The sequence below is a fragment of the Canis lupus genome, chromosome X, assembly GCF_003254725.2.
Source record: "Canis lupus dingo isolate Sandy chromosome X, ASM325472v2, whole genome shotgun sequence".
Lineage (NCBI taxonomy): Eukaryota > Metazoa > Chordata > Mammalia > Carnivora > Canidae > Canis > Canis lupus.
Window position 1 is genome coordinate 41,528,546 of NC_064281.1, and position 144,179 is coordinate 41,672,724.

Genomic DNA, 144,179 nt, shown 5'->3' on the forward strand with positions numbered 1-144,179 from the left:
ACAGGCAGAGGGAAAAGCAGGCTCCATGCAGGGAGCCCGATGTGGAATTCCATCCCAGGACTCCAGGATCACACCCTGGGCTGAAGGACAGCGCTAAATCGCTGAGCCACCCAGGGATCCTTATTCCTAGTTTTTTAAGGCTTTTACAGATGAAAGGTTATTGAAATTTGATAAGTGCTTTCTCTGTGTCTGTGGGATGATGGTCATGTGGTTTTTGTCTTTTATTCTATTAGTAGGATGTTTCTCATTAATGGATTTACTGGTTGTTTATAATTAGTTCAAGGGATTTCAGGGCTGTTCAAGGAAAAAGATGTGGTCACAAACTGGCAATAGCCTATGACAAGCTTGAAAAGGATGGGGGCAGCCTGGGTGGCTCAGTGGTTTAGAGCCTGCCTTCAGCCCAGGACCTGATCCTGGAGACCCGGGATCAAGTCCCATGTCAGGCTCCCAAATGGAGCCTGCTTCTCCCTCACCTGTGTCTCTGCCTCTGTGTGTGTGTGTGTGTCTCTCATGAATAAATAAATAAAATCTTTAAAAAAAAAAAAAGGATGTGTGCAGGGGATTTCCTTCACAGCAGGTGAAGGCCATACCAATCTGAAAGGGAGGAGGACAAGGGAACTCCCCAGCAAGAGGTATCTGAGAGGGAACTTATATGTCATGATAGGTGGGGAATCTCCTGGTTAAAGAGTTCCAAAGGCAGCAGTGGTTTTGTGTCTTTTATAGATAGATCTAGGGTTTATTTTATCTATGGCAGGCAAATTTTGCCTGCAGTTTTGAGGGTATACAAAGCAGACAGGCTCTAACTGGCAAAAAATTCTGCTTATTGGGGCTATATTTAAAATACATAGGGAGGGGTACCTGGGTGGCTCAGTGGCTGAGCATCTGCCTTTGGCTCAGGGCATGATCCCAGGGTCTTGGGATCAAGTCTTGCATCCGGCTCCACACAGGGAGCCTGCTTCTCCCTCTGCCTATGTCTCTGGCTCTCTCTGTGTGTCTCTCATGAATAAATAAATAAATAAAAATCTTAAAAAAAAACATGGGGAGGGGATCCTTGGTGGCTCAGTGGCTTAGCGCCTGCCTTCGGCCCAGGGCATGATCCTGGAGGCCCGGGATCGAGTCCCACATTGGGCTCCCTGCATGGACCCTGCTTCTTCCTCTGCCTGTGTCTCTGCCTCTGTGTGTGTGTGTGTGTGTGTGTGTGTGTGTGTGATGAATGAATAAATAAAATCTTTTAAAAAAGCACATGGGGAAACAAAGGATTCCAGAAAGGGAAGTGGGTACGGGAATAGGGTAGATGGGGAAGGGCATTAAGGAGAGCACATGATGAGATGAGCACTGAGTATTTATCCTATATGTTGGCAAATTGAATTTAAATTAAATAAGTCAAAAAAACCCACATGTGGATATTAAAAATTTTGGAAACAATGATTTTTGAACTAATGGTACTGACCTGCTGTGAAAAAGTAAACAACATAAGACCAATATATAGGGACTGTCATTGGCTCATTTATATAACAATCTGTCCCCTGTCCCCATGTTGTTTTATAGCTAAAGTTGTAATTCTTAACACATGAGCTTGGGAGCAGTGTAAAGCATCTCTATTCCTATGAAGGTCAGTTTGCATGGCTTACTGAAGTTCCAGGGAGTGTTAATAGAAGGACAGAATGTTGCCGTCAGACAACTTTGCTTGTTCTCTACTGTGCATTCAGCACCTAGGTCAACTAAAATAGTCATGGGCACAGCCCACGGTTAACCACATATTTCTGTGAGATTAGCCTCTGGATATTGCTGTTGGATGTGGATACTTACAGGAATAGGCGTCTCTTGGTAAAAGACGTTGATGGAGGAGCTTGGCCAGGCAGTTATTATGCTACGTGTACTAAAATCAGGTTGGCAGAAGCAAGGACAACATGAAGTTAAATGTGCCATCTTGTGGATGGTTGTGGCAAAGGCAATATGCAGGTTTGGTTTGGTGGGGAAATTGTATCTTGTCCTTCTTCTGATAAGTGGGCTCTGATGCTTGGGTTCCCTGCCAGTTGCCAGTAGTAGTATGTAGCATCAGTGTGATTCCAGTGTGTGGGATACACTTTGCAGGTGCTCTCGGCAGTTTGAAAAATAAAAAGCTGTTAATTTAGCCACACACCAAATTATATCGTGAACTACGGGGTACTAACATATAGATAGGATCTTTACATGGGGACCAAAGTATCTCCAAAATAGACATTAACTGTATTATACATTTGGCCAATTTCTGTCCCTTTTTATCTTGACTTTGCTGTGTTGCAGTAGAAGACCACCTGCTCTATCACTTCTGTTCTAAGGGAGATTTTTCTAAGGCAGACTCAGAGGTTGCCCCTTGGAAGAAGGTGATGGGACCCACAACTAAATTTCCTCCCAGATTAGCCTTGCCTCTAATCTTGTGATTATTGTTTCTGTCTCTTCTATTGTGGGATTCTGGACATTTTTAAAAGGATTCTCCAAGGAGAGTGACAGTCTCACTCAAATATTTCTAAAGCCTTGTTAATGGTCTTGGTAGGCCCAGCAAATGTGATTGTAGCTGTAAGCAATGTGGATTTGGGTGGAAAGACTCCCAGGCAGAGAGCAGTTAGATTTCTCCATGGGATCGTATATGGGTTTTGTGGGAATTGTCCTTGCTGTAATACCTAGGAGCTCTGCTTGTTCACTGTGGCAGCTAATGAATGTTGCATCTGTTGCAGAGCCCACTTCCACTGAGTGTAGGGTCAAGTTTCCCTCGGTGTTGTGGAATGTTAGGAATTCCCAAGCTGATCATAGACTGATATTTTAGACATGCTTTGACCTAGGAAAGATGTAGTATACATTGCTCTCCTTGTATATATTGATTAGCAGCCAGGAAGGAAGTTTGTGGTAAAGTCCCCTGGGTCACTTGGTTAGTACACTTTCTTTCTCCTTCAATAAATGTGACTTGTTTTGAAGGAGGAAAGAGATCATTATTATTAATAGGAGGAGAGGCCAATTTTAAGGGTGTACATTGTTGGCAAGGTTTAATTTATCATCATCTGGGGAATAGGTAAGAGGTGTAATTTTCTCTCCGTAAGCCCCATAGGGTTTGTTGGTATTAGGTCTGGACTACAACATTTTTAATTTGATTGCACCAATCATGAGCATCCTGGTTGTAGTATTGGTGCACACCCTCTCTGGGAATACCTTAAATGAGATTCATAAGTAGTGGCCCATTGCTCTATTTGTTTGATGGCACTAGTTGGTGATAGTCAATTTCATCTGATTTGGAGTAAAAGTTAACCCATAGAGTTAGAAGGCACCTGGGAGTCACAAGCCATGTGTTAGAGTCTGGCTTAGCCAGAATCGGTGGTGCTGGTAGTAGTAGAGGAAGAGGAGGAGCGCTAGCCTCAGTGTTGGTGTCTGTGATCATGTTAGTAGGACTGAGCCATCTGAATAGCCAACGGCATAGTTCTTGTGCTCCCCATCCTGACCTATGTCACTTGTCACCCTGAGCTGTGCATGTGGCATGTTGTTTCCAGAAAGACCTTGTCAGCAGTAGGGTGTAGATTGCCAGGGCAGGGTGATCCATCAGTGGGTGTGTAGCTGACACTGGTGAAGGTAGGAAGTTCTCAGGTAAGGAGGAGGCAGAGCAGCAGAGCAGAGGTGAAAATCAGAGGTCACCTGCGGGCAGCAGTGGGGAGAGAGAGGAGGGGCAGGTATTTGTCCCTTGGGAATCAGTCAAATGGCCCTACTGGTCTAGGAGGGATTAGTTCTACCTCCTGGGTTTGGGGAGCAGGCCCAGGTTTGTTCCATGGTGTTTTTAGTGGAGTATGTGGGCAGCAGAGAAGGATGCCTCTCTCCAGACAGTGCTGAGTGGTTTGCTCAGCTTACACTAGATGAGGAGCAGAAGCAGGCTGAGAGGATGGTCCTGGAACCAGTGGTCCATGGCTGGTCCCTGTCAGGTTGGAAGTTCCAGTGGTTAGGCTCTGGGTTTTCTATAAGAGAGAAAAGAAAGGTGAAAGATACCATGTGGACATTGCTTTGCTGTTTGGTGGCAATGTCAGGGGTCCCACATCTGTGAAAACAGATTGAGTTATGTCCAGTGTGGATGTGTGCACTAGCAGAGGTCATAGCGTCTCTATTGGTGGCCTCTTCATTTGTTGTGATTTTTAATATTTTATTTTATTTTATTTTATTTTATTTTATTTTATTTTATTTGTTAGAGAGAGCAAGAGAGCAAGAGAGTGAGAGAGCAGGAGTGGAGGAGAGGGAGAGGGAGCAGACTTCTGGCAAGCAGGGAGCCTAACTCAGAGCCAGGATCGTGACCTGAGCTGAAGGCAATGCTTAACTGACTGAGCCACCCAGGTACCCTTGTTGTGAATTTTAATGATGCAATTATGCCACGGTGTGTGTGTGTGTGTGTGTGTGTGTGTGTGTGTGTGTGAATTTAATGTAATCAGGACTGCGGGCAGTACTTTTGAACTTGAAGGATCATTGTTCTCTCAGGAGTCCTTGTTTTAAAATACCATTATTTTTTTCTATGCTCTCTCTTGCCTGTAGGATGGCAGGGTAGGTGGAAAATCTAAGCTATGCTATTTTTTATTGAGGTATACTTCACATATTATGTTAGTTTCAAGTATGTTGTGTAGTGAGTCAATATTTTTATATATCGTGCAATGATCACCACAAAAGTCTAACTAACATCCATCACCATACATTGTTACAAAAACATTTTTTCCTTGTGCTAAGGACTTTTAAGATTTACTCTCTTAGAAACTTTCAAATATGCAATACAATATTATTGACTCTCGTTACCATGGTGGACATTGCATCCCCAGGACCTATTTAGCTTATAACTGCAAGTTTGTGCCTTTTGTCTCCTTTCACCCATTTGCCCACCTCACAACTGTGCCACTGGCAGCCATAAATCCATTCTCTGTATCTATGAGCTTGGTTTTCGTTTTGGGTTTCTTTTTAGATTCTACATATAAGTGAGATCATATGGTATTTGTCTTTCCCTGTCTGAGCTATTTCATTTAGAATAATGCTCTGGGGGGCACCTGGCTGGCTCAGTCAGTAGAACATCAACTTTTGATCTCAGTGTCATGAGTCCAAGCCCCACATTACACATGGAGCTTGCATACACACACACACACGCACGCACACACATACATACATACATCAGGATAATGCTCTGAAGGTCCATCCATATTGTTGCAAATGACAAGATTTCATTCTTTTTAGTGTCTGAATAGTATTTTTTATATATACCATATTTTCTTTATCCACTCATTTATCAGTAGACACTTAGATTCTTGGCCTTTTCCATTATGCAGGACATACTAGAAATCTAGGTCTGTGGGGTAACTCGCTCAGCCCCAGAAAGGACCTCAGTTTCCCAAACTGCCCTGTATGCTGCCAGGAGTGGCCTCTCCAGTGGCAAATACATTTGGGCTGAGACTGGAAGTTGGTTATAGTAAAAGTCCATGGGTTGGAGTTTGCCTGTCCCAGAGGCCCCAGGAGGCAAATTTCGGTGGTGGAAACTTCTACCTGTATGTCCTGCCCCTGGGGCACTATTGGGAGAGCTGAAACTAAAGCCCCCTTTAGTTTATCTAGTGCCTCTTGTTACTCAGATCCTCACTGAATATGGAAGACCCCTGGACTACCCAGTAGATAGGGCCCAGCAGATAGCATGAGTGAAGAATGTGTAGGCATCAAAATCCAAACTTCTAGCAACCATTTAGCCTCCTCACAGATGTGGGAGGTTGGAACACTAGGAGATTTTCTTTTACCAGACTGGAAATAGTTCACCCTTTTCAGTTCCAAATGTAGCCCCCAAGCATAACAGAGTAGAAGAACCTTATAGAGAGTACCTTAGACCTTGTACCTTATGGAATGGGACAATCCTCTATCCCCTCTCTGGGAGGCATTCACTCATTGTTGTGGGTCCTTGAGACAGAGACTTGGCTAGGTCCAGTGAAGAGGATATCATCAATATGATGCCAAAGCCACTTTTGGTAGGAGTGAGGGGCAGGCATCTGGGTCCTGTCAGCAAAACCCATATGCAATGGCAAGACTATTGACGTCTCCCCACGGACGACCAGGAACAAAACAGGTCTGTTGTTGACCCGCAAAGGTGAAGGCAGATTGTGGTCAATTCTCCTGTGATATTTTCACTGAATGAGACATGTTAGCCAAGCCTGTAACTCCAAACCATTTACCCATGTTATTTTGAATGTTGTTCATTAAAGTGCTGTTATCTGAGGGCACCTGGGTGGCTCAGTCAGTTAAGCATCTGCCTTTGGCTCAGGTCATGGTCCCAGGGTCCTGGGATTGAGCCTCCAGTTGGGCTCCCTGCTCAGCGGGGAGTCTGCTTCTCCCTCTCTCTCTGTTCCTCTCTCCCTCTGACTGCCCCTCACTCGTGCTTTCTCTCACTTGTGTGCATGCGCGCACTCTCTCTCTCTCAAATGAGTAAATAAAATCTTTAAAAAATAGAATTTAAAAAACTAAGTGGTGCTATGTGGTAAAGGAGCTCTAGTGAAGGGAAAAAGCTTTATAGCTTTATAGCCTCCACTCACTACCAGCGGCTGTCAGCACAGGCAGACGGGGGTTGAATGATGAAATGGTAGTACCGCTTCTTCACGTCAGCCATGACAGTACGTCATCCTTCAGCACCTTGCCATAATTGCTACTGTGGTGTCCTTACCACCCATGCCAATGAGGGAATGTTAACTGGTTATCAGTGCCCACCAATAGCGTACAAGCCTTAGTCTGTTACTCCCTGATGACTGAGACAGCCCGTTCCAATAATGGAAACAGGCATAGTCTCCAAGGGAACAACCAGGACAAAGATCTTTTGGCATTTTGCCTCCCCGAGGCCCTCACCTCCATCTTGTCTTCCCCCAGAGTCTGTGCTGTTAGTCCTCTCCAGGCTGTATCCTGGTGAGAAGCTGCCTGGAAGCAAGGCCCAGCACGCCTCTCGTGGGTTCTGAGTCCCTATCCAGGAAGACAGCAACCTCCTTAGGGGTTCTGTGAGGGTCAGGAATGAAAACTTCCTTGCCTTGGTCACTTTAAGTAATGCTTTACCTGGATGAGCCCAAAGGTGGCGCTCTGGGTATCCCTCCAGGGACAGGCTAGCCGGTTGACACTTGCAACAGAATAATTCAATGTCACAACAGCTGAGACATGCTGGCTGCTTACAAATATGTCTCCCCCACCCCACCCCACCACAACCACAACTGCACTAAGGCAACTGGCCTCAGCCTGTCACAGTGGTCTCCAGGGAAGAGGACATCCTCTCATCCCCAAGCCCCTGGCCCAGCCACGGGGAGCTCCTCCTTCTATGGCCCGATACGGAGTCAGGAGTAGCCCTCCCTCAGTCCAGGGGCAGACACTCCTCTTCTTTTTCTCTCAGGCCTACAGGCCTTATGGTATCCAGGACCTGCCTGGTATCAGAGACCCAAGCAGGCGAGCTGATCGCCTTCCCTGGGCAGCTCAGCACCTCTGATGCCAAAAGTCAGTTCTAATGGTGTGAGTTCATTCAAATACTGGTGTTACTGCTTGACCGGGCTAATGAAGCACAGGAGAAGACCACAAGGGCACCTGGGTGGCTCAGTTGAGCCTCTGCCTTCGGCTCAGGGCATGATCCCGGGATTGAATCCCACATTGGGCTCCATGCAGGGATCCTGTTTCTCCCTCAGCCTATGTCTCTGTGTCTCTCATGAATAAATAAATACAATATTTTTTAAAAGAGAGAGAGCATACCACACACACACACACACACACACGCACACACACACACACACACACTGGAGCAACTGAAAAGAACAGTGCCATGCCAAACTGACACGGAGGCATTCCAGAGTTGAGCCCCAACCACTTGAAACCATCCAAAATGAATTTGCCATTTGAGTGTCCTCCTGACTAGGTAGACATGCCAGTTCCCCGTGCTTATGGCCTCACGTAGTGGGTTTGAGGATTTGGGGCTAATCAAAGAAAAGACATGATCACAATATGTCAGTATTTCTCAGCAAGGTTTTGTTTTGTTTTGTTTCGTTTTTGTGGTGGTGCTAGGACAGGGTGCATGTGACTGAGGTCCCTCATAGCAGGAAAGCTCCCGATTCAATGGCTTAGGGCCACCAGCTAGAAAAGTAAGAAGGCAGTGGAACTCCCAGTGAGGAGGGGTTTTGGGAGAATGGGGTATTGCACTCGGTGATGTCACTCAGCAGCAAGATGGGAGCCTTTGTCAGAGGGCTCTGACAGGTGACAGCTGCTCAGTGTCCGTGACCCCAGGGCTTGTCTCATCTATGGCTAGCAGATTTGGGGTACAGATTTGCAGGGTCCGTGAAGCAGGCAGGCTCTAAATGGCTGAAAATATTATTTGGGCTATATTCAAAGCAAGCGGATTTGTAAAATTTGAGTTTGGCACTGGCAAGCTTTGAAGTAATGGTCCTAGTTTGCTATGAAGAAGTAACAAATAGAAGAAGGCCAGGATTTAGGGGCCATATTTGCTTCATTTATGTAATAGCCTTTGAATTTTATGCGAGATAATAAGAGCATTTGTTTTGCAATAGATACTTGGTTGCTCCAACATTGCTTATTTCAAAAAGACTAATTTCTCTACTGAATTTCATTGTTCGTTGTTCATTGAATTTGTTGCAGTTCAGCTGATTTGTACATCTATTTCTAGATTGTTTGTTCTGTTTATTTGCTGGTCTGTCCTTGTTCTTCAAGTCTGGATTATTGTAGCTTTATAGTGCATCCTGAAATCAAGTAGTGTGAGTCCTCCAATTTTGTTTTTCCTGATCAACTGGGATATTCTAGGTCCTTTGTATTTCCGTGTATGTTTGAGAAGCTGTCAACTTCTCCAGAAAGTGTACTGGGACTACATTGAACCTAAATGTCAGTTGGGGGAAAATCGATGCCTTTACAATGTTTAGTATTCCAATAAATGCTATTTAGGGCTTGACATTCTTTCACTAATGTTTGTAATTTTCTCTACAAAGATCTCATGCATATTTTGTTATATTTATTCCTTGAGGTTTTTAAAAAAACATTTCTTGCTATAATTGTAAATTGCATAATTTTAAACTTTAATTTTCCAGTTGTTGCTGTGATATAGAAATACAATTGTGTGTATACAATTTTATATATTGACATTTTATTAATTTTGCTAACCTCACTTATAAAATCTAATAGATCTCTGAAGATATTTAAATTTTTTTACATTAAAAATATAATCTGCAAATTATGACAGTTTTATTTCTTCTTTCATATCCTTACTTTTTAAATTTCTTTTTCTTGATTTACTGCATGGCTAGGGCCTTCAGTTCAATACTGAATAAAAATGGTGTAGTGATAGCCGATATTCTTTCCTTCCTCTTGATCTGAGGATAAACTTTAACTCGTTCACCAGTAACAATTATGTTTGCTGTAGGATTTATATAGATGCCCTTTATTAGATTAAGGGAGTTCTTGTTATTTCTAGTTGACTAAGTTCTTTTTTTTATTAAGATTTTAATTTTAATTCCAGTAGAGCTAACATACAGTGTTATATTAGTTTCAGGTGTATGATGTAGTGATTCAATGATTCCATACATTCCTTAGTGTCCATCATAAGTGTACCCTTTAAATCCCCATCACCCATCCCTCACCCACCTACCTCTCCTCTAGTACCCACCAGTTCTCTATACTTAAGTGTCTGTTTTTTGATTTGTCACATTGTCTTCCTTTGCTCATTTGTTTTGTTTCTTAAATTCCACATAGGAATGAAATGATATGGCATTTGTCTTTCACTAATTTCACTTAGCACTATACTCTCTAGCTCCATCCATGTTGTTGAAAATGGCAGGATTTAATTCCTTTATATGGCTGAATAATCTAGTGTGTGTGCGCACACACACACATACACTCACACATCACATCTTCCTTATCCACTCATTGGTCAATGGACACTTGGGATGCTTCCATTATTTGACTATTATTTGATGTTAAAGAATACTGCTATAAACATGGGGGTGCCCATATCCCTTTGAATTAGTTTTTTTCTGTTTTGGGGAGAAATTACAGTAGCATGATTACTAGATTGTAGGGTAGTTCTATTCTTAATTTTTTAAAAGATTTTATTTATTTATTCATGAGAGACACCGAGAGGCAGAGACATAGGCAGTGGAGAAGCAGACTCCCTGTGGGGATCCTAGGACTCTGGGATCATGACCTGAGCCAAAGGCAGATGCTCAACCACTGAACCACCCAGGTGCCCCTCCCACTATATATTCTTTCCTCCTTTACCAAAGATTAACCATATAATTGTAGCCATGTAATTGTATAATTATCTATTTGGTTCCAGTACCGTACTATTTTGATTACCACAACTTTGTACTGTACCTTGAAGTCTGGAATTGTGATACCTACAGGTTTGTTTTTCTTTTTCAAGATTATTTTGGCTGTTCATGGTCTTTTTTGGTTCCATTTAAATTTTAGGATTGTTTGTCCTAGCCCTGGGAAAATATGTTGGTAATTTGATAGCAACTGCATTAAATGTGTAGATTGCTTTGGGCAGTATACACATTTTGGCAATATTTGCTCTTCCAACCCATGAGCATGGAATGGCTTTCCATTTCTTGGTGTCTTCTTCACTTTCTTTCATCAGCGTGTTATAGCTTTAAGAGTACAGGTCTTTCACCTGTTTGGTTAGGTTTACTCCTAAGTATCTTATGGCTTTTGATGCAATTGTAAATGGGATTGATTTCTTAATATTCCTTTCTGCTGCTTCATTACTTGTGTATAGAAGTGTAACAGATTTCTGTATATTGATTTTATATCCTACAACTTTACTGAATTTGTATATCAGGTCTAGCAATGTTTTGGTGGTGTCTTTCAGGTTTTCTTTATAGACTATCATGTCATCTGCAAATATAAATGTTTTACTTCTTGCCAATTTGGATGTCTTTTATTTCTTTTTGTTGTCTGACTGCTGTGGCAAGGACTTCTAGTACTATGTTAAATAATGTTGGTGAGAGTGGACATCCCTGTCGTGTTCTTGACTGTAGAGGAGAAGCTCTCAGTTTTCCCCCTTTGAAGTTGATGTTAACTGTGAGTTTTTCATAGATGGCCTTTATTATATTGAAATATGTTCCTCTAAACCTACTTGGTTGAGGGATTTTCATGAATGGATGTTGTACTTTGTCAAATGCTTTTTCTGTGTCTATTGAAACGATCATATGATTCTTTCCTTTCTTTCATTAATGTGATGAATGAGATTGATTTGTGAATATTGAACCATCTTTACAAAACAAGAAAAAAGGACTCCTGGGTGGCTCAGTGGTTGAGTGTCTGCCTTTGGCTCAAGGCATGATCCTGGGAGGAAGTCCTGCCATCAAGCTCCCCACAGGGAGCCTGTTTCTCTGCCTATGTCTCTACATCTCTCTGTGTCTCTCATGAATAAATAAATAAAATCTTAGAAAAAAAAAGCTAGAAGAAATCTCACTGGATGAATGATTCTTTTAATGTACTGTTGGTTTTGGTGTGCTAGTACTCTATTGAGAATTTTTGCATCCATGTTCATCGGGGATATTGGCCTGTAGTTCCCGCTTTTAGTGGAATCTTTATCTGGTTTTGATATCAGGGTAATGCTGGCCTCAGAATGAATTTGGAAGTTTTCCTTCCTTTTCTATTTTTCTGGAAAAGTGTGGGAAGAACAAGTTTTAACTCTTCTTTGAATGTTTGGTAGAATTTGACTTTTGAACCATCTGGGCCTGGACTTTTGTTTGTTGAAAGATTTTTTATTACTGATTCAATTTCTTTGCTAGTTATCAATCTGTTCAAGTTTTCTATTCCTTCTTGTTTAAGTTTGGTAGTGTATATGTTTGTAAGAATTTATCCATTTCTTCCAGGTTGTCCAGTTTGTTGGCATATAGTTTTCCATAACATTCTCTTATAATTGTTTGTATTTCTGTGGTGTTGGTTGTGAGTTCTCCTCTCTTGTTTATGATTTATTTATTTGGGTCCTTTTCCTTTTCCTTTTGTTAAGTCTGGCTAGAGGTTTATCAATTTTATTTTTCAAAGAACCAGCTCCTGGTTTCATTGATCTTTTCTTTTTTTTCTTAGTTTCTATATCATTTCTGCTCTAATCCTTATTATTTCCTTCCCTCTTCTGGCTTTAGGCTTTGTTGTTCTTTTTCTAGTTCCTTCAGGTGTAAGGTTAGTTTGTTTGGGCTTTTTCTTGCTTCATGAGGTAGGCCTGTATGCCTTTCCTCTTAGCATCACTTTTGCTGCATCCCAATGGTTTTGGATGGTTGTGTTTTAATTTTCATGTGTTTCCATGTACTTTTTAAATTTCTCCTTTGATTCCCAGTGGACCCATTCATTCTTTTCTAGCATGTCGTTTGCCCTCCATGTAGTTGTGGTCTTTCCAGATTTTTTTCTTGTGATTGACTTCAAGTTTTCTAACATTGTGGTCAGAAGAGGTGCATGGTGTGACTTCCCTCTTTTTGAATTTGTTGAGGCCTGTTTTGTGTCCTAATGTGTGACCTATTCTGGAGAATATCACATGCCTGCATGAAGAAAAATTGGATATTCCACTGTTTTGAGATGGAATGTTCTGAATATATCTGTTAAGTCCATCCGGTCCACTGTGTCATTCAAAGCCACTGTTTCCTTGTTGATTTTCTGTTTAGATGATCTGTTCTTTGATGTAAGTGGGGTGTTAATATCCCCTCCTATTATTGTATTATTATCAATTAGTTCCTTTATGTTTACTCATTGTTTTATATATTTGGGTGCACCTATGTTGGATGCATAAATACCTACAATTGTTAGATCTTCCTGTTGAATAGTCCCCTTTATTATGATATCGTGCCCTTTTTTAAAAAAATATTTTATTTATTTATTCATGAGAGACAGAGAGAGAGAGAGAGAGAGAGAGAAGCAGGCTCCACACAGGGAGCCCAACGTGGGACTCGATCCCAGGTCTCCAGGATCACACCCTGGGTCGAAGGCGGTGCTAAACCACTGAGCCACCCGGGCTGCCCTATAGTGTCCTTCTTTATCTCTTGTTACAGTCTTTGTTTTAAAGTCTAGTTTGTCTGATATAAGTATTGCTATCCAGTTTTCTTTTGACATCCATTTACATGGTAAATATTTCTCCTTCCCCCTCACATTCAATCTGCAGGTGTCTTGAGGTCTAACATGAGTCTCTTGTAGGGAGCATATAGGTTGATCTTGTTTTTTTTTTAATCCATTCTGACACCTGTGTCTTTTGATTGGAGCATTTAGTCCATTTACCTTCAGAGTAATTATTGATAGATATGAATTTAGTGCCATTTTTTACTTGTTTTGTCATTGTTTCTGGAGATTTTCTCTGATTCTTTATTTTTTGTTATTTTTGGTCTTTCCTTCCCACTCAAAGAGTCCCCTTTAATATTTATTGCAGGGCTGGTTTAGTGGTCACGTACTCCTTTATTTTTTGTTTGTCTGGGAAACTCTTTATCTCTCCTTCTGTTCTGAATGCTAGCCTTATTGGATAGAGTATTCCTGGCTGCAGATTTTTCCCATTCAGCACTTTGAATATATCATGTCACTCCCTTCCTGATTGCCAAGTTTCTGTTGATAAATTTGCAGCTAGCCATATGAGTCTTCCCTTGTAAGTCAAGGACTTCTTTTGTCTTGTTGTTTTTAAGATTTCTTCTTTATCAGTATATTTTTCAAATTTAATTACAATATGTCTTAGTGTTGGCCTGCTTTTGTTGCTTTTGATGGGAGTTCTCTGTGCCTTGTGGATCTAGATATTTGTTTCCATCCTCAGATTAGGGGAGTTTTCACTATTGTTTCCTCAAATAAATTTTCTGCCCCGTTTTCCCTCTCTTCTTCTTCTGGAACTCCTATAATACATTATTACATTTGATGCAGTCACCGAGTTCCCTAAGTCTATTGTCATATTCCATAATTATTCTTTCTTTCTTTTGTTCAGCATCTTTGTTTTCCATTATTTTGTCTTCTCTATCACTAATTCATTCCCTTGCTTCTTCTAGTCTATCGTTCATTGCATCAGGCCTGTTTCCAATCTGTTATTGCATTTTTCATTTCGGATTCTTTTTTATTATTTATCTCTGTGATAAGCGCCTCCAAGATGTCTTGCAGTCTTTTCTTAAGCCCAGGGAGTATCTTTATGATTGTTGCTTTAAATTCTCCATCAGGCCTGTTACTTATATCTGTTTTGGTTAGATCTGTGGCCATGGCCTTATCTTGTTCTTTCAATTGGGATGAATTCCTGTGTCTTGGCATTTTGTCTAAGTCTTTACCTTTTTCTCTGTGTTAGAAAAGCCAGTTATGTTTCCTGCTCCTGGCAGTAACGGCTTTATGAAGAAGAGGGCATGTTGTGCCCAGGGCCTGATGCTCTAGGGAGTGCCTCTGGTGTGTGCTGCTTGCGCTCTGCTGTTATGTTCTCACTGTTCTTTCCTTCAGGCCAGTCACCCATAAAGGCTCATCTTGCCTACTGTGGGCAGCATTTTGTCCTTGGCCAGAATGTGAAGAGTTGTTTTTTGTTGTTGTTTGGTTGTTTGTTTGTTTGTTTGTTTGTTTTGTGGGGAGTTTTAACTAGTTGTATTCTGGTCTGCTTGTTAAATAAAACCAGATACCACTAGCACCAGAACTGAGGGGCTGTAGCACTCTCTGGTCAGGAGACATGACATGGGCGTGGGTTTGGGCTGGTCTTCTGGGGGAAGGGCCCACTGTGCTGGGACTGAGGCAGGTGTGACTGAGAAGGGGCAGTCCTGCCAGAATGGAGGGGCAGGGGACTTAGTATGAGCAAGTCAGGAAGCCACTGTCAGTGCCATGCTGCTTCCCTCAGGTGGCCGTGGGTATGCTGAGGCTGGGAGAGGGACATGGCACCAGCCAGCTCCTTTGTGCCCAGAGAGGCATCTCTGTGACCACTGCCTGATCAGGGAAGAACTCCAAGAAGAGCAAATAATCTTCCCCCATGTGTCCCAGGCATTTTTCAGATCACTGTTTCCATGCCAACTGCCCCTGAGTTGTTTGCTCCCTTCTCTCCAGGTGCTGGGATAGTGCTCTCCAGGCTCCATCCCAGCCAAGTCTGCTGGTACAGATGCATCTAGTTTCTTGGGTTGGTCTTTACATCCTATATCTTTCTCCATCCTTTTGCTCTCTACATTTTTTTTTAAAATAATAAAGACACCTCACTGTTCTTGAATGCTGAAAGTCAGAGGTGGCACTATAGTCAGAACACCAGCAGATGAGCCAATACACAGGCCCACACATGTAGCTCAAGCACAGGCTTGGTGATGGGCCTTTATCGCTCAGAGCCCAGAACGCGTCCCATGTTCTCTGTGAGCATCATCCAAAATTAGTATGTCAGCACCATTCTGGTGGCCTGATCTCATGAGAGCCCTTGAAAGAAATGTGGTGCTATGTAGTAAGTGCAATCTGTTTGTGGTACTAGAACCAGACCTGGGGACCCACCCAGATAGCACTGGCCCCAGCTGGTTTCAGGCACTGGAGAGAGACTTAGAAAATTTAGAAGCAGGGGATCCCTGGGTGGCGCAGCGGTTTGGCGCCTGCCTTTGGCCCAGGGTGGGATCCTGGAGACCCGGGATCGAGTCCCATGTCGGGCTCCCGGTGCATGGAGCCTGCTTCTCCCTCTGCCTATGTCTCTGCCTTTCGCTCTCTCTCTCTGTGACTATCATAAATAAAAAAAAAAAATTAAAAAAAAAAAAAGAAAATTTAGAAGCAGCTACCCACTCAGGGCCTGGAGTCCCCATTTGCAGTGTCTATGGGCAAGACTAAAGAAAGTTGTCTCTCATATGCTATAGTTGGGCTCAGTACTCAACTGGTCTGACAGTTTTGGTCTTTTAATTCTCTGTGCTCTTGGCCTCTCAGATCTCCATCCCCTCAGCAGCTTTATGGTGCCTCCAAATAAATACTGTATTTTATCCAGTTTTTTAGTTGATCTCAGCAGGATAATTGGTCTGCTAAAAGTTTCTGTGTCATCACCAAAAGCAGAACTTTCTCCAATTAGATTTTTGTTTCTCAACATGTGACAAAAACCAGGTTGAGTGCAGGTGTTCTTTTTTGTGGGTTTTTGTTGTTTTTTTTTTAAAGACAAAAATTAAAAATTAAATTTTTTTTTATTTGAGAGAGAGAAAAAGAGAGAGACAGAGAGAGAGAATGTGCATCAGCAGGGGGTGGGGCAGAGGGAGAAACAGACTCCCTGCAGAGCGGGAGCCCGAATCATCCCAGGACCCTGAGATTATGACCTGAGCCGAAGGCAGACACTTAACCAACTGAGCCACCCAGGCACCCCGCAGGCATTCTTTCTTGAACAGAGAAGATGTTCCTGCATATATTTTCCTCATCACCCAGCGATGGCCATTTAGATGTAGTCATTACATGTCATTACAGAATCAGTGATGTTTGAGGATAAGGACAAAAGATAGCTTTCAAACCCTACAAATAAAAGGTATTGTGTAGGACACAATAATCATGAACACCAAATTACCTGGGCAAGCCTACCTTGCCCAGAGGCCTGGTGGCTGTATTTCTGTAAGATCACATCTCCACACGGAGTTCTCTGAGCAGGGCCTGTGTGCTACCACTCCTGTCAGGGGAAGTCCTCAGCCTTGTCTTCAAATGTCCCCAATTTCGTGATGACTCCATCTAAAGTTGTCATTCTATTAAAGAAGGTCATCCAGAGGATGTGACCACCAGGGGACCTATGAGACGGACCCAGGCAATCAGAGGCTCCCACCCCCCTCTCCTGCCCTTGGAGTCCCTGCCATTTGCATAGTGGGAGCTGTTCTCAAGGAGCCTTAAGGGTGATACATGACTCAACCCCGCTAAGACATCTATAGTAACTTATAAGACTTGGGCAGGCAGATACGGAGATCCACTCATCTCATGGCCACCTACGACAAGCCTCGGAAGTTCCCTTGATTTATTAAAACTGCCACCTGCCAATCTGGAATGGGCGGCCTCCTTCTCTGGTCTGTCGTTGCTCTCCGTGTATGGGGGCCGGATTGTAAGACAACACCTGGTGAGCTGTCCAAAAGTCCAAACAAATCCACCAGTTTGCAACCCTCCCAGAACCTTCCAGGGCATACTCTGAAACTGGCTCCTGGTACTCAGAGGGCAGCGAGAGAACAATAAAAGAGGCAGGCCAGTCCAGGTTAGTATATAGCCAGCCAATTTAATAAGCAAGGAAACTTACAAGATTGGTCTTGGGGAGAAGTGAGATGAGTAGACCCCCGTGCCTGCCTAGCAAATCTTGAAAGTTTATATATAGAGAGAGTGGGGTTTTATTTAAAGATTTATTTATTCACAAAAGACACAGCAAAAGGCATATGCAGAGGGAGAAGCAGGCCTGATGGGGAACTCGATCCCAGGACCCCAGGATCACAACCTGAGCCAAAAGCAGATGCTCAACCACTGAGCCACCCAGGTGCCCCGAGAGAGAGAGAGAGAGAGAGAGAGAGAGAGAGAGAGAGAGAGAAGGAGGGAGGGAGGGGGTTTAACTGTTCAGTCGAGTATACTTGCAGGTGTTCTCAACAGCACCTCATTATTTCAAGGCTGTGTCCTTGGAGCCACCTCTGTGAGCAGGAAAGGCAAGTGGAGCCCACGCTTCAAGGACAGGGTGGGGAATAAGGAGCCTCCAGGGGTCTGGGGCTGGCCCACAAGTTAACTGTCAGACACTTCCTTTCGATGACTTTCTCCAACACGATGGGCCTTGGGAAGGAAGCATCCATAGGGGAAATCCTGAGCTGGTCACAGCCTCTTTGTGGGGAGGTGGTGATGTTCCCGGGCTGCCATGTGGGTGTCGGGATGCCCCATAACACTGGCTGGTCTGATGTGTGTGTCTGGGGAACCATGCAGAGTGTACTGCCCCAGAGAAGGGAAACAAATTGCTGTCTCAGTGAGCTGGCTGCTGCCTGCACCAGTTCATCTGCCCAACGGAGGCTGAAGCTCGAGTTAGAAAGCTGGGAGAGGAGCTGGGGTTACAGAAAGGCATGCAGTGGTCTACTGCTTCACCAGCTTCGGGGCTGGCAGACGAGGTAGGGGAACAAGAGAATAAACTGGAGACCTTCGCATGCCATTTTGCAAAGCTGGGAGGGGGCAAGCTGCAACAGATTAAGGTCTGAGCACTCGGGGTAAAATCTGATAAAGATGCCGAGAGGTGGAGTCCTTGGGAAGGTGAAGAGAGTGAAGACATGTGGTGATTGATAGTAGAAAAGGTGAAGTGCCCTGTGCCATATGACCCCTGATACAAAGGAAAAATTTAAATAGTAATCCTAGACTTTTAAAAAATATTTTATTTGAGAGAGGGCACAAGCATGGGGAGGGACAGAGAAACAGGGAGAAATAGACCCCCAGCTCAGCGGGGAGCCTGACGCAGGACTTGATCTCAGGACCCCGGGATCATGACCTGAGCTGAAGGCAGATGCTTAACCACTGAGCCACCCAGGTGCCCAATCCTAGACTTCTGATAGAGAAATGTACCCCAAAACTCGTAGGTGAAATCTTGCATTCTTTCTCTGTCCCTTGAAATTGTAAATCATATTGTGTCTTTGAAAAGTAAACACCCTGGGAGATAACTAAAACGCTGCCCATGATTGCGTGAGACTGAAAAGAAAAAAAGGAGAAATAAGCTTTTATAATAGTACTACAGAAGCTCCCTCGCCCAAAATGTAGTCCACAGCTTCCATAAGATTGCTTGTCAAGGGCAAATTCAAATCTTAAAAGTCCTCCCCAAACGTTAGTGAAAAGCCTTAGCCATGTAAGCCGGTAACCTTAATTTGCTCCATCTTCCACAGACACAATTTGGATTCAGCTGTTATCTATAAACTAATGAGCTTTGCCTTGTTCCTGATTCATGACTAAAGCTTTGGAATGAAAGCTAAGGGGTCTCTGTGTCTCTGTTTATGGATACATGTTATATATACGTGAGGTTTTCCTACCTGTGGAGGATATTGCTAAAATTGATTTGTAAAAGAGCGTGATGTAATTGGCTTAAAGAAAATTGACTTTTAATAGTACATGTAGGTAAAACTAAAACTTAATTTTCTCTCATCTGCTAGAAAGACAAAGTTTTCTTGTACTATTTGTTCCTTTTTTAAAAAAAATATTTTATGTATTTATTCTTGAGAGAGAAGCAGGCTCCATGCAGGGAGCCCAACATGGGACTCAATCCCGGGGCCCCAGGATCAGGCCCTGGGCCAGAGGCAGCGCTAAACCGCTGAGCCACCCGGGCTGCCCCTAGCGGTCTGTTCCTAATGAAGTTGTGAAAGGTTTTCCTTTACCTTTTCAATAACTTGCCTAGAAAACAGACTCTGTTTTATCAAATACTTCCCTGTGCGCAAATGTTGTCTTAATCATGTCTTTGCTTAAGAAAACAGTGTTCTCTATTGAAAGAGCTAAGTTTTTTTGTAACTATGTAACTTTCTATATTTGGCTTTGATGTCTTTGTCACTGATTAAATGGACAGCTATTGTTTCACAGTGATCTATGATTCTGTTTCATCAAGTGTTTTTACATTATTTTGATATTTTTGACAAATTTCACAAAAATCAAATTCCGAAGTCTTTTTTTCCCCCAAGATTGAATTATTTTAGAGAGAGAGGGAGCATGAGCAGGGGGAGGAGAAGGAGAGGGAAAGGGAGATCTTTCTGCATGCTGAGCACAAAGCCTGATGAGGGGGGATGGGGGCCTGGATCCCATGACCCTGCAATCACGACCTGAGCTGAAACTAGAGTCAGACCCTTAACCAACCGTGCCACCCCGGCAGCCCAAATTCTGAAGTCTATTTTTTTTAAAGATTTTATTTATTTGAGAGACAGATTGTGTACAAATGGGGAAGGGAAGAGGGAGAGGGAGAAGCAGACTCACTGCCAAGCAGGGAGCCCAATCAGGGACCAATGGGGGGGGGGGGCTCCATCCCAGGACCCTGAGATCATGACCTGAGCCGAAGGCAGATGCTTAACTGACTGAGCCACCCAGGAGGTGCCCCTGAAGTCTTTTAGACCTCAAACTAACTTTGGGATTTTCTAGAGGTTCCCTGGAACATCCCAAAAGATGTGTTCTCTCTCCTTGTAAAAGCCAGGTATTAAGGTGATTAGGCTTATTTGATGTATTAAATTACATGGGAAGCATTGTCAAATAAGGAGTGATACTAAATTTTAATTGGGTTATATTCATATAAATACATTATATTTGTATAAATATAAGTGTTCCAGAAATTATATGAGATTTCTAAAACTGGAATGCCTGGGTGGCTCAGTGGTTAAGCATCTGCCTCTGGCCCAGGGCATGATCCTGGAGACCCGGGATCGGGTCCCGCATTGGGCTCCCTGCATGGAGCCTGCTTCTCTCTCTACCTGTCTCTTTCTTTGTCTCTCATGAATGAATAAATAAAATATTTAAAAAAGAGAAATTTCTCAAACTCTGATATTTCCTGGTATAATGTTACCAATAATAATTCTAGTTGTTATTTTTTTAAAGGCTATCACAGAAATAATCAAATTTCCCCCAGATTTTTTCACCACGCTTCCCAGACTCCCTCTCTCCCAACAGGGCCTCAAGAGGCCTGTCACTCCCTTCCTTGTCTCCTGGGCCATAGCAAAATTTGTCTTGATGTGTCTTTTCCTTAACATGCCCTGTTTGTATAAATGAAAGATACATAAGAGTTGTTCTCTCCAAAGAAAGAAAGAAATTTCCTTGTCAATTGCATTATAATGAACTCTCATCAGATCTCTAATCAGGACTATTTTTTTTAAGTCTTCTGTCATTTATAGATGGTTGTTCTTTTACTGTAATGCTTTTGCAAAAGTGTCCCTGCAAAAGTACATCATCTTCAAGGAGATTCACAGAAAAGACTGACTGGTGCAGGTTTCTGATAACAAATGAATTTGCCTTCGTGTGGGAGGGGCAACAATGCATCTTTCGAATGCTTCCCCACGGCTACCTGCACAGCCCCACAGTGTGTCATGGGATGATAGCCCGAGACCTGTTCCTGTTCTCTTTCCTCACATGGTGAAATAAGCCCATTTCATTGATGATATAATGTTAACATGCAAAGACTTTCCTCTGCTGTAGGACACTCTGCAGACTTTGCTGGAACATTGGTGAGGCAGAGGATGAACCATGAACCCACAGAAAATCCCAGGCACCACTGTAGTTTTGGGAAGTTGTTTGGGTAAGGTGTGCCTTGTCTCAGAAGCTGTGATTGATAGAGTGCAAGCCTCCCCAATCCCTGAGAACATGAAAGAAAGGCAGACCTTTGTAGGAGTTTTGCAGTTTGCGGGGGGGGGGGGGGGGGAGGACTTTTATTCTCCCCTGGCACGGTTCCTTCATCCTTTATACTGCCTCATAAAGAAAGGGCACGTGTGGGCCTGGGGATCAGAATAGCAAGCCCCTTTTGAGAAGGCAAAAATACTAATGGAGCAGATTAAAGCTCTGGACATCTCCCGAGCCTGTAGAGCTATCATTTCAGTTAGATGTGACTCCAGAGGTATGAGTTGGGCACCTGTGGCAGAAACAACAGAAAAAGCGAGTACCCCTAGGATTTTGGTCCCAGCTCTGGAATGGAGCAAAAGCCAAGTATACCCCCACAGAGTGACAGTTTCTGACAGTATGCATAGTGCTCCTTCAGGCAGAGCCTCTCATGAAGGAACAACACATCATGGTAAGAACCTCCCTCCCTGTGAAAGGGTCAGTTCAGAGTATGTTCCATCTACCCACGTGCCGTGCTTCAAGCCCTCATTTTTGAACGAGTCACATGCCTGTTTGCAACAGAAGAGCACCTTGCCCGCCAGCCCACTGTCTCTAGAAATACAGGTGCTACGAAGCTCTTCCACATGCCCCTGCCCCTAGTCCTGTGGCAAACCTGAAACTCATAGAGTGGGAGTGGGGGGGATTCCTGTTGATGCCTGGTAGACAGGTGCCTAGAAACAGGAACAAGCCATGGAAGCCATAAGGCTGAACTAAGAGTGGTTTGGCTGGTGATCACTCATGAGCTGCAGCTTAACCTTTTGCACAGACAGTTGGCTGTTTTAAAGGGATTTAATCCTATGGCTTAGACAATGGGAAACCGAGTGGTGGATGGTCATGAATAAGTCCTCTTCAGGTCAAGATAAGTGGAAAGGCATTTGGGTTCACTTTCAAGAGCGTGAGGCCTTCTTCACTGTCTTCTACACCCTGGGTCATAAGGCTCTGACACCCCCTGGCAATCGGGCAGCTGATGCCCCTGCTTGGGTACAAGCCCTAGCAACAGATCCTTCAGTAGATACGCACATTAGGTGCAAAGGAAGAGTGGCCACTGTATCTCCTGTGTGGGATGGTACATGTCCTTGAAATGCAGTGACTCAGTTAATGCGGTAACAGCATGTCCTGTGTGTGCTAAACAGAGCCCAAGACAGCTGCCGATGGGAGTCTGAACCATCCACTGGAGTTCCCAACTGGTGAGAGATTGGTGAATTGATCATATTGCCCCTGCCTCCCCCGAATCAGGGTTCTATATATGCTGTGGTTTGTATGGACACTGCATCTGGCCCAACCCAAGCTTCCCTCCATCACTTTGCAAACCAGGCTGCCACCATTAGCGGTAGAGAAGCTGCATACCGTGTACAGGTACCCTCGTTGAGCAGAGAGTGATGGGGGGGGTCACAGTTCCAAGGTCATGATGGGTGAGACTGGGCAAAAGAACATGGCCTTGAACAGAGGTTCCATCTCCCCTACAACCCACAAGAAGTAGGTTGGTAGAAAGGAAGAATGGAATGTTAAAGCAGCAGGTTAAATTACTAACAGGTGAACACACATTGGCCAGGTGTTGTAGCCTTTAATATAGTTGGATGGTCAACCAGTAGGGTCTCTTGTCCCCTATGCCAGACTGGGGGGCACTATGGAGACACCCAATACTCTAACGGTATGGAAGTCACAGGAGGCAGCCATTGCCCTTTCACCATGGCTCGACACACTATGCTGCTAACACTCTTGGGAAAGGCATTATGTACTGAAATTTGCAATGGGACATTTCACCAGGACGGGTGAATTACTTCACACCCCTTGGTGAAAGGGAACAGTGGTTCTCTTCTCCATTGAGATCCCACTGTCCTGCTATAAGCTGGACCCGCTGAAATGCACTATGCCTGAAATGGAACATGCACTATTGAAAGAAGGGAAAAGAAGGAGATCCTGTCATTAATCCATCTCCTCTTGTCTGACAGTACTGTCTCCAGCAGCCAACATATATGGTGTGCATAACCTGGTCAAGTTCCTAAAGCTTCCAATCTCCCTTTCCTCAAGACCAGGTGGGCACATTCTGTTTTCCACTGGTATGATAATCTGGCTGCTGTCTTTGTCCCTTCCATTGACCTGGAGGGTGTTATAGCATACATAGAAACCTTAATTCACCCAACAAAATGATAGCCAGCAGCACCTTCCTTTTATTGAACACTAAAGGGTCTCTAGTGAGAAAAAATGTCCTCCAAAATAGGGTAGCCTTGGACATTATTACTGCCTTGCAAGGAGGCACCTGGATCACTGAGTGATCCAGTCCCCAGCTTATAGGAATAAATAAATCAGTGATCTGGGTCATAGGGTTCTTGATGGAAAAAAACTTATTTTGGGAATTATCATTTTAATCTGTGTTTTCTCTTACATGTGCCTATTCTGTTATGTGGGTGTCTGCCTCAAGGGCCCAAAGGAGCCTCCAAAGGAGCCACTTCCATGCTAGTGATACTTCTTGGTGACTGACACGGCCCATCACAGAAGAGGGGCTTGTGTAAGATTATAAGAACCAATTGCAAGGGCTGGAGTGTTGGAGGAGGACTTCCAGTTCATCTGTGAGCTGGACCCAGGCAGTGAGAGGCTTCTCACCCCATCTCCTGTCCTTGGAATGTATATTATGTCCACCATTCCCACAGTGGGAGCCATTTTCAAGGATGCAGACCTCAGAGAATAATGTACTGTTGAGCCCATCTGGTTGGTATATGTGACCAAACCTAGTTAAGGTCTCTGTATAAACTTTTAAGATCGTGGCCAGTAGGTGTGGAGATCTACTCACTCATCTTGTAGCCACCCTAGACAAGCCTCTTAGCAAGTTCCCTTGCTTATCAAACTCACCACATACCAGTCTAGAATAGTCTGCCTCTTTGGTCTCTCCTTGCATTCCGTGTGGAGTGGCCAGCTGGCAAACCAACATCATCCGTGGGTGATGATGGGAGCTTCTTGCCTGTAGAGTGCTGAAAATTTTCAGGGGCAAAAGATTCCTTATCCCCTTTGGCCCCTGGAGATGGTCTCTCACCTCCCAAGGGAAATGACCAGACTTGGACAAGATATAATTGGGCAGCTTTGTTATGTAGTCCATGAAGCTACCCTTTCCTCAGTCTTCAGAGGCCCCTGAGCCTAAGTAGGTGATCAAGTTACCAAACCAGACCTGATCTTCACCTTTGAGAAAGAGCCTTGAATGGCAGAAAAAATCTACAGTTGCATAGGTAAGGACTAGGAAGGTTGGTGATGGTGGATGGAAGGTTCTAGCTGGTGAGAGGGAGATTTGACATGCCATTGACATATACCTTTGGTCTTCCTTAAAGGAGAGGAGGTAGGCCACTGGTGATTATAGGACAAGAGGGTGAGCTCCTTGGTTTAAATGACCTTTCCACATTCCCACAGCCCTTCCACCCTGTATTCTTTGCTTAGCTTTGAGAAAGAACCATGCCTGCCTTCCTTTTCCTCAGATCTCATCCCTGCCTCCTTCAGCTGGAATAAGCCCTTCTAGGTCATTCTCCCTTTCCCAGGCCTTTTCATTCTCCAACCCTCCAGTTGTCATCAGTCTCTTTTTTAATGCAGACATTGATAGATCTGTCCTTACCTTTGTGACCTTTGTTCCTTCTGCTTCCTTCTCTCCTCCTTGTGAGAAGCTGTAAGCTGCTTTTTCAGATTTCAGTCAGATTCCACCCCACCCACATGTAAACTCCTCCTCTCAGGGATCTCCGTTACCTGGCCCCATCTATTATTTGCTCTTCTGTTCCCCAAATTGACGCTATGGTATTTTTCTTTGTACTGACAACAACTAGAAAAGAATGTCTGTGTTCAAGCTTATATATAGCAGCCTTGCAAAATTCACTTAAGTCTATCAGTTCATTTATAGATGCTTTTGGGTTTTTCTGTGTATGTACATCAACTGTAAAAATTGAGGGGTTTATTCCTTTCCAGTCATTACTCTTTTTCACCCTCTTACTGTATATCACTAAGTCTGCCAGTACAGTGCATCCTAGTTCTCATTCCCAATCTCAGGAAGAAAGTTTTTACTGTTACCATTTTTTTTGAGACACCCTTTGTCAGACTAAGGAAGTTCTCTCTTATTCCTAGTTTGCTAAGAATTTATATTATGAATGGGTGTTGAATCGTATGAGATCCCCTTCTCTGCATCTATGGGGATTATTATGTGATTTTCTCCATTAATTACATTGACTAAAGTGTCAATTTTGTTGGCATAAAGTTTTTTTTCATAATTCCCTTTTTTAATGTTTATGGAATCTGTAGTGAAGTCCACTATTACCACTCCTAATTTGAAAGTTTGTTTTCCCTTTTTCTTGATCAGTTTAGGCTTTCTCGTGTTTTTAAAAAAAATTTTGTTTATTTATTCATAGAGACACACACACACAAAGAGAGGCAGAGACACAGGCAGATGGAGAAAGGGGTCACATACAGGAAGCCGGACATGGGACTCGATCCCGGGTCTCCAGGATCACACCCCAGGCTGCAGGCGGCACTAAACCACTGCGCCACCAGGGCTGCCCTTTCTCATGTTTCTTAACCCTTTCAAAGAACTCCCTTTGATTCTCTTATTGTTTGTCCTCTAGAAGACATGAAAACAAATGTGATGGAGGAAATTCCTCTAAGATAATAGATAATAAGCATAGATAATAAGCTAGGAGCTTGAGATAGCTAAGCTATCACCCTAAGGGGTGAAGTATAAATAACAAGCTGCCTGGCTTTTTTTTTTAAGATTGTATCTATTTATTCATGAGAGACACAGAGAGAGGCAGAGACACAGGCAGAGGGAGAAGCAGGCTCCACACAGGGAGCCCGACGTGGGACTCGATCCCCGGTCTCCAGGATCACACCCTGGGCCGAAGGCGGCGCTAAACCGCTGATCCACCCAGGCTGCCCCATACAATGTATTAACTAGTTAGCAAGTAAGTTAGTAGGTGATAGGATACACTAAAGATGAATAGAATATATTAAATACATGATGGAACAAGGGTGTTACTTTAAGATAGAGAAGAATGCGAAGACTAGGTCATGAGGTATCCTGCGACCCAAAGCAACAGCCACATTTTACTTAAATTCCCCACCAGTTGGTGACACTCAGTATTGTTCCATTGATCACAGATAAAACCCAGAACACTGCAGGAAGCTAACTGGTGAGCTACAGCTGAGGCAAGCAGGGGATGTCATTGGCCCCCTGTTTAAATTTCAGCTCGGGTCTTCATAACCAGTGAGGCTGATGCAAGAGATCCGGAGACACGGGAGACACGGAGCTAAGGGTGTATGAACGTTACATAACAAAGGAATCAGGGAAATGTCCATCACCCTGTTTGTGCCCTATTCTAAATGTGTTAACTACCCATCTCTTTCCGTTGCTTCTTGGTGGGTTTTTATATAGATCTTGTGCTTTTAAAGTGACAATAAGCCATGTGACTGGAGCATTTTATTTTGGTCTGTGAGCCGTCCTACTCTGTGACCTTTGGATAGCTTGCCTGGTAGTATGTCGGAGTCCATCATTATATCCGGGGGGATTTCTCATAGTAACAATTCCCAAAGGGTGAGGTGAAAAGGGATCATAATTCAGTGTGGAGTCTTCCTAAAGAAATGAGATAATGTGAAGTAGCTGGCTAAAAAACCGGGGGGGGGGGGGCAGTGCTGATCTGGGTGGTTTACAGGGCCAGTCAAGGGTCACAGGGCTGATCTTCGGAATCTGAGTAGTCTCCAGGATCCTAGGAAACAGGCTAAAGACGTCATTATGTTTATCATCTTAGAGGTTTTAGCTAAAGCAGTAAGACAAATAACTGGCATAAATAATGGGAGACAGGACTTGAAGCTGGCCTATGGGCACAGCAGAGCTGATTTGGGGGTGGTATCAAGGATACATTGTGCTGGGGCCTCTCCCTCTCCCACTGTATACAAATAAGAACAAGAACATAGAACACGGGAGGAACATTTGCTGAGCACTGCATCACAAATGTGGGCTGTTCCCATCCTATATGCTTATAATCACTGCAGGGTCTTCGGGGGCAGCTCCTCTTTGTGCAGAAACCCGTGACCATCTCCTGCCTCCTCCACTCAGTCCCCCCTAACCCTCATTGCCAATACCACAAGATCCTGCATCACCAAAACCCCAAGACCCTAAAGCCCAACTCCACAGATCCCAGCTGCTCACCAGAGAGCACCCTTTGTTCCCTGGATCCAGTGGCCTGTCCCGCACTGACACCCATACTCTTCCTCTTCACACTTGCTAATGCTCGGCCACGTTTTGCCACTTGTCTTGACTGTTCTGTTCTTAGCCCCATTTACCACCATCATCCCCAGTAGGCTTCACATCCCAACTTACTCCATGCTGTCCACATGTCCAACATCCACTCTTGGCCCATTCACTCAAACTACTTACTCCCACTTTCCCCCATCATCACTCCTACTGACTTATACTCTTTCTTCCCCAGTAACTCACCCCACTGGCTATTTAACCCATTTTCCCCCTACTCTTCCCTGTTCGCCCCACCCCGCCTCTTCAGTCCCCCCATTCCTCCAACACTCGGCCCTTCATTACCCTCCTCTACTTTCCCCTAATTCATCCATTTACCCACATCCTGCTGTCACCCTCCCTTTCCCTCCTCGGTCCACACTGCACTCACTTCCACTCACACACATGGCCCATCAGACTGCCATCTGTGTCTCAGGACACTGGTGTCCACGATCAACCTGAAACGGCAGATCCAACACCCTATTCACACCGCACTGCAGGATGACCTTTGAGAGGCCTGAATCCCCAGGAATATTCCTTATGAGCAGGAAGATGAAAGGCTTCATTCTTAGGACCTTTGGGTAACCTCTCAACTGACTGCACCAGAAGCAAGTCAGCCAGCCGCATATTTTTTCTCCAAGTTTCCTTCTTCCTAGAAAGGCACTAAATGGGACATGTCTGACTTACAGAGCTCATAAAAGTGGGCCCACACCTCTTTTTCTTGCAGGATAATTTACAGGAAAAAAAAAATGCCCAGAAGGGCACAGACAGGTCCTGGAGGTCTGACTCACTCACTTGTTTTGTTAAATCCGAACACTGACCATGCCCAGGTTTTACATAGCTCGGGTTACCCAGTTCCACCAGAGAGAGCCCCGGAGAAAAGCCACAGACCTGTGAGGGCCACAATATGGCACATGGTGGGACCTCTTATTCTGGAGCAGACATGCTGCTACCTGGTCTTTGGTAGCATTCAGACCGTGGCTACAGATACATCAACAGCAGTAGTGTGACCTAGGGGGTGAGCTACCCAATCTCCCTTTGTATTCATGCTTTTATCTCATAAAAATATACATACACGCAAACTACAAATGAAATGATTTAAAATCATTTTGTTCAAATATGGAAAGACAATGGTGGGCTTTATTACAGGATATTTTCAGAGGTCACCAGGCTCACCAAATAAATGTATTCTGGTCTCAATTACTTCCGGTTTCCATGATGTCATCCCAACTGACCTAAGAATCACCTTATTTGGCACCCTCAGGAAAGCAATGCCTGTGTGCCTTCGGAACTGGCTGGATACCTGTTGTTCTGACCCATTCTTCTCCTTATTCACTCAAAAATAATTAAACTCTCCATTGAACACATGTGTGTTAAATGTTATGAAATCCCATGTCTAGAATCTAACTTCATAATCACTGCCATGGAACAAAATATTCATTTTTAAAAGTTTAATTCATTGAAAAGGTAGTACATCCACATAGCACAATTTTCAAAAGTTATGAAAGGACATACAGTTGTCTCCCTCCTGGTTCCATACCCCTAGCCACCCACTTCCCTTCCCCTTCCCCAGAGGTAATCAGGGTACTCAGCTTCTTTTGTAACTTCCCAGAGCTCATTTATGCATATATGCTCAATTACGTACTTGCCATCTATTCTTTTTATATACGAACAGTAGCCTATTATATTCACCATCCTGAACCTTGCTTTTTGCACCTAATAATAATGTATGTTGGAGATCATCCCACATCAGTACACTCAGGACACTTGATGTCCAAGTTCTCTTTATATATTCACTTTGTCTACCTAGGAGTTTGCTGCATTAAATGGATTTCAGGATCCAGACCCCTGCCACCTGGACAACTTTCAACCATGCACCAGTGAATATCTGATGTGCGTTCATCATTTTGTACGTGCATGAGTATATACATTTCCAGGCGCGGAATTGCATTTGTGGTTTTCATTACTTCAGAATAGTTTTTAAGTAAGAGTTTTTCCTGGACTTGCTGTTTCCTGGAGGTTCATGTGGGATAAGAAACCAGGGCGACATTCTAGGTGGATAAGTTTTTCTTACAATTGCTTTTTTTTTTTCTTTTTCCATTTGGTATTTCTTTTAGAGTTGACCTCTAAGAGTCAGTAAACTGGGCAGCTGTAGGGTTCTTCAGAAGGAACACTCCCCTTCTCTCACCCTAGCCCCTGCCAAGTGCTCTGCTCATGAGTACAGACTACTTTCTACAAATATGGCTTGTCTGAGCAATCCCTTGTCAAGGCCTCTCCCTTGGACCCCCAAATGGGTCTAAGAGACCTCCTACCTCCTTCCTGCCCATGCCAGCTGGTACTGCTGTGGATGGTGGTTGGCCTTGCACTCAGAGGCTATCCTGAACCTCTACTAAGTGTCCTCACCAGTGCTGTCTCACAGCTGCAGCCCTGAGTGTTCCCTTTGACGTCTCCTGCCCCGGTGCTCAATCTCCTCTGCCTCTGGCAGTACTCTCATCGGGATTTCTGCTATCTTCTCATTGTGTCACATTAGAGATGACACTTTTGCTTTTGCTCCTTGTAGTGTTTTGGTGAAGACTGAGCTAAAAAGAAGAGAGGCTGACTTTTACTCCCTGTATTTGAACCAGAAGTCAGAACGTACTTTTGAAGTGTTAATTCAACGGACAAAACTTTCCCTCAGTGAATGTAAACAGGCACCCTTGATCCTACTCTCTAATGTGCAATGAGCTTTGACTTACGGCTGTGGCCTTTCCCATGGGCCTTCTTTCCCGTGTGTGTTCTCTGATGCACAATAAGGTTTGATTTTTGGGTAAAGGCTTTTCCACATTCTGTACACTTGTAGGGTTTCTCTCCAGTATGAGTTCTCTGGTGTACAGTGAATGTGGATTTTTCCCTGAAGGCTTTGCCACACTCGGTGCATGCATAGGGTTTCTCTCCTGTGTGTGTTCGCTGATGTATTATGAGCTGAGACTTTTGGCTAAAAGCTTTCCAACATACAGGACATTCGTAGGGTTTCTCTCCTGTGTGAATTCTCTGATGTATAATGAGCTTAGACTTTTCTCTGAAGGCTTTGCCACATTCGTTACATTTGTAGGGTTTTTCTTCCGTATGAGTTCTTTGATGTATAATGAGGTATGATTTCTGGGAAAATGCTTTTTCACATTCACTGCATTCATAGGGCTTCTCTCCTGTATGACCTCTCTGGTGGAGCATGAGATAGGATTTCTGAGAGAATGCTTTCTCACATTCATTACATTCAAAAGGTTTCTCTCCTGAATGAGTTCTCTGATGTACGCCAAGGTTTGATTTTTGGGTGAAGGTTTTCCCACACACGTCACATTCATAGGGTTTCTCTCCCGTATGAGTTCGCTGATGCACGATGAGGGTTGACTTCTCATTGAAAGACTTCCCACATTCGGTACACTTATGAGGTTTCTCCCCCGTGTGAGTTCTTTGATGTATAATGAGGGTTGACTTATCACTGAAAGTTTTCTTACACTCATTACATTCATGGGGTTTTTTTCCTGTATGCGTACTATGATGTATAATTAGATCAAGCTTCTGTATGAAAGATTCCCCACATTTAGTGCATTCGTAAGTTTTCTCTCCTGTGTGGGTTTTCTGATGGACAATGAGGTTTGACTTCTGAGTGAAGGCTTTTCCACATTCATTACATTCATAAGGTTTCTCTCCTGTATGAGTCCTGTAATGTATTATGACAGTTGACTTTTCTCTGAATGCTTTTCCACATTCTGGACACTCAAAAGGTCGCTCTCCTGTATGACTTCTCAAGTGTATAATGAGCTGAGATTTTTGGCTAAAGGCTTTTCCACATTCAGTACATCCAAAAGGTTTCTCTCCTGTATGAGTTCTCCAATGTACAATGAGGTGTGACTTCTTGCTGAAGGTTTTCCTACACGCGGTGCATTCAAAGGGTTTCTCTCCATTTTTAATTCTCTCTTGTAGACTAAGACCTTTCTTTCGCCTGAGGGCTTTCCCACACTCTCTATATCCATGGGGTTTTACTCCAGGAGTTGTTTTCTCATATTCGGTATGGAAGAATAATTTTGCACATCCATTATCATGTTTCTTTCCTACAGAGCTTCTGGTAAATAGGTCTAAATTATCTACCATACTATTTCCAAATGACTCATGCTTATGGGATCTTTGTATTGAAGCAACAAGGTTTGTATTCAGATGAAATGCATTTCCAAATTCATTATAGTCATAGCCAGTCTTGGTGATAATTGTTTTGTCAGGGAATCCAACTTGCATCAACAAATATCTATCTTGGTCAACTTGGTGCTGTCTCTCAATCTGTTCATCAACTTGACAGGCTTCTTCTAGAAGGAAAAATAAATCATTTTTGTAATTTAACATTCTATAATGGACCTTCTTTAAAAATACCCTACCCTATAAAAGCTGACAGTATTATCTCATTTTATCTGAGTTCCTAGAGAGAGTCTTAACCATCAAATCTTGTTCTTTTACTGAAATCCCACCTGCTAGTCTCTTTGTTACCAAGAACAATCTTACCCTGACATCTCAGTATTTCTTACCTTTACTTTTACATCATCTCGGATTTCCATAAACTCTGGGGAACTTATCAACCTTTAAGCATACATGACTTACGCTATTTCTAACTAGGTAAAATGCAAGTGTGGTTAGTGGATTCAAATCTTACAACAATCCCAAATCCACATTCTTAGTGAATAGGACAAAGATCTAGAATAATTAACCTTACAAAAAACAAAACAAAACAAAAAACCCTTAAAGAACTTTCCCATTCTGGATTCATCTAAGTTTGCATTCATAGTTCAATATTACCTTCTGCTCCTGTTTTCACTATTTTCTGCTCCTGTTTTCACTATTTTCACTAAAAACTATGTCTATATTAATGCCAACTCCTTCCTCATGTTATGCTATAATCAGAATTCAGATAACTTTCAAGAAGCAATTCAGTCTTTCCACAAAAGCTTACTCTGATCTTCCTAACTTTAATTTTTTAAATTTCTAAAGTAGTCATCTGTACTGCTCACTTAGACAGTTAAAGTTGCAAAGATTCGCCTTAAATATACCATATTTCATCAACTGTAAGATGCATATTATTTCACATTTTAACACATCTCTGAATCCAAATGTACCTTATAACCAATGGCATGTCATCAATTAATTGGTGCCAATTTTTCTTAGTATGTATTAAAATCAATTGGATCTTGAAGTCAGTAAAATATGGTAAATAATTTTTGCATATATAATGAATTTTAATGATTTCTGTAGTTTTCACCTTCTCCTAAAATTTTGTATCAAAATTATCAAACATACAGAGAAGATGAAACAGTAAAAAACTACTCATACTACCACTTAGATTTAATAGTAATAACATTTGAAATAGTAAAACTGAATTTTAAAATGGAGCATGTTGTTAGGACATCCTTAATTTCATTAGCAAAGCACTAATTCTTAGTCACACATGAACATCAGAATCACAGAAAAAGTTTTTTTTTAAGATCTTATTTGAGAGAGACTGAGCTGTGCAGTGGGGAGGGGTAAGGAGGTGGAAGACAGATCAGCAGACTCCCTGATGAGGAGGAAGCCCCATGCGGGGCTTGATTGCAGTACTCTGAGATGCCCAACTGGCTGAACCACCCAGGTTCAGAAAAAAAAACTTTTACAAAGTACACCTAATAGAACACAAGCTCCACCAAGCATCTACTAAATCTGGTGGTAAGAAGCAGCATAATTAGGGCCATAAACCTTCTAACCCAGGATCAAATCCTGACTCAACCACTCACCTGCTCTGTGACCTTAGCAATTTAATCTATTCATATTTTATTTCCTACCTGGAAACAGGAATTATAACAGTGCCCACCTAAATATGTTGATGGGATTAAACTATTTGTAACAGGGCATGCATGGCACACAGGAAGTACTTTCAACTGTTTACTAAAACAACTGATGCTACTACTGCAAGAACAACTATTATGATTAAGAGCCACTACACTACTATAAAAAGGAATTATATTTAACTTAATCCTGGGATCAAGCCCTGCATCAGGCTCCCTGCTGAGCAGGAAGCGTGATTCTCCCCTTCTCTCTGCCCGGCACTCCCCCTGCTTGTGCACTCTCTGTTAAATAAATACAATCTTGGGACATCTGGGTGGCTCAGCCGTGTTGAGCATCTGCCTTCGGCTCAGGGCATGATCCTGGAGTTGTGGGCTGTGAGGAGCCTGCTTCTCCCTCTGCCTGTGTCTCTCATGAATAAATAAATGAATCCTTAAAAATAAATACAAAAAATCTTTAAAAAAACTGTACATAGTAGGCTACCATTTTTCTAAGGAAAGAAATATATATTTATATACACTCATCATGTAAACAATGGAAGAATATACCTTTCAATTTTAATGAATGGTTACCTACAGAAGGAAGGAAAAGAGTGAAATGAAGGGAAAGAAGCTGAACTGCTTCAAATACACCTTGTTTTCTAGACTTGACTTTGGAACCAAGTATTTTACATTATCATAAAGCAAAACTGAATTTAAAAGGATTCCACAATAATAATATATCCTCATCTGTATTTCTAAACCATTTCCAACCATGAAGTCTTGATTATCAATGATACCAACATGATTACCTCAATTGATTCAAACCACTATAGACAGCAGTCTCAGAATAATATTAACAATATTACCATCAGATTTAAGATTAACAGAGCAGCCCAGGTGGTTCAGCGGTTTAGCGCTGGCTTCAGCCCAGGGCATGATCCTGGAGACCAGGATCGAGTCCCACATAGGGCTCCCTGCATGGAGCCTGCTTCTCCCTCTGCCTGTGTCTCTACCTCTCTCTCTCCTCTCTGTATTTCTCATGAATAAATAAATAAATTTTTTTAAAAAAATGATGTAAGATTAACAAATTAAAAACCTTTAAGTCCGGAATTAGATTTGGAAATACCGATTTTTTTAAATGAAGTGGAAATACCAATTTGAAAACATGATATGTTTTCTTTTAAAAGCCTTTTTGTGAGATGCCTGGGCGGCTCAGTCAGTTGAGCATCTGCCTTCAGCTCAGGTCATGATCCCAAGGTCACAGGATCAATCCCTGCACTGCATCAGGCTCCATGCTCAGAGGACAGTCTGCTTCTCCCTCTGCCCCTCCCCCTGCTCATGCTCTCTCAAATAAAGAAAGAAAATCTTTTTTAAAAATATTTTTTACATAGTTCCAAGCTCTGTCAATTTTTAAAAGGCCTAGAAACAATTCCCTAACATCCAAATTGTGGTCTCAAAACAGTATTTATCACAAAAAAAGGAAAAAACACAGGGTTCCTTAGAGAAATGTCTGATTCCAGGCCATGAATTGAACCTGGAACAACCTGTAACATCCGAAAGCAAGGAAGCTACCAAAGACTCAGGAGCCAATTTGAAGGGGTTTCTGTTGGCCAGAGATAGGGCAATTTGATTCATAGTGAGAATAAGGCAATGGATTAAAACACACAATAGTCATCTTTTGAATAATGCTACAAAACCAACTCATTACTTTTAAAACTGGTAAACAAATAGAAAAACATACATAACTGAAACAGAACTCATGCAACTAACATATAAGCAAATAACAGATGAAAGGCAGTCCTCTTTATAGAAGTATTCCAGCTAATCAACAAAGAAGGAACAACAAAATATCACCATTTTGCAAACATTTTTTAAAAATTTTTTAAAGATTTTATTTATTTATTCATGAGAGACACAGAGAGAGAGACAGAGGCAGAGACACAGGCGAGGGAGAAGCAGGCTCCATGCAGGGAGCTCGAGGTGGGACTCGATCCCGGGTCTCCAGAATCACACCCTGGGCCGAAGGCAGCGCTAAACCACTGAGCCACCAGGGCTGCCCACATTTTGCAAACACTAATGAAGATATAAGCAATAGTCACTACTGTTAACTACAATAAACAACCAAGCATTACACGCCTCCTGATGGAAGTATGTCACACCAGCTAGGAAGTAAACTTGTTAAAAGAAAAAAGTAGAACCCTGAATCTGATCAAATTTCAGAATCTAACCACCAATTTATAAGAAAAACAAGGGACAGATGACTATATTAAATACCATAAGGCACGCAGCAAAGTCCAGATTGTGGGAAACTAAAAGACAAATTGACTAGTTACTTTAAAAAAAATAAAAGGGGGGTGGGGGAAAGATAGACAGGAATCATTTGTAGGTTTTGAGAAACAAGAATCCGAGCACACTCTGCATTCAAATCCTGATTTCTCAATGATATTCACCACTAAAAGGAATCAAAGATCCTTGGAGAAGTTGCTGATTCTGGGTCTGAAACAGGGAATGTACAGCGTGAACCTAGAACATATTTTTGTATTAGAAAGTACTCAAAGAAAGATGGGGTCATGTTAAAAGACAGAGGAGCCAGCCTGAAAGGACTCCTACTAGACAAACTGAGGTCAATTTGAACATCAAAATGAATAATGAGGGTTGCCTGGGTGGCTCAGTCAGTTAAGCATCTACCTTCAGCTCAGGTATCCCAGTATCCCAGGATCGAGCCCCGCATCAGCTCCCTCCTCAGCAGGGAACCTGCTGCTCCCTCTCCCTATGCCCCCTCCCTCTGCTCATGCTCTCTCTTGCTTACTCTCACTCTCAAAAATCTTTTTTTTAATAAACCCAACAAGATGTATAATAACAGTAGACTTTAATGCATTGGAGCATACTGGAAAATAAAAATCTGAATCCATACTGATACTAAAATTAGTTCATTAATGGGATGGGGTAAGAGAAGAATGCCAAGTTATAAATATATAAGGAATGATAGAAAATTCACTCTTCTTCCAACCATCTTATAAATTGATTCAGGCAAGAATCATCTGTGAGTGTTAAAACACTGGACAAAAATTTTTGAGAACAGAATATTCACCATTTGACAGTTCTACAAAATGTTAAACACGTGTCTGACAATTCCACTCCCATGTACATACTCAAAACATACATCACCATAAAAATTCTATGCAGGGATCCCTGGGTGGCGCAGCGGTTTAGCGCCTGCCTTTGGCCCAGGGTGCGATCCTGGAGACCCGGGATCAAATCCCACGTCGGGCTCCCGGTGCATGGAGCCTGCTTCTCCCTCTGCCTATGTCTCTGCCTCTCTCTCTCTCTCTCTCTCTGTGTGTGACTATCATAAATTAAAAAAAAATTCTATGCAAATGTTCATAGCAGCTTTTTAAAAAGATTTTATTTATTCATGAAAGACACAGAGAGAAAGAGGCAGAGACACAGGCAGAGGGAGAAGCAGGCTCCATGCAGGGAGCCCAATGTGGGACTCTATCACAGGACCCAGGAATCACGCCCTGAGCCGAAGGCAGACGCTCAACTGCTGAGCCACCCAAGCTCCCACATAGTAGCTTTATAATAGCCAAAAAAGTGGAAACAACCTAAATATCCATCAACAGATAAATGGATAAACAAAAGTGGCATATCCAGACAAGAGAATATGATTCTACCATAAAAAGAATTGAAGTCCTGATACGTGCTACACTATGAATGAACCTTGAAGCCGTCAAGTGAAAGAAACCAAACATAAAAGGCCACATTTTGTATGCTTCCATTTATATGAAATCTCTGGAATAGGAAAAACTATTGAGGCAGGAAGTAGTTGCCAGGGCATTGAGGGGAGTGGTGGTTGGAAATGGAGACTGACTGATAGGGGTGAGGGTTTCTTTTTGGGGTGATAATGACATTATAGAATTAGATAATGGTGATGGCTTCATAACCTGGTGAGTATACTAAAAATCGCTGAATTTGTATACTTCAAAAAGAGTGAATGTTATGGTCTGTGAATTATATCTTGATAAAGCTATTTTTTTTAAAAAAAAGACAATCAAGATGAAAACAGGCAAACAAGTCTGATAGGACTATCTAAACTGGATAGAAACAGGTAATTCAATTTGGAATTAGACTATCAGTCCCTTGGCCCGTGATTCCTTTGGGCCTGGCTTCAGATAAGGCAATGGGAAATGAAAATGAGAGAAGTGGCAGGGCTTGGGGGTGGGGACTGGCACTTAACAGGACATGTATCCACTGGGGAAAGTAAAGGAGCAGAAACTTCTGGGTAAGCACCAACTTAAGGGAAGTGGTCTGGTAGGTGTGGGACAAGGGTGAGGAATGTCAGTCTCATGTCTGGGGTGTTCTGGTCTCTTGTCCAATAACATCAAAGGGTCACAACCCTTCTCCAGACACCCCTGAAAGCTCTTTCAGAGGTCCTCACCCCTGGTTGACAAGCTGGCACCTCCTGTCTCCATCATCTGAGTCAACCCCACTTACCTGGAAAGCTCCAAACTGAGATTTTTCTTTCTGCCAGGCATGGACCTTCTAACTCCAATTTGAGGATGAGATCTGGTTTGGTATCCTGCTGCCCTGCTAATGATAAATGACAGTGATACCTCCTTGGGTCTTCAGAGCCTCTGAGAAATAGGAAGGTGGAGTTTGGGGCAGCATGAGAGACCTATCACTTGACTCAATGGTCAAGTCAAACCATTTCACCTGGGTTTTGAGTTCACAAACACCCTGTCAGGAAACTTTGATCCCGGAACATTTCAATGTCAAACTTTTCAAGCAGTTCGGAGACCTTACAAGTTTTCCAAACTGAGAAAAGAATGGCCCTCTACCATACACAATAATCAGAAGCAGCAAAATTACTCGATGTAGCCATTCTTACCCACAGAGACCAGGTTGCCATAGGTCTCCAGCATCACTTCTCTGTACAGAGTCTTCTGTGAAGAGTTCAGGTACTGCCACTCTTCTGGGGTGAAATCCACAAGCACATCCTCAAATGCCACGAGTTCCTGTAATTGCACATTCCTTTTACTCTAAAACACTGACAACTGGGTGATGAGGATGCAATGTAGGGAACTGCTGACTGGGTTCCCAGTTCATGATGATGACTTAATACAGGATGCCTACTTCCTTGGAAAATTACAAACCAGGGTAAAAAAAAACCTATTCCATCAAGTATATGGAATATTCCATAAGAATATAGGATATACGTAAGACGATGCAGTATTTGCACAAGGATAGACAAATAGTCCAGTAGGACTACAAAGAGAATCCAAGTATGTATGGACACCTGAGTGTCAACAAAGTTGACACTGGCAAGGCAGTGGGGAAAAGATGATCTTTTCAAATAAATATGGACAGATTAGCTGGATACCTATATAGGGGGAAAAATCACATTTAGCCACTAACTCACCATACGCAAAAATAAGCTACAGATAAATTATAAATCTAATGTGAAAGATAACACAATAAGGGGCCTATAAAAGAGTACAGGAAAATGTTTTCATAGTCTTGGGGTAGAGAAAGAATTCTAAAACAAGATGTGAAAAATGCTACTCATAAAGGGAAAAAAAGGTTTATAAATGTTACAAGATTAAAAGTACAACAGGGAAATACAAATCAAAACCACGATGAGAAACCACAAATCAAAACCATCTCACACTTGTCAGAATGGCTAAAATTAACATAACAGATGTTGGCAAGGATGTGGAGAAAAGGTGGTGGGAATGCAAACTGGTGCAGCCACTCTGGAAAACAGTATAGAGGTTCCTCAAAAAGTTAAAAATAGAACTACCCTATAATCCAGCAATTGCTTTACTAGGTATTCATCCAAAGGATTCATAGATACTAATTTGAAGGGATACATGCACCCCAACATTTATAGCAGCATTTTCTACAATAGCCCAATTATGGAAAGAGCCTAAATGGACAAAGAAGATGTGGTGGTATATGTATACAATGGAACAGCACTCAGCCATAAAAAAAGAACAAAATCTTGCCATTTGCAATGTGGATGGAGCTAGAGAGTATTATGCTAAGTGGAATAAGTCCATCAAAGGAAAATAAATACCGTATGATTTCGCTCATATGTGGAATTTAAGAAACAAAATGAACACGGAAAGGGGAAAACGAGAGAGAGAGAGACAGACAGGCAAGCCAAAAAACAGACTCTTTTTTTCCCCAAAGATTTATATCTATTTATTCATGAGAGACACAGGGAGAAGCAGGCTCCATGCAGGGAGCCTGACGTGGGACTCAATCCCAGGTCTCCAGGACCATGCCCTGGGCCGAAGGCGGCGCTAAACCACTGAGCCACCCGGGCTGCCCCAGACTCTTGACTACAGACACCAAACTGATGATTACCAGAGGGGAGGTAGGAGGGTGGGTGGGTGGGAGGATGGGTGAAACAGGTGATAGGGATTAAGGGAGGCACTTGTGATGAGCACCAGGTATTATATGTAAATGTTGAATCATTATATTGTGCATATGAAACTAATATAACACTATCTTGGGGCACCTGGGTGGCTGGTTGAGCATCTGCCTTTGGCTCAGGGTGTGGTCCTGGGATCAAGTCCCACATCTGCCTATGTCTGCCTATGTCTCTGCCTCCCTCTGTGTGTCTCTCATGAATAAATAAATAAAACCTTTTAAAAAAACACTATCTTAACTAACTGGAATTTAAATAAAACAAAAAAAATAAAAGTACAACAGTAAAAAGGCAAGCTTTAAATGGGGAGATTCTCTGCAACATTCAAAAGTTATGAAGGGATCTTATCTGGAACATATAAAATCCCTGCAAACCAGTAAGAAATACACAACACAGGAAAACAGAGAAGAGATGTGGATATGTACTTCACTAAAACAAAACCCAAATGACCTATGAACATAAGAGAATGTACTCAACCACATTAGCACTCTGGTAAATGAAAATCTCTGGTGAGACATTCCTATGCTCCCACCAGAAAGGTTCTAATTAAGCACACTAAAGTATCGTAAGATTGTGTTGAAATGAGAACTCTCATACTTAGTAGGAATATAAACTGGCATAGTTGCTTGGGGAAGTTAATTGACAGTATTTACTAAAGTTAATGATTTGTATACATTATGACCCAATAATTCTATTTCTAGGTACACAGCATAAAGAAAATCACGCACATATGCTCTAGATGTTCACAGAAGCACTACTTCTAAAATGAAATTGTAGAAAAGATTCAAATGTCCCTCAACAACACAATGGGTAAATTGTGGCACAGTCATTCAATGGAATCCTGTGTGATAATGAAAATAAATGAACTACAAACTGCATATCCAACACAGATGAATCTCACAGATGTACTGATGAGCAAAAGAATCCAAACACAAGAGTACACACTGCATGATTCTCTTTACACATAGCAAGACAACAGGCAAGGTGAATCAATGATGTTAAAAGTCAGGAGACTGATTATCTTTGTGGGTGATACTGATTGGGAGAGGGCGTGAGTGGGAATTCGAAGGTCCTCCTTACGTTCTAATCTTGACCTGGGAAGCAACTACTCAGTGCATTCACTTTGTGATAATGCATCAAGCTGCACACATATAAACTGCATTTCATGTACAATTAAATGTATTTTCTATCTTTATACTTAGAAATTATTGTTGACAAAAGTGCAAAGGCAATTCAAAGGAAAATGGGAGCTTCCTTTTCAACAAATGGTGCTGGAACAATTGGATATACATATGCAAAAAAAAAAAAAAAAAAAAAAACCACTCCAGTAAATACCGCCAACCTATATAAAACTTAAAACCTCAAAACAGATCACAGACCTAAATGCAAACTCTAAACCTATAAAATTTCTAGAAGAAGATACAGGAGATGGCCCAGCAGTTAAGTATCCAACAAGCTCTTCTCAGCTAAGGTCTTGATCTCTGAGTTGTGAGTTCAAGCCCCATGTTGGGCTCCACACGGGGTGTGGAGCCTACTTAATAAAATACACACACATGCACACACACACACAGGAGAAAATTTCTTTAACCTTCTTAGATGGGACAGCAAAATTCAAAAGACATTGTTCAAAGAAGAAAAAGCCACAGAACCAAATAAAATACTTATAAATCATACTCTGGCAAAAAAAATGTATTGAGAATAAAGAACTCTTAAAACTAAAAAAAAAAGGCAGAAGAAAGATATTAAGCCAAAGAAGGTATACAAATGACAAATAAGCACACAGAAAGATATTTAACATCATTAGTCGTGAATAAACTCCAAATTAAAAACCACAATGGGAGGGGCACCTGCCTGGGTGGCTCAGTGACTGAGTGTCTGCCTTTGGCTCAGAGTGTGATCCTGGGGTCCTGGGATCAAGTCCCCTGCATTGCACTCCCCACAGGGAGCCTGTTTCTCCCTCTGCCTATGTCTCTGCCTTTCTCTCTCTGTGTCTCTCGTGAATAAATAAATATTTTAAAAAATAAAAAAAATATTTTAAAAATAATTTAAAAAATAAAACCACAATGGGAGTTCAAGATGGTCCTATGGGAAAACCATGAAATCACCTCCTTCCATGGACACAACAAACTTACAGCTAGATATAGAATACTCTTCCTCACATAAGCAGAGTGAATGGCAGGCAGAGGGAGAGGGAGAGGGAGAAGCAGGCTTCCTGCTGAGCAAGGAGCCTGACACAGGACTCGATCCCAGGACTCTGAGATCATGACGTGAGCCAAAGGCAGATGCCTCCCTGATTGAGCCACCCAGACACCCCATTTTACTGTCAACTTAAAAATGACTGTTAGATGCAAGTTATATGTAAACCTAACGGTAACCACAAAGAAAAATTTACAGTAAATACATAAAAAGACAAAGGAATCTAAACATAACACCAAAGAATACAAACCACAAGGGAAAAAAGAAAAGAAGAAACAAAGAGGAACTAAAAAACAGCCAGAAACATTGAACAAAAGGGTAGTAAGTACATACCTATCAATAATTAAATGTAAAGACATGGGGTGGGTGAATGGGGGGGGGAACCCTTTTATATGCTGCCTGTAAGAGACTCATCAAACCTAAAGACTCACAGACTGAAAGTAAAGGAATGAAAAAAAGATTTAACATGGAACTGGAAATGAAGAGAGATTGGGTAGCAATACTTGTATCAGACAAATTAGACTTTAAGACAAAGATCATAACAAAAGACAAAGAAGGGTACTACATAATGATAAGAGAATCAATCCAACAAGAGAACATGACATTTATAAACATCTATGCACTGAATATAGGAGCGTCTAAATATACATAGCAAATATTCACAGAAATAAAGAGAGAAATAGCAATACAATAATAGTAAGAGACTATAACACCTCACTTAAATCAATGGATAGTTCATCCAGACAGAAAATCAATAAGAAAACATTGACCTTACACAACACATTAGGCTACATGGACCTAATAGACATACACAGAACACCCCATTCCAAAACAGGAGAATGCACATTCTTTAGTGCACGAGGAGCATTCTCCAGTATGGACCACATGTTAGATCACAAAACAAGTCTTAAAAAATTTTTTTAACAAGTCTTAAAAATTTAACAAGACTGGTATCATATCAAGCATCTTTTCTACCACAATGGTATGAAACTAAAAATCAGCTACAAGACACAATTGGAAAAACACAAACATGTGGAGACTAAACAACATGGTATTAAACAGCCAATCAAGAATCTTCTCCCTCTCCCCTCCTCCCATCTGCTTGTGTACACACTCTCTCTCTAATAAATAAAATCTTAAAAAAAAAAGAAATCAGGGATGCCTGAGTGGCTCAGATAGTTAAGCGTCTGCCTTCAGCTCCGGTCATGATCTCAGGGTCCTGGGATCCAGCCCTGTGTTGGGCTCCCTGCTTGGCGGGGAGCCTGCTTCTCCCTCTCCTCCCTGCTTGCGCTTTCTGTTGCTATCTCTGTCTCTCTCAAATAAATAAATAAATAAATAAATAAATAAATAAATAAATAAATAAATAAATAAAATCTTTAAAATATTTTTTTAAAAAAAGTGGGACACCTGGGTGGCTTAGAAGTTGGGCATCTGCCTTCGGCTCAGGGCTCACGTGATCCTGGAGTTCCGGGATCGAGTCCCACAGTGGACTCCCTGCATGGAACCTGCTTCTCCCTCTGCCTGTGTCTCTGCCACTCTTTCTCTCTATTATCATGAATAAATAAAATCTTTTAATAAATAAATGATTAAAAAAAGAAAAAATCAAAAAGAAATCAACAGGGGTGCCTGGGTGCCTCAGTCAAGTGCTAACTCTGGATTTCAGCTCAGGTCATAATCTGAGTCTTAAGATTGGGCCCTCTGTTAGGCTCTCTTCAACATGGAATCTGCTTGGGATTTCCTATCTCCCTCTCTCTCTGCCCATACCCCCACTCACATGTGCTCTTTCTCTCTATAAAATAAACAAACAAATAAAAATCTTTAAAAAATATAACATGAGACAAATGAAAATAGAAACACAATGTTCCAAAATCTTTGGGACACAGCAAAAGCACTTTTAGGGGATCCCTGGGTGGCGCAGCGGTTTAGCGCCTGCCTTTGGCCCAGGGCGCGATCCTGGAGACCCGGGATCGAATCCCACATCGGGCTCCCGGTGCATGGAGCCTGCTTCTCCCTCTGCCTGTGTCTCTGCCTCTCTCTCTCTCTCTCTGTGTGACTATCATAAAAATAAAAAAAAATAAAAAAAAAAAATTTAAAAAAAAACTGTTTTAAAGAGAGAAGTTCACAGAAATACAGACCTACCTCAGGAAACAAAAAAACATCAAATAAACACTGTCTTAACATTCAAGGAAATAAAGAAAGAAGAACAAAGCCCGAAGTTAGTAGGAAAAAAGGAAAGAATGAAGATCAGATTGGAAATAAATGGAATAGAGACTAAAAGTACAGAAAACATCAATAAGGGGCGCCTGAGTGGCTCAGTGGTTGAGCATCTGCCTTTGGCTTAGGTCATGATCTCCGCGTCCTGGGATCAAGTCCCGCATCAGACTCCCCACAGGGAGCCTGCTTCTCCCCTCTGCCTATGTCTCTGTCTCTCTCTGTGTGTCTCTCATGAATAAATAAGTAAAATCTTAAAAAAAAAAAGAAAAAAAAATCAATGAGGCTAAGAGCTGCTTCTTTGAAAAGGTAAACAAAATCAACAAATTGTTAGCCAGAACTCAAGAAAAGAGAGAGAGCCCAAATAAATACAATCAGAAACAATCAAGGAGAAATTACAACTCATACCACAGAAATGCAAAGGATTAAGAAAATACTATCAACAATTATATACCAACAAATCAGACAGAAATGGATAAACTCCTAGAAACATACAATTATCCAAGACTGAATCATGAAGAATTAGAAAATCTGAAGAACAATTACTAATAATGAAAGTAAATCAGGGGCAGCCTGGGTATCTCAGTGGTTTAGCATTGCCTTCAGCCCAGGGCCTGATCCTGGAGACCGGGGATCGAGTCCCACATCAGGCTCCCTGTGTGGAGCCTGCTTCTCCCTCTGTCTGTGTCTCTGCCTCTCTCTCTCTTTCTGTGTCTCTCATGAATAAATAAAAAAATAAAAAATAACAGATTTACAAGTGCATCAAAAAAACTAAAATACTTAGGAATAAATTTAACCAAGGATACAAAAGACATGTATTCTGAAAACCATGTATTTTGACAAAAGAAATGGAAGATGACACAAATAAATAAATGGAAAGATATCATGCTCATAGGCTGAAATAAAAAATATTGTTAAAATGCTGTAGCTAAAGCAATCTACAGATTTAATGCAACCTCTATTAAAATACCGAGAGCATTTTTCACAGAACTATAACAAATAATCCTAAACTTTAAAAGGAACCACGAAACATCTCCAACAGACAAAGCAATCTTAAGAAAGAACAAGGCTAGGTATCATGCTCCCTGATTTTAAACTATACTACAAAGGTAATCAAAAAAAGTATGGTACTGGGACAAAAAGAGACACATATAGATCATGGAACAAAATAGAGACCCCACAAATAAACCCATGCTTATATGGTCAACTAATCGAGAACAAAGGAGGCAAGAATAGAACAATGCAGAAAAGACAGTCTCTTCAATAAATGAGTGCTAGGAAAAGTGGGCAGCTACATGCAAAACAATGAAACTGGACCGCTTTCATATAGCATATACAAAAATAAGCTCAATACCTGGGTAACACAGTAGGAAAATTATTCACTCTTCTTGGAGGGTATGCCTGAGAGGCAACACTCATGGAGACACCTCCATGGGAACAAAGAGGCTGGCCAATGCCATTTCAATTCCCTACCCCTCAGCATACACAGGGCCATCTGTAGCAAGGAACGTGTCGCTGACGCCGGCTACCTGACTTGCTTACACCAAGTCTATTGCTCCAGCACTCGGGTGGAACTGCCCTTCTCAGTCACGCCAGCCTCAGTCCCAGCACGGCATGCCCCTTCCCCAGAGGCCAGCACAAACCCCTGTCCACCCATCTCCTGACCAGAGGGCTCTGCAGGGCCTTAGTTCCAGTGAAGTTGGTGATGGGTCTCGTTTCACAGGCAGACCACAGCACACCTAGTTCAAACTCACTACATTCAGACCAGGGACCAAATGCTGCCCAGAGCAGGCAAGGAGAGCCTCTGCAGATAACTGGCATGAAGGACAGAGCAGCTGGAACTACAACAGCAGGGCTCAAACAGCACACACAGGAGACACTCCATGAAGTGCCAGGCCCTGGGCACTACACAGCCTCTTCATAAGGCCATTACTTTCAGAAGCAGGATAAATAAATGGTTCTCTACCACACAGAAAAAGGCAGAGACTTAGATAAAATGTGAAGATAAAGCAAACTCTTAAATGAAAAGAGCAAGGCCATGGCCAGAGATCTAACCAAAACAGATATAAGTAAAAGGCCTGATAGAGAACTTAAAGCAACAATCATAAGGATACTCACTGGGCTTGAGAAAAGAGGAGAAGACATCAGTGAGACACTTAAAATGAGAGATACAAGTTAAAAAAAGAATCAAGGATACCTGCGTGGCTTAGTCAGTTAAGTGTCCAACTCTTGATCTCAGCATTGTGAGTTCAAGCCTCACACTGTGGGAGGGGGGGCTAATTTAAAAAAAAGAAATAATCAGAGATGAAAAGTGCAATAAACTAGAAACATGGGCAGCCCTGGTGGCTCAGTGGTTTAGCGCCACCATCAGCCCAGGGTGTGATCCTGGAGACCCGGGATCGAGTCCCATGCATGGAGCCTGCTTCTCCATCTGCCTGTATCTCTGCCTCACTCTCTCTCTGTGTCTCTCAAGAATAAATAAATAAAATCTTTTTAAAAAAAAAACCCTAGAAACACACCTGATATAATAAACAGCAGGCTGGAAGACTCAGAGGTAAGAATCTGTGATGTAGAAGACAAAGTAACGGAAAGTAACGGAAAGTAACGAAGCTGAATAAAAGAGAGGGAAGAATTACGCAACATGAGAATAGACTTAGGGAACTCAGTGACACCATCAAATGTAATAACATTCATATTGTAGGAGTCCCAGAAGAGGAAGAGAGAAAAGGGGGCAGAAAATTTATTTGAAGAAATAGTAGCTGAAAACTAATCTGGGGATGGAAACAGGCATCTAGATCCACAAGACACAGAGAATTTCTATCAAAATCAACAAAAGCAGGCCAACACCAAGATATACTGTAATTAGATTTGTAAAATATAATGATAAAGAATAAAATCTTAAAAGCAGTAAAACAAAAGAAGTCCTTAAGGATGCCTGGCTGGCTCAGCTAGTAGAGCATGCAATTCTTTATCTTGAGGTTGTGGGTTTGAGCCCCATTTTGGGTATAGAGATGACTTAAAAAATAAAATCTTTACCAGTTCAATAAAGTGCACAACTTAAAGAAAAAAAAATAAAATAAAAATAAAATCTTTAAAAAAATTAGTCCTTAATGTACAAGGGAAGACCCATAAGGCCAGCTGCAGATTTATCAACAGAACCTTGGCAAGCCAGAAGGAAGTGGCATAATATATTCAAAGTGATCACTGGAAAAATCTGCAGCCAAGAATACTCTATCCTGCAAGGCTATCATTCTGAATAGAAGGAGAGATAATGAGTTTCCCAGACAAACAAAAAATAAAGGAGTACGTGACCACTAAGCTAGCCCTGCGAGAAATATTAAAAGGAAGTCTTTGAGTGGAAAGGAAAGGCCAAAAGTGACAAAGACAAGAAAGGAACAGAGAAAATCTCCAGAAACAACAACAAAAGAAACAAAATGCCAATAAATGCATATCTATCAATAATTGTTCTGAATGTAAATGTACTAGATGTTTCAAAAGACATAAGGTGTCAAAATGGATTAAAAAAAAACAAGACCTGGGGAATGCCTGGGTGGCTCAGCGGTTGAGCGTCTGTCTTCAGCTCAGGGCATGATCCTGGAGTCCAGGGATCTAGTCCCACATCGGGCTCCGTGCATGGAGCCTGCTTCTCCTCCCTCTGCCTATGTCTCTGCCTCTCTCTCTGTGTCTCTTGTGAATAAATAAAGAAAATCTTTAACAAAAAAAAACAAGACCCATCTGTATGCTGCCTACAAGAGATTCATTCATTCATTCATTCATTCATTCATTTTTAAAGTAATCTCTACACCCAACATGGGGCTCAAACTCACAACTCCAAGAGTCACATGACTACTGACCTAACTAGCCAGGCACTTCACACAAGAGAATCATTCTAGACCTAAAGACATCTACAGATTGAAAGTGAAGGGATAAAGAAAAATTTATCACATAAATGAATGTCAACAGAAAGCCAGAGTAACTACTTATACTGAACAAACTAAACTTTAAAACAAAGACTGTAACAAGAGAAGAAGGGCACTATAGCATAATAAACGGGACAATCCAACAAGAAGATAGAACAATTGAAAGTATTTATGCTTCCAACCTGGGAGCACTGAAATATATAAAACGATTAATAACAAACATAAAGAAACTAATTGATAATAATAGTAGAGGATATTAACACCTCACTTACATCAAGGGACAGAAAATCAACAAGGAAACAATGGCTTTGAATGACACACTGGACCAGATAGACTTACAGATATATTCAAACATTCCATCCCAAAACAGCAGAATATATATTCTTTTTAAGTGCATATGGGAGGGGATCCCTGGGTGGCTCAGGGGTTTAGCGCCTGCCTTTGGCCCAGGGCACGATCCTGGAGTCCTGGGATCGAGTCCCGCATCAGGCTCCTGGCATGGAGCCTGCTTCTCCCTCTGCCTGTGTCTCTGCCTCTCTTTCTCTATGCCTATCATGATTAAATTAAAAAAAAATCTCAAGTGCATATGGGAGATTCTCCAGAATAAATCACAGATTAGGTCACAAGATAGGACTCAACAAATACAAAAAGATTGACTACAATGCTATGAAACTTGAAGTCAACCACAAGAAAAAATCTCTTAAGACCACAAACATATGGAGTTTAAACAATATGCTCCCAATGAATGGGTCAACCAGGAAATCAAAGAAGAAATTTAAAAAAATACACAGAAACAAATGAAAATTAAAACATAAAGGTCCAAAACCTTTGGGATGCAGCAAAAGCAGACCTAAGGGGGAATTATATACCAATACAAGCCTATATCAAGAAGCAAGATAAAAGGGACACCTAGGGGGCTCAGTGGTTGAGCATCCGCCTTCAGCTCAGGGCGTGAACTCAGGGTCCTGGGATCGAGTCCGCTGTCAGGCTCCCCACAGGGAGCCTGCTTCTCCCTCTGCCTATGTCTCTGCCCCTCTCTCTCTCTGTGTCTCTCGAATAAATAAATAAAATCTTCAAAAATGAGCAAGAAAAAAACTCAAATAAAAAACCTAACCTTACACCTAAAGGAGCTAGAAAAACAACAACAAATGAAGCCCAAAGCTAGCAGAAACAAGGAAATAATAAAGATTAGAGCAGAAATAAATGATACAGAAACTAAAAAAAAAACAAAACAATAGAACAGTTCAATGAAATGAGGAGCTGGTTCTTTGAAAAAATTAATAAAATTGATAAACCTCTTGCCAGACTTACCAAAAAGAAAAGAGAAAGGACCCAAATAAATAAAAACACAAATCCAAGTGGAGAGATCACAACTAACAGCATGGAAATCAATTATAAGAGAATATTATGAAAAACTATATGCCAACAAATTGGACAACCTAGAAGAAACGGATAAATTCCTACAAACATATAAGCTACCAAAACTGAAACAGAAGAAATAGAGAACTTGAACAGACCCTAACCAGCAAGGAAATTGAATTAGTAATCAAAAAATTCCCAACAAACAAAGTCCAGAGTGTTCACTTCGGCAGCACATATACTAAGAAGTCCAGGACCAGATGGCTTCACAGACAAATTTTTTTACCAAACATTTAAAGAAGAGTTACTACCTATTCTTCTAAAACTATTCCAAAAATAGAAAAGGAAGGAAAACTTATAAATTCATTCTAGGAAGCCAGCATTACCCTGATACCAAAACCAGATAAAGACACCACTAAAAAAGAGAACTATAGACCAAATATCCCTGATGAATTCACATGGATGTAAAAATTCTTAATAAAATACTAGCAAACGAAATCCAACAATACAGTAAAAAAATCATTCACCACGATCAAGTGTAATTTACTCCTGGGTTGTGAGGGTGGTTCAATGTTCACAAATCAATCAATGTGATACATCACATTAATAAAACAAAGGATAAGAACCATATGATCATTTCAATAGATGCAGAAAAAGCATTCGACAAAGTACAATATCCATTCATAATAAAAACTCTCAACAAAGTAGGTTTAGAGGGAACATACCTCAACATCATAAAGGCCATCTATGAAAAACCAACAGCTAAAATCATCCTCAATGGGGAAAAACTGAGAGCTTCTCCTCTATAGTCAGGAACAAGACAGAGATATCTACTTTTCCACTTTTATTTACCTGAGTACTGGAAGTCCTAGCCACTGCAATCAGAGAACAAAAATAAATAAAAAGCATTCAAATTGGCAAGAAAAAGTAAAATTTTCACTACTCGCAGATGACATGACACTGTCTATAGAAAACTTGAAAGACTCCACCAAAACACTGCTAGAACTGATACACAAATTCAGTAAAGTCTCAGGATACTAAATCAATGTACAAAAATCTGTTACATTTCTATTTACCAATAATGAAGCAGCAGAAGAAAATTAAGGAATCAATTTACAACTGCACCAAAAACAGTAAGATACCTAGGAATAAACCTAGAGGTAAAAGACCTGAACTCTGAAAACTAAAATACTGATAAAAGACATTGAAGATGACACAAAGAAATGGAAAGACAGGGGTGCCTGGATAGCTCAGTCAGCTAGGGCTAAGACTCTTGATTTCGGCTCGGGTCATTATCTCGGGGTTGTGAGATCAAGCCCCACATCAGGCTCTATGCTCAACGTGGTGCCTGCTTGAGATTGTCCCTGTCCCTCTGCGCCTTCCTCCTGCTCGCCCACTCTCTCTCCCTCTCTCCAATAATAAATCTTAAAAAAAAAAGAAATTGTGGAGATGACACAAAGAAATGGAAAGACATTCTGTGCATATAGTTTGGAAAAGCAAATATTGTTAAAATGCCTATACTACCCAAAGCACAATCTACACATTTAACGCAATCCCTATCAAAATACCAACAGCATTTTTCACAGAGCTAGAACAAACAATCCTAAAATTTGTATGGAACCGCAAAAGGCCCCGAATAGCCAAAGCAACCTTGAAAAAGAAACACAAAGCTGGAAGCATCACAATTCCAGATTTCAAGTTATATTATAAAGCTATAGTAATCAAAACAGTATGGTGCTGGCACAAAAGTAGGCACATAGATCAACAGAACTGATGAGAAACCCCAGAAATAAGCCCACACTATATGGTGAATTAATCTTGGACAAAGCAGGAATTTGCATTCTACAAATGGTGTTGGGAAAACTGGAAGGCAACATGTAAAAGAATAAAACCAGATCACTTTCTTGTATCATACACAAAAATAAATTCAAAATAGATGAAATGTGAGACACAAAACCATAGAAATCCTAGAAGAGAACACCAGCAGTAACTTCTTTGACATGGGCAGAAACAGCTTTCTAGGTATGTCTCCCGAGGCAAGGGAAACAAAAGCAAAAATGAACTATTGGGACTTCAACAAAATAAAAGGCTTCTGCACAGTGAAGGAAACAATCAACATAACTAAAAAACAACTTACAGAATGGGGGAATATATGTGCAAATGACATATCTGAAAAAGGGTTAGTATCCAAAACCTATAACAAATTAACAAAACTCAACACCCCAAAAACAAATAATCCAATTTTAAAAATGGGCAGAAGGAGCACCTGGGTGGCACAATCGGTTAATCATCCAATCTTGGTTTCAGCTCAAGCCATGATCTCAGGGTTGTGAGATAGAGCCCTGTATTGGGCTCCATGCTCATCACACTGTCTGCTTGGGATTCTCTCTGTCTTGCTCCCTTTGCCCCTCTCCTCTGCACACTCGCTCTCTCTCAAATATATAAATCTTTAAAAAAAAAATGGGCAGAAGACAATAGACTTTTTTCAAAAGAAGACATCCAGATGGCTAAGAGACACGTGAAAAGACACTCAACATCACTGATCATCAGTAAAATGGAAATCAAAACTACAATAAGTTATCCCCTCACACCTGTCAGAATGGCTAAAATCAACAATCATAAAAAAACAGCAAGTGTTGGGTGCCTGGATGGCTCAGTGGGTTAAGCATCTGTCTTCAGCTTTTTTTTTGGAGGGGGCCCCCTGCTCAGTGGGGAGTCTGCTTCTTTCTCTGTCCCTCCCCCACCCGTGCTCCTGCACTCTCAAATAAATAAAATCTTTAAAACATTTTTTAAAAAAACAGGTGTTAGTGAGGTTGTGGAGAAAGGGGAACCCTCTTGTACTGTGGGTGGGAATGCAAACTGGTGCAGCCACTCTGGAAAACAGTATGGAGGTTCCTCAAAAATTTAAAAATAGACCTATTCTACAATCCAGCAACCACACTACTAGGTATTTACCCAAAGAATAAAAAAATACTGGGACGCCTAGGTGGCTCAGCAATTGAGCATCTGCCTTCGGCTCAGGGCATGATCCCGGGATCCAGGATTGGGTCCCACATCGGGCTTTTGCGGGGAGCCTGCTTCTCCCTCTGCCTGTGTCTCTGCCCCGCCCCGTGTCTCTGATGTCTCTGATGAATAAATAAATAAAATCTTTTTAAAAATGCTAATTCAAAGGGATATCTGCACCCCAATGTTTATAGCAACATTATCTACGATAGCCAAATTATGGAAACAGCTGCATGTTAACCAACTGGAATTTAAATGAAAACTTAAAAAAAAGCATGGTACTGGCAAAGGGTTAGGTAAGATATATAGATCAATAGAACAGAGTCCGAATATAGATCCACAAATATGGTCAACTGATTTATGACAAAACTCCAAAAGCAATTCAAAAGAGAAAAATGATCCTTTCAACAAATGGGGTTGGAACAAATGGAATTCCATATACAAAATAATAACCCTCAACCTAATCTCCACACCTTATATAAAAATTAATTCAAAAGAGATCATAGGCCTAAATGTAAAATTTTAAACTATGAAACTTATAGAATTGGAAAAAATCTTCACGACCTAGAATCCAGCAGAGAGTTCTTAAACCTGACACCAAAATCACAACACATAAAGGAAATAATTCATAAACTGGACATTTTCAAAATTAAAAATTCTTACTCTGTGAAGAGAGTTAAGAGAATTAAAAGAAAAACCATACAAACTATGTATCTGACAAAGGACTTGTACACAGACTATATAAATAACTCTCAAGTCTCAATAGTGAGAAAACAAAAAATCCAATTTTAAATAGGCAGAAGAGCTGATTGCACACTTCATCAAAGAGGATATACGAAAAGTAAATAAGCATATATAAAGATCTTAAACATCACTAGCTATTAGTGAAATGCAAATTAAAGCCATGATGAGATACCAACTATACTGCTAGAATGACTAAAATTAAAAATGCTGACAATATCCTGTGCTGGCAAAAATGTGAAGCAACTGGAATTCTTATACGTTGCTGGTGGAAATGAAAAATGACTCAACCATTCTGGAAAACAGTTTGGCAGATTCTTAAAAAGTTAAACATACACTTACCGTATGACCCAGCAATCCAATATTTATTCTAGAGAAATGAAAACATATGTTCACACAAAAACCTATGTATGAATGTTTAGTTGTACTCATAATTTCCAAAACCTGGAAACAATTCAAATGTCTTTCAACAGGAGAATGGATAGATAAGCTGTGGTACCTCTATACCATAAATACTATCCAGCAATAAAAAAAAGAACTGATACACACAACTTATCTCAGTCTCCAGGGAACTACAGCAAGTAAAATACCCTCAGTTTCAAAAGGTCACACACTCTATGATTTGATTTTTTTTATCACATTCTTGAAATGACAAAATTCTAGAAATGGAGAATGGTATTTCCCAGGAGTCTAACTAAGAATGGAAGGACTGGGGAAAAGGGGTGGATTTAGCAATAAAAGGGCAACATAAGGGATCTTTCTGGTGGTGGAACTATGTCTTGACCATATCACAGTCAACATCCTGGTCATGACATTATACCATAGCTTTGTTAAGATGTACCATTGGGGGAAACTAGGTAAAGGATACACAGGATTTCTCTGTATTATTTTTATAATTGCACATCAGTGGATTATCTCAAAAGATCATTTAATTTTTTTAAAAAAGGTTACGTGCCATATGATTCCTTTATATGACATTCTTGAAGATTAAACTATAGTGACACAGAACAAATCTGTGGTTGCCTGAAGTTATAGGTGGGGAAGGATTAGACATAAAGGGGTAGCATAAGGCATTTTTTTTTTGGCCTGATGAAACCATTCTCTATCCCATAGATTAGTTACACCAATCTGTATTGGTGACATACCTTCATCCCAGCACTGACTTTAACAATGCCAAATGTGTTCACATTTATTGTACTGGACAATAACAACAAAAACAATTACTAATGCACACTAATTTTAAACATTTTTTAAGTGAATAGAAAAAGATGGCTGGCTGTGAGCACCTACAGGACTCTGTCTCTTGGCCAAGTGAAAATCCTAAGTCTGACTTATAAAATTACGTCAGGAAAACGATTCCAAGAAAAGCAAGTTCCCTAAGATATTTCATTCCCAAATTCCACTTTGACATTGTGTCTTCAGCTCACTGAGGAATGCCATAAGAAATATCTGCAGGAAACCAGGGATTGCATTTATCACTGCTGTGGCTGAAGACAATTCCACCATCCATATGAAGACTCAGAAAAGAAATGCCTTGGAAGGCAATTACAGGAAACCTTTACTTCCCTGAGGACTCGGTGTGCTCTCTCCTGATAACTAAGGGGAGCCAGCTTCCTAGTTAAGTTTCCCTCTGGCAGCCAGAGGCTCAAAGAGATATCTGTAAGTCAATGTTAGTATATGTTACATCCTAAGTCCTCCATGTCTACATTCTAACTTGGCCTTGCGGCTGCCTCTCATTTCCCAATCCTAATGCTTATTTACAAATAATTTCCTATTTATGTCAGAAATTCCTACATAGCTCATCACATCCATGGTTCAAAAAGGGGGGGGGGTGCGGTGGGGAGGAACAGACAACATACTTACCTGGGACTTGGCCATTTCCTGCTCTTCTTGGGAAAAGGCAGAGACGTGTGAAGGCTGAACTGGAAGAATGGAGAAGTGTACAGCATATGAGAGTACTCATTAGGCTTATCTGCCCGGAACTATCTGCCTAGAAATACCCTCATTGGCTGGGAATGAAGCCAATCTGTGGAAGTTTGGGCACCCTTGTGGTTTGAACACCCACCTGTGTATTCTTGACTCTTCCTCACATAAGCATCTAACACAAAAGATTTTTTCCTATATACACTTGTGTACTGACCCAAAAATTGTATTTCCAGCCATTTTCCTTAATGAAATAATGCATTCTAATGTATCACGATTCCTCTATAAGTACCTTCATCTCATCTCTGACTTTATAGATGCCAAAATTAACCTTATATGACTCAAGATAAGAGATTATTAAGAAAATACAAGGGAAGAAATGCTACACAGCTATTAAAATATTGTATGGAACTGTATACTTTAGTATCTGTGTACTTTTCTGTACATATTTCTAAATTAAAAGTTTTTAAAATGTCACAATAAATTTTTAAGCTGAATCACAGTAAACTTCTGAATGAAAAAAAGGTAGGTTATAAAACTGCAGGAACTCATTTCAAACTATATGTGAAATGTTTAAAAATGCATACCCCTAATACACACTAAAAACTGTCTAAGAATGGACGTTTAAATTTAGGGGGATAAAATCAATTCCTTTTGATTTTCTTTCCCTCTATTTTTAATTAATCTGTAATTCAAATGTGCTAGCATTTGTTAAACACCAAGAACACTGAACTTTGAAAACTATCATCCTCGTGATATTTGAATCCCGACGATCCCACCCCCCCGCCCCACCCCCCGCAGACCCCGTAGCACTAGTGTCTCCCACCCCGCCCCCCAAACCCCAAGCTTTAAGCTCTGAGGTGAGTCCTCTCAGGTGCCTCTTCCTTCTCCTCACCTCACTGGGGCCGGCTTGCCCAGGAGTCAGAAGGAAGCCTTCGGGTGCAGATTCACTTCAGAGGTTGTATTCACACCAGGCCCCTACCCTGGGGCGCGTGGGCAAGGGGAGAGGGGCAGAGAGGGGGGCGCGCCTAAGGAGGGGCCTGAGAAGTGCGTATGAACCCTTAGCGCAGGTCACTGTGCTGGAAAATGTGTAAAAGTCAACGTTTAGCAAGCCCCATTCAACCCTGACTAGTCCCATAACTTTGTTCACTATCGTGCCCAGAGACCTTCAATCGGTCTCCCATCACCCCATCACCCCCTAACTCCCCACATCAATGACCCCCCACCACCAAATCCCCCTTCGTTCATCCCCCGCAGAAGTCCCCATCACAGCCCATCACCTCTAGCGCTCGCCCTCTCAACCCCCACCCCCCTCTCACCCTCTCGACAATAGATTTTCTGCTCACTGCAGAGAAGACCAGTACAAGAACTGGCTCCGAAAAGCACTTCCGCTTCGGGACCGACTTGGTCTCCGCAGCCTACAGGGCTGCAGCAGCTGGGCGTGCGCACGCTCAGTGGGGGCTTTGAGCCCGCGTCCGCCAATAGTCACCACTGGGCCCCCTCTCGCCCCCCTCCCCCTGGCCCCACGCGAACGCGGCGGGGCCGCGGCGCCTGCGCGGAGGGAAGATGGCCGCACCCGCGCGGTCCCTGCCTTGAGATGGCCGCGCCCACGGGGCCTCTTCCCCTCGAGGGCTGCTGCGTGGGGCAGGTGTTTACTTTGTTCTGCCGAGGCTGTCATTCCTGAGACTTCGAAAACCATTTTCCTTATGGCAGGGAGGGGAATTGCCCAATTGAGGAAAATTCTGGCGGGCGGGAATTTGGTGTCTTGAACCCGAAGGGCAGCATCGGGTGTACAGGTGTAACTGAATAGGAAGCCGGGATGCGTGGCAGAACTGCGCGGCGTGCACAAAGGCTGGGAGGTGGAGAAAGATCACACTGGCTCCCTCCAGTGTCTAGAGCTGGGAGTTTTGAGGGACGGCATAAAAAACAAGCTGAAGAATAAATAAACGGCGACCTAGGATTCTCACACCCTGGGGTGAAGGGAATGTGTTAAGCAGGGGCTGACGGGTTGCTTTCTCTGGATGGCCAGGAACGAAATCCTTTCCTCGGAGGTGACAATTTTGCTGACCAAAAGGAGCTGGCCACACAAATAGCTGAAGCTATGACCATTCTTTTTTTTTTTTTAAGATGTTTTATTTATTCATGAGAGACACAGAGAGAGAGAGAGGCAGAGACACAGACGGAAGCAGGCTCCATGCAGGGACCCCGACGTGGGACTCGATCCCAGGACTCCAGGATCACGCCCTGGGCCAAAGGCAGGTGCTAAACCACTGAGCCACCCAGGGATCCGAGCAATGAACTTTCTGATGGAGGGCACATCTTGTTGCAAAGGCCCGGAAGTGGGATCTAATTCCATGTGTTGGAGGAATGGAAACTGGCAGTGTGTTGGGAGCGTAGGAGGTGTGAGGGAGGGAGAGGCAGGTGGGTGCCAGATGCACAGGACCTCCTTTGCCAGGAACAGAGCTCATGCTTCATTCTAGACAGAATGCGAAGGCGTAAAAGGGGAAAGATTTTTTTTAAGATCTTATTTATTTATTCATGACAGACACACAGAGAGAGAGAGAGAGGCAGAGGGAGAAGCAGGCCCCATGCAGGGAGCCTGACATGACATGGGATTCGATCCCAGGTCTCCAGGATCACACTCGGGGCAGAAGGCAGCACTAAACCACTCAGCCACCGGGGCTGCCCAGAGGAAAGATTTTTAAAAGACCCCCTCAGAAGCAATCTCTCTCATTGTTTATTGCGAGTCTTGGACCACTAGAACATGAGCTCCACCGAGATTTGCTTAAGCACTTCCTGTAGGACAGTATTCTAGACCTTGGGAATACAGCAAGGGAGAGGACAGAACCAAACAAACACGATGGAGACAGCCTGGTTTCAAACCCCCACCTACCAGCTTTGTAACTAACTAGGGCAGAACTCTCCTCTGTGCTGTTTCCTCATCCAAAAAACGGGGACAGTGACAAATGAATTGATAATTATGATGTAGGATGAGTTAGGGGCAGATGGGGCTAGACAGGGAAAGATAAGGTAAAGGCCCAAAGTCAGGCTCCCATAAATCTGTGGGCTCCCATAAACCCCAAGGACACTGAGAGGCCCTAGAGTCAGGCTTCTACTCATCCCAAGAAAACAGAGATAGGGCAGCAAAAACAAAAAGAAACTTGTCTCCCTAGCTCCAAAATGTTAGGGAGAATCTCCCTTTAATAGTTACTAAGTAATAATCAAAGAAACTCACCAGACCACAAAGAAATAAGTCATTAAGGCATTATCAACAGTCCCTGCTCAAACTAAGACTGCACAAGAATCTCAAGGCCATGGGCTACCTGGCTAGCTTCTCAATAAAAGACTGCCACTAAAAGCCCTCAGTCACAACTCTTGTCAGGACCTGTCTCACTTCTGAGAGCTTTCTTTGTATCTTTGCTTAATAAACTTCTATCGCAAAAAAATAAAAAATAAAATAAAAATAAAATAAATAAACTTCTATTGCTTTTGTCTGTGAGATTCATTCTTCCACTCCATGAGACAAGAACCTAGCTTTCCCGTATCATTTATGTTTAGAACAATGCATGGCACATAGCAAGCACTACATGTTTTATTATCATGATTATTTAAATAAAATTAGGTGTGTATAAGTATTAAGCTTTTTTTAATAAAAAGGAAAAAAATTAAAAGATAACCTGCAGGCTCCTTTGGAGAACAGACTACAGATGGCAAGGGTAAAAGCAGGAAAAACAGTGTGGCTTCAGCCAACAGGCCCAGCAAAGTGATAATGGCGGCTCGGACCTAGCTCAGTATCTCCTGTGTGCCACATGCTGTATAAAGCACAGGACACGACCTACTTCACTCATATAGTCCCCACTATCTGTGAACAGTCCCATGGCCTCCATTTGTCAGATGAGGAAACTGAGTCCTGGAGAGACTAAGTAACTTGCCCAATGTTACACAGTTTCCTAAGGTTGGATCCTTGACTTCTACCCAATAATATTCCTCTTTTGTTTACTTAGTATCCAATACAACTTCCAGAAAGTATCTGAGGGTCTTCATCCCAGAACCATTAAAACTAGCCAAGGAAATGATTCTATCAGAAATCTAGATGGAGCTTCCTAGCAGACAAAGCAAAGAGAGGAAACAGAGGAATAACTCCTACCTCTTGTTCCCCGAAGGATCAGCACTTCTTGGGTACAAAACATGTCAGTTCTCTCTGAATGCATTAGAAGGTGGGAAGTAGGAAGGGCTGGACCTGTAGGGCTCATCCCAGCCTGGCCTCTTCCATCTTACAAATATCATCCCCCCAACCTTGTTCACATACCCCTGTGTGTAGAGAGAATCTTTTAGGGTTGGTGGGTATTGGGATACAGTGAATGCCAGCTCCAGAAATGTCCCTGAGCCAGGGATACAGGCCCCCAAAAACTGTCCCAGGGTTCACAATGCACAACCACAAGCTTTGTGAGGCCAGCTTTTCTGCGCAGAGCCAGGACTCCCACTCTGTCCTGGGCATCCTCTGCCGTCAGTCCCCACAGGTGCAACCTCCTCATACCATGGTCTAAGCAGCACATGGCTAGGTGGACGGGTATGGAAAGCTAACAGTAACTGATCCCACCACAGAATCTGTAAAATGTGACATTCCCACCCAAAGGCCCCCCCCCCCTCACTAGTGAGTCATTATCACAATTGCTCTTAAGAGCCATTTCATCCAAGGAGTGTCTCGCTGGCTTGGTCAGTAGAGCATGTGACTCTCGATCTTAAGAGTTATGAGTTCAAGCCCCACATTGGACATAGAGCTTATTTTAAAATAAAAGATCCTGGGGATCCCTGGGTGTCTCAGTGGTTTAGTGCCTGCCTTTGGCCCAGGGCGTGATCCTGGAGTCCCAAGATCAGGTCCCACATCGGGCCTCCTGCATGGAGCCTGCTTCTCCCTCTGCCTGTGTCTCTGCCTCTCTCTCTGTGTCTCTCATGAATAAATAAAATCTTTAAAAAAATAATAAAATAAAAGATACATTTCATCAAAACTATATTAGTGTGAAAAATAAATAAATAAATAAATAAATAAATAAATAAATAAACAAACAAACAAACTATATTAGTGTGGCCAATTGTGAGGAGTCATTTTGGGCCATAAGGTAACAGGTGAGTTTGTCAGAGCACACGAGCCAGTTCTTTGAAGCTGCCATGCTAGCTCTGAACTACTTGCTTCCAAGAGAGGAATCCCCTTCCATTCTTCTGAAGCCACTGGTATTTGTAGTATATACCATCACTTGTATATGAATCCTGAACAATATGTCAGACTTCTCTGTCTTGGCCAATGCAAGTGTCATTAAATCGGGGGCTTATGGGACTGGTTGGGGGCAGGGGTGAATAATGGTGAATGAAGGACAAATTGTGGGTGAATGCAGCAAGGAGAGATGGAGGGTGATGAAAGGTGAGGTGAATGAGTAGAGTGGAGTGAAAGTGGGTAGTGTGGAGCAGCATGAGGGAATGACTATGCATTTAATTTTGAATTAATGTGAGATCATGCATAAGGGCTGAGTAAATGATGGGAAAATGAGGCATGGTCTAAAGTGACAAAAAATGAACATGGGAGCAAACTGAGTGAATGGAGCAATTCAAGGTGGTGAATGTGAATAGAGCTAATAAAGCAGCAGAGTGCAAGTTATTCTGAGCACTAAGGACCAGAGTGTGAATAAATGATGGTTTATGGGGCATATAAGAGCAAGGGAGGTGAATTTAGGGGGAGTGGGAGTGAATGGAGGTAATGTGGGCCATAGAGGGAAAAATGGGGAGCACAAGGGACAAAGAAGAGGGAATAAAGATGTATACAAGGTAGAATGTGAATATGTGAATCAGGCTGAGTTTGAGTGGCCACACTCTGAAGGAGAAAGGGAGTGACTAGAAGTGAATAAGGGGCAGACTAGGGTAATGAGGGGCTCTAGGAATGTCCAGGGATCCCAGAGTCAATCAGCTCAGGGGAAGGAGCTGATGCATGTGCATGAATGGACCTAATGCTGGGAAGAATGAGAGGGAATGGAAGCAAAGAGCAGAAGAACATGAGGAACTGTGGGTGTTGTGAGTCAAAGGGCAAGATGAAAGTCACATGGCCCCACGGGAATTAAGGGGGGGGGATAGGGCCCAGTGTTAGCAAAAAAGTGGTGAATTCAAGGCAGAATGTGACTGAATGAAGGCACTATGGGCACAACAGAAACAACTAGACGGGCAATCAGGTGCAGAACAGGAGTGGTAAGTGGGAATAGGGGTTACATTGGAAATGAATTCCAATGAACGAGATCATTTCAATGAATGAGAGGCTGAGTGAGAGTAAATGGAGTCGATGAAGAGAATGTGAGGAATGGGGGTGAGCAAGCATAGAATGAGAATCTGTGGGCAACGCGAGCTAGTGTTTGGGAGTAATATGGGGAATAGGGATAACATGGGAGTAGCATTTGAGAGAATAAAGGGGAAGAAGGGACAGAAAGAGAATGAAGGAGGGAAAGAATGAGGCCCAGAGTCCATGAACAAAGCCGAAGGATGGGCCCTTTGAGAGTGAATGAGAGTCACTTCATGCAGTGTCCAGAAGTGGAGGGGGAAGTAGAAAATGAGAGTCTGAGAGTGAACAGAGGTGAAGAAATATGATGTGAGAGAATTGGGGTCATGCAAGGAGAGGGTTAAGGAACTGTGGCAATATGAGGCCCAGGGTGACTGAAGGTAGGTGGACGAGAGGCACTATAAGTGAACGAGGGAATAAATGATGGAACAAGAATGGAGGTGGAAACAGTAGTAGGGTGTGCATCTACATGTAATGTGTTGTGTATAGTATGTAATGGAGGGCAGAGAGTGAATGGGGCTAACGTGGGCCAGATTCCAGTAAATTGGGGTGGAACGGTGCATAATAAGTGAAGTGAAGGAAGTGCTGAGAATGGAAGGGCATGGTGGTAATATTGTGTGGAGCGGGAGAAACTGAGGCCATAGTAGGCACAGTGTCGTGAACAGTACTGACTGCTGAGCAGAGTGGGGGGAAGGGAGACAATGAGGGGCAGTGTAAGTGGAAATGGAGGTAACCAAATGGTATAGCATGATTAAAAACAGTGGAGTGGGACAGTATTTAAGGAATGTGGGGGAATGTGGGCTGATCATGAAGCCCAGGGCCTGAGTCCTGTCTGTGCTCTGCATCTCTGGCCCCTCTCTTCCTGCATCTCTTTCTGACATCTCAGGGTTTCTCCCTGGTTTTGCCTCCTCCCTTCTCTGTGTATAGGTCAGTATCTTTCTTTTTCATTGTGTGCCTGTCTCTAATAAGGGTAGCACTGGGAAAGATGTTGAGGTGTCCAGCCCTCTGGCTGTGTGTTCCAGAATCTACCATGTAGCTATTTCTTCATAGAGCCCAGAGTTCCAGAATGCCGCTAGTTCTAAACAGGGCAGGGTGAGTCTAGAGCAAAGAGTTGGGCAGGAGGGCCTATGGGTGTTATAATGCAGGCCTGGGTCACCATGGTGGTGACCCTGGCCACGCTGACAGTTGCCCCTGTGGATGCCAAAATCTATGAACGCTGTGAACTGGCAATGAAGCTGGAGAAGGCGGGCCTCAACGGCTTCAAGGGCTACAGCATTGAAGACTGTGAGACTCCAGCTGCCCCAAGTCCCACACACACCCCCAAGCCACCCATCACACTCAGACCCAGGCCCCCCTTGTCACTTATCATCTCCCTGGGCCAGGGCACCATCCTCTCGGTCATCCCCAGACTGACTTCTCTCATGTCCTTACCATCACTGCCTTCACAACCATCACCCTCATCTCTACCATCAATACCATCGCTACCATCAAAATCATGACAAGTACTATCACTATCACCACTGCCATCACTGAGATCTCACCAGAATCACCAACATCATCACCACCACCAAATCAGGATCATCACCCCCACAACTGAGATGACAACCATCCCCGCCCCCTCCCCCTTGTCCTGCCATCCCCTTGTCCCAGGACCCATGCCTACCCGCTACCTACCCCCTCCCTGTCCCAGGGCTGTGCATGGCACACTATGAGAGTGGCTTTGACACCTCCTTCGTGGACCACAATCCCGACGGCAGCAGTGAATATGGCATTTTCCAGCTGAACTCCGCCTGGTGGTGTAACAATGGTGTTACACCCACCCAGAACCTCTGTCACATGGAGTGTCGTGGTGAGGCAGCACTGGGGACACCCTGAAGCCCTGCCTGGCCCCACTGCCCAACACACAGAGTGCAAGGTTGCCTAAGCCATAATCTCCGGTAACAAGCAGAAAAATGATAGGGAAAGGAACAGACTTGCCTGGGCTGTTAGAGACACCATCCTGTATCTTTACTGACTACACTGAGATGTTGTCCAGGTCAGGAGGGCTCAGAGCTCCTGGACCTCACTGAGAATGGAGGCTGCAGTTTTCTGGGACTCAGAAAACAGGAAACTTGGCTCCATGCAGAATGGAGGGGGAGATTGTCCTGATTTGGGGCTGAGGTTGTTCAGGCTCTGAGGGAAGAAACATGTATCTGGCTGTAGGAACAGAAATAAAGTGTATCTGTGCAGAAAGGAGAGAGCTTTCCAGACAAGAGTGTGGTGTTATTGCAGACAAAATTTAATAGCAGTAGTTGTTCAGGGTTGGCCAAAATGGTGCTGGAGGTTGTCTGAGACAGACCAAAATGGGAACTGAGGTTACTGGGGTCTAGACCAAATGGAGGTTGAGGTTGTCCAAGTCCTGCTACAATAACAGAAGAGGTTACCCAGGATTGGTCAGCTTGAAGGTTGAGGTTGTCCAGGACTAGCCACCACAGAGGTTGAAGCTGTCTAGGACAAGGTAACATGAATAGTACAGTTTCTCAAGACTGGCTAAAATGGGTTAAGGTTGTTCACTTTGACGACTTTGTGTGTTTCACTTCACATGGAAGTTGAGGAGGGATCAGCTCCAATGGAAGCTGAGGTCCTAGAATGGTCAACATGGAGGTTGGAATTATTTATAACTAGTCAAAATGGCAATTGACCTTGTCTGAGGAAAGCATCCTCATCCTATGGACCGACAGGAAAGTGGCTTCTCCAGCCCAGCCGTCCGTGCTGCAGACCGTCTGCCCCTACTGCCTATGTCCTCCGGTCCTGCCCATTACTCCTGCCAAAAGGACATCTGGACACTTCGAATTTTTCCATAAAACTTGATCATTGGATCATTAAATCTTTAGAACTGTTAGGAACCAAGGGCCTCCCTTCAGTAGACTTTTCCCTGATTCCAACTACCTTAAGTTTGCTCAGATTTGTGGGTGGCTTCATCCCCTCGACTAAACATTTAGTCCTTTGTTAGGATGACATCACAGAAGCACTGAAATCAACAGTCCAATAAAATACAAACTTGCCGTGAAAAAAAAAAAGGCAATTGAGGTTGTCCAGGACTGGTCACCATGGTGGTTAAGATCATTAACCAGTCAGAAGGGCAGTGAAGGTCACCCTGGTTGAGCAGTTGGGATCATCAAGAACCAAACACAATAATGACTGAGGTTGACTGGAACTAGACAGCATGCAGATGGAGGTCATTTGTAACCAAAGTGGCAGTTGAAGTTATCTAGGAACTAACAACATAATGTTTGAAGTCAGCAAGACTGAATTCACAACCAGCTGACAAGTGAATCCAAGGTCATCCAGAATCAGCCAATGTAGTAGTTGAAGTTATTCAGGCTCCAAGGAATACAGAACCCCTGGGCCAGCCATATACTGTCACCCTGTCCCCAAAGCACCAGATCACTATGTCTCTTTCTTCCTTCCTCCCTAGACCTGCTCAACCGCCATATTCTGGATGATATCTTGTGTGCCAGGCAGGTGGCATCATCAAAGAATGGTATGACTGCCTGGTAAGTTCATGGGGGTGGCTTGGGCCCTGGGCAGCTGGGATAATGGCACTGCCACCCCATCAGCCTATCCACTTCATCCTCCCATCCTCCCTCCCTTCATTTCCCAGGGATTCTTGGACCCGGCACTGTTCTGGCCATTATTTATCTGAATGGCTCAAGGGATGCAATATGCATGCCAAATCTGACTCAAAGAAAATTAATTCATGACTCAGTTTCCCAGAGATAGAGATTTCCTGGATTTAATAAAGGATGCTATCTATAAATAATGCAAGAGACCTCTGATGCCTAACTCTTCATTTTCCCAATGCCTGGAGGTATCCCCATTCAATCACTTCCTCCATACATTCAGAGTTCTAATCAGAGACACCAGATAACTCAGGGTGTAAGTAAGAGCGCAGCTTCTCCTGGGTTCAAATATCATCTCTACCACTTATGAGCTGTGTTGTGTTGGGCAAGGCATTTAATTTCTCTGTGCCTCAGTTTCCTCATTGGCAAAATGAGGATGATAATGATAGCAACTATTTCATAGGATCATTGGGAGAATCAAATTAATGAGTGTTCAGCAAGCACATAAAGTGCTTGGTACACAAGGCAGGTATAGGTCTGGAAACAGAAGGGCAGGATGAGTGTCTGTGAAAATTGGCTTTCCTTAAAAAGCATCACTTTCAGAAGTCACTACAGGGTCTTTAATTAAGGTCTTCCCCAGGGAAAATAATATTGGTTTCAGCTTACACTGGAGGCTCAGTGGGAATTAAAGTGTTCACATTCTCCCACATCCTCCCACACTTTCCCATTCTAACATTCTGCACACCCCCTCAGCCCCACCCCGCCACTCCCTCTTTCACCATGAGTATCCTAAATTTCAAATGACAGGGTGGGAATTTAGGCCAGGAATTCAATATATACACAGGGTAGTAATTTCTTTTCACGAATGCCTGGATTTTGATGTGTCTTGGGCAGAGAATTTAGGATTTTAAACTTGCCACTCTTTCTCTTTGTACCAGCCCCATCAGAAGCCGCCATCCCCGTGAGGAAGCAGTCCCCTCACGTCTTTTGTACTTTTTGGTTGGGGGTGGATATTCACCCACCTAAAGCCTTGTTTTCAGTGTTTGTTTCCTCCAAGGTAAGCACAGGTGATCATTAAAGCACATATCCACCAGTGTAAGAATGACCGAGCCTCCTTCCTAAAATGCCAATTTGATTTCTGCCTTCAGCCCCAACCAGCCTAGATGACCAAATTTCACATTTCCCTGGGGATCCATAAAGGGGGCCATCACTCTCGGTACCAATTTCAGTATTTATCAAAAGCAGCAAAAATAAACTCTGCTGAATTTAAGTAAATAAGTGGGTCTCCTAAAAGCCTATAGGTAGCTCATAGCATTTCTGGAAAGACTGCATGATCAAGCCCAGGAAGAGGAGAGGTATACACATAGACACAAAGCCAAAACTTTTTAATTTTATTTTTATTTTTAAAAAGATTTTATTTATTTATTCATGAGAGACAGAGAGAGGGAGAGAGGGGGGCAGAGACACAAGCAGAGGGAGAAGCAGGCTCCATGCAGGGAGCCTGATGTGGGATTCAATCCCAGGACTCCAGGATCAGGCCCTGGGCCAAAGGCAGGTGTTAAACCACTGAGCCACCCAGGGATCCCACAAAGCCAAAATCTTGACTGTAGAACAGGCTAGAGCAGAAATACTGGCAGTATCAACTGCTGCTACTTCTGGAAACTGGTGCCCTAGTGGTGTTTTCTTCACATCGTTCCAATTATGCACCCTTTCTAATAATGTCTAACATTTATATTTATAGTCATTTTTCCTTTAGGGATTATCTTTATTTTTTTAAGATTTTATTTATTTATTCATGAGAGACAGAGAGAGAGAGAGAGAGGCAGAGACACAGGCAGAGGGAGAAGCAGGCTCCATGCAGGGAGCCTGATGTGGGACTCAATCCCGGGACTCCAGGATCACGCCCTGGGCCGAAGGCAGGTGCTAAACTGCTGAGCCACCCAGGGATCCCCATTATCTTTATTTTTTAAAAATATGTATTTATTTATTTATTTATTTATTTATTTATTTGACAGAGAGAGAGAGAAAATATGCACAAGTAGAGCAGAAGGCAGAGGGAGAGGGAGAAGCAGACTCCCCATTGGGCAGGGAGTCCCATGCAGGCTCCATCCCAGGACCTGAGCAGAAGGCAGATGCTTAATTGACTGAGCCACCCCGGCACCCCTAGTAATTATCTTTAAATCTGTAGCTTTATATCAATTGGCAAACTCTTTTTTTCTTGTGGATGGCACTTATTCCCCATCATGAGAGCCATCAAAATATCTAAACAGATTTTGTTACTTTTTTTCTATTGAGAGTTTGGTGTTAAATCTGGACTATTTCCCTCCCCAGAGGACTATGTTTATTGAAGTTAATTAAATTGGGTTTCTCTCGATACCTGTGCCCAAATTTATAGCAAGGCTTGGCTTCCAGCTAAAGCTTCTCATTATATTCAAGGCCCCAAAGACTGAAGACATGAACCACCTCTCTGATGTAAAATAGTCATTCAACACACACCCATGGTAGCCAAGTACAGAGGCCATGATTTTTGCATCAAGACCTTGGCTCATGCTACTCCTTCCTCTTGGAATGTTCTTACCCCTAGTATGGCTGGCACCTCATTTTCAGGTCTAAGCTCAAATGGCACCTTCTCAGAAAAGCCTTCCCCCACCATGTTAGCTAAAGCAGGATCCCTCACCCTGCCTTTTTCTTTTCCTTTGACTCTATAAAGGATTTCCCATTTTCATTTCTTTCACAAAGTTTCTTTTCTCTCTGAGGTCTTTAACTCACAATGAGCTTTTACTATGGAAGAAAGTTTTTCTCATATTCAAGAGAGGTCTGGGGCACCTGGGTGGCTCAGTGGTTGAGAGTCTGCCTTTGGCTCAGGGTGTGATCCCAGGGGCCTGGGATTGATCCTGTGGGGAGCCTGCTTCTCCCTCTATGTCTCTGCCTCTCTCTGTGTATCTCTCATGAATAAATAAATAAAAATCTTTAAAAGAGAAGGGAGAGAGAGAGAGAGAGAGAGAGAGAGAGAGAGAGAGAGAGAGAAAGTCAAAGGGTTTTTCTCCTGTGTGGGTTCTCTAACATATAGTGAGTTTTGACTTCGTCCTGAAGGCTCTACTACACTTCTCAGACATAGAGGGCTTCTCTCTTATATGAGTTTTTTTTATGTATAATTAAATATGATTTCTGGGAGAAAGCTTTCTCACATATATTATACCCATAGGGCTTCTCTCCTGTGTGAACTCTCTGATGAATAATGAGATGTGATTTCTGTAACAAAGCTTTATCACATTCATTGCATTCACACATTCATTGCGTTCACAGGATTTCTCAAGTTTTTCTTCTATATGAGCTCTCTGATGTAACATGAAATAGGACTTCCAGGAGAAGACCTTTCCATATCCATCAGTTTTTTTCCTGAATGGATTCTTTGATGTACATTAAGAGTCACCTTGGGGCACCTGGATGGCTCAGCTGGTTAAGCATCTGCCTTCAGTTCAGGTCATGATCTCAGGGTCCTGGGATCTAGCTCCCTGCCCCTGGCCCATCAGACTCCCTGTGCACTGAGCAGGGAATCTGCTTCTCCCTCTCCCTCTGCCCCCTCCCAACTCTCTCTCTCTCTCTCTCAAATAAATAAAATCTTTTTAAAAATTTAAAAAGGGGTGCCTGAGTGGTTCAGTCAGTTAAGTGTCTGCCTTCACCTCAGGTCCTGATCTCAGGGTCCTGGGATGGAGCCCCATGTCAGGCTCTCTGCTCAGTGGGGAGTCTGCTTCTGCCTCTCCCTCTGCCCCTCCCCCCACTCGCTCACACTTGCTCGTTCTCTTTCTCAAATAAATAAAATCTTTAAGAAAAAAAGAAAAAATAAAACAAAAAAGTTTTCTTTTAAAGATTTTATTTTTTTATTCATGAGAGACACAGAAAGAGAGGCAGAGACACAGGCAGAGGGAAAAGCAGGCTCCACGTAGGAAGCCCGATGTGGTACTCAATCCCAGTACTCCCAGATCACGCCCTGAGACAAGGCAGAGGCCCAACTGCTGAGCCACCCAGGTGTCCCAGAAAACAAAAAAGTTTACAAATAAATCAAAGTATTGACAACAGAGTAATGAGGAAAATACCAAATAAATAACAAAACATCTCTTTCCACCAAAAATAAATAAATAAAATAAAATAAAATAAAATAAAATAAAATAAAAACATGACAGATTAGAAAGGGTATTTTCACTCAGTAGCGGGGAGTATAAACTTGCATGAACTTTTTCAAAGGCAGTTTGGCAAGGTCTATGAAAGTTCAAAATGGGGGGCACCTGGGTGGCTCAGTGGTTGAACATCTGCCTTTGGCTCAGGTCCTAATCCCGGGATCCTGGGATCACGTCCCACATCAGGCTCCCCCAGGGAGCCTGCTTCTCCCTCAGCCTATGTCTCTGCCTCTCTCTATATATGTCTCTCATGAATAAATAAATAAATTTTTTTTAAAAAAGTTCAAAACATGCCCATCTTTTGAACCAGAAATTCTAGAAACGCTCAGCACAGTACAACAAGACAGGACATGAAAGATTATTGCCTTGCCATGCAACATGACACAGGCATACAAGACAAAAAAATGTGCAGCTGTTAAAAATCTCTGTCTTAGCAGTGAAATATCTTCTATCAACAAGTATTCATGGAGTAGGGACTATCCCAGCTATGCCAGTAACCAGCTCTGTAACCCCACGCCACTTGCTTATCTACTGTGGAACTCAAGTTTTCTCATCTGTAAGATGCGGATATTAAAGGTACCCACTTCTCCCACTTCTCAGGATACTTGTGAGGACTAGGGTGGTCATGTGTATAAAGTACTTAGTATAGTGCCAGGCCCAGTGCAGTCTCTTTAGGTGTTAGCTGCTGTTCCTGCCACTAATATTCTCATCATCATCTGTATTATCATTATCATTATCATTATCATTACTCCTACCACCTTCATCAATGTTACTATGTGAAGGGAAAACAGTGAGTTGCAAAACAGTTTGTGTATTATGAGCAAATGTTAGCAAAGGAAGGTTTATATCAACTCTATACTTTTATGTGTATGTAAATATAAAGAAGGAGGGACAGAGAGGTGTCCAGAGATGGCAATTAAATTCACCATAGAATTGGTTATCTGGAATGAGCAATGATACGAAATCCTGAGATACTTTCTCTTTTTATATTGTACATTCTTAAAAGAGTTTGAGGTTTCGGTGCCACTTCTATTGCCGCGAGGGGGAAAAATGACAAAATAATATAGACATTTTTAAAAAGGGCATAGGGGAGGGGTGCCTGGGTGGCTCAGTGGGTTAAGCATCTGCCTTCAGCTCAGGTCATGATCCCGGGATCCTGGGATCAAGTCCCGCATCAGTCTCCCAGCTCAGTAGAGAGTCTGCTTCTTCCTCTCCTTTCTGCTCCCTACCTCGTACTCGCTCTCTCTCAAATGAATAAATAAAATATTTTTAAAAAACAAATAAGGAAACCAAGGCACAGAGAAATTGGAGACTGCCTAATAGACTTAGGCAGCTATTATGAACATTTTGGCCCAGAGTCCATGCTCTTAACCAACACACATTACCCTTCCTTTGCTTCTAAGTGTTTTCACACAGGTCAGGGAGAGGGGAGCAAATAAGAACTCACCTGGAAATTAGTCATGTCTGCCTTGTGAAGAGAGGGCAGTGGCCTAGAAAAGCAAAGCTATTGAGAGAGGGGGGAAAGGAAAGAGAAGAGTTTGTAACAGCATGGGAAAATGGAAAGTTCACCAAATCATCAGGCTGGCAATCCATAAATGCCAGCTGGTAAAATGGCCATGCTGTAGCCAAGAAAAACGGGAAAGAACATTCGTTTGCCTCACAGAGCCCCATCATTCAACAACTCCGCTCTGTTATGCACCTCCAGACCTCCCAACACTCCCCCTCACCCATCACTGGCTCTAGACACTCCCTATCGCCCCAAATACCCCCATTATTCACCCCACAGCCCCCATGACTCACTTCACAGATCCCCCGTCACTGACTCCAAGGACCTCCCATCACACCCCAACACCCCAGAGACCCCACCTCCACAGCCCCCGTCGCTCACCTTAGAGGCTCCCCATCACGTACTTCCCCAGACTCCCAAGGCCCATCTCAGAGCCCCCTCCAAGTACTCACCTGGCAAGTTCGCGTCTTTGCAACGTCCACACTGGCCGGTGCCGCTGCAGCCGCAGACCAGCCCCGTCTCCCCGCCGCTCCCAGTGAACCCTCCGCCCTCCATCCCCTACTCTTCCTGTTTTCCACCCGGATTCCGGCGGCGCCTGCCTGGAGCTTCACAAATCAGTCCCAAGTTCCTGGGACGAGCCCTGTCTCGGTGTTTTACCCCACCGTCGAGGGGCTGGGGCTCTGCCTCCGCGAGCGCATTTGGCCTCGCCCGAGCGGTCAGTGCCAGCGGCCAGTGCCGTCGCCGCGCGTTTGCGGTTCTGCAACTGCGTGGACCACACGGCGGGGAGGCGGGGGAGGGGGATGGCCGCGCCCCTAAACTGATTTGTCACGGAGCAGGCATCTTTCAAAAGTTCCAGTTCCGTACAGCGGAGGTCTGCGCCTCGGAAAGTTCAGAAGACAGGGGATTTCGGGAGGACTTTGAAAACTTGCCGGGAGTGAGGTCCTCGGCGCAAAGGCTAGTGGTGGGCGAGTTACGCGCGTAAAGGCGGGTTTAATGGGAGCTGGTGTGGACAAACTAGGGCTCAGGACAAGACCACCCCCTCCGCGGGAAGATACCGCGGCAGAGTTGGGGCTGGGGGGACCGGGAAGAGCACAGATAGCCCCGGGAACCATGAGTGGGAAGAAAGGAGGCAAACCGGGAGTGAGCCCTTCCTCTACAGATCGGTACCCCTGGGAGAGGGGGAGAAAGTGGAGGGGTCGTAGACCTTGCAAGAAAGTAACACTGGGGGGCGCCTGAGGGGCTCAGCGAGTTAAGTGTCTCCCTTCGGCTAAGGTGTGATCCCAGCATCCTGGGATGGAGAACCCTGCTCCGCGGGGATCCTGCGTCTCCCTCTCTGTCTCTCTCTCCCTGCCACCATCCTGCTTGTGTTCTCTCTCTCTGTCAAATAAATAAAATCTTGAAAACAAAAGTAACACCGGGGAGAGGGGAGAGGGAGAACCGGGGAGCAACAGTCCTAATAGATACTATTGGGCTAGCCGTCCTCTGTGGGAGATTCCAGAAGTGCAGATGGAAGAAATTGCGTCCTGGGAGGATGAGATGTGTGAAGTGACCAAGGAGAGTCAGAGACAGAAGCCTGGGGGGATTGGGGCGACTTGGACCTAGATAAGAATCCAAACCTGACGGTAATCTGCCAGGCACACATTCCATCCCTCCTTCTAGGAATCTGCCCCCAGAAAGTTGTGTTGTGGGAGGGTCGAGATGCCAAGTCAGAGTCCGATAGCGCCTCCCCGCACCCCCCCGCCCCCGTTCCAGGCCTGCAGGTCTCAGTTACCTGTGGAGGAGCAAAGGGGACACAGTGCTTGGGTGTCTTAAACACTCTACCCTATTAATCACTCTACCACTTAGTCGTGTGAAAGGTAAAATGCACAGGCTAATTAAGGAGATGATTTTTTTTTTCAGGCTATTGCAGTGGGGGAAACTCGTTAATGAGGAACATCTCAAAGGCAAGAAAAGGGACCTGGGGTTTCAGAAAGTGTTAAATAACAAAATTTAACCAAGTAAATTTGAAGATCTAATTGGTTTTGTTAAATGGTTCATAAATCCAGCAGCACCTCACCTAGCAAGTGGAGAGGTGCTCTAAGGAGTTGTAAAAAAGGCAGGTTTGCACAGAAGATGGGTGGAGGCAAGAAAGTTACTAGCCAAAGAAAAGGATTGTACCAAACCAAGCCTCACTCTAGAGGGAAAAGCAAGGTGTCTTATCATGCAGATTATCTCATCTTTCTTGGAAAGGAGGGTGGAAAGGGCCCAAGTGGCAGATTCATTGGTATGGATTGAAAAATCCCTTGCTGTCTGGTTAAGACTATACTTCTGCAGGAGATTGAAGCTGCAATTAGATTATGTCTTGGGGGAATAAAAAAATATAGATTTCAAGGGGTATATTCACCCCAATGTTTATAGCAGCATTATCAACAATAGTTAAACTATGGAAATAGCCCAAATGTCTATCAACTGATGAATGGATAAAGATGTGGTATATATACAAACATGTACTATTACTTGCCCATCATAAAGAATGAAATCTTGCCATTTGCAATGATGTGGATGGAGCTAGAGGGTATTATGCTAAGTGAAATATGTCAGAGAAAGACAAATATTATATGATCTCCCTCATATGTGGAATTTAAGAAAGAAAACAGATGAACATAGGAGAAAAGAAGAGAGGGAAACAAGACATAAGTGACTCTTAATAGAGAACAAATAGGGTTGATGGAGGGAGGTGGGTGGAGGATGAGCTAGATGGGTAATGGGAATTAGGGAGGGCATTTGTTGTGATGAGCACCAGGTGTTGTATGCAAGTGATAATTCACTGAATTCTACTCCAGAAACCAATATTGAAGTGTATGCTAACTAACAAAATTTAAATAATAATTTAAAAGATTATGTTTTTGGGAATATATTTGAGAACTTGGTCTAAGTGACACCATTTTGAGCCTGTGGGTTGTTTTGTTTTTGTTTTTGTTTTAACAAGAGGCAGGTAAAAAAAAAAGTCATCCTTGAGTCATGAACAACAGAGATGGGTCTTATCTTGGAATATGCAAAAGTATTGGGAATTGCTATGGACTGAATTGTATACCCCTCAAAATTCATATGTTTCAACAAAATGTCCCCAAAATGATGACATTTGGAGATGGGACCTTTGGGAGGTTAATTAGGTTAGATGAGATCATACAGGGGACCCAGATTGGATGGGTTAGCATCCTTAGAAGAGACACCTCTGCCACACGAAGAAGAGGTCATGTGAGGACACATTGAGGAGGTGGCTCTCTGCAAGCCTGGAAGAGAGTTCTCCTCAGGAACCAAATCAGCTGGTGCCTAGATTTTGGACTTCCCAGCTTCCGGAACTGTGAGACATTATTTTCTGTTGTTTAAGCCCCCCAGTCTATGGTATTTTGTTATGGCAGCCTGAGCTTACTAATACTGGGAAACTTGTAGTTCTCTATTTCCTGGAACACAAACATGTGGCGGTATTTCTTCTCTATCGGTGCTTTCTGGAAGAACAGGACTCATTCATATATAAAGTCTGACTCTGCCAGGCCCCTCCAGTCCAGCTCACCTTTGCCCCTCATGGCTCCCATTCCTTCCTACTCTACCAATCATTTAAATCTATGTCATCCCACTGTGCCCCAGATTTCCTCATTCAGTCCCACTGTTTATTCACTTCCATCCACTCTGCTTCATAGCCACCATTCACGCATACTGTACCCCATATTAATACCTTTTTTTAAAAAGGTCTCACATATCTATTATTGAAACAACCTGCAAATGCAGAAGTACAGAAAAATCATTTTCCCAATTAAACATGTCCAGCTGTCCAGGAGTGATGTTTTCAGCTTGATAGGGTGAGATGCTAGTGACCTTGAAACAGCGTAAACAGAGGATCCCTGGGTGGCTCAGCGGTTTAGCACCTCCCTTCAGCCCAGGGCATATGATCCTGGAGTCCCAGGATCGAGTCCCAGGATCGAGTCCCAGGATCGAGTCCCGCATCGAGCTCCCTGCATGGGGCCTGCTTCTCCCTCTGCCTGTGTCTCTGCTTCTCTCTCTCTCTCTCTCTCTCGCTCTGTCTCTCATGAATAAATAAATGAAATCTTAAAAAAAAAGAAACAGCATGAATATGTGTGCAATCTCATGTACAATTCCTTACACACCTACCTTGGTTCTTCCCTGATGTCTCCTCTTGGAGTTGCACCTGGTTTTATCACCAGTTTTCATTCAAACCCATTGAGGAATAAGATGATTCTGCTTACATTTCTTGGTCAAGAATCATTTGATCTTGAAAGTCTCATGAAAAGACATGACGAGGAACAAAATCAATCATGCACACCACAATAGCAAAGAAAGGGAGAGAGAATTAACACCTTTTTTATTGTGGTAAAATACATATAACATGAAATTTATTATTTTAACCATTTTAAAGTATACGATTCAGTGTCATTTAGTACATTCCTGGTGGTGTGCAACCATCACCACTATCTAGTTGCAGACTATTTTCATCACCCCAAGATGAAACTCTGTACCCATAAAGCAGTCATTCCCTATTCCTCCACCACTGTCACCCTCAGCCCCTGCTTCACAGTAATCTGTTTTCTGTCTATGGATTTGCCTATTCAGGATATTTCATATAAATAGAATCATACACTACATGGCTTTTGTGTCTGGCTTCCTTCACTGAGCATAGTGTCTTCAGGATACATCCATGTGGTGTCATGTATCAGTATTCATTCCCTTTTTAAATACTCTATTGTAGAGATATACCACATTTGGTTTATCCATTCACTGATTGGTAGACATTTGGGTTGTTTCTATCTTCTAGCTATTGTGAACACTGCTGCTATGACCATTTGTGTATAAATTTTTGTTTGAACACCTGTTTTTTAAAAAATATTTATTTATTCATAAGAGACACACACACACACAGAGGCAGAGACACAGGCATAGGGAGAAGCAGGCTCCATGCAGGGAGCCCAAAGCAGGACCCTATCCTGGGTCTCCAGGAACACGCCCTGGGCCAAAGGCAGGTGCCAAACCGCTGAGCCACCCAGGCATCCCAGAACACCTGTTTTTAATTTTATTGTGTATATACCCAGGAGTGGGATTGCTGGACCATATGGTATTTCTATGTTTAACTACTTAAGGAACTACCAAACTGTTTTTCACTATGGCTACACTATTTTACATTCCCACCAGCAATGTAGGAGGGTTCCAATTTCTCCACATCTTGCCCAACAGCTGTCATTTTCTGGTTTTTTTTTTTTATAGCCATCCCAGTAGGTATGAAGTGGTATCTCATTGTGGTTTTGATTTGCATTTCCCTGATGACTAATGATGGTGAGAATCCTTTCATGTGTTTATGGACCAGGTGTATATCTTCTTTGGAGAAATGTCCTTTCAAATCCTTTGCCCATTAAAAAAAATTAACTAACAAAAAAAAAAATTAACTAGGCTCCATGCTCAACATGAGGCTTGAATTCACGACCCTGAGATTGAGAGTCATCTGTTCCACCAACTTAACCAGCCAGGCACTGTTGCCCATTTTTAAAATGGATTTTTGTCTTTTTGTTGTTAAGTTGTAAGAGTTCTTTATATATTTTGGATACCAAACCCTTATCAGATATATGATTAGTAATACCTTCTCCCATTCTCTAAGTTGTCTTTTTACTCTCCTGATAATGTCCTTTGATGCACAGAAGTTTTCGATTTTGATGAAGTCCAGTTTACGTATTGTTTCTTTGTTGCTGATGGTTGGTGTCATATCTCAGAAACCATTGCCAAACCCAAAGTCATTAAGGCCCTATGTTTTTGTCAAAGAATTTTATACTTTTGTTCTTATATTTAGGTCTTTGATACATTTTGAGTTAATTTTTATATGTGATGTGAGGTCAGGATCCAAGTGCCTTCTTTTGTATGTGGATATCCAGTTGTCCTAGCACATTGTTGAAGAGACTATCCTTTCCTCCATTTAATTGTCTTGACACACTTGTTGAAATCAATTGACCATACATGGATGGGTTTGTTTCTGGACTTTCAATTTTATTCCACTGAAATATATATGTCCATCCTTGTGCCAGTACCACACTGTTTCCATTGGAATTTTGATAGTGATTACATTAAATGTATACATTGCTTTGAGGAGTATTTGCCATCTCCACAATGTTAAGTTTTCCAATCCATGAACACTGGATGTCTTTCCATTATTTAAGCCTCCTTTCATTTCTTTTACTGATGTTTTGTACTTTTCAGTGCACAAGTCTTGAACCTGCTTAAATTTGCTCCTAAGTATTTTATTCTTTTTGATCCTATTATAAATAGAATTAATTTAATTTCTTTTTCAGATTGTTCATTACAAGTGTACAGAAATACAAGTATTTTTGTCTGTTTATCTTGTATTCTGCCACTCTGTTGAATTCAGTTATGAACTCAAATAGTTATTTGTGGATTCGCTAGGACTATATATATATATATATATATATATATATATATATATATATGAAATATTATCTGGGAATAGAAATAGTTTTACTTCCATTCCAATTTGAGTGCCTTTAATTTCTTTTTCTTGTCTGAAAATTGCTCTGGTGAGAACTCTGAGTACAATGTTTAATAAAATTGGCAGAAGTGGGCCTCCTTGTTCCTGATCTTAGGGAAATACTTTTGTTCTTTCACTATTGAGTATAATGTTAGCTATGAGTTTCTCATAAATACCTTTTATCAGGTTGAGGAAGTTCGTTTCTATTCCTAGTTTGTTGAGTGTTTTTATCATGAAAGGATGTTGGATTTTTGTCAAATTTTTTTCTGCATCAATGAGATGACATATTTTCATTAACATGTGGTCCAAGACATTTCCTAATGTGATTTTTTCCTGAGTTATTTACAAGTGTGTGACTTATTTTCAAACATTTGAGGATTTCCTAGTTATGTTATAGATATATAATTTAATTCCATTGTGGTCAGAGAACATATACTATAGATCCTCATCCTTTGAAGTTTGTTGGAACTTTTTTATAGATGAGCATAGGATCTATTTGGGTAAATTCTCTTTGTGCACCTGAAAAGAATGTGAATTCTTCAGTTGCTGGGTGTGGTGTTGTCTATGTACTAATTATATGAAATTCATTAATTGTGTTGTTCAAATCTTTTATATCAATTTTTTTCTGCTTATTATATCACTCAGAGAAGTACTTTAAAGTGCCTAACTATGTTGTGGATTTGCCTATCTCTCCTTTTAATTCTATTGAGTTTCACTTTATTTATTTTGAACCTATATGATTAAGTGATATAATAGGCAGAATAATGGACACCCAAAGATATCCTGCCCTAATTCTCAGAAACAAATAGGAGTTTCCATATACATGAATATGTTTTGTCATATTGACAAAAGGGATTTTACAGATGTAATTAAGATTATTAATCAGTTTATCTTAATGTAGAGACATTATCCTAGATTACCCATATGGGCCTAGTGTAATTACATGAGCCCTTAACAGCCGATGTTGGGGGGTGGAGGCAGGAAGATGGCAGCAGAGTAGGAGGACCCTAGGCTTGCCTCATCCCATAAACAAAACTAGAATAACCATCAGATCATCCTAAATACCCCAGAAACCAACCTGAAGGCTGACAAAACAAACTCCACAACTAAAGGGAGAGAAGAGGCCACCTTGAAAAAGGTAGGAAGTGTGTGGATTTAGTTTAGGGGACCAAACGGATGGATCACAGGCTTTGCAGAGGGAAGGGAGCCATGATCACTGAGAAGGCCAAGAGAAGAAGAACACACAGGGGAACACACAAGGAAATTTCCCCAAAGCCATTGGATTGGAAAACAAGAGGGGTTGAATTTCATGAGTTCTTGCAAGCAGTTACCAAAATTGAAACAGGAAAAAATAGAACATGTGAACAGAGCAATAACCAGCAAAGATATTGAATCAGTAATTTAAAAACTCCCAACAGAAATATCAGGGAGGGAAACAGAACATGAAAGACCCCTAACTCTAGGAAATGAACTAGGGGTGGTGGAAGGGGAGGTGGGCAGGGGGTGGGGGTGACTGTGTGATGGGCACTGAGAGGGACACTTGATGGGATGAGCACTGGGTGTTATTCTATATGTTGGCAAATTGAACACCAATAAAAAATAAATTTATAAAAAAATAAAAATAAAAACTCCCAACAAACAAAAGTCCAGGACCAGATGGCTTCACAGGCAAATTCTACTATTTTAAAAAGGATTGATACCTATTATTCTCAAACCATTCCAAAAAATAGAAAAGGAAGGAAAACTTCCAAATTCATTCTATGAAGCCAGCATTACCCTGATACTAAAACCAGATAAAGATACCATTAAAAAAGAGAACAGGCCACTATCCCTGATAAACATGGATGTAAAAATTCTTAATAAATTACTAATGCTAAGTGAAATAAGTCCGAGAAAGATAAATATAACATGATTTTACTCATATGTGGAATTTAAGAAACAAAACAAATGAGCAAAGGGAAAAGGAGAGAGAGGCAAACCAAGAAGCAATCTCTTAACTATAGTGAACAAACTGATAGTTATCAGAGGGAAGGTGGGGGGATACATAAAATAAGTGAAGAGGATTAAGGAGTGCACTTGTCCTGATGAGCACCAGGTGTTGTATGGAAGTGTTGAATCACTGTATTGTACACTTGAAACTAATGTAACACTGTATGTTAACTGACTGGAATTTAAATGAAAACTTGATAAAAGAACAGATGCTGGGAGGTGGGAAAGGAAGGCAGAAGGGAAAGTTAGAGATTTGGAGCACATAAAGAAGTTGATGTGCTATTGTAGGCTTAAGGATGGAGGGGGCCATGTGCAAAAGAACTGAATTCTGCCAACAAACTGGATGACTTTGAAAGTGGATTCTTTCCCCAAAGCCTCCAGAAAGGAAGGCAACCTTGCCAGCACCATAATTTCAACCTTATGAGACCCTAAGAAGAGAGCCCAGCTGAGCTGCATGTTGCTTGGAATTCTGCCCTATGGAGACTGTGAAGTAATAAATGGGTGTTATTTTAAGCTGCCAAGTTTGTGGTAATTTGTTAAAATAGCAACAAAAAATGAATGATACAGGTAGATTAAAAATTTAGAATTGTTAAATTTTCCCTTGACCTGACCCTTTTATTATTATGAAATTTCCCTCTTTATATCTAGCAGTACTTCTACTTTACAGCCTACTTGACTATTAGTATAGCTATAACAGCTTTCTATTATTGGTTTCATGGCATATCTTTCTCCACCCTTTTATGTTCGACTTTTTTATACCTCTTCATTCCTTTCTATAATTCTTGCTTCCATTTGGGATCAGATTAAATAACTCCCTTTAGTATTTCTAGTACTACAAGCCTACTGGTGATCAACTCTCTTAGGTTTCTTTGTATGTAAAAGGCTTTATTTCACCTGATTTTTTAAACAAATGGGATAGATTGGGTATAGAATTTTCGTTTGGCAGATTTATTTCCTTTCATCAGGGCAATAATTTGTCCACATATACTTTCCAATATAAAAGTACCTGCCACACTGGCCTCTGAACACTCTGTTCTTCCTTTTATGTCCTTTCTAAACAGGAATAGAAAATGATACAGTCCCTACTGAGATGTGCAGTTGAGACTTAATTCACAAGGCCTGGGCTTTCCAAACCTGACACCTTCCAAATGTCTTCAGGACTGGCACTTAATAAGCAGCTCCTGAGAGATAACCTCTGAATCCTTGGAACATCTTGCCTGATAAGATATGGTATGTCTTTGTATACCTAAGTCCTCAGGCCACACCAGATAATCTATGCTAACAATCTGATTTATGGAGAATGTACATTTTTATATGTCTGGGTGTTCAGACCACACTGTATTAGTTTGGCCCCTAGGGGGCTAGAGACTAAATAGCTGAGTCACATAAGTGCCCATTGCTTAAGACTGACCCCTAATAAAAACCCTGGACTCAAGGCTCCAGGGAGCTTCCCTGGTTGGCAATACTTTATACATGTTGTCATACATCATTGCTGGGAAAATTAAGTGCTGTCCATGTAACTCCATTGGGAGAAGAAACTGGAAGGTAGCACCTGGTTTCTCCTGGTCTCTGCCCTGTATACCTTTTTATTTTTTTAAGATTTTATTTATTTATTCATGAGAGACACAGAGAGAGAGAGAGAGGCAGAGACACAGGCAGAGGGAGAAGCAGGCTCCATGCAGGGAGCCTAACGTGGGACTCGATCCTGGGTCTCCAGGATCACACCCTGGGCTGAAGGCAGCACTAAACCGCTGAGCCACTTGGGCTGCCCTGTGCACTTTTTTCATTTGATTTTAATCTGTGTTCTTTTGCTATAATAAACCACAATCGTGCATACAATCACTTTTCTGAGTTCTATGAGTCTTTCCAGTGAGTCATTAAACCTAAGAGTGATCCTGGAGACCACATATTTGGCATCAGGAATGATGTTCACTAAAATGACCCTGGTTCACTGAAACATGGCAAAGGCATTGTTTGAGAAAAGGATGAGGTAGTGGGAGTTCATGAATCTTTGATGCCTGGATAGCTACCAAGTCACCCATGGTATAAAATGGCAGCTATACTGTGATCAGTTACTAGAGGTAAAAGTTACCAGTGGAATTCAGAAGTGACAGACCTAACTCCTGAGCAGTTGGGTCACTGAATGTATTAGGGTCCTCCAGAGAAACAGAACCAATTATATATTTTTTTAGATTTTGATTTATTATTGGTTCTTTTTAAGATTTTATTTATTTATTCATGAGACACACACACACACACACACACACTCACACACAGAGGCAGAGACATAGGCAGAGAGAGAAGCAGGCTCCATGTGGGGAGACCAATGTGGGACTTGATGCTGGGACTCCAGGATCACGCCCTGGGCCGAAGGCAGACTCTCAACTACTGGGCCATGGAGGCGTCTCTTATTATTGGTTCTATTCTATATTATATTATACACATTTACCAGTTTATTAAATACAAATCAATAGCCAGATGAAGAGATACATAGGGCAAGGTATGGGGGGAAAGAGTACCACTGTCCTAATGTCTCCATGTGTCCAGCAACCCATTATCTCTCTGAGTCCAGTCCTTTTGAATTTTTATGGAGGCTTCATTGCATAGTCATGATTGCCTAAGTCATTGGCTATTGGCTGATTCAACCTCCAGTCCCTCTCCTCTCCCCATAGGTCAAGAGGTGGGGCTGAAATTTTCAAACTTCTAATCACATGGTTGGTCCTCCCGGCAACAAGCTTACCAAGAGTGGGCCCAGGAGTCACCTTCATTAGTAACAAGACACCCATGTCACCTTTATGTTTCTGAAGCCCTCTTAGGAACTGTTGATGAAAACCAAGTATATCTGAGAAATATATTTTGGTCATCTGAATGACCAAATACATATTTCTTATCAATTACTATATCATAGATGCTAAGAAAATTAGAGTGATTCACAAAAGAATGGAGAAATAAAAAAGGGAGGGTCAAGGAACTTTAACAGGGTGGAAATCTTTAAACAGTTATTGAGAAATGGGATTAATAAAGCAGATATTAATGGAGCCAAAACCAAGGCCTTAATGCAGCTCTATTGGAGGTTGGGTGGACTGATGGGACCCTCTGCTGGTCCACCAACATTGACGTGCCCTAAACAAATCCACTCTATTCTCCCTAGTTTGGAGAAATTTTAAAAGCCAGAATGCAAAGGTAATGATGGGAAAACTGACCTTGAGTTACCATGGGTAATGGTTTGGCAAATTTATCAGGATATGGATTGATGAAGGAGCCACAGGGTCCCTGACAGATCCCTGGACTGGGGACTCAAGGCTATATGAACATGAGTAAGGCTATATGAACATGAGTGAGTAAAGTGGCCAGGGTAGGGAAAAGCTTTCTGGGATTCCTTGACATGGAATCCCATTGCACAGTTTTCCAAAACTTGTTGGTGAAGTCCTCACACCTATATTGGGAGAATATTGAGCTGTAGTAGTTGATGAAATTAAGATGAAAGTTTGGATGAAAATTGAAATGTCTTGGGGCACCTGAGTGGCTCAGTCAGTTAGGTGTCTGCCTTCAGCTTGGATCATGATCCCAGGGTCCTGGATCGAGCCCCATGTTGGGCTCCCTGCTCAGTCTGCTTCTCCCTCTCCCTCTGCCCTTTCCCCCCCCAACCTGTGCTCACTCTCTCACTCTCTCTCTCCTGTCTATCTCTCTCACTCTCTCTGTGGATGTGTGCTCTCTCGAATAAATAAAATCTTTAAAATAAGAGAAAATTGAAATGTGTAAATGGACTTGATGTGAAGTGGTTGCCATCTCCCTTACCTGAATGTGTTATTGGGATAAGTCTGACTGCAGAACACTTCTCCTACCTAGTATTGTAGGACAGAAGGCATGTAAATTTACCCTCCATTAACTGAACATGCTAAACAGGAACCTACAGAATTGCCAGAGCCCACACAGGTTCTTAATTAGAAACAGTATAGAATACCTGGTGGACAGAAGGTAATAGACTGGAACTTATGACAAAAGTCCATGAGTGCCACCCAGTGGCGATCACTAAGAATCTGGACCAGAAAATTTCCAGACACCAAATAATAGACACTGGTTGAGAAAAAATTACTAGCTTGCTATTAGGCATCAATTGAAACTGTCCCCATGACTGAAGGTCATACAATGATCTTGAAATATGAAATACCCATAATGTCTTGGGTAATGTCAGAGAAATGCTCCAAGAAAGAAGGCAGTGCCCAGAAGAGTTCCATAATAAAATGGAAATGGTTTACATAGGAACACACTCCCAGAGGAATGCAAGAAATCGTATTCATAAGCAGATAGACTCCTCTCCTGAGGGCTGATTTTGGAATCACCTGAGGCACTCCCAAATCCTATAGCTATGTGGATGGGTCCTATAAACAGCTCGAAATTGAACAACAAAAAGCTGCTTAGTCTACAGATGGCAGTTCCAAGGTAGACAGATGACACCCTGTGTGGAAGGCCACCACACTGCAACTGACTGATGTAAAAACGCTGGTGGAAGATGGTGAGAACAAATCAATTCAGTGGGCTGAATTGCATGCTGTTTTCCTTGCAGTGATGGAAGAAATAGCACAAGGATAAGAACCACTATATCTGAGTTTCTACTGAATAATGGGTAGTAGCCACTAGCTTGGCCATATGGTCAGGCAGATGGGCAATAGAAAATTGGATTATTAAAGGGGTCCCCATATGGGTCACAGTCCTGTGAAAATCACTAGTGGAATTTAAACGGTGCAGTAAAGTAGAACATGTCAATGCCCCTCAGAAGAACCCCTTTCCAGAAACCAAAGGAACTGGCAAGTGGATATCCTGGTGTGTTGGCTCGAGGCAGTCCTCTGGGTCTATGAAATGAGTGGATGTGGGATAGATGCAACAATATAGACATGAGCTAATCATTGACATATTCCTCCAGCACCCACTGAGACACAAAATGTCAATAAGAACTGTCCTGTCGAAGACAAGATGGAGACCTCAGATAACTATGGAGCAGATAGTCCTTTGGGGAAGGTCCCACACATAAACTGGCAAGTAGATTATGGCAGACTACTGCTGATAGCTCCGGGAGGCTGTCAACAGGTCTCTGTTTTTTAATTGAGATATAACTGACATATAACATCATGTAAGTTTAAAGTATACAGTGGTGTTGATTTGGTACATTTACATATTGTGATATGATTACCACTATAGCATTAGCTAATGCCTCTATCATATCACATAATTATTTCTTTTATAAATGGGTCTTGACAGGAATAGACACTGTGCCGGGCTTTGCATACTTGGTGGTAGCTGCAAATATTCAGAATACTATTTTTTAATTTTTATTTATTTTTTAAAGATTTTTATTTATTTATTCATGAGAGACACAGAGAGATAGAGGCACAGAGACATAGGCAGAGGGAGAAGCAGGCCCCATGAAGGAAGCCCGATGTGGGACTCAATCCCAGAACTCCAGGATCACACCCTGAGCCAAAGGCAGATGCTCAACTGCTGAGCTACCCAGCGTGCCCAGAATACTATTTTTTAAACTGGAATAGAAGATGCTATAGCAATTGGAACCCCTGTGTTACATTTTTTCAGACTGAAGAACACATTTTACAGCTCATAGTGTCTAACAATGGACAACGAGATATCACATCAAATGGATATATCATTTTGCATATCATCCTCAGAGTACTGGTTTGATAGAGAATTAGAACAGGCAATTGTGTAAAACAAGGGAGATAACGTCATGGAGAGTTGCCTTACACCCCTTCATGAACATATGCCTGCATTTAACATGATGGGCCAGAGGAGGGTCTCCACTAGATTCCTACAGTTTTCTGAGAGGTCTGAAGCTGAGGGTGGGGAAGATGCTGGTAATACAATACAATTCTTTCCCAATCTGACATCAATTTTCTTCTTCCCTCCCTGAAGCAGTCATCCTGAGACCCCAGCTACACCTGCAGATGCCAGAAGCAGGCATGATCCTTAAATGAGAGACTGTAACTATACTTCTAAACTTTATTCCAGCATTCCTAAGGACCTAATAGGATGGATTATGCCTTTGCCTGTTATATAAATGGGCCAAAGATGACCTCTGTGTATTGGTCCCTAGGTTGTTTATATCTTCACTGCAAGCTGAGACCAAATAGCCCAAAAGCCTGCTGGTGCCTAACTTAAATGTTTGCAAATCCAATTATCTTATAACCCAAACAAGCAGATTTTTCACCAATTAGAACCTACCTGCTTTGCACATCCCATGAAACTTCACCCTACATCTGCTGGCAATAGGTAAGGTAAGCCCTGGGCTATAAGAGACCCAAGTTGCCACTCCCCTTCAGAGCTCTCTGACCCAGAGACTCCCCACTTTGCTGCTGAATGGCATCACCTAGATACATAAGCTCCCTCTCTGATCCTCTATCCCCCAGCAGTTCCCTCGCCCTCTTGCCCTTCTTAGTGGCCCTTAACGTTAGCCTCTGTACAGACTCTCACGGTGAAGCACTTACCCTGCCTGCCAACCCTGTCCAAGTGTCACCCAATAAAGCTTGTGTGTGCTACCGCCACCTTGTGGTCATATAGTTTTCCTTGATCAGCCCCCACATACCTCAAACTCCTGCAAGTGGCAATGAGGAGGAAGAGAGGATCTCTGGAGATAATTAGGAAATAGAGATGGGGGCCACCCAGTCAGTAGGACAACCAACTGGCAAAAATCCTGGACAGCCTCTAATGGCTGGAACTCAAAATTTGAAATGCCACTGCTGCACTTTGGCATGACATTATTCTGTGCTGCATTACGTATTTTGCATCATCTCCCCATGCCTCATCACCTTAGCCAGGCAGTTATACCAGTATTTGAATGAATCCAAGCTATTGTAAGTGACTTTTGAGGTCAGAGGCACTGAGCTGCCTGAGGAAGGAAGTCAGCTCGCCTGCCTAGGTGCCCCATTAAACAGGGCGATGAAGAAGACCTGTAGGCCTGAAAAGAAAAGAGGGAGAAGTGCATGCCCCTGGACCAAGAGTGTGCTACCCCCACCCCATCACAGGCTATGGTGGGAGGAACTCCCTGTTACTGGCCAGTCACTCAGGGGTACTTTGAGAGGAGAGCTCATCCTCATCTCTGGGGACCACTATGACAGTTAAACAAGCTTATAAGGCAGAGACATCAGGCCAAGGCTGGTCTCCTAAGTGTGGCTTGAGGAAGCCCCTTTGCACACAGCCGCTGGCCTGACTCTGATCTGCTATTGCAGATCCCATTCTAGTCTCTCCCTGGAGAGGTGTCCAGACCCCCCTTGGGTTGAGGTGGCCAAATCATTAAAGTGACTAAAGACAAGGAAGTTTATATGCATGCTCCTTCCGAGACTCCTAAACTGGGGGCTGTCCCGCTGAACAGGGGCTCCAAACCAGGAGAGGTACACTAGGCCTTCCCCTTGGCAGCTTCTCATCAGGACAGGGCGACAAGATAGAGGGGAGAACCCAGGAGAAGAGGACTAGTGTCCTCTAGAGGAAGAGTCAGCACTATCCCACAGTGGTAGCAAAGAAAAGACTCTACCTTCTCCCCATTACCACCTGCAAGGTAATATAGACGAGAGACAAATGGGAAGGGTCAAGAAGGAGGGGCTGGTTTTCATTTGAAGGAGGAGACTCCTCTTCTTCCTCCTCCTCCTCCCTCTTCTCTCTCCCTATGCCCACACCCACCCTGCTCTTTCACTCAGATATCCACCTAATAGGGGCTGAAAGAAAAACAATTGGCTGCCATAGTACAGGATGGAAAAGTGGAGTCCCTGCTAAAGGATCCTGCACAATTGATAAGGAAGGTAGGAAGCCCCCAGAGGAGACTTTGGACCCCAGTCCACATATACCTTGTTGATGCAGATTTTTATGGCTTAGAGGACAACCCATCCTACATGAGGCTTTATTGCCACCTGAGCAGACTGTCAATAGAAAATGCTAGCTGAGGCCAAAGATCTCCTCCATCAGCTGGGAATGCTGGAGTGGGCTTATCAGGTAACAGATGGTGTGCTGCATGACTTGGCAAGTCAGAGGAGGCGAAATTGAATCCTGAGTCCACACAGTTGTTTCTCGGGGGCGGGGGGGCATGGGGGACTCCTGACAAATATGTCATCTTTACTGACAATGATAGCTAATGCTAAAACAATACAAGAAGCCATAGCTGCCCTGAATTTAATAGAAATTCATAAAAAACATAGAGCCAAGTGTTTAAGGCCACCTGACCTAAATCAAAATTACTATCAACAGTGAAGCCGCCCCTCTCCTGAGCCAAACAAATCACCTAAAGCCAGGCCTCTGCTTAAGCGTAAACCCTAAGAAAACAAGACAGGTTATACATTAGTCAGGATTCTCCAGAGAAACAGAACTAATAGGATGTACACATATAGAAAGAGGTTTATTATAAGAAATTGGCTCATGTGGTTAGAGACACTGGCAAGCCCCAAAATCTACAGTCCTCAAGCTAGAGCCCCAGGAGAGCCAACAGCATAGTTCCAGTCCAAAGACTTGCTGGCTCAAGGCCTAGGAAAAGCCAATGATTCAGTTTGAGTCCAAAAGCAGAAAAAATAAACCCACCACAACAAAGTCCCTGCTCAAGGCAGTCAGGCAGGAAGAAATTCCTTCCCACTCATGGGAGGGTCAGCCTTTTTATTCAAGCCTTTAACTGATTGCATGAGGGTCACTCACATTGGGGAGGACAATCTGCTTTACTCAATCTACTGATTCAAATATAATCTCATTCAGAAACACCCTCACAGACAACACCCAGATTAATGGTTGGCCATATACCTTGGCGCTCCATGGCCCAGTCCACTTCACACATAAACTTAACCATCACAGATTATATCGAACCCTGAGAGACAAGAGGGTCCCAAATTGGATGCTGTCTAACAAATAAGCCGAGTAATCACAATACTAGGATTAGGTTATTAGCTACAGCAGGCTTCCCCTTCAGAGGCAGCCTTACTTTCAGGACCTACCTCTTATCTCCATCGGTACCCAGGACAGCCCCCACATAGGGATCCAGCAGCCACAGAAGTGAGGAGCCTTCTAGAAGAAAATCACCCTTGTATCATAATAACTGTGATTTGGGGCTTCAAAAAAGAAGTATACTGGCTGGCTCTGTTGGACATGAGTGCTGAATCCTCCCTAATCCGAGGGAGCACTCATGCTTCAAAGGCACTATTCAAAGGAGGTGACCAGATAGGGAGGAGAATTAATTTTTTTAGAGCATGCATGTCTGCTTTTTAAAAAAGATTTTATTTATTTATTCAGAGAGACAGAGAGGCTCCCACAGGGAGCCTGATACGGGACTCGATCTTAGGACTTCAAGATCATGACCCTGGGATCAGATGCTCAACCACTGAGCCACCCAGGTGCTCTGGGAGATAATTAATTAAGGGGAAAATTACCAACTTAACTATTAAAATTGGCCCTGGGGGTGGGGGGCGGGAGAAAGAAATAAAAAATAAACTTGGCCCAGATTTGCTAAAAGATGTTTTTCTCCTGGTTGTTCCCTTGGAGACTATGCCTGTTCTGTTATTAGAATGGACCATCTCAGTCAGCAGATAACCTCATGGAACAGACCTAAGGCTTTTACACTGTTGATGGGCACCACCCAGCAGAAATGAGTTAATGTTTCCCTATCTGTGTGGGCAGTAAATAAACCACAGTAACAGCTACAAGCAAGGCACTTAAGGATCACATCCTGTCATGGCTGACATAGTGAAAGAAGGAGTATCTACCTTCTCACCTTTCAGTTCCCCATTATGGCCCGTGCTTACAGACTCTACTAGTGAGTGGAGGCTAATTATAAATGATAGAGGATTAAACAAGGCTTTTCCCTTCACTAGAGCTCCTCTACCACATAGCACCACCTTAATGATCAACATTCAAAATAATATGAGTAAATGGTTTGGAGTTACAGGCTTGGATAACATGTTCCATTCAGCGAAAATATCACAGGAGAATTGACTACAATCTGCCTTCACCTTTGAAGATCAACAACAGACCTTTTCCTCATTGCCTGTGGGGAACATCTATAGTCTCGCCATTGCACATGGGTTTTGCAGACAAGACCTCAATGCCTGCCCCCTATCCTACCAAAAACTCGGCTTTGGCATCATATTGATGACATCCTCTTCGCTGGATCTAGCCAACACTCTGTCTCATGAGCTGTCACAACGCTGAATGAACACCTCACTGAGAGGGGATGGGCAATTCCCCTCCCATAAGATACAGGGGTCCTCCTAGTCTGTTAAATTCGGAGGTTACATTTGGAACTGAGAAGAGCAACTATTCCCAGTCTGGTAAAAGAAAAGCTCTAGCGTTCCAAACTCCCACATAAGTAAGGAGGCTCAACATTTGCTAGAAAATTTTGGATTTTGGTGTTAACACATTCCTCACCTTAACTATCTGCTAAGCCCTATATACTGATTAGTCCATAACTCTTCCATATTCAATGAGGACCTGAGTAACAACAGGCACCAGATAAACTAAGGGGGGCTTTCACTTTAGCTCTCCCAATAGTGCCCCAAGGGCAGGACATACGGTTAGAAGTTTCTGCCACTGGGGTGCCTGGGTGGCTCAGTTGGTTGGGCATCCAACCCTTGGTTTCAGCTCAGGTCTTGATCTCAGGGTCATGAGTTCAAGCCCTGTACTGGGCTCTGCGCTGGGTGTGGAGCCTACTTTAGAAAAAAATGAGAAGTTTCTGCCACCACAAAATTTGCTTCCTGGTGCCTCTAGACCAAATGGGCAGGCAAACTCCTACTTATGGGCTTTTGCTGTAAGCGGCTCCCAGTCTCAACCCAAATGTATTTGCTACTGGAGAGGCAACTCCTGTTAGCATACAAGCCATTTATGGAAACTGAGGCCCTTTCTGGGGCAAAGCCAGTTACCCACAGACAGAGATTTCTAGTATGCGTTGCATAAAGGAAAAAGCTCCTCATAAAAATCAGATCAGCAATAGAGGCCCCCTTATTGAAATGGAAATGGTATCTAATGGTGGAGGTAAACCCAGCCCTACTGGAATGTTATAAACTCCATGAAGAAATAGCTACATACCCTGCCACTGAGGCTAACTTGCCCAAATCGCAGAAATGCCTCTGCTTCAGCTCAATGGGGACAGCAGGGAGAATGGTCCACACTCTCAGAACAAGAAAGGCAGTGGTCTTCCTTTACCAATGGAGTGAGCAGCAATGGATAGCTACAGCCTGTCACTCCTATTCAAACACTCCAAAGTCCATATAGGGGACATACCAAAGTGCCCAGTGGGTGGAACTATGTGTAATACTTGGTCAGGACTCTGGCAAAATCAGGCTAAAAAATACAAGCTGATCCATTTGGGATACAGAGATGTGAGGAAATCACCACAATGGCTCCCGCTATCCCATCTGGATACAACGTATCTCTATTCATGCCAAACTAGTGACAGAGGAGGCATGCTACAATGCCAGACCTTATGAATTAACCAAACCACCAAAGGAGGTAGGGCTCTAGAAAGAAGGGGAGTCTCCAGACCTTTGAGAGGAAACACCCTACCCCTTTTATCAGTGGACACATGAGAGGTCAGAGCATTTGAGCATCATGTGGTTATAAACATGGATTTCTTTTCTTTTTAAGATTTTATTTATTTATTCATGAGAGACACAGAGAGAGAAGCAGAGACATAGGCAGAGGGAGAAGCAGGATTCCTGTGGGGAGCCCAATGTGGGACTTGATCCCAGGACCCTGGGATCATGCCCTGAGCTGAAGGCAGATACTCAGTCACTGAACCACCGAAGCATCCTGGATTTCTTTTTTTTAATGGGTTATTAATACAGGAGTCTATGCAACAGGGAGTTATTTAAACAAAGCCATTAGGGACTGCACTAGATGCCAGAAATCTAGACACTGGGCTTAACTCACAGGAGAAAGATTCACAAAGAAGGGGGGCTACATCTGAAATACCAAATCAATTTCATTAGGCCCCTCACGGCAGTGATAGCTTTTGAGAGTGCCACGAGTTATATAATCAGATCAAGGCTCCCGCTTCACTGCAGAGAAAATGCAACAAGCATGATAAAAATAACATTGTTTGGGTTTTTCATCTACCCTATTGTCCTACAACAGCAGGTATCACAGGAAGATATAATGGTATCTTAAAACTGTTCTAAGAAAACACGGAGGACAATGGTTCCTCGGATTCAAAAGTACTGCCCATGGTCCTGATTACATCAAATTCACACCCCTATGGCATAACTGCACTATATTAAAATTCACAACAAATGAAAGAGACCACTAATAGAGATACTACGACTCCTGCTAGTATACACACCCATACTGGGCACAACTTAATTGCCTATTTTTTTTAAAGTAGGTTCCATGAAGCCCACTGCGGGGCTCGAACTCACAACCCTGAGATCAAGACCTGAGCTGATATCAGAAGTCATATGCTTAACCAACTGAGCCATCCAGGCACCCCTCAATGATCAGTTTTCACAGATGTGGGACCCCTTATATTGCCACCACAGCAAAGCAATGTCCACATGGTATCTTTCACCTTTCTTTTCTCTCTTATAGAAAACCCAGAGCCTAACCACTGGAACTTCCAACCTGACAGGGACCAGCCATGGACCACTGGTTCCAGGACCATCCTCTCAGCCTGCTTCTGCTCCTCATCTAGTGTAAGCTGAGCAAACCACTCAGCACTGTCTGGAGAGAGGCATCCTTCTCTGCTGCCCACATACTCCACTAAAAACACCATGGAACAAACCTGGGCCTGCTCCCCAAACCCAGGAGGTAGAACTAATCCCTCCTAGACCAGTAGGGCCATTTGACTGATTCCCAAGGGACAAATACCTGCCCCTCCTCTCTCTCCCCACTGCTGCCCGCAGGTGACCTCTGATTTTCACCTCTGCTCTGCTGCTCTGCCTCCTCCTTACCCGAGAACTTCCTACCTTCACCAGTGTCAGCTACACACCCAGTGATGGATCACCCTGCCCTGGCAATCTACACCCTACTGCTGACAAGGTCTTTCTGGAAACAACATACAGCTTGTGACTCACAAGTGCCCTCTAACCCTATGGGCCAACTTTTACTTCAAATATGTGGCAAATCATGGTCTGACATAACCAATTGATTTGACCCAGGAAGTGAATATGAAGTGGATAGCACATAGGTTTTTTTGGCTATACTATATATAACATTATAAGCATGTGTTGATACCACCTGGAATTGCATTAAGCCACACAACTTGCCTTCACAGGAACACAGAATACAGGCAACAGAAGGAGCCTGGTGGGCCTATAAGGGAATCCTTTGTAAAGGGCTTCCCCTATTACAGGCTTCCCCTTGTCCAAAACTGGACATTGGACTTGAGTCAAAATTCTAGTAGATTTTTCCTCAGCATCAACTCCCTCCATGACTTGCCCTCAGCAACCACACTAGCCACAACTCTCCATCACTACAAACAAGCTTTCCAAATATTCCTGATAGGGATACCTGGGTGGCACAGTCAGTTAAGCATCCGACACTTGGTTTCAGCTTGATCCTGAGATTGAGCCCTGTGACAGGCTCCATGCTCAGTGTGGAGACTGCTTGAGATTCTCTCTCCCTCTCCCTCTGCCCCTCCTGCTCATTCTCTCTCTCTCTCTCTCTCCCCCAAATAAATAAATAAATAAATAAATAAATAAATAAATAAATCTTTAAAAATTATTTCCCTAATACCAACCACTTAAGGATCACTAATTGGAGTAGGGGGAAGCAATAAGAACAGCATATGTACAAGACACCACACAGCAATGAAAAGAAATCCAGATAGCTGTGTCCTAGGAGTTATCCACACAAATTAAATAAATTGTCAAGAATTGCAACTCTTGGCCAAATCATACCATACTTTAGCAGACATGGTGTTAGACAACAACATAGGCCTGGATTACCTATTGGCTGCTGAAAGAGAGGTCTGAGCCCTTATTAATACATCTTGCTCCATGTTGGTTGTCAAAGAAAAACAAATCAGGACTTAGTAAGGAGAAACTTTTTTTTCAGAAAGAATTATTGCAAGGGAGGGAAAAGGACCATTTCAATGGTGGAGGGAGGGTGGTCGCAATGGGGAGAGTGCTATAACTAAGTTTGCAAGGGTCTCAAAATGAAGCAGAAAAAGAGACTTAAAAAAAGATTTTATTTATTTATTCATGAGAGACACAGAGAGAGGCAGAGACATAGGCAGAGGGAGAAGCACGCTCCCTGTAGGGAGCCTGATGTGGGACTCCATCCCAACACCCTGGGATCACGATCTGAGCAAAAGGCAGATGCTCAACCGCTGAGCCACCCAGGTGTCCCAAGGCTTTTATTTTATAGGATAAGGAGGAGGCAACCAAAGACAAGCTGAATCTTTGAGGGGGAAGTTGGAAGGGAAAATGACTAGTGGGGACTGACAGCAAAGTACCTGGCTATTGTCAGTCAGTTCCCAGGAGAAGCTGAGAAGGGGGGCATGTTCTGCTTTTTATGTGTTTGTTCAGGCTTGGAGATAAGCAGAGTTCAGGAACCTGGAAGAAAGGAGAAGCCTGACTAAAGTTAGGTCAAGACAAAGCAGAGGGTAAGCAACGGGTAATTTTGAGCACTTAGTCCCCCCGTTAAGACAGACAAGTCTGTCCTTAAACACTATTAGGGGATGGAATAAGACTCATTGGGAAGTTGAGTTTGGTCCAAATAGTTTCAAGAGGTACTGACCTTCATCTCCTTTGTTGTTCCTGTTGTATCATCTATTGATTGTGCTGTCAGGCCACCACCTGTTGGAATGTCTTAGAGATTAGGCATTTAACAAGAGATATACCTAGGAATAAAATAAAATAATAGTTATTAAAGGTTAAATAAAGGAATAAAAGCAAAAGTTAAAGTTTAGAGAGATCCTGTCAAGAAGATTCATAAACATTGGGCCTGAAGCATATTCAGATAGTGGAGTGAGGATGACAGTGGTGATGTGAAGAATTTCCTGAAATGTTTGAATGTTTTTGGGGATGGCATAAACATCAGGGAGGTTTCAGGGAGTACAGGCATAGCAGTACCTTCCAACCATTAAATAGGTGCCCCCTTGAAAAGCCAGGATCATGTCCAATGCTAGAAAATTATGAAGGACCACCTGGAGTTCCTGGAGTTCTTTGGTAATCATCCTGGTGGTTCTGATAAAATTGTCCACAGTCATGGTTAATTCCTGTGGCAGAGTATGGAAGATGCAGGAGTTCTGGTGAACTTCAGAGTGGCCCACATGGCAGCAGCAGGTCTAAGTATGGAGGTTGCCCATACATGATTTGCTGCAGCAAAACTTTTAGATTTACTCCTAGTCTAGTCTCTTGTTCTAAGGTTTATTAAGAATATGATGAGAAAAAAGGGCCACAGCCTCCTTCTGGAACTTGAAGTATGCCTAAACGTATAGATATAACATGCTTTTATAAACCTTCTGGCTCATCTAGAATCTGGAAAACCTGAATCAGAAGTAATAGAGTACTTAAGATGAAAAAAGAGGGATGCCTGGGTGGCTCAGCAGTAAAGCATCTGCCTTTGGCTCAGGGCATGATCCTGGAGTCCCAGAATCGAGTCCCACATCAGGCTCCCTGCATCTCCCTCTGCTTGTGTCTCTGCCTGTGTGTGTGTGTGTGTGTCTCATGAATAAATAAATAAAATCTTTTAAAAAAGGAAAAAAGAAAGCAATCTGGTTAAGCATAGATTGCCCTTCTTGAAAAGTATTGAGATTGAAGGAGATTCCTTATATCTAGGGAGAAAAGCTAAAGCACCTCTGAGTGATAGCACTAAGGATGCCCTTAAATCTGAAAGGGCATAGGAATTTAGGGAAAACTGGAGGCTCCTGAAGAAAAGAGAACACATAACCAGCAATGAAAAGTAGGGTTGTAGGGCGCCTTGGTGGTTGAGCATCTGCCTTTGGCTCAGGTCATGATCCCGGGATCCAGGGGTTGAGTCCCACATCGGCTCCCCACAGGGAACCTGCTTCTCCCTCAGCCAGTGTATCTGCCTCTGTCTGTGTGTCTCTCATGAATAAATAATAGATGATAGATAGATAGATAGATAGATAGATAGATAGATAGATCGATCGATCAGATCCTAAATGAGCCAGATTGGGAAAGCCTCGAGTTTTCCAGAGTTTACTGAAGTTCCAAATTGCCTTTGGTAAATTTTTGCTATTTGTGAAGATCTTAAACTAAGTGCAGTAATGGCAAATCATGTAGTAAACAGGGAAGAAGAGGAAGGAAGGTGCCTAAAAGAATGAGTTACCTATGGGATTAACAGATAGTTAAACCAAGATTAGAGAGTTTAGGGAACCCTTCATGCAATCTTCAGGACAGGGAGCCAAGTGAACCCCCACATGCAATCTCCAGGGATTGGAAAGCTAAAGGAATTTTCACACCAAATCCAGGAAATTCCCATGCATAATCCCCAGTTTAGGGAAGCCAAGGAAAAACAGAAGAGGCCTTACAGAAGAACAAAGAAACATGTGTTTTCCAGAAAAAAAGTAACATCTTACTACCATGCTACAACAGACAAATGTCCAGAGCATTGGACTAAAAGAGATGTGATTCACCACTATGAATCTGTATTTTTCCACTCAGAAAAGGACACAAAGGTTTCAGAAACCAGTATGACTACCTGGGTGTCGATACCAGCATGACTACCTAGAAGTCCAAATAGCCCACTAGTTCTGTACTCATGAAACCCTACCCCATATAAATGCAAATGGACTGAGAGGGGAAGCATTGCTAGACTGATACTGTCATTGGCAATCTGAACCATCACAGTGGCTGACCTTTCCAAACGTGGAAAAGTTTGGGTTCAAATCACTGACAAGGAACACCTGGGAGGCTCAGTGGTTGAGCATCTGCCTTCAACTCAGGGCATGATCCCAGAATCCCGGGATTGAGTCCTGCATTGGGCTCCCTGAAGGGAGTCTTGCTTCTCCCTCTGCCTGTGTCTCTGCCTCTCTCTGTGTGTCTCTCAAGAATGAACAAACAAAAAAATTTTTTTAAAAAAAGCAAATCACTGACAAATGGAGAGAAGGAGGAATAGCAGTAAAGGAAAAGGAATGAATAAGTTTTTTAAATAAATAATGCAATGAGGCAAATCAATATTACATTGACGCCTTGAGAAAGGCTCAGAGCAAAGTAATGATATTGTCTTTTAACACAATTATACAAGATGCTTAAAAAAGTGAAGCCATAGGGGCACCCGGGTGGTTCAGTGGTTAAGGATCTGCCTTTAGCTCAGGTCCTAATCCCAGGGTCCTGGAATCAAGTCCTGCATGAGGTTCCCCACAGGGAGACTGCTTCTCCCTCTGCCTATGTCTCTACCTTTCTCTCCTTCTACCTTTGTCTCCTTCTCCCTTTCCCTCTGCCCCTCCCTATGCTCACACTGCTCTCTCTCAAATAAATAAGTCCTTAAAAAAAAGGTGCCTAAAAAAAAGTTCCCTGATTATAATGGGCAAAACCACAGAAGCAGCACAGCATGCTGTGCCCTTGCTTTTATGGACAGAAAACTACTAAACAGAATGGTGGGGGAGTGGGTTTCGGATGGGGAATAAAGCAGTTATCACATGGTGGGTTTAAATTCCCTGCGGGACAGCTTCTCTCTGAGATGAAGAAGTCTATTGGAGGCCTGATGGCATTCTCAGATTAAATTAAATCTTGATGTGCCCACCACTCATCTAACACTAGTGGAGGTCCCAAAATTTTGAGTACAAAATATATATCCTAACTACACTCAGGCCATTAGTTCACAGTGGCAGCAACATGCATGGTGGATTAAAACAACCTAAGTCCACAAAACAAAAAAAGGCTTCAGGGAATATAGGTGCTAGTTTAAATATCATGGGAAAAGTTGAATTCACTTTTAATGAAGAGCAATATTCAGAGGGAAAAGATTTATTAATTAGAATGAGCAGACTTGGGGCACCTGGGTGGCTCAGTGATTGAGCATCTGCCTGTGGCTCAGGTTTTGATCCTGGGGTCCTAGGATTGAGTCCTGCCTCGGGCTCCTTGCAGGGAGCCTGCTTCTCCCTCTGCCTATGTCTCTGCCTCTCTCTGTGTCTCTCATGAATAAATAAATTTTAAAATCTTTTTAAAAAAATAGTATGAGCAGACTAGAGGGATTCTCTTCCAGGAGGAAGGCAAAGGATAGGCATCAGCTGTTTAGGGAAATACATCAGGCAGACTCGACAAATAATGCAGGATGATGTTAGGGTCTAGTGCTTGTACCCTAACCTAACAGGACCTCTTGACTGTTTTAATACAGATGGAAGCTGAAATGGCCTTTGGGCAGTAGCTCTCCATTCAGCTGATGAGATTCAAGGGACACACCTATGGTAATATTATGGTCTCCAAACCTGTGGAAGGTCTCTGGGGACTCTTGTAAATAACATACATCAATGTACTATAACTACCATTGACCCAGGAATAGATCAGAATGAGATATATCCTGCAGTACAGTTAGCAGAGATAGGAACCTACGCCTGAATACCACTTGTGTCCTCTACACAGGAGGGAAGTAGATCCTGCTATATAAAAGCATACAAAGCAGTATACAAAAGAAGCCAATCCCAGTCCTATGAATCACGCATAGGATGACTAATTTTCTCCCTGACTGACTTGGAACCCAGAAATAATCAAATTATAATACATTACAAATTGTAATGACATATGTCCAGCTTAAAATCTGGTATATGGGTAAGAGTTGATTCTGTTGGGCAGCCCAGGTGGTTCAGCGGTTTAGCACTGCCTTCAGCCCAGGGTGTGATCCTGGAGACCCAGGATCGAGTCCCACGTCAGGACCCCTGCATGGAGCCTGCTTCTCCCTCTGCCTGTATCTCTGCCTCTCTCTCTGTGTGTGTCTCTCATGAATGAATGAATAAATAAATAAAATCTTTTTTAAAAAAGAGTTGATTCTGTTGAGAAGACCTAGTAAATATCTCCATAATTCCTTTTTTAAATTGAAGTATAGTTAACACACCTTTGTATTTCTTACTGACTTGAAATGAATCATACCCTGACCATTACTGTAATATGGTATAACACTGGCACTGTCAGTAAGATTCAACTTCCTTATGTAAATAACTCAAGTGATGGTACTGGTGTTCATGATAAAATTATCGGGAAATTTAGTTAAAGCCTTTTTTTTTTTTAATTTTTATTTATTTATGATAGTCATACAGAGAGAGAGAGAGAGGCAGAGACATAGGCAGAGGGAGAAACAGGCTCCATGCACAGGGAGCCCGACGTGGGATTCGATCCCGGGTCTCCAGGATCGCGCCCTGGGTCAAAGGCAGGCGCTAAACCGCGGCGCCACCCAGGGATCCCAGTTAAATCCTTTTTAAGATATAAGATAGTAAAGAATGACTAGCCTGAGGAAAAATTGGATTTGCCTAATCATGAGCTCATTTCTATGCTAAATAGCTCTACACAAGTTTATCATAAGGTACAAATAGTAGAAGATCAAGAGGACAAATGAGAAATGAAATGAGTACAAAAATGTAATGGCTTTATAGAAGGATTAGTTGTTTCTTTAAATCCACCCTTACCTTGTACAAGTTCCTCCAAATATATAGGGATATTCATACTAGTACTATTGCTATACCTAATACATGTTGTATTAAATATGACACTAAATGTAGATGTTCAGACAAGTCTGATCATTTTGCTGTTAGAGAGTCTAGGCCAAAGGCCAGGGGGATGAGCTATGTAGTAAAATAGTTAGCAGGCCTGAGCTGACCAAACTCTACATATTCCAAATGTCTTCAGGACTGGCCTTTAACCAGTTTCTGGGACATAATTCCTGAGCCCTTGAAATATCTTGTCTTGGGTAGCCTAGGTGGCTCAGTGGTTTAGCGCCACCTTCAGTCCAGGGCATGATCCAGGAGACCCGGGATCAAGTCCCACATCGGGCTCCCTGCATGGAGCCTCTTCTCCCTCTGCCTGTGTCTCTGCCCCTCTCTCTGTGTTTGTCTCTCATGAGTAAATACATAAAATCTTAAAAAAAAAGAAATATCTTGCCTGATAGAGAATGTCTTTGTATACCTGAGATCTTGGGTCATGCCAGACAGTTTAAGCTAACAGTGTGACTTATACAAAAGCCTGTTTTTGTATGCTTAGGTTTTTAGGCTACACTGTATCAATTTGACTTCTTGGGAGCTGGAGACTGAATAGCTAAGGTCAACCACTCCATTCCCACAGCTGGACACTCCATGCCTACATGACTGACCACCAATAAAAACTCTGGATAGCAAGGCTCAGGTGAGCTTCCCTGATTGACTATATGTGGAGGCCGAGAAAATTAAGGCCATTCCACTTTAAGTTCAGCGTTATCACAAGTACAGCCATCCCAGGCCCCTGTGAATAAGAGCTGAACTTTACCTTACTTCAGTTACAGGAAGAAAACAGCTTACAGCTTAACGTCCTAGAAAGCACCATCTTAGAATAAAAACAGAGCCCAAGCCAAGGGCAGGAAGCCCCTATTAGAATGAGAACAGAGCTCAATGCCCTTGAAGGCCCCATATCAGAATGTAAACAGAACTTGAGGAATTGCTCCACCCCTTCGGGAGGTCCCCTAGACCAGTCCTTAAAACTAAGCTGAAACCCACCTCGGGGTCCAGGTCCCTGCTCTGCTGTGTCGGGTATACTTGGACCCAAGCTCGAGCTTGTAAATAAACCCTCGTGTGTTTGCATCGGTGTCGGCTCCTTGGTGGTTTCTCAGATTCGCAATCTTGGGCACAACATTTGGGGGCTCGACCGGGATCCGAGAAACCCCCAGGACCCCATCCGGAGGATTTCACGCGTGGTGAGTGCACTCAACTTTTTCCACCTTTTGTGTGCATATTTTCTGAGAGCTCTAAACTGTACTTTTACCTGTGGGAATTCCAATCTGTATTGGGTCGGCATTGGCTTAGGTGGATGCGCTGGCGGGCCGGCGACCCGGGGTCTTGAGGAGACGTCCCTTGCCCCTGCCTGGAGGACGGGGTCCTCATCTGTAAGGAGGGCCGGCTGCCAGCCCTTCAGGTTACTTTCTGTTTTGTCTCCGCGACCCCACGGAACGTTTGTCTGTTACCGTGTTCTTGTTAACTGTTTGCACGTTTGTCTGTGTTACTATGTCCTTGTTAACTGTTTGTGCATTTGTCTGTGTTGTTGGGTCCTTGTTAATCGTCTTTACTGTCTGTGTCTTGGTGTGGATTGGGGACATAATGGGGGAGAGAGAAACCACTCCCCTGTCTCTTATGCTCTCCCACTTCTCGGATGTTAGGGAAAGAGCTCGTATTCTGAGCATAGACATACAGAGAAAGAGATTCCAAATTTATTGCATATCAGAATGGCCAACCTTTGACGTGGGATGGCCCTGAGAAGGAACTTTTCACCTACCTATTATCTTACAGGTTAAGGCTGGGATCTTCAGGGACAAACCGGACGGCCACCCTGACCAGATGCCCAACATCCTGGCCTGGCAGGACATGATCGAGAATTCCCCTCCTTGGCTAAAACCCTTTTTACCCCCCAAAGTGCACAACTCGGCTGAAGGTAAGGAGAGACCCCGGGTCCACCGCCAGACTCTAGGGGCAGGTCTCCAGGCTGCCGCGCACAAGCCTACCAATCTGGCCAAGGTCTATGATGTGAGGCAGGGTAAGGATGAGAGTCCAGCAGCCTTCTTAGAGAGAGTCATAGAGGCTTTTAGGCAGTGCACCCCTATGAACCCAGAAGCCCCGGAAACAAAGGCCGCAATTATCATGGCTTTTGTTAACCAGGCTGCTCCGGATATTAAAAAGAAATTGCAAAGAGTAGAGAGGCTGGGAGAGAAGAGCTTGCAGGACTTAGTGATAGTGGCAGAACGAGTCTATAATAATAGAGAAAGTCCGGAAGAACAACAAACCAAACTAAATGACCGGCAGACCCGAAACCTGGCCAAGATCCTGCTGGCCACAACCATGGACGGCCCACAGGAGGCACCTCAAGAAGCTGGCTTCAGGGACCGGTAAGGAGGATGGCCCTGGTCCCCCTCGGGAGCACCCTAAGCTGAACAAAAACCAATGTGCTTATTGCGAAGAAGAGGGCCACTGGGTAAAAAGCTGCCCTAACAAAAGATCTAAGGCCCCTGCCAAGATCTTGAAAATGGAGGACCTGGACAATTAGGGGAGTCGGGGTTCGGCACCCCTCCCCGAGCCCTGGGTAACTCTTAAAGTGGAGGGGCAACCTGTTGAATTCCTAGTGGACACTGGGGCACAACATTCAGTTTTATTACAACCCCAAGGGAAATTGGCAAACAAGACTTCATGGGTGCAAGGGGCCACGGGCACCAAACAGTACTCATGGACTACCCGAAGAACTGTGGATCTCGGCATGGGCCGGGTATCCCACTCCTTCATGGTCATCCCTGAGTGTCCCTACCCGTTGTTAGGTCGGGATTTGCTCACCAAGATGGGGGCACAAATTTGCTTCCATCCCGAAGGGGCAAAAATCCTAAACAAGGAGGGGCACCCGATTCAGGTGTTTCTCCTGAGTTCAGAAGACAAATATTGTCTCCACCAAACGCCCTCAGCCCCAATGACTGACATTGACCATTGGCTGCAGGAATTTCCCCAAGTGTGGGCAGAACCTGGGGGAATTGGGCTGGCCGGGCACTGACCAGCCATAACTAAAGCCGGGGGCCGACCATGTCAGGGTCCGCCAATACCCCATGCCTCTCATCTCCCTAATCCAGACTGGGACCCCCCTCTGCATGACTGTCAAGAAATTTTGGCACAGGTGCATGGAATCAGAGCTGATCTCCAGGACCAGCCACTGCAGAATGCAGATGCTACCTGGTACAGGGACAGCAGCAGTTTCATCTGAGAAGGAATCGGATGTGGGGGCAGCTGTAACCATGGAAACGGAGACCCGATCTGGGGGCACCGACCCTGCCTGACACCCCCAACTATACTGATGCTGATTTACACTGGATCAAACGCTTGCCCATGACCCAGTGCTTGCGTGGCTGGTGGAGGGCCGCAGACTCCAGCATCATCCTGCCAGAGGAACTAGGACGGCGAGTCCTATCCAGAATGCATCGGAGCACTCACATGGGAACGAGGAAGATGGGAGACCTCATACACATGCAAAGATCACTATTAAAGACTCTCGAGCAAAGATCGAACAGATTGTGGCGAGCTGCCGCGCATGCCAGTTAACTAATGCCACCGCCCATGGATTTAACCCAGGCACCCGGCTCCGGGGGGGGGGGGGTTGCTGCCCAGGAGCCTACTGGGAAGTGGACTTCACTGAGGTAAAACCTGGAAAATACGGATACAGGTATTTACTAGTGTTTGTAGATACTTTTTCAAGATGGACAGAGGCATTTCCCACCAAACATGAAACAGCACAGACCGTCACCAAGAAACTGCTGGACGACATCTTACCGAGGTATGGTTTTCCTGTTAAGATTGGGTCAGACAATGGCCCAGGATTCGTCTCTAGGTAACACGGGGGGTGGCACTAGTACTTGGGGCAGATTGGAAATTACATTGTGCATATAGGCCCCAGAGCCCAGGACAGGTAGAGAGGATGAACAGAACATTAAAGGAGACCTTAACTCAATTAGCCCTGGAGACTGGCGGGGACTGGGTGACTCCTCCCCTTCGCCCTGTATAGGGTGAGGAACTCCCCATATAAGATGGGACTGACTCCCTACGAGATCATGAGATCATGTTCGGTCTTCCTCCACCTGTTATCCCCAATTTAAAACCTGAGGTGCTTGCTGAATTTGATGATCACCAACTTCTTTTCTCCCTCCAAATGTTACAACGAACCCATGAGCAGGTGTGGCCTAAGCTGAGGGCCCTCTACGAGACTGGGCCACCCCCGGACCCCCATCGATATCGGCCAGGTGACTGGGTATATGTGCGGAGATACCAACACCAGACCCTTCAACCTCGCTGGAAGGAAGGGACCCTACCTCGTGATCCTGACCACTCCCACCGCTCTCAAGGTCGACAGGATTACTCCCTGGGTCCACTACACCCACGTCCGGCCAGCTGACCCACACGCCGTTCTCAAGGACTTTGTTCCAGAATGGAAAAGCCAACCGGACAAGGACCATCCCCTAAAGCTAAGACTGCGCCGTTCTCACTTATTTCCCACCTCCAAGGCTCCCTAGTCTGAGGTTGTCTTTTAAAATAGAAGGGGATTAGACTTAGTCTTTTTACAACAAAGGGTGTGTGGGGGGTTATGTGCTGCCTTAATGTAGGATGTTCCTTCTTCGCTAAAATGTAAATGAGAGCGAGAACAGCAACAAGGTTGGTTCGAATCCTGGTTTAATCATTCCCCCTGGCTCACTCTGAGAGCAACCTGGACCCATGATTGGGTCCTTCCTTAGGTTCCTCTGAGAGGGGGAAATGTGGAGGCCGAGAAAATTAAGGCCATTCCACTTTGAGTTCAGCGTTATCACAAGTACAGCCACCCCAGGCCCCTGTGAATAAGAGCTGAACTTTACCTTACTTCAGTTACAGGAAGAAAACAGCTTACAGCTTAACGTCCTAGAAAGCACCATCTTAGAATAAAAACAGAGCCCAAACCAAGGGCAGGAAGCCCCTATTAGAATGAGAACAGAGCTCAATGCCCTTGAAGGCCCCATATCAGAATGTAAACAGAACTTGAGGAATTGCTCCACCCCTTCGGGAGATCCCCTAGACCAGTCCTTAAAACTAAGCTGAAACCCACCTCGGGGTCCAGGTCCCTGCTCTGCTGTGTCGGGTATACTTGGACCCAAGCTCGATCTTGTAAATAAACCCTCGTGTGTTTGCATTGGTGTCAGCTCCTTGGTGGTTCCTCGGATTCGCGATCTTGGGCCCAACACTATACTTCTTATGTATTGTAACGCATCATTGCTGGGAGAATTAACTACTATCTATGTGACTCTACTTGGAGAAAATAGCTGGAATCTTGCTCCTGGTTTATATTGGACTCTTGCCTATGGACTTTGTCCTTTTGCTGATTTTAGTCTGTATCTTGTGCTGTAATAAACCATAATCACAAGCATAACAGCTTTTCTGAATTCTGTGAGTCCGTCTAGTGATTCATCATAACTGAGAATGGTCTTTGGGACCCCCAACACAGTGTTCCCCACCTGTTTTTCCATACAACAAAGTGGAAAAGGGAAAATAATTGAAAAAGGGGATTTGAGAAATTTGGAGAGAATAAAAAGGTAATAGCTTATATGTCCCTCCTTCTATATAACCTACATACATATTTGTCTGTTAGCTTCCTAACAACCACAATAAAAAAAGGCAAATATAATCAGCTACATGATTTGCATTCAACATACAGAGAAAATGAATCCGCTCCTAAGGAAGTAAAGATTTCCAGACACTTAGGCCTATTAAATTTTATTGTTGGTTCTTTCTAAAGTTATGCCCCAACTCAAGGTAAGTTCCTTCTCCTATGCTCTTCCACCTGAAGAGCAATTTTTCTCCACAAACACAATCCATATGTGGAGAAAAAAATGTAAACAATATAGGTTAACTTTTTTTTGTTTTAATTTTTATTTATTTATGATAGTCACAGAGAGAGAGAGAGGCAGAGACACAAGCAGGCTCCGTGCACCGGGAGCCCGACGTGGGATTCGATCCCGGGTCTCCAGGATCGCGCCCTGGGCCAAAGGCAGGCGCTAAACCTCTGCACCACCCAGGGTTCCCAATATAGGTTAACATTAGGAAAGGAACGATCTCTGTAACAGGAAAAGGAAAATCCTCCATAATGTATTCCCTGACTTCCAATCCAACGTAACCATGATTATCTGGTCTGAACAACTTCTGGCCAGATTTTGTTTAATATACATATAAGCCCATCTATGTGTAACTTTGTGTAAAGTGAGTGTGTTGCTCATTATATCCTGTATTTTCTTTGACAAAAAGAAAATCAATCTACTATATGTTCTGTCCTATTTGCTTTGGGTTTTGTTTTTTTTTTTTAGATTTTGTTTATTTATCCACGAGAGACACACACACACAGAGAGAGAGAGAGAGAGGGAGAGAGAGAGAGGCAAAGACACAGGCAGAGGGAGAAGCAGGGGCTCCATGCCGGGAGCCCGATGCGGGACTCAATCCCAGGTCTCCAGTATCATGCTGCAGGCTGAAGGCAGCACTAAACCGCTGAGCCACCCGGGCTGCCCCTATTTGCTTTGCTTATGGTAGATTTTGACATAATTTGACGAAAAAGATGTTTATAGAGAAAAACTTACCAATCTTTTCTTATATACAATCTAGGTTTCATATAATGCCTTATAACGACTATTCCACTAAGAAGTTATAAACAAAAATTCTCTTGATTCTTTTGTATTTCTCTTATTGTTTCTCTCCGTGTTTTATGGTTTCAATATTTTAGGTTTAAGTTTTTGTTACATATGGAATTCTTTTTTCTAAGGTGTGAGATAAGAGTCCGACTAGATTTTTTTTCCCTCAGGGCTACTTGGTTTTTTTTGTTTTTTTGTTTTTTTTTTTTGCTACTTGGTTTTAAATAATCTATCTTTACTCCATGGATGTAGAATGCCACGTATATCATATTATTAAATTCCCATTTGTAGTTGGGTCCTTTTTGGACTCCATTTTGTTACAATTACTGTTATACTGATGGCATGATTTTATTTCTCTTATAAAGTACAGGCAAAATCTAGGTGCATGGTAAACATTCTACACAAATGTGATAAAAATGATGAGAATGATCACTTCAGGCTGAACAGGGATCAGTAACATTTAAGGACGTAACTGTGGACTTATCCCAGCAGAAGTGGCGGAACATGAGCCTTATTCAGAGGATGCTGAATAGGAAAGTGAAGCTAGACTTACAACCACCTGGTCTCTGTGGGTAAGAATGGCGACCCTCTGTAGTTTAATTAACCTAATCCTTTTCTCTGTCCCTCAGAGCTGTCCGTATGTTTTTCCCATAACAGAGTTTTTCGTCTTTTATTACTTTTATGGTTTCTGGGATTTTTTTTTTTTTTACTGTTTACCTTTCTGTTACATATGGAGTTTATTTTTTGTGTATGGTATGAGTTAGGGATTCAGTCTCGATGGGAGGCTAATGGGCAGCTTCATTATGATGTCCCTGAAACTGCTTCTTTTATTCATGAATTTTTGAACTGTTAAGGCAAAGACCTTTACGATTTTCCTTTAACAGTATTTTTTTAAGAAGTCAAACTCTCCCTCTTTGCAGATGACATGATACTGTACATGGAAAACTCAAGAGACTCAACCCCAAGATTGCTAGAACTCCTACAGCAATTCGGCAGTGTGGCAGGATACAAAATCAATGCCCAGAAATCAGTGGCATTTCTCTACACTAACAATGAGACTGAAGAAAAAGAAATTAAGAAGTCAATCCCATTTACAATTGCATTCAAAAGCATAAGATACCTAGGAATAAACCTGACCAAAGAGGTAAAGGATCTATACCCTCAAAAGTATAGAACACTTCTGAAAGAAATTGAGGAAGACACAAAGAGATGGAAAAATATTCCATGCTCATGGAAATGTGGAATCAAGAGTGGGACACTTAACGAACTGAGTCACCAGGTGCCCCATAGTTTCTGTTTTATTATAAATGTCGAGCTGGGCAGCCCCGGTGGTGCAGCGGTTTAGCGCCACCTGCGGCCCGGGGTGTGATCCTGGAGACCTGGGATCGAGTCCCACATCAGGCTTCCTGCATGGAGCCTGCTTCTTCCTCTCTCTCTCTCTCTCTCTCTCTCTCTGAATAAATAAATCTTTAAAAAATAAAAATAAAAAAATAAATGTTGACGCTGTGCTATTTGAGACATATGTACTGGTTCTATTTAGATCTCCATTTTGAATTCCATGCTTCATCATTAAAAACTGTTAGGGTAAAAAAATAATAAAAATAAAATAAATAAAATAAAAACTGTTAGGGTGCCTGGCTGGCTTAGTCAGTAAAACATGTGACTCTTGATCTCTGAGTTGTGAGTTTGAGTCCCACATTGGGTATTGAGGTTACTTAAAAACAAAATCTTTTAGAAAAACTGTCTATATTTTCTCATTTTTTTGCTTATTGCCCTAAACTCAACATTTTCAGATATTAAGACTTTTTTCTCACTTCCTTTTGTTTGCAATTGTCAGGTGTGATTTTATATTTGTCCTTCTATTTCTAATCTTTGTAAATTGTCTCTTATATTTTGGGCTTCATTTTATATTTCAAACTGAATATATTTGGTCTTTAAATAGATAGGGTTAGGGATGCCTGGGTGGCTCAGGGGTTGAGAGCCTGCCTTAGGCCCAGGGTGTGATCTTGGAGACCTGGAATCAAGTCCCACATCGGGCTCCCTGCAGGGAGCCTGCTTCTCTCTCTCTGCCTATGTCTCTGCCTCTCTCTCGCTGTATCTCTCATGAATAAATAAATAAAATCTTTTTTAAAAATTAATAAATAAACAGGGTTACCCTGATTTTGTCTGTACTCCTGACAAATCTATTTGGTCTTAAAGTCTCCCAGCATATTTCCTATTGGTCGGGCTGTTTTCATCGCTTTTGTCTTTTAATCTTTTGTCATGTGGTCCTGGTTTCCTTCATATTATTTTGGGTACATTTCTTGTATAACAAAAGGAGGGACACTCCTAAAGGGTTTATGGGAAGTCAACATAATTGTAAAACAGAAATCTGAAAAATATGGACAAAAAAGCAAGCTATAGATCAGATTTATTTGCAAATATCAATGCAAAACTACTAATTAAAATACCAGCAAAATTGCATTTGCTGCACTCTGGTTCATAGCATGAACAGATGAAGTTTATTACACTAATGCAAGAAGGGTTCAATATAAGCATATTTATTAATATATTTTACTATATAATGGATCAAAATGAATAGTCATATGATCATCTCCATAGATGCTGAGATGATTCAAAAAAATAACTCCAACAAAATAGGGACAAATGGATACTTCCTTACCATCATATATTATCTCTCTCTCAACTCAAGCCTACATGTTTTGTGGAAAAACAATATATATGCTGACTCTCAACAATATGAGAAGCCCAGGAAGAGCAAGTGCTATTGTTTAATGTTCTGAAAATAACCTGACAATGTCTTTAGACTTTAAATATGTCTCTTAAAATGGCATATAGCTAGATTTTATGTCATGCAACCTGACAATTTTGTTTTTTAACTAGTGAGTACAGTTCATATTTGTTATGATTGGTGATATATTTGTATTTATTTCTATTATCTTATTTTGTGTTTTTTTATTTGTAACATTATTTTTCAATATTTCTTTTTGTCTCCCTTCTTGCTTTCTTTTGGGTTGTTTTTTTTTTAATCCACCTGTGATAAGCAGGATAATGACCACCAAAACTGCCTATGCCATAATGCTCAGAACCTGTGAATATGTTACCTTACATGGAATAGGAGTCTTTGCAGATATGATTAAGGTTAGGGACCTTGAGATGGGGGAATTATCTTGGATTAGGAAGGTGGGCCTAATCTAATTACATAAGTGTTTAGAAGTGGAAAACCTTCCCCAGTTATAGTCAGAGAGAGATGTGACAATGTAGGAAGAGTAAGAGAGCTGTAACACTGCTGGCTTTGAAGATGGAGGAAGGAGGTCATGAGCCAAAGAATTCAGACAGCCTTCAGAAGCTGGAAAAGGCAAGTAAATAAATTCTCTCTGAAAGCTTAGAAATGAATGTAGCCTTGTCAACACTTTGAGTTAGCCTAGTGAGACCTGTGTTAGACTTATGACTTACCATGAGATAAATCTAAGTTGTTTTAAGCTGCAAAGTTTGTGATAATTTGTTACAACAGCAATAGGAAAATAATACACCATTCCTTTTTTACTGTATTAGTTTGGAGTTGTATACTTTTTCTACTATTTTAGTGGTTACCTTAGAAATTTCAGCATGCATTTTAACTTACTATAGTCTAAGTTTAGTCAATATATTTCCTACTAAGTTTCACATGAACATTTTGTTTCTGTCTTGTTCCTATACCCATGATTTATCATTACTGGATTTTTGTAGTTAGTGTTCATTCAAACTTACCCACATCTTTATCACTTTTTTTTGCTCATCATTCGTGTATCTCAGATCATTATTTGGCATCAGTTTCTCTTTGAGATACATCTTTTAAGATACCCATAGTGAGGGTATACTGGTGGCAAGTTCACCTAATGTTGATTTGTCTGAAAATGTCTTAATTTTCACCTTGCTCTTGAAAGATATTTTTGCTAGATATATAATTTCATATTGACAGTTCTTTCCTCTCAGCATATTGAAGATATAAATCCATTATCTTCAGGGATGCCTGGGTGGCTCAGCGGTTGAGCATCTGCCTTCAGCTCTGGGCGTGATCCCAGGTTCTGGGGATCGAGTCTGCATCAGGCTCCCTGCAAAAAGCCTGCTTTTTCCTCTGCCTGTGTCTCTGCCTCTCTCTCTCTCTCTGCATCTCTCACGAATAAATAAATAAAATCTTAAAAATAAATAAATCCACTATCTTCTGGCTTCCATTTTTGCTGCCAGGATGCTACCTGAGAGTTTCATTGTTATGATGGGTTGATGTCTTCTTCTCACTTTTGGAAAACTCTCAGCTATTATCTTTTTAAAATATTGCCACTGCATTTTATCTCTCATCTTCTATAAGATTCTGATTAAGATATACACTATCCTGCTTATTCTATCACCCTACCTCTTAATGTCTTTAGAATTTCCATGGCCTTGGCATTTGGTCCTGCCAAATGATCTTTCAGATCATTCCTCTAGTTCATGAATTCTATGTTCAGCAAAGCTTCATCTGCTCCTAAACCTGCCTATTAAGTATTTATTTTCAAATGTTATATTTGTCATTTCTAGAAATTCTGTTAGAGTCTTAAAAATCTGCTTAGTCATTTTGGATTCTCTTATTCTTTGCTTATGTGTTTCATTCTTGTTTTACAGGTTAAATTGTTTCCCCAAAAAAATTCATATGTTGAAGTCCTAACCCCCAATACCTTAAAATGTGATGTTATTTGGAATAGGTACTTTACAGAGGTAATCAAGATCAGTTCATTAAGTTGGGCCCTAATCCAGTATTACTACTGTCCTTATAAAAAAGGGAAATTGGGCACAGAAACAAACAGAAAGGGAAGACAATGTGGCATAGGGAGAAGATGTCCATCTATAACCAAGGAGAGAGGCTTGGGACTTATTTTTCCCTAATAGCCCTCAGAAGGAACCAAACTTGGCAACACCTTGACTTTGGACTTCTAGCCTCCAGAACTGTGAGACAGTAAATTTCTTTTGTTTAAGTCACCTAGTCTATGGTACTTTCTTACAGCAGGCCTAGCAAACTAATAAATCTTCTTTTGTTACTTTAAATATTTCCTTATTTTGGGGCGGCCTGGGTGGCTCAGCGGTTTAGTGTCACCTTCGGTCCAGGGCCTGACCCTGGAGACCCAGGGTTGAGTCCCACGTCGGGCTCCCTGCATGGAGCCTGCTTCTTCCTCTGCCTGTGTCTCTGCCTCTGTGTGTGTGTGTGTGTGTGTCTCATGAATAAATAAATAAAATCTTTAAAAATAAATAAATAAATAAATCCTCATTTTATAGTCTATATCTGATCATTCTAATATCTGAAATTTTATGGATTTGATTCTGTTTGTTGCTTCTTATGGATCTTACTAATATTGTCCTCTTTACTTGTGTGTTTTGTGATTATTTTTTCCACTGTTGGCTCTCATATCTTGGAATTTTATCTACGGGTTGAAAGGTGGCTTATAGTAGAGTGAATTTACATTTATTTCTTTCAGTGACCTGGGGTCACTATAACCTGGAACCATTTAATCCTTGAGGCATATTTGGAATACATTGGGGATGTAATTTCAGGCTGCATGATGGCAGGTATGCCTCTGCCTCAGGGCCTTTATACTTCCTGTTCCCTCTGTTTGGCATGCTGTCTTTCAAACATACATTCCCTCACTTCCTTTAGATCTGTGCTCAAATGGTATATTGAGGCCATCCCTGCCCACCCAGAACCCACAAGCCACTCCTTGTTCTCCTATTTTGCTTTACCTTCCTCCACAGCGTTTAAGCATTTATCAACAGAGGATATATGTAAAGTGTCCCTCTCTTTGCTATGCTCTGGAACACAAATAACACATTCAAGACAGTAGAAAAGAAAGTAGAACACATGATGAAAGATTAAGACATAAAAGCAATGGAAACAGGATGCACAACAGGCAATATGCTAGGAGGCCTACAACTAAATAGATCTGTTTTATCCACAAACAAAATTGGGTTAAACAGTAGGACTTAACCTACCAAAACACAGAATACTCTAAGATTGAACCAAAAATGGCTAAAGTAGTCCTCAGATTAATACCAGCCCAAAATACATGTATAAACAAACCAGAAAGAATGAGATTAATTGACTCACACATTTTACTAAAGAAGATAGAAAAAGAGGGATCCCTGGGTGGCGCAGCGGTTTGGCGCCTGCCTTTGGCCCAGGGCGCGATCCTGGAGACTTGGGATCAAGTCCCATGTCGGGCTCCCGGTGCATGGAGCCTGCTTCTCCCTCTTCCTGTGTCTCTGCCTCTCTCTCTCTCTCTCTCTGTGTGACTATCATAAATAAATAAATAATTTTAAAAAAAGAAGATAGAAAAAGAGGAAAGAAAATAGAAGGACATTAATGAAACAAAAGTACAAATGAATCGATCAGAAAATTAAAAAAATATATTAGTGCAAGAACTGGTCTTTGGGTGGGAGGGCATAAAATAAATAAAACATTAGTATTAGTTTACCTAATTGAAGAAAAAGAAGTCACAAATAGCCTCTATGAAAAATGATAGTGGAGAAATAACTACATATGTAGAGAAAATTAAATGAATCATATGAAATAACTATGCTTAAAATATCACAAATATATTAAGAATTTTGAGAAAATGGATGACTTTTATGAAAATTACAGGGATTCATATATCTATATCTATATATTGACAGATATATCAACATAAATACATATGTAATCTAGAGAGGGAAAATATGATGAAAGAAATACAGAAAGATGACAATGAGATTGCCTTCAAATAATGTACCATACCCAAGTAAATTCAAGGAGAGTTCTACAAAGGACCTTCAAGGACCAAATAACACCAAAACAGTGCTAATTCTTCCAGATACATTTTATTCTGTGAGAGGAGATGGGATACTTTGAGGGTGAGCAAATGCATTCCATATTTAGAGTGTTTAAAATATTCTGAGAGCCAGATCAGATCATTCTGTGGAGGGGTAATCAGAAATATTCAGGAATGGGGTACCTGGGTGGCATAGTCAGTTAAGCATCCGACTCTTGATTTCGGCTCAGGTCATGATCTCAGACACCTGACATCTAGTTCCTCATCAGGCTCCAAGCTCAGCACAGAGACAGCTTGTCCCTCTCCTTCTGCTCCTCACCCCTGCTCAAATAAATAAATAAACAAAATCTCTAAAAAAAAAAAAACACTTAGGAACAGATCTGTCTGTTCTACAGTTAAGGAGGTGCCGCATTTTTTTCATGACCAACATATCCGTAGGATTTCTGTTCAGTGTGAGATTTTTCATGCACAGTGAGATCTGCCTTTTGGGAAGGCCCTTCTCACAATCAGTACATAGAGGAGGTTTCTCTCCTATGTGGATTCTGTTGTCTAGTGAGGTGTATATGCTGGCAGAATACCTTCCCACATTCACTGCATTTGGAGGGTTTCTCCCTCATGTGTGTTCTCTCATATGTGATCATCTGTGATTTCCGAGAAAAGGCCATCCCGTATTCAGCAGATTCAGAGGGTTTCTCCCTTGTATGAGCTCTTTGATGTACAACTAGTGGAGACTTCTCCCAGAAGACCTTTCCACACTCACTACATTCATATGGTTTCTCTCCAGCATGAGCTCTCTGATGTATAATGAGGTGTGATTTCAGGGAAAAGGCCCTTCCACATTCCATACACTCATAGGGTTTCTCCCCTGTATGAATTCTCTGATGAATAATGAGGGGCGATTTCTGGGAGAAGGTTTTGCCACAGTCCCTACACTCATAGGGTTTTTCCCCTGTATGAATTCTCTGGTGTATAACAAGAGGTGATTTCTGAGAGAAGGCTTTTCCACATTCTGTACATATATAAGGTTTCTCTCCTGTATGAAGCCTTTGATGTCCAGTAAGGTGTGACTTTTGGGAAAAGGCTTTTCCACAGTCAGTACATACATAAGGTTTCTCTCCTGTATGGATTCTTTGATGCCCTATGAGGTGAGACTGCTGGCAAAAGGTTTTTCCACATTCACTACACTTATAGGGTTTCTCTCCAGTATGTGTTCTTCGATGGATGATGAGTTGTGTTTTCCGAGGGAAGGTTTTCCCACATTCGGTACATTCATAGGGTCTCTCCCCAGTATGAGTTATCTGGTGTATAAAAAGGTGAGACTTCTCACAGAAGGCTTTTCCACATTCACTGCATTCAAAGGGCTTCTCTCTAGCATGAACTCGCTGATGTATAATGAGGTGTGACTTCTGAGAGAAGGCTTTTTGACACTCAAAACATTCATAGGGTTTCTCTCCAGTGTGGACTCTCTGATGAACGATGAAGGGTGACTTCTGGGAGAAAGTCCTCCCACACTCAGTACATTCATAAGGTTTCTCCCCAGTATGAATCCTCTGATGCACAATGAGGTGTGATTTCTCGCTGAAGGCTTTTCCACAATCTCCACACACATAGGGTTTCTCTCCAGTATGAATTCTTTGATGTATAATAAGCTGTGACTTCTTAATAAAGCCTTTCCCACACTCACTACAAACATTGGGTTTCTTACCTGCTTGACCTTTCTTATACTGAATATGGACTTGTTTATGATTGACGACTTTTTCACATTGACTATGTCCACAGGGTTTCATGCCCGTGTAAATTTTCTCAGGCACAGAACAGGAATCACTATAGCTAGGTGATGTCCCACATCCAAATATCTCAATGGGGTTCTTTCTTGCATAGCTCCTACTGCATGTCAGCGAGTCTAAATTAGATTCCAAGCTCTTTTCACATGAATCAAAATCATGGAGTTTTTTACATGAAGGATCAAGGTCTATGCAGCCACCAAAAATTTTTCCAAACGTATTACACTTGGGGCCTTTCTCCCTGGCCACTGTTTCACGGCTAATTACTGTGATCTGCTTCAAAACTCTGTCTTGGTTTCCTTGATATCTATCTATCTGACCATCAATATGCCAGACTTTTAAGAGAGAGTACAATGAATTATCCTTTGGGGATGTTTCCATTATCTCCTTTTGAAACAAAAGTTCTTCAGAAATGACCTGCTGGGAAGAGTCAAAGCTTTCCTCCCTGTCTGAAAAAAGAAAAGATAAAATCAAATAGAAACCAAAAAAGGAAACAACAAATAGAAATGCTAGGAAAGTGCTGATGTAGGATGGATGTTATAAAGAAGGCCTAATGAATTTTAAGGAAGAAAGGAGGCCAAAGATGTCAGAGATAAAGAAAATACCCTCTCAGCCATCTACCCAATTCTCAATTACCTGAGTGAATCCACCTTGACAACTCACTCTTTTTGATCCATGGGTCCTCTTCATGTTCCAACTTGAAGATTATACCTGGTTTTATACCAGAACACCCTGTTAAGGGAAAATTATAATGGTCTTGGCCTTGGCAGCTCAGAAATTCATGAAGAAAAGAAGCAGTCTCAGGGGCCTCCCAGGAAAGATGGATCCTTAACTCACAAAAATAAATTCCAGATATACCAAAAATATAAACATAAAATATAAACTATAAAAGAAAGGACCCTATTAATGGAAAATCATAAAGGTCATGGCCTTGAAAGCTCAGAAGGATGAGGAGGATTTGCTTCATTGCTACATGGAGAATTTGTCCTTACCCACAGAGACCAGGTGGCTGTAGATCTCCAGCATCACATCTCTATGTAGGGTCTTCTGAGCAGGGTCCAGGTGCTGCCACTCTTCCTGGGTGAAGTCTACAGCCACATCCTCATATGTCACTAGTTCCTATAACAGCACATTCCTATACAATCTGCTCATTCTGATCATTTTTATCACACTAATACATGTAGGATACCTAATTAGCATTTTGTGTAGCTATTAATGAGAAAAACTGTAAAATTCTGCCATTAGCAAGAATAGCTAGTGGAACAGAATGAACAGTCTAAAACTAGATGTAAATAAATGAGAAATTTAATATATAATAAAGAGGTATTTTTTAAAAGATTTCATTTTAAAAATGAAAATGTGAGAGACACAGAAAGACAGAGATGCAGGCAGAGGAAGAAGCAGGCTCCATGCAAGAAGCTCAGTGTGGGACTCGATCCTGAGACTCCAGGATCATGCCCTGAGCCAAAGGCAGACGCTCAAGCACTGAGCCACCCAGGCATCCCTAAAGCAGTATTTTAAATAAGTGTTGAGGTGCCTGGCTGGTCAGTCAATGGAGCATGTGACTCTTTTTTTAAAGAGTTTATTTATTTATTCATGAGAGACACAGAGAGAGAGGCCGAGACACAGGCAGAGGGAGAAGCAGGCTCCCCAAAGGGAGGCCAATGTGGGACTTGATCCCAGGATCCCGAGATCACGACCTGAACCAAAGGCAAACACTCAACCACTGAGCCACCCAGGTATCCCTGGAGCATGTGACTTGATCTCGGGTTTGTGAATCTGAGCCCCAAGCTGGGTATAGAGATTACTTAAAAATAAAATTTATAACTAAATAAGTCCAGAAAAGACAGATTATTCAAAACTGGGTAGCTATCAGAAAAAAAAGTAAAGTTGGACTCCTTATTTCACACTATCCAAAAAAATAAATTTGAGATATAACAAAATTTTAAACAAAAAAAAGAAGTCATAAAACAAAGACAAGAGAGTTTTTAAAAATAATTTCAAAGTGGAGAAAACTCTTCTCACTAGGCATGGTACAAATCCAGATGCTACAAAGGAAAATACCGGTAAATTTGATTACTTTATGTATTGCATAGCAAAATATAAACAAACTCAAAGGGCAAGCAACTAACTGGGGAGTATATATGTGCACAACACATAAAATGGACAAAAAGCTAATTTCTTCAATTTATAGAACTCCTAAAAAGCAAGAAGAAAAAGACCAACAACTTAACCTTTTAAAAAATAATCAGAGGAGCAACCCGGGTGGCTCAGCGGTTTAGTGCCTGCCTTCAGCCCAGGGCGTGATCCTGGAGACCCAGGATGGATTCCCACATCGGGCTCCCTGCATGGAGCCTGCTTCTCCCTCTGCCTGTGTCTCTGCCTCTCTTTCTCTCTGTGTCTCTCATGAATAAATAAATAAAATCTTTAAAAAATAAATAAATCAAAAATAAGCAGAGGACATGACCATCAATTCACAGAGAAGGAAATGCAAATGGCTTTTAAACATGAAAAATGATGTTCAACTTCATTCATGTGAAGAGAGATGTAAATGAAAACAAACAAACATCATATTTTTCTTACATATTATCAAAGATTAGAGTTTAAGAAGTCATGAAGTTGGTAAAGATATCAAAAAAGGAACACACTCAAATTATGGGTATATACTGGTACAATATATTTTGAAGGCAATTTATTTGACAATATCCATCAAATTTAAATGTATATACTATCTGATCAGCAATCCATTTCTAGAAATTATTCAACACATATACTCATATATGTGAGCAAAACAGCATATGTGAAGTCATTTCACTACAGTACTGTTTATAATTGCAAAATAATGAAGGCAACCTTATGGGGGATTGGATAAATTATGCTTCAATCCCCATAAGGGAATACCATTAACAACCATAAAAAGCAACAAGGAATGATATGTAACAATCTCTAAAATACACTGTTAGGTGAAAAAAAATTCATCTATTCAGCAAGCAGTTATTGAGACCCCACTGAATATCAGGCATTATTCTAGGAACTAGGGATACAGCAAAAAAGAAATCTGGCAAAAATATCTCCCCTCAAGCATCTCATATTCTAGTGAGAGGACACAGCCAACAAGACTGAGTGACAAATAGCCAAAAAAGAAAAGTTTGTAATGTGCACTTCAAAATTCATATCACTCATATAAAAAAGCTCATAGAAAGCAATAAGCAAAAGACTGACAAAAAGGGAGATTGACGGAGAAATTTTTAAATGGCAAATATGTGGGGAAAATGCCGAATTTCATTTAATCATTAATGAAAAGCAAATGAAAATAAGATACAATGTTCAACCATAAAAATAGTAAGAATGAAAAACACCGATGCTATTTAGTAGTAAGAAAAATATTGGGAAATGGGCCTCCTTGTAAATGATTTATAGCCACATGTAGAAGCTAATTATATAATATCAAAATACAATTTGAGAAACATCCTTTAAATTTTAAACAGGCTTTGCTCTCTGATCTAGCACAGTCATGTCCAAGAATTTGGTCTACATAAATATTTGATAAGGTTGTTCCTTTATTTGTGACTTTCCTGCTTTAGAGTCCTGGCTAACCTATGTACTAGCCATGCCCCTGCTTTTTTCTCTGAAAAACAGCGATAATAATAGTATCCAGCACAAAGTAATTCCATTATAACGTATTATAATGGTGCCGGGCACAAAGTAAGCATTCAATAAACAGTAGCTGTAATTATTCTTATTCTTATTACTGTTAGACATCAAAGAAAAAAACAGAACAATAAAAGAGCCCATCAACAAGGGGCTGGTATCCTACAAACATTAAAAGAATATAGTAAAAGGATGCTAGGAACAATTTTATGACAAGAAATTTGACAATACAGATCTTAGGACAGCAGAGTATAACACGCAGGCCAAATATGGCCCAGAGAGCTAAGAATGGTATTTACACTTTTACATGGTTGAAGAAAAAAGCCAAAGGAGAATATTTTGTGGCATGTGAAAATTATATTCAAATTTTGTTGGATTACAGCCATGCTCATTGGTTTGCATATTGTCTACAGCTGCTTTCAACCTACAAAAACAGAGCTGAGTAGTTGCAATAGAGACCATATGGCCTACATGCCTAAAATATTTCTATCTGGCCTTCTGCAGAAAAAGTTTGCTGACCCCTGACTTAGACAAACTGGACAAATTACTTGAAAATCACAACTTAACAAAAGCAATATACAAAGAAACCGAAAATCTTAATGGTACTAAATATTTTCAGTAAGTCAAATTCATATTTAAAAACCTACTCACAAAGAAAACTCCACACCCTGATGACTTCACTGGAGAACTCTTCCAAATATTCAAGACAGAAATAATACTAATCTTACCCAAACTCTTTCAGAGAATACTCCCCAACTTGTTTTTTTTTTTTAGAATTTTTTTTTTATTTTTATTTACTTATGATAGTCACACACAGAGAGAGAGAGAGGCAGAGACACAGGCAGAGAGAGAAGCAGGCTCCATGCACTGGGAGCCTGACGCGGGATTCGATCCCGGGTCTCCAGGATCGCGCCCTGGGCCAAAGGCAGGTGCCAAACCGCTGCGCCACCCAGGGATCCCCAGCTTGTTAAATAAAGTCAACATAACTGTGATTCCAAAACATAAACAAGAATACAAGAAAAAGTACAGACCAATATGTCTCATGGAACATGGTAGTAAAAATCCTCAACAAAATATTAATAGAAGACTGGCTTAGGGGGATCCCCGGGTGGCTCAGCGGTTTAGCGCCTGCCTTCAGCCCAGGGCGTGATCCTGGAATCCGGGGATCGAGTCCCACATCGGGCTCCCTGCAGGGAGCCTGCTTCTCCCTCTGCCTGTGTCTCTGCCTCTCTCTCTCTCTCTCTCTCTCTCTCTCTCATAAATGAATAAATAAAATCTTAAAAAAAAAAGACTGGCTTAGGTGAACCCACTGGGGCTGGCTGGGGAAAAGGAGGAGGCTTGCTCCAGAAGGAACTGTCTGAGGGATCATAGGGATTTCTAAATATGGGAAAGGGGAATAAATCACTTGTTGAAGTCAATTGTACATATATTTTTGTAGGTCTAAAGAAAGAACAAAGCCTATATAACAGGAATCCAGTTCTTCAGGGATACCAAAAGGAAATTTTCAAGTCATTTTTTGTGCAATCTAGATGTGGAAATTAGCATACAATTGTTTGAACCTTGCTGAATAACAGTTCAACCTTCAAAAAAAAGACTGGCTTGATGATAATGATGAGGAGGAGATGACAGAAATGGGTGAAGATTAACCATAGATATAACAAGATTGGCCACCAGTTAATAATATTTGCAACTGGGTGATAAGCACAAAGACGTTCACAAAAATCTACGTTTGTGTATGTTCAAAATTGAAATTTCCCATAATAAAATGTAAAAACTATATGTATTGGAATTTTTTTGAAGATTTTTATTTATTTGACACAGAGAGAGAGAGAGAGAGAGCAGGAGGATCAACAGGCAGAGGGAGAAAAAGAAGCAGACTCCCTGCTGAGCAGGGAGCCCAATGTGAGGCTAGATCCCAGGACCCTGGGATCATGACCTAGGTCAAAGGCAGACACTTAACCTACTGAGCCACCCAGGTGCCTGGAAATGTTTTAGCAATACATTCTTTTTAAGTTACAGAATATATAGTGTGTATGGTAAAGAAAAATACATGAAAATAATAAAATCACTAGCACACATTTATACATATATATCTATATACACAGAGGTTATATGTATCTGGAAAGAGCATCCCCAAACTACATAATACTAGTTATGCCAGAGGAGAGGGCAGAAGTTAGATTACAGAGATATTTCCCTTACTTTTTAAGTTTTACTTTGCAATATTATTTACATTCTTTGCACCATGTATAAATTACCCTTGCAAAGAGGGGATAAAAAGACATAAAATGGAAGAGCAAAGAAGGAAACTGGCCTTGCGTTGGAGCATGATCCCACAAACTATGAGATGATAACAAAGGGGCCATGGAAAACCAGGAAACCACCTACCCTCTAAGCCTCTGCCAGAAAATTTTAACTAAAAATAGCCTCTTTGAAACAACTACCGATAATACCACACTGGCCTTTAGGAAAACTCAACAATCAAATTTCTTAAGCTAAAGTCCCAGAAATCTTGACCTGCTGAAGAGCTAGACTGATAAAGTGATTTCTCTTGATGAAGAATGCAAACCATCTGATATATCCCTTTTGCCATTTTCACTGTGGCTGCCAGGAAGCTCAAAGGTAAAATGTTTAGCTCAGTTTATATGAAGCAAGGCCAGATAATCTATGTATCTTAACAGCAACTTTACCTGCATCTTGATCTTCTATTCTGTCTAGATTTCTCTAATTCTTATTGCCAATGTATTGCCCTTTCTCATTTTACTATGGGAAAACCAAGTGGGAAACAAACAACTTACCTGGGACTCAGTCATTTTCTGTTTGTCTTTGGAAAGCAATTGGGGGTGCAGTGGGGTACAGAAGAGTCTTCAGAGACCAAGCTGGGTTAACTACTCTTCAATGGCTGAATGTAGAATGTGTTGCTTGTTAATTTATTGCTAACTTGTGTTTATCATCTGACCAGCAATTCCATTTCTAGAACTTTATTCTAAGGTAATAATCATGGATTGTGCAGAGATTTAACTGAAGGAACTTTCATCACAGCTTTGTCTTTAACACCGTAATTCTGAAAATATTCTCAAAATGCCCAATCGCTGAGGACTGAGAAAATAATTTATGGAACCTCCAAGAGATAGAAAGGCAGGTGACCATTTAAAGTAACACCAAAGACAATTAAGAGGCTCAAAAGATACAACAACCAACTGTAAAGTATGGACCTTGTCTAGATCTTAATTTGAACAGATATAAAAATCTTTGAGATAATCATTAAAGTTCGAACCCTGACTAGATATTTGATATTAAGAAATGTAACCAAAGGGATCCCTAGGTGGCGCAGCGGTTTAGCGCCTGTCTTTGGCCCAGGGCGCGATCCTGGAGACCCGGGATCGAATCCCACATCGGGCTCCCGGTGCATGGAGCCTGCTCCTCCCTCTGCCTGTGTCTCTGCCTCTCTCTCTCTCTCTCTATCTGTGTGTGACTATCATAAATAAATAAAAATTTAAAAAAAAAAGAAACTATTATAAAAAAAAAAGAAAAGAAATGTAACCAAAAAAAAAAAAGGAAATTTAACCAGTGATGATCTGACGTTACTATTGTTAAATATTTTACCTCAAATAATAATATTGACATTTAAGACCTTATCTTTTACAAATACATGATGAAGTCTTTTTTTAAGATTTTATTTTTTCATGAGAGACACAGAGAGAGTGGCAGAGAGAGAGGCAGAGAGAGAAGCAGGCTCCCCGAGAGGAGCCTGATGTAGACCTCAATCCCGGGCCCTAGGGATCACAACCTAAGCCAAAGGCAGACGCTCAACCACTGAGCCACCCAGGCACCTGCATCATGATACATCTGGGATTTCTTTCAAAATAATAAGGACTACATATGTAAAGATTCATTCAACTATACACTTAATATTTGTGCATTTTATGTTATCAGTAACAAAGAAAAAACAATCTGGGAGGGAGAAATAAATGGGTGATCTAAATTAGGAATTGGAAAACTTTCTCTGTATAGAGACAGATAGTAAATATTTCAGATTTGTGAAGCCTACAGTCTCTGTTGCAACCACTCAGAGATTGAAAGCAGCCACAGACAATACGTAAGCCAATTCTGTTTATTGGCTGTGTTCTAATAAAACTTCATTTATGGAGCACGTGGGTGGCTCAGTTGGTTAAGCCTCTGACTCTCGGTTTCAACTCAGGTCATGATCTACAGGTGGTGAGATCAAGCCCTGCATGGGGCTCTGCACTGAGCGTGAAGCCTGCTTGAGATTTTCTCTCTCTCCCTCTGCCCCTCCACTCCCACTGCTCTCTCTCTCTGTAAAAAAAGAAATTTTAATACTACTGTTTAAAAACTTCATTTAGTAACACTATAATTTGAATTTTAATCATTTTCATGTCACAAAATATTCTTCTTCTGATTTTTTCCAAACATTAAAAAATGTGAAAACCATTTGTAGCATACGGCTGTATAAAAACAGCACGAGGCCAGATATGGCCCACTGCCTAGTTTTCCATCCCCTGGTCTAGATGAAACAACAGTGGCCATCGGGTGATGATTGATAAGACTGGGTGATGGACATAATGGGAGTTTATTATATAAGTCCCTCTATTTTGCTGAATGTTTGAAAATTTCCATAGAAATAAGCTTAGTAGGGATCCCTGGGTGGCGCAGCGGTTTGGCGCCTGCCTTTGGCCCAGGGCGCGATCCTGGAGACCCGGGATCGAATCCCACATCGGGCTCCCGGTGCATGGAGCCTGCTTCTCCCTCTGCCTGTGTCTCTGTGCCTCTCTCTCTCTCTGTGACTATCATAAATAAATAAAAATTAAAAAAAAAATAAGAAATAAGCTTAGTAGTATTATGGAAATAAAGTTAATAGCATGGAAACATAGCTACAAAATGAAGAAGAGGCAGATCACAAGATCACACTCCCAATTATTTAATAATATCTGTTCCCCAAGACATCACAATGGTTTGTGGCCCTCCAGATATCAACCCTACCTGACAAAATCTTATTCCTTGGCATTTAATTTCCTTTATTCTATTTTCTTGGCTATTACATGAATAGAACTGACCTTGAGTTCATGGAAGATCCATGAAATATATCCAAGATCAGTGCTACAAAACCAAGGTGAATAAATAATAATCAGGTATTAACTCACTTAACATCCCAAGCCTCAAAGGATAGACTCTGCTATTATTCTCATTTCACAGTGAGGAAACTGAAGCCTAAAGAGGTTGAGTGACTTCTCTATGATCACACAGCCAGTGACCAGGGGGTGGGGTGGTGGGAAAACAAAAAGCAGAGAACTCCTCCCTAGATGTCATGGCATCAAAGTTTTCAGAGATGCAACTCTGTTTATTTCTGAATGCCCTAAAAAACTAATTCTCATCCTAAATTACAAAGGACATTGTCTGATTTTTAACTTGAGAATAACGAAACTAAATTTACATCGTGCTTTACAGTTCAAAGTTAACTTGAAACCTTAATATTAGGATGCCTGGGTGGCTCAGTGGTTGAGCGTCTGCCTTTGGCTCAGGCATGATTCCCAGGTCCTGGGATGGAGTCCCGAGTCGGGCTCCCTGCATGGAGCCTGCTTCTCCCTCTGCCTGTGTCTCTGCCTTTCTCCCTGTGTGTGTCTCTCATGAATACATAAAGAAAATCTTTTAAATAAATAAATAAATAAATAAATAAATAAATAAATAAATAAATAAAACCTTAATATTCAAAGACACAACAAGGAAAAGAGAAGCCAAAAATCAAGGAAATATTTGCAAAACACGGATCATTGATAAAGGAGTAGTATCAGAATATATAAAAACAAGCCCTACAAATCAATAAGGCAAACATCCAATAGAAAAATGAGCAAGAGATGTGAACAGGTGCCTCACAAAGAAGGATCTAAGAGATCAAAACATATATGAAAAAGTAGTCATCAGGGAATTACAAATTAAAGCCTGGATGTCTGACCCCTCCATTGGAATGTTGCCACCACAAGGGCAAGGATTTTTGTTTATTCATGGATGTATTATTGATCTCAAAGAGCCACACATCATGGACCACACAGAATCCCAACATTGACACTACATACTCCCATTCCTGTCCCCATAGACTCTCATTACTCACCCTAAAGACCACCCCATTGCCCCCCCAGACCCCCCATCATTCACCCAACAAACTCTCCATCACTCACCTTACAAACCCCTTTCACTCACTCCCTTGAAAACTTATCACTCACCCTAAGACACCATTGCTCACTGGATAGACTCTCCATCACTCAGCCCAGACTCCATTCATTCACCCCCACAAACCCCTTTCCCTCACTTACTAGAAACCCCATCATTCACCCTGCAGACCCCATTGCTCACTTCCATAAACTCATCACATATCCCACACACAGTCCTACGGACTCCCTTCCCTATCACTGCCCTCTACATCATTCAGTCCAAAGGACCCCCTCATTAGTCCTTCCACATGTCCCCATCACTGACCACACAGACCCACATCACTCAACCGGGCCCCTCACCCTGGCTCTGCTCTCAGGACCCCAAAGCTCCTTCTCAAGTCGAGCTTGGCTCCCTGCTTGCACAAATGGGCTCAACATCGCCCAAAATTCCCTTTCTCCTCCAGCCCTCCTGGTGGGTCTGGATGACGCATCAGCTTATCTTTCGCAGGCTCAGAAACAGCCTCCAAGCCGAGCTCTACCAGTAACAAAAATGGCGGCATTCAGTCTGCGCCGGGAACTCTGCCGGCCAGGAAAATGGCCAGGGCCTCGCACTGCTTCCTGAGGCTCCCATTCCAGCCAGAAGAGATTTGCGTTTTAGCGTCCGGGAAGTCCCCGTGCTATTTCCGAGGCAGGGTATTCGGAATTTGTGCTTCGAAAGCAGTGTGAGGCTCGGCTATGTAGCGACTGTTCCGGGCGGGTGAATGGGCGTTCCCGGCCATGGGCAAAGGCCGGGCCCGAGCAAAGGCGTGGCGACGGGCGGGTAGGGGAGTTCGGTGGGAACCGGGCCCAAGGGGGGCAGCGGGGAGGCAGTGGTAAGGCCCGAGGGTAGAAGCACCGCCCGGGAGACAGCTCGGCAGAAGCCACATTTCTAAACCTCTGGTGAAAGTGAAGTCTTTTGACATAACGTCTTCTCTCACTCGCACACCCCGCCTGCCTCTCACAGCTTAACGTCACCGCCGTCCAGCCTTCCTATTGTTCCTTCGATGGGGCGGAGCCCCCGACTCGTCTGTCACTCAAGGCTCCGCTTTACGGCGCTCCTGGTCTTCTATTGGCTCATTCGGACACAGAAGGCCCGCCCTTTCTTGTCACGCACAGGCCCGACTTTCTGCCCGGTCTCTTAAAGTGGGCTGATGTGGCTCTTATTGCAGCCTTATTATCAAAGCTGAAAGAAGTATGAGAGGCAAAGGTTTATGGCTAAAACTTAAGGAGGCATTTGATTTTAGAAAATTTAACAGGGGATCCCTGGGTGGCGCAGCGGTTTGACGCCTGCCTTTGGCCTGGGGCACGATCCTGGAGACCCGGGATCGAATCCCACGTCGGGCTCCCGGTGCATGGAGCCTGCTTCTCCTTCTGCCTGTGTCTCTGCCTCTCTCTCTCTCTCTCTCTCTGTGACTATCATAAATAAATAAAAATTTAAAAAAAAAAAAGAAAACTTAACAGAAGACTAGATCCTGGGCGTGATCCTGGGGTCTGAGATCGAGTCCCACATCGGGCTCCTTGCAAGGGAGCCTGCTTATGTCTCTGCCTATGTCTCAGAGACACAGAGAGAGAGGCAGAGACATAGGCAGAGGGAGAAGCTGGCTCCCCGTGGAGAGCATGATGCGGGACTTGATTCCAGGACAGGGGCGGGGCATCACGGCCTGAACCAAAGGCAGACGCCCAACCACTGAGCCACCCAGGCGTCCCTAAATAAAATATATTTTTTAAATTTTATTTCTAGGTCACACCAGAAGGGCACTGACGGTAAAATAGTGGCCTAGTTATGAAGTCTTTCCAGAGAGGCTTTGAAACGGAAATGCTAACTTCTGTTTCAAACTTGAGGGAAGCATCAGTGACGGCCTAATTACAAAGGCCCTTAAGTTAATAGACATCCAGGTTGGAGGACATAGATAAGGGATTTTGATGGTGGAACAATTAACAATGGTTAGGATTTGAGGTCACACAGAGGGGCATGGATGGTGGAAGGTTAATAAGGACATGGTTTGGGTGTTGGGCAGATGGGCATCAATGGCAGAATTTTTCAAAGATGCCTTTAGTAGTTTCCCATTGCTGCTCTAACAGAGTACCAAAAAACTTACAGGTTTAAAACAACACAAGTTTATTATTTTACAGTTCTGAAGGTCAGAAGTCCAAAGTGAGTTTCCCTGGGCTGAAATCAAGGTATTAATAGAATCATACTCCCTGGGGAGGCTCTAGGGAAGAATACATTTCCTTGCATTTTCTAGCTTCTAGAGGCCAGCTGTCTTCCTTGGCTCATAACCCCTTCTTCCATCTTCAAAGCCAGAAAAGTAGCATGCTCATATCTCTCTCTGACTATGATCTTTTGCTTCCACCATCACACCTTCTTTGACTCTGACCGCGCTCTTTCCTTCTTATAAGGACCCTTGTGATTACATTGGACACATCTGATAATCTGTAATAATCTACCCATCTCAAGATTTTTAATTTAATCATATCTATGAATTACCTTTTTAAATTTTTTAAAAGATTTTATTTATTTATTCATGAGAGATGCAGAGAGAGAGGCAGAGACACAGGAGGAGAGAGAAGCAGGCTCCCTATGGGGAGCCCAATGTGGGACTCCATCCCAGGACCTCAGGATCACGACCTGAGCTGAAGGCAAACGCTCAACTACTGAGCCACCCAGGCGTTGCTACCCCCCTTTTTAAAGATCACAAAGTCCCTTTTTCATGCAAGATAACATATTCAGAGGGTCAGTAGTGGAAGACTATTGACTGAGGCATAAGGTATTAATAGGGAAAAGCTATTATTCCAGTAGATCTGGCTTGAATTCAAACCAGATGGGTATCGATTAAGGGGCCCAGGCTGTTCTCTCAGGATTTCTTCAAAGGCCTGGGTTCAAGGTCAGAACAAAGGAAATTGATGGAAATCTCAATAGGCACCTGGACCCTAGATAATGATCATAAGAGCATTGCTGGTGGAAAAGTTAACAGAAGTCTAGGTTTAAGATCTAGAACATAGACACATTGATGGTAGAATACTTAACAAAGCCCTGGGTTTAAGGTTAAAGGATCATCAATGAATAAAGATTTAATAGACAGCCAGAGTCAAGGTCAGAAAAAAAGGGGCATTGATGGTAAAATCTATATAACTACAATCTTGATTTAATATATAGATCAAGGATCCCTGGGTGGCACAGCGGTTTGGTGCCTGCCTTTGGCCCAGGGCGCGATCCTGGAGACCCGGGATCGAATCCCACGTCGGGCTCCCGGTGCATGGAGCCTGCTTCTCCCTCTGCCTGTGTCTCTGCCTCTCTCTCTCTCTCTCTCTCTCTCTCTCTCTCTCTCTGTGACTATCATAAATAAATAAAAATTAAAAAAATAAAAACTCAGGATATTAAAATATATATATATATATATATAGATCAACAGGGGAAACTAATGTTTTTAAAAGACTTGGATTTCATTTACAGATCATATTAGGCATTGATCGAAAAAGTAAAGACTCATGTTTGGTTTTCATGACAGAGTAAATTGATGATAGAATAATGAGTTGACAGACACCTAAATTAAATGCCCCCAACAAGTGGAGCATAAATGGCAGACGCATTAATAGCAGCCTGTGCAGAGAGAAAACTGAGCAGAGAACCAGGTGCAAGGTCAGACCTGAGTGCCTATGAGAGTGGAAAAATTAACGGAGAACAAGGACCAAAGTTCATAACTGAGGGACATAGATTCATTATTATCTCATGTTCAGGCCCAGGGGGAAGGTGCTGGGCCCCAGGAGATATGTTCTCCATGATTCTATGCTCCAGTTCCCTTCTGCAGTAAATGTCTCCAAAGCCCTGATTGCAAATGTCCTTGCCTTCTGTATTCCCTGGTTTGATGTGTTGAAGGGAGGTAAGATTCACCTAAGCTCTTCATTGTTAGATTTGTTCAGTCTAGACTCAGAAATTGAGGAGTTTCACCATTTTATTTAATTTAGGGGTTTTTTTAAAAGATAAAGTTTGTCCTGTACACCAGGGCAGCCAATATATAGTTCTTATCTCTAGAGTAATTGCTACAATGGTAGGAAATAAAATGTAACAAAATTGTTTTTCTAACTAACAAATATGAATTAAGGTTGTCCTCTAAATAAAATCTGGTTAATTATGCAATATATACTTTAAGGTTTTTTGTTTTTTGTTTTTTGCAAAAAAAAGAAGTTTGTAGGTATAAGAAAAAAAAACATCCATGAAAACCTACCACATGGGAAGAGGGACGGCTGAGCAGATGGGCCCTTTCCAGTTCAGGAGTCTTGGACCTAAGTGGGAAGATGATGCTGGGAGTTCCTCAACTACCCCTTGCTGCCTCCCTGGTGGCTGATGCCACATCTTCAGAGGTGGTTTGCAGTGAATTATTTCATTCAAAGTTGGGAGGGAATGATGCACCGGTGACCTCAATGGGGTGTCAGCATTGTCAGGGTCCCCCAGGATGTGACAGCAACAGGTGATTAAAGACAATGTCACTGCCCCTATTTGTAGTTGTATTAGGTGCTGCAGCCAACACCTTTAGTCAAGAGGTAAAGAGAACAAAAGAGGAAGCCTGTGGGAGAAGGAGAGAGGCCTCTGAGAGACTATAATATAAGAGAAAGAGAATGGAGAGAAGGAGATAAAGAGAAAGAGATAAGCAGAGAAAACCAGAGACAATGCGGGCATCTAACATGGTGAATCAGGTATATAAGGTATATAAGGTACTTTTTTACAGTTTTGGGGGAAAGGATAAAATTTATATGAAATTTAAATGAGCCCTGCTACATTTGTCTACAATGTGTTGTCTGAATAAGACATTTATTGTGAGGATCACATCTGTGTATTTACTGATTTCTAGTGCAGAATTTCTGAACCTTAACAGTATTGACATTTAGGGCTACATAGCTCTTTGTTGTGGAAGGCTATCTTGTGCATTGTAGGATGTTTAGCATCATTCCTGGCCTCTACCCACTAGATCCTAGTAGCCTCCTCCCAGTTGTAAGAAACAAAATTTTGCAGGCATTGCCAAATGTCCATTGGGGAGCAAAATCACCCCTGGTTGAGAACCACTGTTCTAATGGTTTATTTATAGTGAGCATAGTAGCAAAAGCTCAATAAAAGGTTTTGTGGAATGGCTTCTGTTTTTACTTTTCAATACATATTTTAGGGTGGAGTATTGAGGAACACATTAAAATGACAAATCTATGGTTAAAAGAAAGTTCATTGTTAAAAACAAGACAACGTCAGAGATGACATAACCATCTTTGTAGAAAATCCAATGGCATTTAATAAAAAGCTACTAGATTTGGGGCAGCAGGCTGACTTGGTCGGTAGTGCATGTGCCTCTTGATCTTGGAGTTGTAAGTTCAAGCCCCAAATTGGATAGATTATAAAAAATAAAATCTTTTTATTTTATAAAAAAATAAAGTCTTAAGGGGTGCCTAGGTGGCTCAGTAATTTAAGCATCTGACTATTGATTTCAGCTCAGGTCATTATCTCAGGGTTGTGAGATCAAGCCCTGAATTCAGCATTCGGCTCTGCACTCAGCAGGGAGTATGCTCGAGATTCTCTCCCTTTCCCCCACCTACTCACACACACTCTCTCTCAAATAAGTAAATAAATCTTTTTTATTTTCTTTTTTTAAGATTTTATGTATTTATTCATGAGAGACACACACAGAGAGAGAGGCAGAGACACAGGCAGAGAGAGAAGCAGGCTCCATGCAGGGAGCCCGACGTCGGACTCGATCCCGGGTCTCCAGGATCACACCCCGGGGCTGCAGGCAGCATTAAACCGCTGTGCCACTGGGGCTGTCCAGTAAATAAATCTTTTTAAAAAAGAAAATAAAATCTTTTAAAAAGTTACTATATCTAATAAGTGAGTTTAACAAGGTTGCAGGGTACAAGATCCATATACAAAAACCAATTGTATTCCTATATAGCAGCAATGAACAATTGGAAATTTAATGTAAAAACCAATATCACTTACAACATTATAAAAAAAACATGAAACACTTTTAGATACATTTGACAAAGCATGTGAAAATCTATACACTGAAAATTACAAAATTACTGAGAGAAACTGAGATCTAAATAAATGAAGAGATATACCTTGTTCATGGATTGGAAGAGTCAATATTGTTAAAATGTCAATTCTCCCCAAATTTATCTATAAATCTAATGCTATCTAAATGATAACCTGAGCAAGATTGTTATAGAAACTGACAAGCTGATTCTAAAATTCATATAGAAATGCAAAGTATATAGAATAGCCAAAATAACTCTTACAAAAAGGAAAATGAAGTTGGAGAGCTTAACACTGATCCAAGAATTATCATAAAGCTGCAGTAATTGACACTGTCAATTACCAATTGACACTGGTATTGGTATAAAGATCAAATAGTAGATAAATGGAGCAAAAAGATATGTTAGATATAAACCCACACATATATGGGTTATAACTTTTTTTTAAGATGCAAAGACAATGCAGTAAGGAAAGGATGGCCTTTTATTTTTTAAAGAGTTTACTTATCTATTTGACAGAGAGGACACAAGCAGGGGGAGTAGCAGAGGGAGAAGGAGAAGCAGGCTCTCTGCTGAGCAGGGAGCCCAACAGGGGCTCAATCTCAGGAACCTGGGACCATGACCTGAGCAGAAGGCATATGCTTAACTGAGCCACCCAGGTGCCCAAGGATGGCTTTTTCAACAAATGGTGCTGGGGCAATTGGATATACAAATGCAAAAGAGCATAGTTGGATCGAAACCTTACACTATATTCAAGAATTAACTCAAAATCTGGACACCTGGGTGGTTCAGTGGTCATGATCCCAGAGTCTTGGGATCAAGTCCCACAGTGGGCTCCCCGCAGGGAGTCGGCTTGTCTCTCTGCCTGTGTCTCTGCCTCTCTCTGTGTGTGTTTCTCATGAATAAATAAATAAAATATTTTTTAAAATGAACTCAAAATGAATCATAGACCTACATTTAAAACCTAAAAGTATAAAATTTCTGGAAGAAACCACAGGGGAAAATTTGTGACATTAAGTTAGGCAAAGATTTCTTAGATTTGACAACAAAAGCACAATTTATAAAAGAACAAATGGATAGATTTCATCAAAACTAAAAAATCCATTCTTTACAGGACAGAGTGGGAAAAGTCTTTGCAAACACATGTATCTGAATGTAAAAATGACTCACAAAACTCAACAATAAGAAAATAACCCAATAAAAATTGGGCAAAAGATTTGAGCAAAAGATATACAAGTGACAAATAAATACATGAAAATGTGCTCAGCATCATTGGCGTTAGGGGAATATAAACTTAAAACATAAAGATATACCTCTACACACTTAATATAATGGCTAAAATTAAAATGATCAAGGTGCCTGGGTGACTCAGCCTTCAGTCTGCCTTCAGCTTAGGTCATGATCTCTGGGTCCTGGGATCATGCCCAGCCAAAGGCTTCCTGCTCAGCAGGGAGTCTGCTTCTCACTCTCTCTCTCCCTCTGCTCCCCCTCCACCTCTCATTCTCTCTCTCCTTCTCTAATAAATAAAATCTTTTTTAAAAAATTAAAATGACCATAGGGAGGTGCTTGGGTAGCTCAGTCAGTTGAGTCTCTGGGTCTTGATCCCTGGGCTGTGAGTTTGAGTTCTGTGTTGACCTCTGTGCTGGACATGGAGCCTACCTTAAAATTTTTAAAAAATAAAGGAAGTTAAAATGATCGAGTCCTGCATTGGGCTCTGCCAGGGAGGCCTGCCTCTCTCTCTTCTTGTATCTCTGCCTCTCTCTGTGTCTCTCATGAATAAATAAATAAAATATTTTAAAAATAATAAAAAATAAAATATTTGTAAAAACCTGAAAACAACCCACATATCCATGAATGAATAAACAAATTGGAGCATATCCATACAATACAACATGGAAGAATCTCAAAATAACCCTAAGTGAAGGAAGTTATTCAAATAAGGGTACATAATGCATGTTTTTTTTAAGATTTTATTTATTTATTCATGAGAGACACAGAGAGAGAAAGGCAGCGACACAGGCAGAGGAAGAAGCAGGCTCCATGCAGGGAGCCTGACGTGGGACTCGATTCCGGGTCTCCAGGATCACACCCTGGGCTGAAGGCGGCGCTAAACCACTGAGCCACCCGGGCTGCCCACATGTTTCTATTTATATAAAACTTAATAAAATGCAAACCAATCTTTAGTGACAGCATCAGTGAGTCTTAGAGTGAGGATGAGAGAGTGATGAATATGTTTACTATCTTGATTATGGTGAATATATATGTAATATATAAATTTATCAAATGGTATACTGATACGTACAATTTATTGTATGTCAACTATATCTCAATAAAGCTGGGTTTTTTTCCTCTTAAGATTTTATTTATTTATTCATGAGAGAGGCAGAGACATAGGCAGAGGGAGAAGCAGGCTTCTTGTGGGAAGCCAGAAGCAGGACTAAATCCCAGGACTCTGGGATCACAACTTGAGCCAAAGGCAGACGCTCAACCACTGAGCCACCCAGATGCTCCAATAAAGCTGTTTTTAATGCCACAGATATCAATAGTCTGGGGGCACCTGGGTGGCTCAGTGGTTGAGTGTCTGCCTTCAGCTCAGGTTATGATCCTGGGGTTTTAGGATGGAGTCTTACATCGGGCTCCCTGCAGGGAGCCTGCTTCTCCCTCTGTCTATGTCTCTGTCTCTCTCTCTCTCTCTCTGTCTCTCATGAATAAATAAATAAATAAATCTTTAAAAGCAAAACAATAGTCTGCATGGCCAGTCATACCAGAACTACATGCAAAGAAGTCAAAGTTGTTGAACCATGAAACTGGCAGATATATTTTTCTGATCTCAAACTCAACAGCAATGATTTACCTTGAGGAAATAACACCAACTCTCAGATCCTGAGTTCCCTTACTTCTGTCAAATGATAAAGTTACAATTTGTGCAAGATCCCATCTTTATGTTATACTTCAATATAAAATCTAAATTTCTTTTTAAAAAGAAGTGGAATTATACTATAAAGTGAAAAGATTTTGGGCTCAATGAGCAATATTCTTGGGAAATCATGAGAAACTCCGAGTCACATGGTGCTGGCCTTTTCATCCATTCAGCCTAGAGTCAGAAGGTCCACAGGATCCTGGGTCTTGATATAGACCTTGCTCTCATGCTGGAGTCTGTCACCACCACTGGTGCACAGAGTCTCTTGTCTTTGTGGGAAAGTACTGAGAGCAGAGATGTCCACCATCGTGGTTTTCCACACCAGAGTCTGCAGCCCTAAGAGTTGGCAAGTCCCTCCATACAGCTGGCCACAGACTTTCCTGCTTGCAGACGTGTTTATCATTTACATATGCTCTCTATATGCCCTGGGATTTGCAATCTCCTCCTGTGGTGGAGACTAGCATTGTGTTGAAAGATCAGCCATACATGGTCTTCATCTCTTCCTCTAGTATTTGTTGACTGTCTGACTCTGGACAAACCCTGGCCTCTTTTTTTAAGATTTTATTTATTTATTCTCCCACAAGCAGGGGGAATGGTGGAGGGAGAGGGAGAAGCAGGCTCCTTGCTGAGCAGGGAGCCTCATGCAAGTCTCTATTCCAGGACCCTGGGATCATAACCTGAGCTGAAGACAGACACAATGGACTAAGCCATCCAGGCAGCCCCTGGCCTCTTTTTAAAAAGAATTTATTTAAAAAAAAATAAATAAATAAAAAGAATTTATTTATTTATTTATTTATCTATCTATTTATCTATTTATTTATGAGAAAAAGAGAGCATAAGCTGGGGAGGGGGAGTGAGGGGGGAGAGCAGTCTCCCTGCTGAGCAGGGAGCTCAATGCAGGGTTCAGTCCCAGGACCCAGAGATCGTGACCTGCGCTGAAGACAGATGCTTAACTGATTAAACCACCCAGGTACCTCAATCCTGGCCTCTTGAATCTACATCTGTGACATGGGGCAGTAAGGCCATCTATATCATATCTTCCTGGGAGTGTATGTTAAGATCCCTTGTGAACCCAGAAGAAAGTAAACACAGAATAAGTGCATGCTATTATTGTCACCATGTTCCTGATTTAATAATAACAGCTAATGTTTGTTGATCACCACGATGTGCCTAGCCCTATGCTAAGTGCAAGTGATAACAACCCTGTGAGAGAGAAGTAGTTATTATGTCATTTCACAGAGGGAGAAATGGGGAGTTAGAAAGGTTGAGTGATTTGTCCAAGGTCCTCAGATGTTGGGACTGGGAAGTGAATTCAGGTCTATTTGACCACAGAGTCCATATCCCTCCCATCAGGCTGCACTGACTCCTGCCTATGTGGCCTCAGAAAGCTCCAGTCACTCCTTTCAAAACCCAGTGATCCTAGAACTTCAGAGCAGAGTGTCTGACTTACTCCTGGTAGTAGGCTGAATAATAGCCCCTAAAGATAGTAGGTCCTAATCCCTGGAACCTGTAAATGTTACCTTATTTGGAAAATGGTTCTTTGCAAATATGATTAAATTAAGGCTGTTGGGATAGGGAGATTATCCTGGATTATCCGGGTGGGCCCTAAATGCAACCACATGTATCCTTGTAAGAGGCAGGTCAAGCTGTTAGTGAGAACCTAGTTGCTGAAGAAGCTAAAGGAAGAGGAGAGAGAAGCAGCCAAGAGTTGGAGCCAGACCAGGAGACCGAGCCAGAGTTGAAGTAAAAGCTGATTTTGCTAAAGCAGCAACAACTAAAAGTATTGAAAGATGCTGGTTACCTTGGGACAGCTCACCTCCTTCCTTTCTTTCCTATATATAATAGTTATATCCATTAAGCTGTTCTTTGCTGCTGGGGTTTGGAGAACAAACATGCAGCTTCCCAGGAAGATAGTGGTAATTACCAGAGCCAACATAGGCATCAGCAAGGAGACGGCCAGAGAGCTTGGTAGCAGAGAAGCCCAAGTATGCATTGCCTACTGAGATATACTGAAGGCATCATCTGCTGGCCAGTGAATTCCAGGCCAATACAAAGAACTCTCAGATGCTAATTCAGAAACTGGACCCATCTAATACCAAATCCATCTGAGCTTTTGCTAAAGGCTTTCTGGCAGAGAAAAAGCAGCTCCATATTCTGATCAACAATGCAGGAATGGTGATGTATCCATATTCCAAAACAGCTGGTGACTTTGAGACTCACCTGCGAGTCAACCACCTAGTCCACTTTCTTTGTACCCATTTGCTCTTGGAGCCACCAAAAAAGTCTGTGCCCTCACAGGTGATGAGCCTGTCATCAGTAAGCCACCACACTGGCAAGATTCACTTCCACAACCTCCAGGGTGAGAAACACTACAGCTGGGGATTTTGCTCATTGCCACAACCAAGTGGCCAATGTGTTTTTAATTGGGAATTGGCCAAGAGACTCCAAGACATAGGGGTCACCACTTATGCAGTGCACTCAGGCATCATCTACCCCTGACTAGTCTGGCACTCCTTCCTGCTGTGTCTGTTCTGGAGGCTCTTCTCCCCTTTATCAAGTCAACATGGTAGGGAGCATAGACCAGGCTGTACTGTGCCTTAGCTGAGAGCCTGGTGCCCCTGTGTGGCAAGTATTTTGGTGACTGCAAGATGACCTGGGTGCCCCTAGGGGTCTGAAATAGCAAAACCATTGAGCACCTGTGGAATGTCGCTGTGAGCTTCTAAAAATACACTGGGAGTAGAGCTGATGGAAGAGTCTCAGCTTTATTAATACCAATCCAGACATAATGAAAGGGAACAAAGGAGAAGGCCCACCCGAAAGATTGTCCTTCCAGGTAGCTACTGTTAAAAATTCTCCCTGTTCTGATTCTCCTGACCCTTCTAGAGGTCTTTGCATACCTGACTTTCTTGTGAAGCTGGTTCATGGTACAAGACAATCACACCTACAGAGCGTTCTTCTCCAAGACTTACAAGAACTGGCTGCTCTCTTGGGGCAGGGGGACTGGGCAGATCCCAGGCTGGTTGAGGAAAGCAGAAGGGCCTAGAAAACTGGAGCAATTTTGTCATCAATAGCAGAAATGCTATCCAGCATGCTCAGCTGAGGTGATAGGAGCATCAGCATTACATATTTCCAAGGACTATAAGACAAACTTTTGACTGATCACTTTCATCTTTGAAATACTAGTCACTCAGGAAATACTAGTCATTCAGGAAATACTCAGGAAATTTTTGGTTAACCTTGGCCAACTTTGATTTCTTCCTCTGAGCATAGTGGAGCTATTGCATGAAGCTGGACCTTCCCATTTTCTTTTTCCAGTTTTTTTGTATTAAAAAAAATTTCCCAGATTTATTGGGAATAATTGACATATAACATTATATAAGTTAGGACCTATCCATTTTCAAGCATGCAGATGATTTCCTTTTCAAAACAGTTCCCTTTACCTCAATTTTTAGAGAAAATAAAGACTGTGCATTGAGAAAAAAAGGAAAGAAGCAGAAGGAGACTTGAAGAGATACAGAAGAGAAGGCAATGTGAAGATGAAACACAGAGAGATATGAGATTGTTAACCTTGAAGATTAGAGCAATGCTACCAGAAGCCAAAGAATAATGACAGCAACAGAAGTTGGAAGAGGTAAGGCATGATTCTCCCTAGAGCCTTTGGAGGGAGACAGCCCTTCTGACAACTTGGTATTGACCGGTGATACTGATTTCAGACAATATGGCCTACAGAACCATGAGATAATAAGTTTTTGTTGTTTTGTGCCATCAAGTTTGCAGTAAATTGTTACAGCACCCACAGGAAACTAACGCAGATTTTGGTATCTAGAAGTGGAATGCTGCCATAACAAATACCTAAAAATGTGCAAGTGAATTTAAAATTGGAGAATGGATAGAGACTAGAAGAATGATAGAAAAACCCTAGATTGGGGCACCTGGGTGGCTCAGTTGTTAAACATCTCTTGATATCTGCTTGGGTCTTGAACTCAGGATCATGAGTTCAAGCCCCAAGCTCGACCCTGCACTGGGCATACTGCACGGGGCCTACTTTAAAAAAGAAAAGAAAAGAAAAATCCTAGATTGAATTAAACAAATTGTTGGTAGAAATACAAACATTGAATATTATTCTGGTGAGCTCTTAGAACCTCATGGTAGCTCATGCTCTTAGAAGAGCATGGTAGATAAAACGTACATCACTTTAGAAAATACATACATATTTCTTTAAAGCAAAATGATGGTAGAAATATAAATATTAAAGGTGTTGCTGACGAGAACTCAGACAGAAATGAGGAACGTGTTATTGGAAACTGGAGGAAAGGCAATCCTTGTTACACACTGACAAAACTTACCTGAATTATGTCCCACAGTCACGTGGAGAGCAGAAATTGTAAGTAGTAAACTTAGATATTTAGCTAAGAAGAATTCTAAGCAAAATGTTGAAGGTGTGGCTTGACTTACTCTTGCTGCATTAGTAAAATGTCAGAAGAAAGAGATAAATTGAGGAAAGAACTATTAAGCAAGAAAGATCCAGGACTTGATGATTTGGAAAATTCTGATTCTATCAAGATTACAAAAGACACTAAAATTAAGAGATTTACTCTTAGGAAGGTGTGCTATGGTGAGAAAGTCAAGAGTGTGGTTGTGCTTGCTAGTACTAAAGAGATTAGGTTTGTGACTGTGAATCTCTTCAACCATCTCAACCATAGCCAGGAATACAGATGGGATTCTCTGGGAAAGATCTGTGGAGGACCACCTAGATTAGTGGCATGAATTGCTGTGCCATATGGGAGATCCACAAGGTTTTTGAGAATATCATAAGAAAGATTCCCAGATTGTACCGAAAGAGACAGAGGCAGAACAAAATGGAGGAAGGCTGTCAGACTCCTAAAATGCTGCAGACACATAAAAAGGCTGATAGAACTGGAAATTTTTACCTCTTAATCCCCTTTATCTAATTTTCCCATCTCCTACCCCTCCCTTCTGGCAACCGCAAGTTTGTTTTTTGTATTTATGACTGGCTTTGTTTGTTTGTTTGTTTTTAAGATTTTATTTATTAATGAGAGATATAGAGACAGGCAGAGACATAGGCAGAGGGAGAGAAGCTGGCTCCCTGCAGGGACCCTGATGCAGGACTCAATCCCAGGACCCCCAGATTACGACCTGAGCTTAAGGCAGATGCTCAACCACTGAGCCACCCAGGAGCCCCTGGCTTTGTTTTGTTTTGTTTGTTCACTTGTTTTGTTTTTTAGATTCCACATATAAGTGAAATCATGAATCAGTATTTGTCTTTGTCTGACTTATTTTACTTAGCCTAACACCCTCTAGGTCCACCCATTTTGTTGCAAATGGCAAGATTTGATTCTTTTTTATGTCATATAGAAGTATATACATACATATATATCTATAAATCTACACATAGATCTGTAGATATATCTCACATCTCCTTTATCCATTTATCTAGAGATAGACACTTATGTTGTTTTCCATATCTTGGCTATTGTAAATAATGCAGTAAACATAGGGTTGCATATATATTTTTGAATTCGTGTTTTTATTTTCTTCTGATAAATACACAGAAGTGGAATTGTCAGATTGTATAGTATATCTATTTTAATTTTTTGAGGAACCTCCATTCTGTTTTCCATAGTGGCTGCCCCAATTTACATTCCCACCAACAGGACATGAGGGTTCCCATTTCTCCATATCCTCACCAACACTTCCTGTTTCTTGTCTTTCTGATACTAGCAATTTGGACTGGTGTGAAGTGATAATTTATTGTAATTTTGATTGACATTTTCCTAATGTTTAGTGATGTTGAGCATCTTTTCGTATGTCTGTTAGCCATCTCTGTATCTTCTTTGGGAAAAGGCCTATTCAGGCCTTCTGCCCATTTTTTAAATCAGATTGTTCATTTTTATGGTTTTGAGTTTTATGCTCTCTTTGTATGTCTTGGATATTAACCCCTTATTTATTTGTGTCATCTTCAATTTCTTTCATCAAAGTCTTATAGTTTTTCAGAATAAAGGTCTTCCACCTCCATTGCTAAATTTATTCCTAGGTGTTTTATTCTTTTTGATGCACTTGTAAATGAAATTGTTTTCTTTTTTTTTTTTAATTTTATTTATTTATTTATGATAGTCACAGAGAGAGAGAGAGAGAGAGAGGCAGAGACACAGGCAGAGGGAGAAGCAGGCTCCATGCACCGGGAGCCCGACGTGGGATTCGATCCTGGGTCTCCAGGATCGCGCCCTGGGCCAAAGGCAGGCGCCAAACCGCTGCGCCACCCAGGGATCCCTTTTTTTTTTTTTTTTAATTTTATGAAATTGTTTTCTTAATTTCTCTTTCTGACAGTCTGTTATTAGTATACAGAAATGCAGTGGATTTTCATACCTTAATTTTCTATATGCAACTTTATTGAATTCATTTATTAGTTTTAGTAGTTTTTCAGTGAGATCTCTAGGGTTTTCCAATATATAGTATTATATCATCTGCAGTTAGTGACACTTCTACTTCTTTTTTTTTAAGATTTTATTTATTTATTCATGAGAGATACAGAGAGAGAGGCAGAGACAGAAGCAGGTTCCACACAGGAGCCGAATGTGGGACTCGATTCTGGAACTCTGGGATCATGCCTTGAGCCAAAGGCAGACACTCAACCACTGAGCCACCCAGCATCCCACTTCTACTTCTTTCTCACCAATTTGGATGTCTTTTATTTCTTTTTCATGCCTAATTAACTGTGGCTAGGACTTTCAGTACTATGCTGAATAGAAGTGGTGAGCGTTCGTGTTTTGTTCCTGATCTTAGAGCAAAGACTTTCAGTTTTTCACTATTGAGTATTATGTAAATTGTGAGTTTGTCATATATGGCCTTTCTTATATTTAGGTATTTTCCCTCTATACACGCTTTGTTGAGAGCATTTTATTGTGAATGGATATCAAATTTTGTCAGATGCTTTTTATGCATCTATTAGGATGGTCGTGTAATTTTTATTCTTCATTTTGTTAATGTGGTGTATCACATTAATTTGTGAATATTGAACAATCTTGCAACTCCAGAAAAAATCCTACTTGATATTACTGAATGGTCCTTTTTGTGTATTGTTGAATTGGGTTTGCTAATTTTTTTTTGTTCCGTTAAAGATTTTATTTATTTATTTGAGTGAGAGAGAGAGCACAAGAAGGGGTAGGGGTGGAGGGAGAAGCAGACTCCCTGATGAACAGGGAGCCTAATATAGGACTCAATCCCAGGACCCTGAGATCATGACCTGAGCCAAAGGCAGACACTTAACCAACTGAGCCATTCAGGTACCCCAGGTTTGCTAATGTTTTGTTGAGGATTTTTGCATCTGTGTTCATTAGGAATATTAGACTGTAGTTTTCTTTTTTTGTAGTGTCTTTATCTGGTTTTAATATCAAAAAACTTTTTGAATAAATTTGGAAGTGGTCTTTCCCCTTTGAGTTCTTGGAATAGTTTGAGGATAGGCATTAACTCTTCTTTAAATGTTTGGTAGAGGGATGCCTGGGTGGCTCAGCGGTTGAGCGCCTGCCTTCGGCTCAAGGTGTGATCCTGGAGTCCCAGGATCGAGTCCTACATTGGGCTCCCTGCATGGAGCCTGCTTCTCCCTTTGCCTATGTCTCTGCCTCTCTCTCTCTCTCCTCTGTGTATTCTCATGAATAAATAAATAAAATCTTTTAAAAAAATGTTTGGTAAAATTCACCAGTGAAGCCATTTGGTCCTGGACTTTTGTTTGTTGGGAGGTTTTTGTTACTGATTCAATCGCCTTGCTAGTAATCAGTCTAGTCAGATTTTCTATTTTTTATGATTCAGCCTTGGAAGATTGTAAATTTCTGGGAAATTATCTGTTTTTGTATGTTGTCCAACTAGTTGGTATATTCATAGTTCTCTTATAATCCTTTGTATTTCTGTGGTGTTGGTTGTAACTTTTCTTCCCTTCCTTTTTTAAATATTTTATTTATTTATTCATGACAGGCACAGAAAGAGAGGGGCAGAGACACAGGCAGAGGGAGAAGCAGGCTCCCTGCGGGGAGTCCGATACGGGACTCGATCCCGGGACTCCAGGATCACGCCCTGGGCCAAAGGCAGCGCTAAACAGCTGAGCCACCTGGGCTGCCGTATAGCAGTCTTAAATTTAAGTTGTTGGCTGCTTAAGTTCAAACACATTTTTAAATTTATTTTTATTTTTTTAAAGATTTTATTTATTTATTCATGAGAGACACAGGAAGAGAGGCAGAGACACAGGCAGAGGGAAGAGAAGCAGGTTTCACGCAAAGAGCCTGCTGTGGGACTCCATCCTGGGAATCCGGGATCACGCCCTGAGCCAAAGTCAGATGCTCAACTGCTGAGCCACCCAGGCGTCCCTAAACACATTTTTTAATGATTTTATTTATTTATTCATGAGACACATGGAGAGAAAGGCAGAGACATAGGCAGGGGGAGAAATAGGCTCCCCTCCCTGCTGGGAGCCTGATGGGGGACTCAATCCCAGGACCCCAGGATCACAACCCCAGCCGAAGGCTCAACCACTGAGCCACCCAAGTGCCCCAAGTTCAAACACATTCTAAAAGCACTACATTTTTACTCCCTCCCCTCCTGAATGTTTCATGTATTTGATGTCATGATTTGCATTTTTTATTTTGCGCATCCCTTAACTACTTACTGTAGATATATCTGACTTTACTATCTTTGTCTTTTAATCTTCATACTAGCTTTATAAGTTATTGATCAACTACATTTAATATATGCTTGCTTTCACCAATGATATTTTTCTTTCATAATTTTCTTTTTTTTTAAGATTTTATTTATTTATTCAGATCGACAGAGAGAGAGAGAGAGAGAGAGAGAGGCAGAGACACAGGCAGAGGGAGAAGCAGGCTCCATGCAGGTAGCCTGACGTGGGACTTGATCCCTGGTCTCCAGGATCATGCCCTGGGCTGCAGGCGGCACCAAACCGCTGTGCCACCGGGGATGCCCTCATAATTTTCTTACATCTGGTAATGACCTTTTCTTTTTTTAATTAATTAATTTATTTGTATATTTTTTTATTGGAGTTTCATTTGCCAACATATAGTATAACACCCAGTGCTCATCCCATCAAGTGCCCCCATTAGTGCCTGTCACCCAGTCACCCCATTCCCCCGCCCACCTCCCCTTTCACTACCCCTTGTTTGTTTCTCAGAGTTAGGAGTTTCTCCTGTTCCCTTTAACATTTCTTGTAAGCCTGATTTAGTGGTGGTAAACTTCTTTAACTTTTATTTGTCTGGAAAAATCTTTATCCCTCCTTAAATTCTGAGTAATAATCTTGCTGGATGAAGTATTTTTGGTTGAAGGTTTTTTTTGTCTCCTCCTCCAGGGGAGCCTGATGCAGGACTCAATCCCAGGACCCTGGAACCATGACCTGAGCCCAAGGCAGATGCTCAACCTCTGAGCCACCTGGGCGCCCTGTCCTTCAGCACTTAAGTATATCATGCCACTTTCTTCTGGCCTGCAATGTTTCTGCTTAAAAATCAATCAGCTGATAGCTTGAAGGGTGTTTCCTTGTATGTGGCTAATCGCTTTCCTCTTGCTGCTTTTAAGATTTTCTCTTTATCTTTAATTTTTGACATTTTAATTATTATGTGTCTTAATGTGGACCTCTTTCGGTTCATTTATTTGGGGATCTCTGTGATTTCTGGGCCAGGATGTCTGTCCTTCCCCAGGCTAAGGAAGTTTTCAGCTATCATTTCTTCAAATATGTTTTCTGCCCCTTTCTCTCTCTCTCATCTTCTTCTGGAACTCCTATAATATGAATGTTAATATGCTTGATATTCTCCTATTAACCTATCCTCATTTTTAAAATTCTTTGTTCTTGGGAATCCCTGGGTGGCTCAGCGGTTTGGCATTTGTCTTGGGCCCAGGGCGTGATCCTGGAGACCCAGGATCGAGTCCCATGTCGGGCTCCCTGCATGGAGCCTGCTTCTCCCTCTGCCTGTGTCTCTGCCTCTCTCTGTATCTTTCATGAATAAATAAATAAAGTCTTCTTTAAAAAAATAAATAAATAAAATTCTTTGTTCTTTTTGATGTTAGTTTGGATGATTTTCACTACCTATCACTGATTTGTTCTTATGCATCCTCCAATCTTTTGTTAATCTCCATTAATGTTTTTCATTTCAGTTATTATATCCTTCAGTTTTGATCTGATGTTTTTTATATTACCTCTTAGTTGACATTCTCAATGAGTTCATTAACTCTTTTCTCAAGTTCTCTGAGCATCTTTATGATGATTACTTTGAACCCTTTTCATGTAAACTGCTTATGTCCATTTCATTTCATTCTTTTCCGGAGATTTTGACTTATTCTTTCATTTGGGACATATTTCTCTGCCTCCTCAATTTTGTCTGACTGTGTTTGTTTCTATGCATTAAGTAGGTCAGCTACATCTCCTGGTCTTTAAGTGCCCTTAGTAGAAGGCACCTTATGGGGCCCAGAAGCACAATCCTCTCTGGTCCCAATCCTCTCTGGAGAACCAGGCACTCCAGGAGCGGCCCCTATGTGGGCTGCATGTGCTCTCCTATGGTGACCAGGCTGCAACTGCTGGTGGGTAGTGCTGGCCCCCAGCATGACTGCCTGAGAGCCCCAGCTGAAGCTGTTGTGAATGTGCTGGTGGGTGGAGTTATCCCCTGGTGTTGCTGGCTGTGAGACCTACCTATAACTCTTGTAGGCATGCTGGTGGATGTGGCTGCCTCTCCCTGTCACAGGAGTCACTTTGGAGGGGTAACAGTCCCAACTGAGGCTGTCCACAGGGTGTGGTAGAGCAGAAGCTGCTTTGGAGGAGTGACTGCTGAGATGGGCATGTTGTGCAGAATGGGGCTGCAGGGAAGTCAGGTAGGGCAAGTGGTGCTAGCAAAGTAGATGGTGAATGTCAGAACTAGTACCTGCCAGCATTTGCCCAGCTGGAGGCTGAAAGAAGGCAAGAAAAATGCAAGCCCTTCCGTTTCAGGAAAAATTTCCTACAGATCTCTAGCCTCCAGCGCATGCCCTTTTAGTCGATCAATCTCCACGTGTGGCCCAGGTACTTTGCAAACTGCTGCCTCTCTGCTAGGTGTCAAAGCAAGTAAGATTGTGTGAGCCTGGGGAAGCCCCGGTGGCTTAGTGGTTTACCTTCAGCCCAGGGTGTGATCCTGGAGACCCAGGATCCAGTCCCATGTCGGGCTCCCTGCATGGAACCTGCTTCTCTCTCTGCCTCTCTCTCATAAATAAATAAAATAT

At 42.2% G+C, this 144,179-nt stretch overlaps 3 protein-coding genes and 2 pseudogenes across 17 annotated transcripts; 3 read left to right on the forward strand and 2 right to left on the reverse strand.

Annotated features, from left to right (window-relative positions):
* Positions 1-28,947: 28,947 nt before the first annotated feature.
* On the reverse strand, positions 28,948-71,472 carry ZNF182 (zinc finger protein 182). Of its 9 annotated transcripts, XM_035711768.2 has the most exons (7): positions 71,178-71,472; positions 70,666-70,722; positions 56,015-56,198; positions 55,060-55,118; positions 38,222-38,348; positions 37,828-37,923; positions 28,948-31,851 (listed from the first exon to the last, which is right to left on the reverse strand). In XM_035711768.2, exons 4-7 carry the CDS (start codon positions 55,072-55,074, stop codon positions 30,221-30,223), a joined length of 1,869 nt encoding a protein of 622 aa, XP_035567661.1. In that variant the 5' UTR covers positions 55,075-55,118; positions 56,015-56,198; positions 70,666-70,722; positions 71,178-71,472; the 3' UTR covers positions 28,948-30,220. The 9 variants fall into 9 exon arrangements, with proteins under 9 accessions (XP_035567661.1, XP_035567664.1, XP_035567665.1 ...); XM_035711771.2 differs by lacking the exon at positions 70,666-70,722; XM_035711772.2 differs by lacking the exons at positions 70,666-70,722; positions 71,178-71,472 and adding an exon at positions 56,776-56,909.
* On the forward strand, positions 62,509-84,305 carry LOC112673262 (sperm acrosome-associated protein 5). Of its 5 annotated transcripts, XR_003144714.3 has the most exons (5): positions 62,509-62,722; positions 63,129-63,287; positions 64,896-64,974; positions 80,299-80,467; positions 84,162-84,305. XR_003144714.3 is itself a non-coding variant. In XM_025468956.3 (4 exons), the coding sequence occupies exons 1-4, from the start codon at positions 62,566-62,568 to the stop codon at positions 80,309-80,311; spliced, it is 408 nt and encodes a 135-aa protein (XP_025324741.1). In that variant the 5' UTR covers positions 62,509-62,565; the 3' UTR covers positions 80,312-80,709. The 5 variants fall into 5 exon arrangements, 4 of the variants coding, with proteins under 4 accessions (XP_025324741.1, XP_025324740.1, XP_025324739.1 ...); XM_025468956.3 differs by lacking the exon at positions 84,162-84,305 and having other exon boundaries at positions 80,299-80,709; XM_025468955.3 differs by lacking the exons at positions 80,299-80,467; positions 84,162-84,305 and adding an exon at positions 65,979-66,150.
* A 28,063-nt stretch (positions 84,306-112,368) lies between these two features.
* Positions 112,369-124,872, reverse strand: ZNF630 (zinc finger protein 630). Of its 3 annotated transcripts, XM_035711777.2 has the most exons (5): positions 124,301-124,872; positions 120,572-120,675; positions 115,115-115,241; positions 114,759-114,854; positions 112,369-114,571 (listed from the first exon to the last, which is right to left on the reverse strand). In XM_035711777.2, exons 2-5 carry the CDS (start codon positions 120,584-120,586, stop codon positions 112,845-112,847), a joined length of 1,965 nt encoding a protein of 654 aa, XP_035567670.1. In that variant the 5' UTR covers positions 120,587-120,675; positions 124,301-124,872; the 3' UTR covers positions 112,369-112,844. The 3 variants fall into 3 exon arrangements, with proteins under 3 accessions (XP_035567670.1, XP_025324683.1, XP_025324682.1); XM_025468898.3 differs by lacking the exon at positions 120,572-120,675 and having other exon boundaries at positions 114,786-114,854; positions 124,301-124,871; XM_025468897.3 differs by lacking the exon at positions 120,572-120,675 and having other exon boundaries at positions 124,301-124,871.
* On the forward strand, positions 119,027-119,139 carry LOC112673303 (small nucleolar RNA SNORD22; annotated as a pseudogene).
* A 9,832-nt stretch (positions 124,873-134,704) lies between the features above and the next one.
* Positions 134,705-135,654, forward strand: LOC112673280 (retinol dehydrogenase 12-like; annotated as a pseudogene).
* Positions 135,655-144,179: the final 8,525 nt, after the last annotated feature.

Bases quoted from the DNA above. Each gene is read 5' to 3' on its own strand.
- ZNF182 (XM_035711771.2), bottom strand. The intron at 37,924-38,221 runs GTAAGAATGGCT...ATTTATCATTAG, and splicing joins TGGCAACCTGGTCTCTGTGG to CAGGGCAGCAGGATACCAAA. The intron at 31,852-37,827 runs GTAAGTGGGGTT...TTTTCCTTCTAG, and splicing joins CTCAGTTTGGAGCTTTCCAG to AAGAAGCCTGTCAAGTTGAT.
- LOC112673262 (XM_025468953.3), top strand. From the start codon at position 62,566: ATGGGTGTTATAATGCAGGCCTGGGTCACCATGGTGGTGACCCTGGCC. The intron at 62,723-63,128 runs GTGAGACTCCAG...TCCCTGTCCCAG, and splicing joins GGGCTACAGCATTGAAGACT to GGCTGTGCATGGCACACTAT. The intron at 64,962-65,081 runs GTATGACTGCCT...TTCATTTCCCAG, and splicing joins GGTGGCATCATCAAAGAATG to GGATTCTTGGACCCGGCACT.
- ZNF630 (XM_025468897.3), bottom strand. From the start codon at position 124,378: ATGTTGAGCCCATTTGTGCAAGCAGGGAGCCAAGCTCGACTTGAGAAG. The intron at 115,242-124,300 runs GTGAGGGGCCCG...GTGCTGTTATAG, and splicing joins GTCCTGAGAGCAGAGCCAGG to GAACTAGTGACATATGAGGA. The intron at 114,572-114,758 runs GTAATTGAGAAT...TTCTTTTTTCAG, and splicing joins GTCAAGGTGGATTCACTCAG to ACAGGGAGGAAAGCTTTGAC.